The sequence below is a fragment of the Ipomoea triloba genome, chromosome 13 (assembly GCF_003576645.1).
Source record: "Ipomoea triloba cultivar NCNSP0323 chromosome 13, ASM357664v1".
Classification (NCBI taxonomy): domain Eukaryota; kingdom Viridiplantae; phylum Streptophyta; class Magnoliopsida; order Solanales; family Convolvulaceae; genus Ipomoea; species Ipomoea triloba.
Genome location: NC_044928.1, coordinates 31,841,817 through 31,982,759, shown reverse-complemented (window position 1 = coordinate 31,982,759; position 140,943 = coordinate 31,841,817). Strand labels below are relative to the sequence as shown.

Sequence of the window (140,943 nt, the reverse complement as noted above, 5' to 3'; positions counted from 1 at the left end):
TCGATGGGCATCACCTTCAAACACAGAGTGAATTTAGATAGCAGAGGTTTTGTTATATCCACTTCAATACAGGCAAATTTCCCTTTGGAAACCAGACTTGTTGTACTATCAACTTTGATTGGGCGTCCTATTCTTCTCCCTATTTTCATCAGAAAGTCCTCTTCAAAGTACTCAATAGGTAGTTTAGGGAATCTTACCCACACCGGCCAAGAGCTTGTTCGTCTTACTGTTATGTGGATCGAAATTAGGTTCCCATTCTTAGACAATCGAGTAGCTAGTGATTCAAAATAATCCACGGCCCGTCATACTTCGCAAACTCGTAGTCATGGAGCGATTCAAACTTGGCCAAGAAGTAGTCCTGGTTGAGGGCAATAAGATCAAAGCTAGCATCTGATTTCCACATTCTCTGGAGTCTCTGTAGAAGATACGAGTAGCTGACCTTCCTCCAAAGCACTTTGTTAATGAGAGAGCGGCGCCGTAAACGTTCTTTCTCCTCTCTCGTAACTGGGATCACCGGACAGTTCGGATCCATCTTGTCTTCATCCATAACATCATCATCGGAGACTACCTCCTTCTCCGTGTCGGCAAATGGATTAATTTGGCAGCAGCCACAATGGTTAGGCAAGTTGCAAAGTTTGATCAAGAATGTTAGGCAAGTCCAAGAGTTAGGCACCTACAAAGTTTGAACAAAAATATTTATTGTTTGGTCCCTACATTTTAGGCTAACTACAAAATGACCCCAAATCTACAACTATAAATAGGGAGGTCATTTTGCCATTCTAGCCATCCCAAATCATTTTATTCTTCCCTCATATACTAGAGATATTAGAGAGTTTGTTGAGTGTATTTCTCCTTCCTAGCAAGAGAGAATTATCCTTGTTTTCTCCTTGTTAGTTAGAGAGTGGTTGTAACTCCTATTTTCTCATAGTGAAATTCTTCTACCCTTGCCCGTGGTTTTTACCCTAATTTGTTTAGGGGTTTTCCACGTAAAATCTGTGCCTCATTTATTTTTCTTTCTCAAATTATTGTTGCAATCTGATCTATCCCACTTCCGCGGGCGCAACACTCCGCTGAGTCGTTCATCTCCTTCCGACCCCAAGCTGCATGTGTTGGGGGTTTTGACCGGAGTGCGCCATTGGGGTGAGCCTGGTGACTTCAACCCTGTAGACATAGGTGATTCTTGAACTGTTTCGTTAGATGGAACCAACGCAAATGCCTCCAGTGTTCCACGACCTCTTTTTGTTTTCTTGGTGCTTCGCTGAACCAGATCTTGGTCCTCGCGGTCGCCGCCGGCGAGGCCATTTTAGATAGACGATTTATTGGTTTTTATTAGATTATTATTACGGAGTATATTATTATTCCGTATATTTAGTAGATATAGATTTGTATGTAGTGATATACTACTACTACTTGTACTTGAAGAATTGATGGAAGTAAAAAGTAAGAGACACCTGTAAAAATCCTATGTCAAGTTCACAAAATTGTTACAACTTATTCAAACTCTGAATTACACAAACAATTAAATTAAACAAAGAAGTAGCAGCGTATTGTAGGTGTAGGTACTCTGGCAGGCGGGCTATTTAATTTGTTGATCGAGCAATGGAAAATTGGCCCTTTTAACAAACCTCCCTTTCATCCTCGGCCTCTTCTCTGCATTCAGTTTTCTCACCTCATACCTTATTTTTTTAGAAAACAGTCTGGTTCGTCGCTTCTCTCTGTACCTGGATACCCTTGCTTCTCTCCCTACGTCGTCTGCTATTGCGGCTTGTCCCAACGTAATTCCCATGTCTCCGACTCCGTCGTATGCGGCGGCATGGATTGTTCCACTTCCACATCCCCGTTGCTAATTAAATTAAATTAAATAGATGAATTTACGTACAATTTTTGTTTTAATTAATCAAGAATATATAAGTTGTAGATGGATGGGAGTACGTACCATGATGCAATCAGGCCAGCCGTGATGGGAGTTCAACTCCGGGCGTTGGCCAGTAGTCCAAGGACACCTCTGGTCAGACCAAGCCAAAATAACACCTTCATAATCAAGATTCAACAAAATCGTCTTCTTTATCTCCTTGTCCAGGCCGGTTGATACTTGTTCTTTTTCATTATTTGGTGAATAATCATTATCGTAATCAAACTTTAGCTCAAGGGTATCAAAACATAAACTACTACTACTACTAGTGTAGTGATGATTAGCATTAGCCGCCATGAAAATATCATCATCAGCTTCAGCTACGCATGCGGGTGCGTCCTCTTCTTCTCCTCCTTCAACCTTCACTACTACTTTCTCATGGCGGCGGCTAAACTCCATCATGGTTGACGCTTTCTCTTCGACGACGAGGACGTTCTTACCATTACCCCCTAAAAACCCCAATCCTTCCATGTCAAACGACTCCTCTTCATCATCTAGCCCTTTTCCTAGCAAGCTCTCTACGTCAGCTGCAAACTCCGCAAGCTCCATTTCCATTTCCATTTCCATTTCAGTCGTAGGCGGCATAGTAGTAGCAGTACTAGTCTTTCTGTGTCCTCCTCCTGCACACTGCAGCAGCATCCCATCCCAGTTTTATTTATAACTAATTAATTAAACTTTGAATTTCACATCATCAAGATATAATTAATATATAGTATGTATTACCTTGGATTCGTTAAAGGCTGCATCATCCGTAATATTGCTGGAGTTGAGTGTGGTGCAGATATCCGTCATGAACGGGTCGAAAATGGGGACGCGGTACAAGAGTAGGTTGTCCTCCTTCTCGTCGTCATGGGAATAATTCTCGTCGCTGCACATCTCCGGGACCGGGACGATGCTGAGGTGGAGAGGGGTTTTGGCAACGTCATGAACTACTGGCGATGGCGCGTCGGTCGTCTTAGGTTTTGAATTATTATTATTATTATTATTATTATTATTGTACCTTCCGTGGCGAGGTGTACGAGGCTTTCGGGTGAACCCTCGGTGCCACGACGGCTCTATATTCGCTGCCGCTGCCGCCGCCGCGTTGATCGACAAAGTCTTGAGCTCAACTCTGCCGTGCCTTCGGGCCAAAGGGTTGGCAGAGTGCACCGAGGAATCACAGGCCTGGCACAGGAAAGCGTCATCCGCCGCACAGTACCATCGTGCCCTCTTACCAATACAATAATCGCAAGCTCTCGCTGCTGCCTTGCCTTCCATTTAATTTCTATCCCACCAAGCTAGAGACCATAGACTCAATTAATTCAGAGAAGAGATAGATTATTGACCGTACGTATATCAATCAAGATAATTAAACAGTACGTAAAATTATTGAGTCAGATATTTTTTGGGAAATGAAAGATCCATCAAAGTTTTGGCTGGAAAGCAGACCGAACAATTTTGAATTAATTGGGAGCTGAGCTGATGATTAAGGCCGAAAGGCTTATGAAAAATGTTGAGTTTGGCCTTTATGTATAGGCAGCTAGGATGCAACAGATCTGAAAGGACATCTCAATTATTTATGCATGCTGTTTGGCCCACAAAATGCACTTTTTTTTCCCTCTCTTTTGAATTCATTAAGTTAGAAGTTGATGTGGAACAGTACACACTACTAAATTGGGGTGGCAGCCGTAAACTGCAGACGGTAAATCTGACTCTCAATTATTGTTTTGTAAGAGCAGTGTACGGAGTTGGTACTAATTCAAATTAGAAAAACCATCAAATAGGTCATAGAATTTGCACACTTGATACAGTTTGACCATTAAATCAAAAAGGCAAAAATATCAAATAGCTTCATTTACTATTCCAAGTGCTCAATTAACCCCTTGTTTTAAAATAAAATCTAATTGGTCACATTTATTTTTAAAATTATGTTCGTCCTCTTAACATTTTCTTCAGATTTCTATTAGGTAACCCTTCTATAATGATGACATAGAATTTAAATAAAAATAATTTGATGGCTTGTTTCATTGTTGACTCATTCAAACCTAAACCGCTACTCTCTCCCTCCTCATTCTCACCACCATCATCGCGACTGCCGATCTTAAAACTAAAAATTGTTTACTGCCTCCCACTTGTTACTTGTGTGTAATCCCACAATATCTTTTGTATGTGGTTGTTGAAATTTTCTATGGTTGTATGATACTTATATGCCTATTACTATGCCCATTCATGCTTTGTTGTAGAGCTCATTAGCATCCCTCTTGAAACTCTTCGCTATTTAATTCCTAAACATGCTCGAAGGCATAACTTATTCATGGCCTTGCGCTCCCATGCCAGTCACAATTTGAAATTTCATTTCTCCTACCTGTTTGCTTCAGCTGTCTCGTTTGGGCGTGCGCCAACTGTAAAATGTCCTATAAATCCCTATAATCTACGAGGTGTTTGAAACTAAATTTGTCAGGAAACTTTGAATTATTTTGTTCATTTTGGATGTGCAGAGTGTCGATAGTGCTATCACTCACCAACCTTTCATGAGCACACAAGGGAGAGCCTAAATAGTGCTAAGCCAAGAAAAAGCTATTGATTTTGTTTTAAGATCGGCCGCCGGGATGATGGTGGTGAGGATGAGGATGGAGAGTAGCAGTTTTCTTTGGGTTTGAATGAGTCAACGATGAAACAAGTCATTAAATTATTTTTATTTAAATTACATGTCAACATTATGGAAGGTTACCTGATGGAAACATGAAGAAAATGCTAAGCGAACACAATTTTAAAAGTAAACGTGACCAATTAGATATTATTTTTGAACAAGGGGTAAATTAAGCATTTGCAAGTGGTAGATTGGGCTATTTGACACTTCTTCCAATAAAAAAGTATACAATTTAATCATTTATTATTAAAAACATGTGCAATTGTCAACTATCATGTGGTGTGATGACATCCGGATACCATTCCAAATAGGTGGTCATGAGTATTTAAAAAAAAACACATGTATTACAATTGATATTATTTGTAAGTAACAAGCTTCTAGTAAATTATATTTGGTATGGCATATGAAAAATAAAATAATTTCTTTAATTATTTATCAAATCAATATAGGGAGAGGGTGAGGGAGAAAGAATTCTAGGGAGAGTACAATCATAATAGAGTCACAATACAAGATTTATCTCGTGTACACCATTAATAGTGACTGCGAGAGTTTCCTGTTCATCCAACAAAATTATAACAAGTTGTTTAATATATGTATCACAAAAAAAGTTGGTTTAATATGAGCGAGGTCAAGTCAACGTAACAGTAATAAACATATATATAAGCTGTGTTTGGCAGAACTTATTTAAAAGCTTATAGCTTATTTTAAGCTACTAATAAGCTATAAGTTTTGTTTGGTAATGTTCTCAAAATAAGCTAGTAGCTTAAAATAAGAGCTTATTTTGAAACGCTATTTCAGGTAGCTTTTCAAAAATAAGCTAGTAGCTTCTTAACTTTTTTCCATCTTTATCCTTATTATTTTATATAAATGACATCATTTATCTCTCCCAATTAAAAATCTTTTGACTTTTTTTCTTCAATATATTTCGTTGTAATTTTAATTTGATATTTGTGTTTGAACAATAATTTTTGTATGAACTAATTTTATGAATTATAAATATCTTGTTTTACTTTATATATTTTCAAATATATGTTCTTACTTTATATTTTATTAAATTATATTGATTTCATTATTTTATATTTTAATATGTAAACAAATCTATTTAAATTTAAAACTATTTAACTTTTATGCAGATGTCCTTTTTAGTCTTTTTACATTTATCAACTTATCAAAAAGTTAATTTTACCAAACACTTTTAAGCATGACAGCTAGCTTAACAGCTCTTCAAATTTCAGCTTCGAGCTTATAACTTTTCAGCTTTCAGCTACCGTTTCAGCTAGGTTTGCCAAACATAGCCATAATATCATTTTATTATATTATGGAATTAATGAAATTCAAAAAGTGATGGATGTGTCATTTCTAGGATGCTCTTTTTGGGAGTTAATTTGTTTGTTTTAATTGGATAGTGAAGTGTGGGATGGTCACCAAATGCACTTTTGGGCCCACACACGCCTTATCTGCTTTCTAATTGGTGGTGCTGGGAAAGGTCATCCTGTTTCTTGAATGCTGATTGGGTGCAGTTTTAATCCTAGGGATTTCTGGTTTTTGCTAAGGATGGGTATGAGAATTGAAGCTCATTAAGATCGATCTACTCAGTCTAGTTTAGTTTTCATCCAAACTTCTCTCTCCAACTCTACACTGAAGTTGACCCTTTTGTATGCTAGCTTCTCTGCTTAACTCCTTGAGCTATGGTCCCCGGCCTTTTCCTCCCTTACCAAAATAGAAAAAGGATCGAGTTGAATGAATGGCATATGCTGTACGTTGTTCTACAATCCATAGAGAAAATATTTTATTTGAGAGGTACGTTACATAATATTGTCCACCTTTTTTCTTTTTCATAAGTGCAACTCTGATCTTTCACATTACATAGCAGTATGTAACACAGTGTTACGTAGACTTCACAATGCTTCAATTGGTACGTGCAGCTACCCAGCTAGCTAGCTAGGTAGGAGGCTACGGATAGTTTACAGAGAAAATACTGAAATGAAAGTAAAATAAAAGATTGAAACAAGAGAAATATAAAACATTTATGCATGCTAGTCGGCCTGGGCGGATAAGTATGTAGAAACCTCACCAGTCACCACCCATACTACTAAATCTTCCTACTTGTAGGACAAAATCTTAGCATGGATTCTTGGAGATTTATCTATAATTTTTTCTTTTTAAATGTTGAGGTCATATATGGACTTGATTATGACCACTTTAATAGAGGATAAAAAATTAGTAATTTCAGAAGTACAAAATGTTCTATTAAAAAGAAATTAGATGCTCATGTCCAATAAAAAAAATACAAATATTGCTATTTACATAAAAGTAATAATTAGGAGTGTACTTGTGTGTGTGTATATATATATATATATATTATAATATTAAACAGAATATAATGAATTATCAATTAAATAAAATAAGTAATAAAAGAGACCATGATTTTAGAAATATCTAGGCAACATGGAGGGGGGGGGGGGGGAGGTTATGGTAGAATATTTGCACATTACAAGAAAACAAATATGATTAATGCAGTATCATCGCCCATGCTAAGGAATGACGGAAATGGGCCCCTCCCTGGCCCAAGGTGGTCCCCTATAGTTATTTTGAGTTTTCTCATTGTATTTGATTGATTTCAATAATTGAATATTTGGATTATCCAAAGTCCACGCCTTACCCATGTTCACCCGCTCAGAATAGGCCCCATAGAGGACGTTCCGACAACTGCATGTACTCAATTCCTGAATCTAAGCCCATACCATATTCTCTAACGTTAAACAAGTCGTCATGCAATATAATCATTTGGACCACAATGGCGGTACAACATATCAATTATTATATCATAGACCATGATTCACCTTATAAAGTAAACCGTTGACATAAGATATTTTTTTTAAAGTAAATTATTTAATAAACTATCGAATAATAAACATTCACATACTTTTTGGTTGCAAGGAGAAAATTATGAAGCAATGAAATTGTAATTCAGAGAAAAAAATTAAAGCGAGAATAAAGTAATTAAGAATTCAAATTCTATTATTTAGTAGACATGAATAGAATTACTGAGAATGTTTAATTATAATGTTTGGTATATATATAAGAATTGAAAGGAAATATAAGTAGTATAAATATCAAAATGTCTGCATACTTGCAATTCAAATTACTTTGTTTGATATGGAAGAAATGATGTTAAATCAATATTCTCTCTCAATTAACTATTCTTTATAGATGAGGGGAAGTCCCTTAGCAGTAGCTTCCAACACTTAAAGATTTACCTCCTCAAGTGTCCAAAATAAATGTTTTATGAATTTAATATGTGACTACTTACTTACCTAAAGTTTACTGTTCGCTTACCAAAAAAGTTTACTGAAGGAACTGACCTAAGCATGGCTCTCTCTCAAATACAAATGCAAAGAAAGGGATTCCTTGAATAAGTGGAAAAATGCTAAAAATCTCCTTTCATTTCACTTTTAATGCCTTTGTCCTACTTATAGTATCAATCCCCTAGCCTATCTAAACTCGTGTTTTTATTAACCAACTACACGTGCACTTTGTTGCCACTAAAAAAAAAGAGTTATTCAATTTACCAATGCAACTGAAGGAATTACCTCTTCTGAACCGAAACAAGAAAGAGTTCATAATCACTACTGCTTGTGAACAACTCTCCTCAACATAAGACGCACCTATTCTTACTAGAAGTCTAGTCTCTCTCAAGTCCAGTTTCGATCTCTAACCAACTTAATAGGCTGGAAGAGAGATAAGGGGGCTACGAATTCCAATTCAATGAGTTGAGGGAATTGCAATTCCATGAAAATGTGCTTGGTTGGAAAGAATGAATTATGGGGAAAAGAATTGTAATTCGGTAAGAAAAGAATAAGGTGAGAATAAATTAAGTAGGAATTCAAATGACGGGGAATAAATTATTAGGAATGAGAAGGGAAGAAGTGATATAAAGATTAAAATATCCTTGTGTAATAATAATATTATTATTAATCAAGGATTCAATGGTAAAAAAAATCTTTTTCTTCTTTTTTTTCCTTTCCGATCCTTTCCCCATTGAATTGTGTAATTCATATGAGAAAGGGTATGAATTGCAATTCAACAAAATGAAAGAATTGCAATTCAGTGGAATTACAATTCCCTCCAACCAAATATTGTAATTCGAGTGGCCAAAGAATTATATTGTAATTGAATTGCAATTACATCCAACAAAACCCTCCAACCAAACAATATATAGTTTTGACGGTTGTTGATTTTTTTTTCTAAATATTCGTGATTCTTTACTGTCAAACACCTTGAAAGTGGTTCAAAGTTCAACAATATGAATGGGGTTTCATTTTTTTTAATCTTGTTTTGTGTGATATTAAAAATAGTTCATCACTCTAGTAATGTGCTTATATCTTCTCCCAAATACTACCTACTGAAGCAACAACTAAGTCCATGATGTCAATGGGCTTATATTATTTGTTAAGCGCAACCAACAAACAGAATCACCACTTGTTAGCTCGAGAGTTCGTTTCTTTGTCTGATCGTATGGAGTAGGTTTACCACCCTCCTCATTTCATTTGTAATGCTTTGCTTTTGGAGTTTAATTAATATATTTGTTTCGTTTCAAAATAAGTAAACTGAGATGGCAAATCACTATGTTCAATGCACGTACAGTATACCAACTTGGTGTTACGTTGAATAATGAATAGTCATATACATGTAGCTTTTTGAAATGATGAAAGTTACATTGCCTCTGATCTCAAAAAGCAAAATGAACAAGCTAAGTAGTGCATCTCCGCTCCTTGCCTCAAACTAGCACGGAGATAACTACTTATCACTTTTAATGAATTAAAGTAATACAAGACTCATTGCTACAATATAACTAACTTTTTGTCTCAATGAAATGTGCAATCTTGTAAGGGCAAAGCTAAGGAAAAAAAATTAAATAAACATGTTAACTCTGAATCATTTCAATCAATCAATCTCCATATTAGGAACCTATCATTCTTTGTTTGAGGACTCTTGAAATAGCTTCAATGGTAGATGGTGTGGTGCGACAACACCCACCTATCAGATTAGCTCCAGCTTCTCGCCATAAAGGGGCAAATAACTCAAACTTGTCATCATCAAAACATTTTGAATGCTGCCCGCCGCCCAAAAATAAAACACATATCAAGAGAACATATATACATGTCAACTTATAATTCTGACAACACAAGCTAAGTTTATAACCAAAGTAAAAGAGAATATGAAATTATGATAGGTACTTATATAACAACGTAACCCACCAGCCATTGTTTTGCTATGCCATCCCATATCTCACCACTGTTTGGATAAACAACTATTGCCTTCCTAGTCATCTGCAGAAACGATAATTATCATCGCAATAAGAGCAAGAAAAATAAAATGCCTATTGTTTCTGTTCTTGACTAGCTCTTTCATATTGTGGAAATAATGATAACTACTAGCATATATACATACCTGCTTAAATTTTTGGATGAGACTCAAAACAAATTGAGGAGGGGCACAGTTTAAGCCGACTGCACCAACTCTATCACTCTTGTTAATTACCTTGAGACAGTCCTCAAAACTTTCTCCAGATGGGGCATTCTCACCATCTACACAGCTGAAACAGATCCAAGATGGAATCTCAACATTTTCTTCCTCCAACAACTCCACACAAGCCTGTCACCATGTAGACATTTTAATTAGAATATATGGGCCAGGAAAATAAGAAACGACACCTTAGAAACTCTCCACAAGAAGATGTGAAAATGTACCTAATTGCCTTGTGCAATAATACTATATTAAATGGAAGATACAATAAATTAACAGAAACAACATTATTTAAAACCGATTAATGTCAGTAGTACTGAGCTGAAAATGTTGCACCAAAACTGATCTGTGATGTATATGCCTAGATTGGCAATATAAAATCTCGATCTCTTTAAATCTTGAACATGCATTGCATGCCAATAATGCAGCAATGCTTCAAATCTTATTGGACATATCCCTTCACAGACCCTTAGCTTAAATTACACCTGGTGGATTATAGAATCGTGTTTACTATGTTCAGGCATTCTGTCCATGCTTTTAAAACGAGCTCTTTTTTTTTTTTTTAAATAACAATACTTGGAAAAAATTGTCCAAGTTTAGGATTCAGAAAATTTTGAAATTGGACTCACATTATTCTAGTAACGCTACAACTACATATGAGAAATGGAGTACCTGTGCTTCTAGTTTGTTTGGGATGGTCTCAAATGCTAACAAATCTGGCCCTGCTCCCACGAGGACTTGCAGTCTCCGACGATGGAAATCCTTCAATTTGTCAAGACTTACATCAGGTCCATATTTCCCACTGAAAGCATGACGTTAATTAGGCATGCACCACGATGAACACAATAAATAACATAACAGTCCGTCCAATATGACTAAATAGACAATGTAAGTGATGATTGAGCCATAGAGATCTCAAGTACCTGTACTCTGAACCGTCAGCAAGATAAGCTCCATAGCTTCCAATAGAGGCTGCAACAAGAGCCCTGTTATATCTCTGCTTCCCATTTCTTTTCGCAGAATCCCAAAACTTATCCCGAGCTTCTATAGCCAGTTGAACACTATTCTTTAATAGTGACTCAGCTTCTGCTAACGAAAACCCCCTAGACAAGAATCCAGGAATAGTGGCCTATAACCATACATACATGCAATGAAACTAAAGTTATTCTTAAAGTTGTATGTTCAGACAATGTCTCAACCTTAAGAAATCAGAAGTAATTCAAACCTGATAAGATGAAGTCACTAATACATCTGCCCCAGCTTCCAAATACTCCAAATGCACCTGATCACCACATACATATTCAAATTAAAATCCATCAATTTTCCATTAGATGCAAATCAAACATTACAAATACAGCTTGGAATCACAACTAAAAATCACACTTTTTTCCCAATGAAATTTTTAGTTTGCCCTGATTTAGGAAACACACATTTATATTATATACTAATTATTACCAATTACTCCGATCCGCATATAAAAACCAAGGTAACTTAATATATTATACCTCCATCCCATTTTATCACTCATTTTTTAAAATTTATTTTCTTTGTTATTTTCGTTGAAGATAGATTGAATTTGTTTGAAAGAATTTCTAAACTATCTGCAAATATATTCATCAACTTGAAATGAATTAATACTCCGTATAAAAAACAAAAAAGAAGAAATTAAAGAAACTTGTTTAGGAATATGCTGCCACTAACGTAACGTAGATAATTACAACAATGATAGTAATATAAAAGTGATTTGATAATGCATATATACCCGTTTGATGAGATGAGGATCTTTGATGAGGCAAAGAGCGCTCCAAAGAGGGTCGTTAATAGAGGCGCCGTGACGTTCGAGCTGGGTGGCGAAGCCGCCGTCCACAACGGCGCAACCACCGGACTTATCTATTAGATCCTGCAAGAGTTCCTTGGCTTTCTCAATCCCCATTCTTTATTTCAATTCTTTGAAAGCTAGAGATCGAATAAAGAGGGTATGGTATGGAGACCACGTTAGCTTGGGAGATCAGATAATGCTCTTCGGTAAGCTTTAAAGGAGGAGTTTGTATATATATATATAATATTTTGTAAATTAGATTTTGGTGCGCGTATGGTATGACTTTGACTTAGTTGTGATTCCTATGCGAAAACAGCTGTGAACGCGGACGGGTTATGACTTTAGGTTCGTCTTCTGTCTTCCATTTAGATGCTTTTATCTACCTGCTTCTTACTTCTTAATTACCTATATATAAAGCATATAGAAAGAAAAAAAAATCAAATTGGCGTTTAATTCCGCCATTAATGTAGTTAAATTTGTTAATTTACAAAATTTTATGAGATATTTTAAATCGATAAATTTTACCAATTTATTAAGTTAGTACTAATTAAATGAAAATTAAATTTCAATGTATACTTGTTACAAATGTGACAATGATTTATCTTGATGAATTGAATATTATTAACAAAAAATTTTAAAAATAAATAAAATATATGATCGATGTCTTTAACAAATAGCATCACAAGTTCACAACTATATATAGTTATTTTATGTCGAATTCATCAAGACTACCTTGGTTAGAGGTTAGGCCACTTTTATCTTTGACAAGTTATTTGTCAATGGAAATAGTTATTGGTTGTTCATAAATAATATAAATTGTACAAATGTAAATATCATAATATTACAAGTTAGTTACATTAGCATTAATATGTTTAATAGGTAACTTTATAATTCAATTACACTATTTTATTAAGTTCGAATAACTCATTAATATATACTGAGTGTGGTTGTTAGATATAGAAATGCAGAACAATATAGTAGTCTGCGGTAGGTGAGGGGCTGAAAAAGAGGCATGAAAATGAATTTTGTTTGACCTAAGAAATGCGACATCTCACCTATATCAATAAGACGTACAAGTAAACGCTTGATGGTTTGGTGAAGTCTTAAATTCATCACCAAGCTAGCATTTGAACATTGAAGCTAAGCTATGTGCAAAAAACCTTCAATCGGTTTCTTTATGCATATTATTCCGTATAGTATATTTTAATTAGGTTTAATTTTTAATTATGATGTAGAAAATTTATTATATTGCTTAGACTAAGGACATGAAGATTCATTTTTTTTTTCATATCACCCTGAGATGTGTACCAATTTTACTTTTAATTTAAATAAAACCTCTTCTTATATATTCCTTTGTAGTGATACATCATTGATTGGCACTAATCCAGCAACAACAAAAAATTATATTATCTTATATATGTAATTAGGAGAATAATTAGCATTTATGTGTAAATGGTAATTAGGAAAATAATTAGTTATTCTATTATTTTATTTGCATTAATTTAGGAAGTATGATAGTATATATATGGTACTCTATGTAACGTGAGACCGTCTCATGGGTCTGTGAAACCGGATCGGCCCATTAATCAAAGATAAGGTAATATGTAAGAATTAAAACTGAACTGAAGTATATGAAATATAGGATCTAACCTCCAGCCATAGTTATTTGTTTGATGATTGCCTGATCTGCTTACTGCTGTTGCTTGAGCTTTCTAATTATTTTTCTCTCACTTGACTCAACTCTCTCAGATGGTGTACAAGACTGTATGTCAAGCAGTGAGGGGGATTTTGATGGCCTTTATATAGTTGCATTCCATCAATGCACTAATCATGAAAATTTTCCTATTCTTAATTATTTGCACCACTTTCTGAATAAGAACAAAACATAAATTAGTGGATCCCTAATTTAGGTGTTAGTGTATCCCTGATTTAAGGTCATAGTGGAGTTTAGTGGACTCATACTTTTGACCTTTTATTATTTGTTCTTACATAATATACATTATTCTCATCGACCCATTAATCAAAGATGAGGTAATATACATTATTTTTTCAATGAGATCATCAGTGCTAACTCTATTACATTGTAGTATCTATTCGCCTCAATCTCATATCTCATATGGGAGAGTCACTACATGTCATCTGAGCACAAGGTACTTGACGAGAACTTTTTATATTTAATTTATTATCAACTTATAAGTTAATCAATTTATTATGAATTAAAATAAATCTAAATAAAATAAAATATAAAAGAAATTAAAAAAGGTGAGATTGCAACAAACTAAGAGGTGATGTTGCACAAATTAATTAAGGATGTGAGATTGCACAAATTAATTAAGGATGTGAGATTGTAACAAGAGGTGAGATCGCATGAATTAATTAAGGAGGAGCGATTGAAACAAGAGGTTAGGTTGCATAAATTAAGGAGGTGAGAATGCAACCAAGGTGAAGTTGCAAAAATTAATAAAAGGCAGGAGAGATTGCAAGCAGATGAAGTTGTATTTAATTAAAAAGCATGAGAGATTGCACAATTAATTAAGCAGCTAAGGATGCATGCACAAAAATTAAGGAAAACATATGAAGTAGCCATGATTCTCAAGCAGATTAAATTGGAAAGAGCTAAGGTTTGAGAACTAATTTATTTTGGAGAGAGCTAAAGTTTCTTTTGGAAAGAGCTACGGAGCTAAGATTTATTATGAAAAGAGCAAAAGATGCCGCTAAAGTTTATTAGGAAGAAACTAAGGAAGGAGCCAAGGTTTGAGAATAAATTCATGGAGCTAAAAATGGCGTGAATATTGTCAGTCAATAAGTCAAATATTAAGGAACTAAAGTTGCATGAATTTATTAAGTCTATTTATTCCCTCTAGACTTTTATCTTATTCTTTCAGGACCAACATCGAATTTGTCCTTATTGGCCAAACTCATATTTCTTATATGAGACCTCAACATTCAAGATGGCTTAAATAATGATGATTGCTTTTTTTCAATTTGATGGTACAAGTAATTAATATTTTAAAATAATTTTGAAAGTATTTGCCCATATCTTATCTCTATTAAATACACTCATATTTGATCAAATACATTAGAAAACTACATATAAGTTGGTATGATAGTTAACTTAGTAATCAATAATGTTTCATTTGTGGTCTTCTCAATTTGAGTTTGTTAGATTAAATAATTAAATAAAATTTTGCAATAAATTAATCGATAAAATATCCAATTAATGCGAAATGATTTAACAACTGCGGGCCTTTTTCTTCGCTTGTATTAAGCCTGCATGTTTGTTGGACCATGCATCCATTAACGATGGGAATTTCAAGCCCTAAGAATCTAAGATTAATGATGAAGTGTTGCATTTGGGAATTACTTTGTATATTTAGCATGTAAAGTTATTGTATGCGAGTTTAGTTACTCTAAATTTTCATGTGTGTATATACCTTAAGAGTTAAATTTATGCACTTAGAATAATCTGCAAGTTGTGTACTTTAAGAGTTAAACTGATCTTATTGATGATTTTAAAGAGTTAAAGTTAGATCATTTTCTTCATAAATGATGACTAGATATTTATATTACAATTAGCATGTGTTATAAAAAGTTTACTTATGAGTTATCACACAAGATACAATCATTACTAAGTCACTAATTCTTGCCCATCCATATGTAAGTTAATTGGTGGCCTGGTACGGCTCAGCGGGGTGATATGCTCCTGCGAAACCTCATAATTATACCATTGACTTATTACATATTAAATATAACTTATTTAGTTGCTTAAGCTACCTTCTCGTTTTAGGATGAGAGTGAGTTTTGTTAAGCCAGTCTAGTGTGATATATTTCAATTCATTACCTATCAATTAAATTGAATTATGCATGTCTTTGAATTGCATGCAATAGATGATTGAGTTTGAGAGGCAACAACACGACAAGGGTGGTTTCCTTATTTCATGGTTGCCAAATGTTTTCTTCACACCAAAGACATGATATTATAGCATGTAGATAATTTTCAATCACAAAAAGCAATTACCCTCAATCTACTATCACTTGAGAACCAACTTAATGGAAACCCCATGCATATTGACAGCTTAATTAATTAGCTTAGCTTTGAAATCGATCGATCATCAAGTAGCTAAGGAAACACAACACAAGTACGTATGAACATAGTTAGGACAGGAATCCTTAGCAAATTAAAAGAAATAGCTAAGCTGGCAATGCAACGCGAGAAACATGCAACTGCATCATCCAAAGATAAAAAACACAAATACTACTACCATACAATTCTTATCATCACTAATTAATTTGCCCACTACAAATAATATATAATATAATTTTATATTATCAACTAGCTAACTAGGTAGGTAGATTCCCAATTCCCCTACACAACGTAACATTCCTATAATTACTAATATAAAACCCCAATACATAACAACCAAATTAAAGCTAAGCCTTGCCTTTCAATTATATATATTCCATGTACCGCAGCACCCGGCCTGGCCTATCAATTGAATATAACAGCTAGCTAGGCAATTAACCAATTGAACATTATATTATGGTTGTAAAACAACCCAACTTTTCAATGAAGGTGAAGGTGATGAGGTATGTGAAGCAGGTAGCATGGTATTGCTGTGTGAGCTACATCTTTGTCTTCACATTGGAATTGTTTCCTCCTCCTCCTGTCATCGTCCAACATTATTATGCCTCCTCACAGCTCCTCCTCCTTCACTTATACAAGCAAGGAATCACTTCAGCAGTAATATTGTTCAGTACTCATCCTCCCCAACAACTCATAATAATAATAATGATCACCATCTTGTGCGCAGCATGTGGATACCTTATTATTATATTTATATCCTCCCGACCTCGTGCCGTGTACCTAGTTGACTATGCCTGTTACAAGCCCCCTGTGAACCACCGTGTGCCCTTCGCCACCTTCATTGAGCACTCCCATCTGCTCTTCCTCACACACCCTAAGACTATGTATTTTCAGAAACAAATCCTGGAACGCTCTGGCTTGGGGGAGCGCACTTGCGTCCCACCCGCTATACATTACATCCCCCCTACTCCCACCTTGAAGTTGGCCTGGGAAGAGGCTCGAACCGTCATCTTCTCAGTTATGGATCATCTTTTGGCTAAGACTCACCTCAATCCCAAACACATCGATATTCTCATCGTCAACTGCAGCATGTTCTCCCCCACTCCTTCCCTCTCTGCCATGATCATTAACAAATACAAGCTGAGGAGTAACGTGAAGAGCTTTAATCTGTCGGGGATGGGTTGTAGTGCGGGTGTAATTGCCATAGATTTGGCCCGAGATTTGCTTCAAACCCACCGCAACTCAAATGCAATGATTGTTAGCACCGAGATTATCACTCTTAATTCGTATCTGGGGAAGGAGAGATCAATGCTTCTTCCTAATTGCCTATTTAGAACGGGAGGAGCGGCGCTTCTATTGTCGAACCGGGGGGTGGATGGAGGGCGGGCAAAGTACCGACTGCTCCACGTTGTGAGGACACATATGGGGAACAAAGACAAGTCATACAAATGTGTGTTCCAGGAGGAAGATGGAGAGGGGTTTGTGGGGATAAACTTGTGTATAAACCTGATGGAAGTGGCGGGGGAGGCATTGAAGGCGAATATAACAAGCATAGGTCCTCTTGTGCTACCGGTATCGGAACTAGTGAAGTTCCTGGTGGGGGTTGTGAGGCGCAAACTCAGTAAATCCAAATCCAAATTCTCTTCTTATAATAATAATTATGTTCCAGACTTCAAACGGGCTTTCGAACACTTCTGCATCCACGCTGGAGGACGTGCTGTGATAGACGAATTGCAGAAGAAATTGAAGCTGTCAGATGAGGATGCGGAGGCGTCTCGGATGACGCTGCACCGATTTGGGAACACGTCTTCATCCTCACTGTGGTATGAGATGAGTTACATTGAAGCTAAGGGGAGAATGAAGAGAGGGGATAGAGTGTGGCAGATTGCGTTCGGGAGTGGATTCAAGTGTAACAGTGCAGTTTGGAAATGTAATAGGAGCATTCAGCCTCCAGTGCTGGACACTCCCTGGGCTGACTGCATTCATCAATATCCAGTTTACATTCCAGATATCCTCAAGATTTAGCCCCCATGCACTAATCAATTCCAATCACAATCCGTCCTAAGCTAAATATTCTATCTATCTATCTATCTATCTATATCCTATGCCAACAAACAACCTAACTCCGCCCGCCCTTCTACTTTATATATCTATCTTAATAAGTTTGTATACCTGGCCCAGCTTCAGCAACCAATAATTATATCTTCAAGCTTTATTACAATATATATATATATATATAAGAATTATATTGCTAAAAATCATCACCATATCTACTCTACTTGTACTAAATAACTGTCATATATTTGGATGGTGAGCTTTGTTCTATACGTGTATGTAAATGGCATCTCACTTTCGAAATTTAAATCCTTTTTTATTTGTTATAAATATAAATTTCTATTTGTAGCAAATTAAATAAATACAGAGTACTATTTATATAAAATATAAAATGAGAATTAAAACAATATAATAATGTACATATTGGGCTTAGGTTTGGTTTTGTACCCATGTGCAATGAGTCCATATTATTTGTCCCACTTTGGGCCCCAAAGTTACAATACAATTTTTCAAAATTAACCAACGCGTTATGCTAATGTTATGGGATATGATGCCATTTTTTTTTTGTTTTTATTTTTATTTTACAACTTTGCCCATGCTTACTGCTTAGCTTCTTCATTAGCGACAGGTCGAGTGAATAAATATAAATATAGTGTCATATTCTTTATTTGTTTTTTGAGAGTGGCATCGCATGCAAGGCGCGTATGTTGCGTGCTGTGTATTTGTAACTACAAATATAATAGCCCATTTATTTATAACTTTCCTTACATATATCTTGGATTTAAAAATAAAATTAAAAAAAAAAAGAAAAAAAATAAGAGAAGGTGTAGTTGGCATTTTGATAAGTTGGGTAAATTGGGAGGAGATTGGCAGTTTGATTTCATTAAACCCTCCCATCTTCCCCAATTCATTATTATTATTATTGCTCCGTACTCTAAAAAAAATTAATAATTATTGTATGTAAATATAAGCTGTCTCTCAACCCTAACCCTAACAACAAATCATAATGAAATATAAATCCTTTAATTTATACAAATAAAAATGTTCCGATCTAATTAACATATATGTTGAACGAACCAACACGTATTATAAATATTGGAGATTAGGTGAGGACAGACGACCACAATAAATTTGCAACATGCCATAAATGCTTCCATATCCAAATGAATGAATCAACTTTAGGACTAATATATACCAACATATTTCACAAGCCCTATCTATAGTAATGAATATAATTCACTTTTTAGATTTTGTGAGCTAGCTAGGATTGCTGTACGTGCTTCATTGTTTCACACCGACCATTATATTTTTCTTATAATTAGTAACTTGAATAGGTGTCTTTCGAGTTTTGATTTGTAAACATTTTAAAAATAGTAGACACAACGGGAAAGTTTTAGGAGAGTAGACAAACATAAAATTTGTTTAAACATTAATTTTGTTTATAACACCGAGCGTGGACCATAGTTTTTACATGTCACCCTTTGAATGCATATATCATTTTCCAAAAAAAAAAAGGACACCTAACCCTTCCATGTATATACATCTTGAGTCTTGACATGTGATGGCCGGGCGGATCTTCAATTCATATTTGGGTCATTAAATCCCTCCCATCTGCCACCATTCATTATTCATTATTATTACTATCTACCACCCTACTATAAAACCCCCATTCACTACTACACTATATCATTATACAACACTCCAAATTAACTGGAAGCCAAACCACAAGTTGTCTTCAAACCAACATGGTTCCTCCAGCGAAGTCAAAGCTAAGGTATGTAGTGAAAATAATGTACCATTGTGTTGTGAGCTACATTATTGTCTTCATCCTTGTACCCAAGTTGCTTCCTATCCTAATTCATCTTCGCCCCTCCGACCTCCTAAAGCCATGTGGCACCGCCTTCACTCCAATCCAACTCCTATTCCCTGCCACTTTTCTACTACTCATGATCTACGTAGCCTCTTTGTACCTCATGTGCCGACGTCGAACCATCTATCTCGTTGACTATGCTTGTTTCAAGCCCCCTTCCATGTGTCGTGTCCCTTTCTCTAGGGCATTGGAACACGGACATCTTTTGATGCCCACACAGCCTAAGAGCATCCGTTTTCAGATGAAAATCCTGGAGCGCTCTGGTCTTGGAGAGGAGACCTGTCTCCCTATCCCTTTACATTGCCTCCCTCCTAATCCCACCATGAAGCTTGCCAGGGAAGAAGCCGAGCTCGTCATCTTCTCCGCCATGGACCAACTTTTAGCTAAGACTCAGCTCAACCCTAAAGACATCGACATTCTTGTGGTGAATTGCAGCTTGTTCTCCCCCACTCCTTCGCTTTCTGCCATGGTGGTTAACAAATACAGGCTGAGGAGTAATGTCAAGAGCTTTAATCTCTCTGGGATGGGGTGCAGTGCGGGGCTAATATCCATAGATTTAGCTCGGGACTTGCTTCAAACCTACCCTAACTCCAATGCCGTCATAGTTAGCACCGAGATTCTCACTCCCAATTCTTACATGGGGAAAGAGAGATCAATGCTTCTCCCAAATTGCCTGTTTAGAATGGGAGGTGCTGCGATTCTGTTGTCCAACCGGAGGTCAGACCGGCGGCGAGCCAAGTACAGGCTCCTCCACGTTGTTAGGACGCACATGGGAAACAAAGACGATTCCTACAAATGCGTATTCCAGCAAGAGGATCCAGAAGGGTTTGTGGGAATAAATTTGTGCATAAACCTGATGCAAGTGGCGGGTGAGGCATTGAAGTCAAACATAACAACCATAGGCCCTCTTGTTCTACCCGCATCCGAGCAAATCCTGTTTGTTCTAGCATTCCTTGCTCGCAAGCTCTCCAAATCAAAATCATTCATCAAACCCTACGTCCCCAACTTCAAACGAGCATTCGAGCACTTCTGCATCCACGCTGGTGGGCGGGCTGTGATAGACGAGCTACAGAAAAACCTAGACCTGTCGGATGAGCACGTAGAGGCGTCGAGGATGACTTTACACCGGTTTGGGAACACGTCTTCGTCGTCTTTATGGTACGAGATGAGTTACATTGAGGCTAAGGGGAGAATGAAGAGAGGAGATAGGGTGTGGCAAATTGCGTTCGGGAGTGGATTCAAGTGCAATAGCGCAGTTTGGAAGTGTAACAGAAGCATTAAGGCACCAGTACCGGATAGTCCATGGGCTGATTGTATTGATCAATATCCAGTTCATATTCCTGAACTCCAAAAACTTTAATTTACTCCTCCATCTACCTTAGCTTAGCTTATTTAATTACCTACCTACCTACCTTAATTTGCTAAATAACTCAAACGTCCGATCCGCCCGGGAATATATATAATTCCAGCAGGTTTAATTTAATTGTTCGTCTATCTCATCTCATCTCATCTTCTGTCCATCTGTTCTTCATCTATTCCTATATATTCATATTATTCTGCAGGCTTGCTTTGATATGGTTGTGGTTTAATTTGTTCTATACATGTATGTATGTAGTCCATCTCGATCTATATATGGTGATGAAATGTTACGTAGGGTTGTACTATAATACATACATATATATATACAAGTCTCAATCCAGGTTATACAATCAGCCCATGGACTATTAACGGAAAAATATAATAAGTCTCAAGGTTATACCCCTGGTTTATGTTCGTTTTTTCCGTTAATTTTTGTTGTACCTTATGCTATAAAAGTTGTACTACATAATTTTTTGGACAGAAATGTCCCTACCGTTATAACTTCTGTTATCTTTTTACATTATAATTACCATGCACATGCATACACAATATTTTTTTTAGCATTCTTCAATGGTAAATTTCAATTCATTTATATTTTAATTAAATATTACCATAGTTATATTTAATAATTTATCATTTCTATAATTCTTACTTCATTAATATATATATATATATATATATATATATATATATATATATATATATATATATATATATATATATATATTCTTACATTCTTCAATGGTAAGTTTTTTTTTTTAAAAAATAATGGTAAGTTTAAATTCATTTAAATTTTAATTAAATATTACCATAGTTATATTTAGTAATTTATCATTTCTATAATTCTTACTTCAATAATATTAATATATATATATATATATACACACACTATTATTTAAAAATATTAATATTATAAATGAGCAGCACACACTATTATTTAAAAATATTAATATTATAAATGAGCAGCAACATAATGCATTTGCAGTTGAATTGAGACTAAATGAGCAGCAACATAATGCATTTGCAGTTGAATTGAGACAAGATTTTTGGATATAAATCTGTGGAAGTTGTGAATTGAGACAAGATTTTTGGATATAAATCTGTGGAAGTTGTTGAATTGAGATAGTTGAAATCAAGTATTATGTATATCCATATATGAATATGAATTGTTGTTGCTTTCAAAAAAAATATATGAATATGAATTTATAAGGGATATATCTCTAATTAGAAGAAGACTATATTTTTTCTCAAAAAGAAAAAATAAAAAAAAAAAGGAAGACTATATTTAAACAATTTTTATTCATTTTCAAAGACAAAAATATTGTAATACAACGTTGAGTACCCTTAAAATTACAGTGGAATATATTCATCACAATGAATTTGAATTTCTTGTATTAATTTTAAATACATACACAACAAAAATTTTACTCGAATATCTATGAAACTTCGACAACTAAAAAAAATGCATTATATCTATTTCAAAATGATTTACTAATTGGGTTCAAATATTGGGCACAAGTTTTCGCGCAAAGCGCGTAGAAAAAACTAGTATATATATAAAAGCCAAACACATGCATGCAGGTCGCCAAATTAAACACACCTATACAAATGCGTATTATCAATCACATGTTTCTTTACCAGGACTATAAATGGAATTTACTCACAAGTATAATTGAACAATAACTTTAATTTAAATTCACAATCATAATAAACATTGGATCTACTATAGTTATAAGTTATGAGTCTTCATTACTGTTGGATGTGGACTGGTTAACATTTATGGTATATAACACACATAATAAACATATCCACTCTAAGGGGTGCATATTTGGAATGTTTGTCCCAATTATCATTATATGGTGGAAAAATGTACAAATAAGTCATCGAACTATTTGAGAAACAACAATTAAGTCATTGAACGCGAAAAAGCTTCAACAACTTTTTTAAAAAATTACAATTAACATTTTATGAAAATTGTGTGTACACACACATATATATATATATATATACACATACTAATTAAGGTATGGTAACCCCTAACCTCCATAAATATAATATATGTTCTATCCCTCCCATGTAAAATCAAGCCATCAAATACCCAACTCAGTCAAACACAGTGCAAATAATAAAAGCATCATTTAATCTTGCTTCCAACATCAGGTGAAGTTTAAACTCCATTGGAAACCTTAGAAGTGAGAAGTCATTGAAATTTTTTTAGACCATAAGTAATGATTAAGACTTATTGTGCGTAAGAATGTACAAGTGAAGAGAAACTTAAAATTAATTAGGCAACTTAGAATTGACCTCCTTCATAGATCTTGAGCCGGATTTATAGGAATATATATAATATAATTTGACAAAGCTAAAAAACTTAGAATATTATATTAAAAAAAAAAAAAAAAACTAGGCCTGGCATTTTTTTTTTAAATCAGGTATGGAGGGGAACCCCTGGGAAGCCAAGCACTATATTGACTCCACCACTCTACGCGTCATCGTAACATGCGCCAAATCGTCAAGGTATGCCTCCACACTCACGACTGGGCAAACATCAACAATCTTCCTCTCATCCCCTTGAAGAGCACCAAACGACGCAAGGCAGTCTGCCACCTTGTTTTGTTTGCGGTAGACCACCCAGAATGAAATTCTCCAATCTCTGTTGATCCACCATTTTGCTTTCTCAATACACTGACAAATAGGACCACGTCCAACCGATACCTCTTGAATTCATTGAGCTACGTTTTTTTGCATCCAATTTGACCTCCAAGTCGCGAACTACTCCTTTCTGCCATGCCCAGCTTAAACAGCTAGGCCTGGCATTGATTTGATGATATTAATTAATATTGTAACATTGTCTTTATGATATACAGCTACTACCAAAACTCATCTCATTAGTGTTATTCATATTGTACAACATTATTGCCAGAAAATTTGTCCCAACGGGTACATATATTTATGTGTAATAGTGAAATACGTAATTATTTGACAGATTTTCCAATGTAATCTGTACTATGTAGCGAGTTTGAAGATTATAATTAATATTAATATGAAGTACAACGGCGATATTTGACAAATCTAGAAACCTAAAAAGCTATAAACTAGAAGTTAAAACCATAAGCCTTGTTTGGTAAATGATATGGATGTTAGCTGATTGGATTAGGGGTATAAGTATTTCATAACATTAGCTGATGGTAAAAAAAAGTGTTTGGTAAATTAGCTGTTAGCTTATAGCTGTTTGGTATAATTTCTTTTATCAAAAAGCTATTTGAAACGAGCTACTTTTTGAATTTTAGCATTTTCAAGTTACAAAAAGTTGATTAACTAAACACTTATATTGATTTTTTTTAAACAAGTCAAATAGCTAATTAATAGTGACCAAATAAGCCAAAATTGGCTAATCTGATAGGCTAACTATTTTACCAAACAGGTCCAAGATTTGTTAAACTAGCTAATTATGCTTAAATGTGTTTGGTAAAATTAACTTTTTGATAAGCTAATAAATGTAAAAAAAGACTAAAAATAACATCTTCATAATCCATTAGAGATGCCACTTAATCCAATACAATCATATTCTATATATATATATATATATATATATATATATATATATATATATATATGCACTTGAAGATTAAATTTTTGCACTCAAAGGCACAAAGATGTGCACCCAAAGGAGAAACTATCTACTGAACAAAATCATGCACTCAAAGAAGAGAAATATGCACTTGAAAAATGAAACATGTTCACTTGAAGAAGAAAAAATGCGCACTCGGATACAAAAGACATACTGACTTACTCAAAATTACAATTATATCACTGCACGTTTTGTAATTAATATTCCATATGGGCTATTGATTTGTACTATATCTACAGTAAGCAACTGTGCACATTTTTTACCTGGTGAAGCATATATATATATATATATATATATATAATTTTATTTATATGCGGCCTGCACAGTACATGCAGTCATGTGGCCTAACATATGCCGCTGGATTGAGGTGATTAGACTGTGGATGTTATATATTAGGATTTAGGAAGTTTAATTCGTGTAAGTTAAGTGGGGGCTTTATGGTAATTGTAAGTGGGGAATGTAATGTTAGGGATACAGAATGCACCAACAAACGTATTAAAACACATCATTCTATATACTAAAATGCATCAGTTCTCATATTAAAACACATCACTTAACCACCACACACCAGATGCAACTACTCTTGTAAAACTCATCAACATTTGTATTAAAATGCACCACTAGACAAATTAAAACACACCATTCCCCACCATACCCAAATACACCTAGCTAATTCAAATGCACCAACAAACGTATTAAAACACACCATTCTACGTTGTAAAATACACCAGTTCTTAGATTAAAACACACCACTTAACCACCACACACCAAATGCAACTACTATCGTAAAACTCACTAGCTACCATGTGTATTAAAACACACCATTCTACGCTATAAAATGCACCACTAGACAAATTAAAACACACCATTCCCCAACATACCCAAATACACCTTGTCAATTCAAATGCACCAACAAACGTATTAAAACACACCATTATACGCTCTAAAATGCACAATTCCTCATATTAAAACACACCATTTCTCATATTAACCACCACACACCAAATACACGTACTATTGTGAATTACACCAATATTATCTCAAATATGAACCAGATTAATGCTGATAATGCACAAACTATTGCGAATTACTCCATTCTTGTTCCTTTGTTAGAGTCGACCTGTCCGTTTTGTTGAGGACTGAGCATTCGTTGCTGGTGATGGAGTCTTTCTACGCTCGTCTGGTATTCGTTGCTCAGTGCTCATCGACTTCAAGTCTCCGTCGTCGTCGTTGTTCGTTGCTGGGTTTTGAAATTGTAGTGAATTGTCAACATTATCCTTCCAGTATCCTTCCAGTTCGCGTAACAAAGATCAAACACCTTTATTGGATGGATTAATATGAAGTCTTAGATCATGGAATCCAATGGTGCAAATCAGGCCACACAGCCGCACTTAAGAGATTGTTCACATCTGATCAAGCCTATACATACATATATACATACATATATACATACATATATATATATATATATATATATATATATATATATATATATATATATATATATCGACACACACGTACTCTCTCTCTCTCTCTCATTTATACTTTGAAGTGATTGGGGTCTCAGAGACAAGTCATGAAATTTAAACTCATTTAAAGCGTAGGTGCTCCAATGTAACCAGCTGGATGAATTGAGCCATTGAGTTGGTAGACGTACTGTCGTACGAACACATCATAATTAATGGAGGTTTGGTGAGGATAATACATATGCAGCTGAGTGCTGTAAATGCTGCAACTAAATAAATCAATGTTAGGGTCAACAACATAATAATAATTCCCAATGTCCAATATATGTAATGCACTTTTCAGATTTCTGCATGTTGTGGGGACCCCATTTTTCAAAGTAACATGAGTTAACAATTTATTTACTTGTCTCAGAGCACACAGCGGAGCTGAGCAAGGCACCTATTACTTCAGACTGAGCTGGATGGCACTAGAGTATTTATTTGTCTCCGAGCAGACAACCTAGCTGAGCAAGGTACCTGATATGGTAAATACAAGGGTCGTACGATGAAGTGTATTTTATTAATTACAGATTAGATACAAGAGATATCCTAAAGGTCTAGTCCGATCAACATGACAGGATCAGAGTTCCTGAGCTATTCAACTATTAAAAGAGAAAACAAGTCCCCTTCCCAGCAATAAATGCTATATTTATAGGGTCTCAGAAGACGTGTCGAGCCTCAAGTATGAGTGCCGCGTGGGAGCCATGCACACGGTCGGGTGCTAGCCCATAGCGTGAAGGCCAAGTGCACAACGTTGTTTGGCCACGGCCACCACAGGGTACAAAGGGTTGATGATCGAACCAACCTACCTTACAATATGTTTAGTGGAGGTCTTCAACTTATTTATAGATACATAATTTTTTAACGACAATCACTTAATATGTTAATTTCATACATATAATTCAAATGTTATTTTGAATCATGGTGCCAATGTAATGGAGACCCTGAACCATGTATAATTTTCCTAAAGTATAAATGTACAAAGTGAATATTGTATTTAGTAATTCAGCTCAATGGGCTAATCATCTCAATCAGTCGTCGTCGGTCAATGCTTTGAGGCCCATCTAATAAGGAAACCTTCTTGACCAGTTATGGGCTGATCATATTCATCCTCAGGCGCATGGCCCAACACCGTTTATTCGGAGGATTATTAGGTGGACCTTAGTCTTTGTCCACGTGACTATGTGGACCATAGTCTAAAAACAAATAAAATATATTATTTTAATTCATAAAATACATTATTCTAACTTATAAAATATATTATCTTATTCTAACTTATAAAAATATTATTGTCTTTGTTGCTTCGGAGAAAACAATGAATAAAATTAACGAATTGGACAAAGATGTTGAACCAATGCTATGAGCATAACGTCAACCTATGATGGCGCAGTTAATTATTAACGACGCCGATAATTCTGACTATAATTCTTCTCAAGGCCGCCTGTAGTAGAATTTTTGCTTTTGACATGCCCTGCCCAATTTACATCAGAACACTCCACACTATTATGATGTTTTGCACTTGGTTGGGCCCTGCCTTACCTAATGCACATGCTATTATTATTATTATTATTATTGATTGATTTTCTTTACTTACTAGTATAAATTATAAATATTCAGAACCACAAGCATTTTTCTTTGACTGAAGTGAAGTAGCTGAAGAGAGTTTTTACAGAAGAAGAAAAACATGACAGAAACGAGACAAAATCATGTGAATTTACAGCAAGAAATGGGGCCAATTCGACGTGTAAAATCCTTATCTTTGTTCTATACACAATCTTGTGTTTGTGGCCACCATTTTCACCTTCACTCTTCTTCACACCTCTTCTTTACTATACTGGTAAAATGCTGATTCCGTTTTCTCATCTCTTGTCTTTCTAAACCCTAAAATTATTACGGAGTATTAATTAAATATGAGTAATTTACATAATAATATGCATGTTATCTTACCTACCACTCTACCACCTGAATGGTAAATAATGCCATAGCCATCCAACTTGCACAAACAGACACTGCCCCTACCAACTATGTAATTGTTGTTAGTAACAAAACAAAGCCGCGACTGCATTATATTGTTAACTTAGTAACATACTAAATCAGAATTTTGTACTCTAATCTAATCTAATAATACAAACATCATCATACTACTCCAATCTAAATGCATACAAACAAAAATGATGGAATCAAAGCATTTGGCATTTGTGACTATCAAATCCCCACCACATAACATCCCAATCTATATCCATTGCCATCACAACAACAAAATTATCATTCAATTCCATATATCAAAATGCAAAAAACTGAATTGTGCAATATCGGCCATTCTTATTGGATAGACCATAATGTACCTACCACAGGTTAATAATCTGATAGTATTCACAATAATTTTGTACATATACTTTCATATTCTAACAGATATCTCAACAAAATTCACACATCAACAATCAAAATCCATCAGTGTAGAGCAATGTGAAGAAGAAAAAAAAAACCAACATAATCCATCAAGAACAAAGATAGTAACTCAGTATCTCATTCATCATGTCAAATACAAAACAAACATCATCTTCGCTCATACATAAACTCTGCTAAGATAGATAGAGATGCCGAGAGCTCCTTGGACGGCTCTAACAGCACAAGAAAACCCAAGGGACAAACAACTCCATCAATCAAAACCTCTCCTAGACCAAACAAAGAAAACAAAAATACTAGAACAAAACCACAAAGTCGGAAACTTTATTTAGCTCAAGAACAATACTTATCTGTCCTCGAGGTTCAAAAACTCACTTTCTACTAATTTTGACTACTCATAGCGAAATAATAAAACTCCTATTAGCTGCAAAATTTATAGGCAAGCTATGTTGAGGGATGTTGTTCCGGTCATCATGGGAGCATCATCCATCCAAGTGTCGTTGCAACCCTCAAAATTGAAGTCGAGGTCAAAATCAAAGTCAGGCAAAGTAGCAGGCAACTGCTCATCACCCTCAAACCCGTACATTGGAAAGTCCTCAAAGTCGCCAAGAACAAAGTCATCAAGACACTGCCTCAAATCATTGCCTGCAAGGAGGGCATCTAGCTCCATATCAAATTCAATCCCTTCAGCCATTCGAGCCAATGAAAGACTCTCATCCATAACACCCAGATCAGGCACTTTCTCCATAGATTGACCAATTTCAGCCACTACCAGAGTCTCATCATCCATAACCCCTAGTTTAGGCCCCTTCTCCATCTCATCATCAATTTGAGGCATTACAGGATTCTCATCTGCCATAACACCCAACTCGGGGGCATTTTGTTCACAGCCATTAGCTTCAAGAATAACATCAACAACAAACTTATTGGCAGAGGCCAGGGAGGTCACTTCAAGAACTGATGATGGAGAAGGTTGAGAGGTGTGCGACGCCAAGCTTTCTGCAGAGTCCTCCTCCAAGGCACTGTAGGCTGCAGTCATATCCAGATCCTGAGGCTTCGAAATCGCCAGTGAGTGAGAGTGGGAATTCTCATTGCTATCATTATCCATATCGTTCTTACACATAGCTTCAAATTCAAGGCGTTTACTTTCATAAGCTCTGGAGGCCTCCTCAGCACTGTTGTAAGTACCCAGCCACACCCTTCTCCCCTTGAAAGGATCACGAATTTCAGCAGCCCATTTCCCCCATTTCCGCTGTCTGACACCTCTAAGTTTCACTGAAGAGTCTGTCTGAGGCTGACCCGGGGTTTTAGCTAAAACCTTCTTCCTAGTGGGGGGGTTTTTCTCTTTCTCCCCATTGTTGCTATCTTGACAAGAACTCTCTGTCTCAGGGGCTTTGGCTGGGCAACTGAAAGGGTCAGCAAAGGGAAGATGAATCTCACGAACAAAAAGCTTCGGCCTTTTCACATGGACGACTCCCTCGTCGTCGGATGAATCAGTAGCATCCGGATCGTCGCACACAATCCGGACTCTCCTCATGGGTTTCAAGGGTTCAGCTCTAGGTTTCAATTTTTTACAAAAACTTTTTTGATTTGAAAGGGGTTGTCTCTGAGACTCTGGCATTTTCACTCACTATACTCCTATAACAAAATTTTCCCGGAAAGAAAGGCTCTGGCTTTAAGTATAAACTCAAAATTTGAAATGAACAAATGTTGTAAATCAGGAAAATAAGCATCAAAATCTCTCCCAACCAAACCAAAAATAATATTAAAGTTAATCTAGAGCCCTATTAACTGAGAGGCCGTTTCGAGATCAAGAAAGTATGTAATAATCTCTTTATATGAAATCCTCCGAAACACTCTCCTCCAGAACAAGTCCTGCAGAAAGCACAACAGAAATAACACAAGTCCATTACAGATCGGCTCTCAAAACATCCAACAATCATGCACAACCAAAAACTTAATAAACCACTAGGGTTTAAGGTTTGAAATTTGTTACCTTCTGGGCCTCAAACGCATCGAAACAGTTTGGTCAAACACGGCAGTTATCTGCTTGAGGGCACAGCAGAGGAGGATTCTTTGCATACAAAGATCAATCAACAGCGCAGATGACACGATGACACAGAGCTTCAAGAGAGGAGCCCGAATCACAATACCCAACCCAGACCTTGCCGACATAAATCTCTTCTACCACAACACCCCTTCACACTCTAACACACACACACACTCTCTCTCTCTCTCTCTCTCTCTCTCTCTCTAGGGCCCTTCACACAGCCAGAAAAATAAAAATGAAAAAAAGTGAACAAAAGCGAAGCGAAGCTTTCGGAACAGATACTCTTATTTATAGATACAAAAAGACCAACCTTTATCAAAAACCAAAGAACCCAAAACCTCCCTTTCTAGATATGAAATGAGATTAGGTATCTATAATCTATGGCCTAGAATTTTCTCTCTACAACGTGACAAAACCCCAGAACCAGAATGCTAAAACCCACTGATGCATACATAAATAGAAAAAGAATGATGCCCAATGAACGAAGTTTTAATATTGAATATTACTGTTTTTTTAGTACAGAATATTACTGTTTAATTTTTCTTAATATCATTTTGAGTTGTCCCACTGCATTTTTATGATATAATTTATTTATTTTGTATAATTTGCTCTTCGACCTACACCCTGAGATAGTAATGGTTGATTTTTTTGGTTATTTAAAAAAAAACAGAAAAAAAACACACACACACATTGAGGAAATGGTCCTTGTTATATGATGAAATGGTAAACAACTGGAAATTTTACTCTTTTTCTTTATTTGTTAAAGTTTGTATTCTTGAAATGATTATGTCATATATTTCGTGTTTATTAGTTGACTGACTATAATACAATAATTGTAAAAGTTTTTTTTTCTTATTTATATTCAGCTCCTTTACTGTTTTTATTAATACCATTTGGTGGGTGAGTGGGTGGGTAGTTGTGGGAAGGCAAAAAAATTGAAGACTTGACTAAAAGACTGAACTGGTCAGTAGACAATAGTGTGAAAACTGAAAAGAAAATTTTGGTTATGTATTGACAGTCTCAAATCTCGATACGCTATAAATACCATGGGTGAGATTAACTTTTTCGATATTTTCATATGTATAACGTATATATATATATATATATATATATGGGTGTAGGTATAAAGTATGGGTTTTGCAGTGTACCTTTGTTGGCTCTTCTGTTTTTCCCTCTCTACTCGTCCTTTTCACTTCTCTCTCACCACTACTGCCCTTCACTTCTCCCAAAGCATGTGTGCATCAAGTTTTTGTATTTTTTTATTGTGTAATAAATATGGCCGGATTCATATCCCATCACTATGCCATGCTTTTATACCATACATGCATGCATATAATGCCATCACCCATCAAGAACATATATACAGAAACAAAGGACATAAAACACAAGCGAATATTATATACAAATATTTTTTTAATATATGTATAAATATGAAGTGTTTACTAGCTAGCCAATTAACTTTTAGTTCAATAACACCTCGGTTACTCTACAAAATGAGAGTGTTAGATTTAAACTCTTTTGTAGGAATAGTATGTCAGTATATGTGGCCATATACTACATAATAATATTTTATGCCATTTTAGTAAATCTCTTGCAACTTGCAACACATTGAAGTGTGTTGGGCATTTGGGGTGGGTGAGTGGAAGTTCAGTTCCAAGCGTGGTATAAGACTCTAGTTTGCATGGTAGTTGGAAGAATTAATTCTGTTGTATGCTTTGCTTTGATATTTTAGCTAGCTTTAGTTAATGTAATGCTAGTACGTTCAGTACGATAACTCACCAACTTTGTAGGAAAAATCGCCCAATCTTTGTAAATGTCGAACCATGTCATATATATGTATAATAGAAGGCTTATTAAAAAAAAAAAAAAAAAAGTTAGAGAAACAACATAAATTAAAGAATTAACATGTCGTTGGAACCATTATTTACTTAAACAGGAAATAGAGCTGGAAGTGATTTCCTGAATTATATGTTTATAACATTTTTATTTGAATTATTTATGCATTCACATTAACAACAAAACTAACCTCGTGTGCGAATCTTAAATGGCACAGTGAGATGCACCATTTTTTTGGGACAACAATGCAAAGAATTGAAGCCTCACGTGACATGACCAGTGACCACCCCTGCCTCTGCTACAAACTCCAATCTCCCATTTCGATCTCTACCAAACTGCAAATATTATATTCCGTTTCGTGGTGTGTTAACACTATGAATGCACGTTGATACAACGTACGAAATACTTAAATATGAAGTAATTAAAAGACAAACTAATTGAGCACGTGAGACTGTTTGTTTAGACATTAGACATTAGAGCAGCAAATCCAATCGCCCTTGACAGTCCAAGTCAACCAAACCTCACTGTTCATCAGTGCACACTAGCATGCACAAGTGGCTGTTGATGTAATATTTATTTGAAGTATATAAAGAGGGGAATAATTTCATTTCGATTCCATCCCTGCACTGTTGTTGTTATTTGATAGTTTTGTTGGGACCGAGTCTACCATAACCTAGGTATGAAAATATAGAATGAGAGTTGGGGGTAGGAAAATAGTAATACTATTGCTCAAGGCGCTAGGCCCAAATTAGTGCGGCGTATAAAGCCTGAAACGATGACCCAAAATAGCGGCCTAAAGAATAAATAAATAAATAACAGATAATGTGAAATATAGCCCAAGTGATGGACTATAAATAATAATCCTACTATGCATAGTCGAACCCTTGTATGCTAGTAGAAGAGAGAATGCACAGACCACCAAGCGAGTAGGTTAATCATGTCTCAGAAGATGATGTCCTGACAGGTCGCATCCCCCCCCCCCCCCCCCCCCCNCCCCGCCGGTTATACTATACTTGGACTCTTGAAGGGTGTAGTTTTCGCGGTGGATGGAAAGTAATAGGTGGTAAAACGGGAAGAAGTTCCCGAGTATCGTTCTCAAAGGATGGCAAGGAGGGAATTCAAGTGGTAAGGGGATTAAGCACAAGAGTGTTTAGTGTTTGAAAGCTAACCCAAACATAGGTAAGAAAGGTGCATGAAACATAAGGAAAATAAGGAACAAACAAAGGAAACAATTAAGTGGAAAGGAGAATTTGGATATTGCAACTCATATAGATATCATTGATTTCCTAAGATACTAGGCTAGCAACACTTAGATAATGAAAATGAGGCAAGACAACTATGCCAACGCCACTCTCGTGGTCATTGGCCTATCATCTAGTCCATAGTCCCATTCTCATGGCAACTAGGCTAGGTGAGGCAAATTATCGAACACATGGTGTGCTATTTGCCTTCCAATCCCCCTTTTCTCAAAGGTGGGAAGGAAACGTGCTAGGCTAGGCTAAGGAGTATCCCTACTCTCGTAGGTGATACTCCTTCTCCAAACACCTCTCATATAGGTTGATCATCCCCACACAAGAGTCAAAGAAGATCACCATTCACACAATCAAACTCATAATCAAAGCAATTGCAAAACCTAATTGATCAATTCAAAGCTCAAGAATATCCATACAACATTGCTCAATCCAAATCCACAAAGATCTATCTAATCATACTTGAAATTGAAATAGCAAAAGCAAAAGTAATGACAAGAAATTAAAAGGAAGACTTAGCTTGAAATTAAACCTTGAACTTGAAATTGAATGTAGATCTCAATCTTGCAACAATGGAATTCTTCTCTAATTCTAATCTAAACTAAGAATTGCAATGTGGAGTGAATTGGGAATGTGGAGTGAATTGGGGGAGATCTCTCTAGGCTAATCCTAGAGAGAGAAATATTCTAAACTGATCTAAAATGAAAATGTGATGGATCCCTTGCAAAATGGCTCAATTCCCCTTTTAAATCTCGCCCAACCGCCAATTTTCCGCGATGGACGCACGGGTGGACGCGCGTCCACGGGCGCGTCCACTGCGATAAATGCGTCCAGACTTCAACTTCTGCGAGCGTCCTGATGGACGCCCGGGTGGACGCGCGCGTCCACTGCGCGTCCACAGCAGACTGCTACACAGACTTCAAACTTCAGAGAGCGAAAAGTTGGACGCAGGGGTGGACGCATGGTGGACGCGCGTTGGACGCGCGTCCACTGGGGCGTCCACTGGGCGTCCATGGTGTATTTCGCACTCCAACTTCGACTCGTGAATCCTTCTTCCAAATCTAGCCATTTTCTGCCTTTTTGCCCATCTTTTTACCTACAAAATGATTAACCAAGTGTGGAACGGGGTCCAATGGCAATATGAAGCATTCTAATGCAATAAAGGGACAAATCAAACACAAAAGCTACGAATTGTGCACTAGACGATCCGATAACAACCTTATAAAGATGGCATCTTTTGCACTTATCAGATGTCGTCCACTTATACGTAATCAAGGCATCTACCTTTCCCTCCAACCACGTGTGCCACGTTCCCCAAACTCATCTACACGCACACCACCCCTCAAGGCGCCAATACCACCAAGCCCACCGGTCAGGGCGCCAGGCGCGACGGTCACAGGAGGCCGGCGCACTACCATCCGACACTGCATCCATGCTTGCGTTTTTCCCTTCACGGTTTTGATCCAGTAAATTACTTGGACTAACACCCACAACCCACCATGTATTATAGTTCATATNCCCCGCCGGTTATACTATACTTGGACTCTTGAAGGGTGTAGTTTTCGCGGTGGATGGAAAGTAATAGGTGGTAAAACGGGAAGAAGTTCCCGAGTATCGTTCTCAAAGGATGGCAAGGAGGGAATTCAAGTGGTAAGGGGATTAAGCACAAGAGTGTTTAGTGTTTGAAAGCTAACCCAAACATAGGTAAGAAAGGTGCATGAAACATAAGGAAAATAAGGAACAAACAAAGGAAACAATTAAGTGGAAAGGAGAATTTGGATATTGCAACTCATATAGATATCATTGATTTCCTAAGATACTAGGCTAGCAACACTTAGATAATGAAAATGAGGCAAGACAACTATGCCAACGCCACTCTCGTGGTCATTGGCCTATCATCTAGTCCATAGTCCCATTCTCATGGCAACTAGGCTAGGTGAGGCAAATTATCGAACACATGGTGTGCTATTTGCCTTCCAATCCCCCTTTTCTCAAAGGTGGGAAGGAAACGTGCTAGGCTAGGCTAAGGAGTATCCCTACTCTCGTAGGTGATACTCCTTCTCCAAACACCTCTCATATAGGTTGATCATCCCCACACAAGAGTCAAAGAAGATCACCATTCACACAATCAAACTCATAATCAAAGCAATTGCAAAACCTAATTGATCAATTCAAAGCTCAAGAATATCCATACAACATTGCTCAATCCAAATCCACAAAGATCTATCTAATCATACTTGAAATTGAAATAGCAAAAGCAAAAGTAATGACAAGAAATTAAAAGGAAGACTTAGCTTGAAATTAAACCTTGAACTTGAAATTGAATGTAGATCTCAATCTTGCAACAATGGAATTCTTCTCTAATTCTAATCTAAACTAAGAATTGCAATGTGGAGTGAATTGGGAATGTGGAGTGAATTGGGGGAGATCTCTCTAGGCTAATCCTAGAGAGAGAAATATTCTAAACTGATCTAAAATGAAAATGTGATGGATCCCTTGCAAAATGGCTCAATTCCCCTTTTAAATCTCGCCCAACCGCCAATTTTCCGCGATGGACGCACGGGTGGACGCGCGTCCACGGGCGCGTCCACTGCGATAAATGCGTCCAGACTTCAACTTCTGCGAGCGTCCTGATGGACGCCCGGGTGGACGCGCGCGTCCACTGCGCGTCCACAGCAGACTGCTACACAGACTTCAAACTTCAGAGAGCGAAAAGTTGGACGCAGGGGTGGACGCATGGTGGACGCGCGTTGGACGCGCGTCCACTGGGGCGTCCACTGGGCGTCCATGGTGTATTTCGCACTCCAACTTCGACTCGTGAATCCTTCTTCCAAATCTAGCCATTTTCTGCCTTTTTGCCCATCTTTTTACCTACAAAATGATTAACCAAGTGTGGAACGGGGTCCAATGGCAATATGAAGCATTCTAATGCAATAAAGGGACAAATCAAACACAAAAGCTACGAATTGTGCACTAGACGATCCGATAACAACCTTATAAAGATGGCATCTTTTGCACTTATCAGATGTCGTCCACTTATACGTAATCAAGGCATCTACCTTTCCCTCCAACCACGTGTGCCACGTTCCCCAAACTCATCTACACGCACACCACCCCTCAAGGCGCCAATACCACCAAGCCCACCGGTCAGGGCGCCAGGCGCGACGGTCACAGGAGGCCGGCGCACTACCATCCGACACTGCATCCATGCTTGCGTTTTTCCCTTCACGGTTTTGATCCAGTAAATTACTTGGACTAACACCCACAACCCACCATGTATTATAGTTCATATCCATATCCCAATCATAAATCCCCCACCCCACCACACCCCCCCCCCTCCTACTTTTTCTGAGCATGGTTACTAGAATGGTCAAAGGAAGTATAATTTCTAACCCAACACCTTATAATATTTCTTCTCCCTCCTTCACTTTCTCTCTCTATCTTGATTGTAATAAAAATGAGTGATGGTGAGTGTATAGCTGTAAAATGTCGTTCTGCTGAGGATTGAAGTTTATGGCATACAATATGCAATCACAAAATTAAGCACTAGCATAAGGAGATCAACAAGAAACTAAGCAAACAACAACAAGGTAGAACAAACACATATGAACAAGCGATAAATACAAAATAAAGAAATACGACTCAAGCTAGGGAGCATTATCATTTAGATGCTTCAACAACCTACAGGGTTAGGTAGAACAAGTAAGAGTCAATAACAAATGCACATAGGTATCCTAGTCTATAAGTCACTCACGTGAGCAAATTAACAAGGATCAGAACAACGAATTGCCCCACTTTCATGGTGTATCGATTCCAAGACCATCAAGCACACAAAGCATCTTAAACCCCCCAAATTTCTCACATTTTCATAGGAAAAATCAGGTTTATGCAAGGGGTGACTCGAATTCATCATCCAGCTCTCGTTGAGGCAATGAATCATCCAAATACATGCCAATGAATGTGTACATCAAACATTAACAAGATTCAAGTACAATACCTTCATAAACACATGAACCTTAGATTGGGGTTCTTCCCCTTTTTCAGAATAATCACAACTTAAGCATCAAAATAGATAACACAACTCTAACTCAAGCCCATAAACTAACTACTCATGATTCAATAGCATAAGGAACACAAAAACATAAGTAATAAACATAAATCTTGCAAAAGAAAGAGGAGAGAAAAAAAACTTCTCTATTGAAATATATGGTAGAATCTTGAAATCCAAGCTCCAAATCCAAGATTACAAGCTTCAAAAGTGTTAAAGAACATAAATCTAAGTCTAATCTAACCTAAAAATATGAAAGGAAGTGAATGGAGTGTCTAGGGTTTAACCATGGGTCAAAAATCGAGTTGAAAATGCTCAAATGAACAATGGCATTGAAAATACAACTCTTAGGCTTCCTTTGGAGTGTTGCATTCATCTCCATAGCTTCTCCTTAGCTCCATTGACTCCAAATGCATGAAAATGCTCGTCTTTGCTTCCAATGCTTTCCAACTCATACTCATTACAAAATAACACAAATAAGTACTAATTATCGTGAAATATAGCCCAAGTGATGGACTATAAATAATAATGCTACTATGCAAAGTCGAACCCTTGTATGCTAGTAGAAGAGAGAATACACAGACCACCAAGCGAGTAGGTTAATGATGTCCCAAAAGATGATATCCTAACAGATCGCATCCCCCCCCCCCTCTTTATACTATACTTCTACCCTTGGATGTCGTCCACTTATACGTAATCAAGGCTTCCACCTTTCCCTCCAACCACGTGTGCCACATTCCCCAAACTCACGTACACGCACGCCAACCCTCAAGGCCCCAATACCGCCAAGCCCACCGTCCTATCCTGCCCTAGATTCTAACAGAGCACGCCTCTGCACTGGCGGTCCACATGGCCATAAAAGCTATCACCATCCCATCCTCTTCTATCAACTCAGCGACAGGCCACCACTATGTAAGTATCCCCACCTATTTCTTTTTGCTCTTTTTTTTATATATAAAAAAAAACATTTGAACACGGGGCTACCTTACTTATTGACTTTCTCTTCTTTGAATGAATGTCATTTTCTCTATCCAGCACCCCTCAAGGTCTATTGCACTCGGGGTAAGCGTGCCACTTCTACTCCCTTCACAGACGATGATGAGGAATCCTTCGTAGGTATACTACCTAACACCATCCTTTATGGTCTTGGTCCACTCTGGCAGCTTCTTACCCTATGGGTTTTGCACCCCTTCCCCCTAGGGGATGAAAATGAGGGCCTCGCAGACTTGGAACCCCGACAAACTTCTCTACCACCACAGCTAATGAAAGGCCACCTACACTGATGTCACCTCATGCTCCTTTGAGGCGAGATGAGTACGAGCTGTATAACATTCTTGCTATGAGATGTTTTGACGAGACTAGGGGCATGACACTACGTCCTTACAAGCCTAGCCATATTGGCTCCATACGTCGTGAGGTGCAAGAGATGATACCCTCTGCCAAGCGTTTCTGGATAAACAACAGTTCTATGGATGCCCTTAATCCTGGTCGGGATGATCGTCTCGATCTAAACAACTCAACGTCAGTCCATGAGCACCAAAGCACTACTGTTGTCTTTAGTTAGCTTGACTATCACCTTTAAGTTGGGAATACTGAGCTTGTGGTCGGTCACTTTTGGGAATGATTCCTCTCGATTACCTGACCAAATCCCGAGCAGGTATATGAAATGTATGGAGAATATTTCCTATCATATAGCTATAAGCATTACCAATTAAAATGGAACTCAAACTCTTACATTTATTGTGCCTATGCCAAAAACGTGACAAGATATATTATTTCAACTTTGTACTTCGTACTATTGCCTATAATAATTATAGTATATAAGATAATATAAAAGAAAGGAGGTCCAAATGCGTGAATCAATAATTATGCTGCTTTCATATCTTAGTCCTGTCATATTCTCCAAGGAAGAAATATTGCATTATTTACCTTCAATTCATTATATGATCTCATTTGATTCATATAGCCTGTGTATTCAGTATTCACTCCCCCTCACGATTGAGCCCAATTGTAAACGTACATTTGCTACTACACATTATTGAAGTTGAATTAAAATGAATAATATATATATATATACTTGCATGCAAGTGAATATATACATAAAATTCGATCAGTTAAAATAATGTATTGTAGCATTTTCATATCATCTCATATTTTAGCCATTTAATTAAATATATTATAAAGAAAAAGTTGTTGGTACATTGAAAACAAGAAAGTAACGATCTGATGATCTATATATTTTAATTCATTGGATCACATCATTCTAAAGGAATTTTCAAAAGAGTTATTCAAAGAGTTTATTTTGATATGCTTTAATTAAGCTGGCATGCATCATGTTACTATTGTTTGGGTTGAAAAGGTAAAATTGAACATCATGTATGTTAATTAGGTGGCCTGGCTGGGCCCATCTCAAATTGAGTGATTAAGCTGTAAGATTATTAGATTCGTGGCATGCATCCGTAAGCTGTTACTCTAATCTAAAACTAATAGTCAACAACTAGCTAGGATGGATGGATTATGGATATTTGATGGAAACAAGAAAACAGGAGTAAAGAAAAGTAAACACGGTTTTGGACTTTAAAAAATTGTTGATGTGATGATATTGCCAAGAAATTCAATTAATAATTTGGATCTAACTTGACGAAACTAGGTAGCATAAATTTCATTATGAGACAAGTTGACCATTGAAGTGATGATTGAGCGATATGATGCAACAAAGAAGCAAGCTGTCATTTAAAAATAAAATAAAATATTTACGTAATCTAGTTAACATCAACATCAACATTGATTATTAATCAAGATTAGAGAATATTAGCGGGATAAAAAGTATAGAGTCGAACTGATGCAGATCGAAGCTGAAATTTTTAATTTGGGAGAATTTATTACACTAGTAGTATTCTATATATGCTTTTCTCACTCACCAATAATCACCATACTGGAGACTGGAGATGGAGAAAATCATGAATCAAAGTGTACAACACATGCATTTGAGTCATATGTCGATCACTCTACTTAGCTGTGCTACCATTCCTTTTTATTCATCTCCAAACTTACAGTCTTGATCAGACCGTATAGTGCAACAAAAGTACAGCATAAAATTATTGTGGAAACAACAGGACTACACTAGATATATCAAAACCAACACAAGAAATGGCAACTATATATATATATCTGTGAAGAAATGGCCATTTCCTTTCCTTTCCTGTAGCAGATTGAAACTTGAAATGATGCATGGTACACTACAAGCTAAGCTAGTTTTAATGAAGACAGAAACTGGCGCCCTTGATAGCCGGCCTGCCCTCTTCAAGCTAAGCAGTGATGCCCATATGCCATGACATGGCAAAGTTTTTACCTACAGCCAACTCCAATCCATTAATCTCAAGCAGCATGTTCTTACCTCCTTCGCTTTCCTGTGCCTGAGGATATGTATGTCCCGTTGTGCTAAACTTCACCTTGGAAGTATCTGCAACTGGGGTTCCATCAACTTCAATTTTGAACTGCCCCCCAATTGCATTCAACCCTAATACAGTTACTTTCTCTATGATCCACCCTTTACTCAATGCATACTTGCTTTCCTGAACATCTGACCATACCTTAGTGGTTCCATTGCCCGCTGTTGCATAGAAATTTACAAATGTTGAGTAGCCATTTCCAAGCTTCATTTCAGGGAGCTCATCCTCGTCAAGGAAGAGGATTCCTTTGGCTTGTGCACTGGAAGCCCCCAATGGGAATGCAACTATAAGGTTGAATGGGGTTGCTCGTGCTTCTTTAGTTCTCACTCCACCACGCTGCATAGGAATTATGGTATTCTGATACAAATGCACGTTGATCACATGCAAAGGTGCATCGAGTGTCAAGGACTTTGGCTCCTTTGCAACAATGGCCTGTGTCATATCGAACAGATTGTACCAAGTGCCCGGAGGAAAAATAGCTGTGACCTCAGTTTTGCCCGCTTCCAGCACTGGAGAGATCATGACACTGCTTCCTAGCAAGAACTGAGTGCTCAATCCATATAGTTCAGTTATAGTTGGGAAAGAGAAGAATAGTGGTCTAGCAATTGGTGCCCCAGTCGTATGTGCTTCATAGTTCAAAGTGTAAATATATGGAAGTAGCTTATATCTCATACCCAAAGCATTACGTCCAGATTCAGCAACTGAAGCCCACTGATAGAGCTCCTGTCGAGGAGAATAGTAGTTAGCATGATCTCTTGAAAAAGGATAGAAAGCACCTAGTTCAATCCAGCGGTTGCACAGCTCTTCTGTAGGTGCTGGATAGAATCCACATATATCTGACCCGACCATAGGCACACCAAATAATCCAAAATCCAGCATTGTGGAAATTGAATACTTCAAATCTTCCCAAGTTGCCTTGTTATCCCCTGTCCAGTGAGCAGCATAGTGGCCAGAACCAACATATGTAGAGCGGGATAATATAAATGGCCGCTTGCCCTCAAGTGCTTGAAGGCCTTTGTGAGTGGCAACAGTCTCGGTGAAACCATAAATGCTGTGGGCATCATACTCCAAAATTCCATTGATGTGTTCTGCACTTGTAGCAATGGTTTTGTATCCTATAGGTGCCTCTATTCCAGAAGCATTGATCTTGTAAGGTGGATCATCCCATTTGGTTTGTGTTACATTCTTACAGTCTAGGCAGCAGATCCAACCGGGTCCAGTTCCATTAGGGCAAATCCTACCCTCGGGTAGTGTGCACAAACCATTACAGAAGTTGGAAACTTCATTCATGTCAAGCCAAAGCCCATCAACCGGTAAAAGTTCATGGAATCGATGAATTTCATCAACCCACCATTGAACAGTCTTTGGGTTAAGGAAGTCAGGGAAATTAACAGCTCCTGGCCATACTTGGGCCACAAATGGCTTGCCCTTATACTTGATGAACACATCATTGGCTATACCTCTTTGGTAGACTCCATAACTTTTGTTAACACCAATTCCAGGATCTACAATGACAACGTATTTCATGCCTTGTGCATGAATTTTATCTAGGAATGCCAATGTCTGTGGGCGAGGATAGTTCACCGGATTGAGGGTAAAGATCTTCTTTCCATCCATGTGATCATCATCGGTCCAAATCACATCAAGAGGGATTTTGGCCTTCTGATAGTTATCAACAACATCCTCAAGAACAGACAAATTGTGGTAACCCCATCTACATTGATGGAACCCTGCAGCATTGAGAGAAATTCTTATTTACAAGCATTTCCATAACTGTAATTAATCAAATTTGGTACTTCAGTGGCATTTAGCAAGCATCAAATGACAGTAAGACACTTGGACACTTTTTATTATCATTATTATTTTGGTTTGAGGGTGGCTTAACAAAATTGGTTTTTCTATCTCTGAAGATTGGATGCCTCCTTGTGGGGACCTGAGATCCTTTTAGAAAAGGTATAGCTCAAATTGAAAAAATCTGTTGTTGGTTCTGGATAGTGATGTAGTCAAAAGTAGAGTACAGGTAAGAAGGAACTGGATCAACATAATAACGTGTAAATGTCTTGTTTTTCATTGAAGCTGGAATGAGTGTGACACTACATACTTGAGTCCAAATAAATAATTCATGCAACAACACCAACCACAATAAAAATGTAACACGTTAATCAGAAACTTGATATAATAATCCACCAAATTAAACGGCATCATGATTAGCCAGAGAAGGTGGAAAACTAAAATAAGTCACATGAATCAATACAAGACTGAGCAAATTAAAGATAAATATTCTACATCATTCATGATTTGTTTATCAACTCAATCATGACCCTAGCTACTCCATAGCTAGCAATCTTCTACAGATATCACACAAATAATATTATAATCTCTTATTCTGACTTTTCTTCTTTCCTATGTCTAATTGTTGCCAGTGTAATCTGATCTTTAACTAAAACACGGAGTTGATAGTTACTACTGTATATCTAGCATCTTAAATTTATAAGCTCAAAATCACCATGCATGTTGCTTAAATTGAAATTTAGCATTTTCAGATTTACACAAAAATGAGGACTTTAATTTGCTGATTATTATATATATATAATATAGGCAATACTTAGAAGATCAGTCAATAAGTTATCCTTCTTAAGGCCACAATTCCTATCATTAAAAAAAAGACCAATTCCAGAAAAGCCAAAGGAGGGGACAAAATATAATAAGTAGAATAAGGCCAAAGTTAATTATACATTGCAGGGATACCTTAAAATAAATCCAACAAGTCACGGGTTTGAACTCATGTCCAAACAAATCAAGAAATTGTAAATATTCTTATATGAGACAAAAACTGGTTTAATTGTAAAATATATACTACAAGAAATCAGAATCAAGGAAGGTTAAACAATTAATTGGGATCTATGTTATTCAGCAACTGTCTTGGTATCAATCAAACCCCCTAATGTGATTGTAAGTCTTTTCACACTGCATTTATCAGTAGAGCTCTTGTCATTAAAGAATATGTTTTAAGCCCGTTTTCACACTTTCAACAAATCAGAGAGGAAAAAGAAAAATCTTTGGCAAGATTCTTTTCAAATTATTATTATTATTATTTCTCCTTTTTGGTACTATCTGGTCCCTCTGAAACAATGCTTGTCTTATAAATTATGACACGCAAAAACTCTTTGGACACGTATTTAAAACAATTTGGAAACACACATACAAAAGGACATATATAAGCTAAAGTGCAATGCAAGGTTAAGGTCTTGTGGGCCATTATGAATTATTTACAATTTTCAAACATGGAAAGTTGTACCAGGTTTCAATTTATTACTCTAACCAATTTCTAAGGCTGGTGTTGGAAATATAAATACTCCGTATAGTAGTAAATACCAAAAAAGAAAGAAAGCAATGACAGCAAAAAGAAAGTGAAGAAAAGTATACTTATTACTTACCAAAAGACCAATAGGGCATTGCAGCTGGCCTGCCTACAAAGGCGGTGTACTGATCAACAACATCAAGAGGAGAGGGACCGGAGAAGAAGTAAAAGTCCAAAACACCCCCAATCACTTTGTATGTCAAAGAAGTCCCAGTGTAGAACACATCCATCCCATTGCTGTTGAGCAAGAGGACTGCATGGGCAAATGCCTCCCCATTCACATTCCTCAAGTCCATGTACATAGGGTGGGACCCATACAAGTCCATATTCAGATTAAGGGCTGATATATCAGTGGTGTAGAGGGTGTAAGGGTCATTAGGGTACAGCTTTATCCCATGAGGCTTTGTGCTCTCCCCAAGCCCATAGAGTGAAGCATCTTTGGGCAATTTGGTGGATATTTCAAGGTACTGGTCCTTGAAAACCAAACTGCTATACGGGTCGGATCCATCAGAGCTGGAATTGAAAAGGGTCTCCCCATTTGATTTTCTTCTCACAGCAAAGCTAAAAGGGTCAGAGATGTAGCTAAAGATGAGCTCATTCCCAGAATACTCTGAGCTCCCAAGTGGAAAAGGGTTCTTTCTTGAATTAATACCAATGGCTTGTTTCAAAGATGGAGGCTTTTCTCTGGGTAAAAGGTTATATGGGACTTCCCATCTCTGCTTCTCTGCATCTGTAATGTGAACCCTCAAGCAATTATTTGATTCATGTCTGCAAAGTCACATATCAAAAAATTTAAAAATAAAAAATCAATCTTTCTTCAATTCAAGAATGCTGTGCAATGTATGGAAAGAAAATCAGTAGGATTTAGGTAGGAAGACTTACTTAACATAAAGCTGCAAATGAGGAATATCAGGACCATAGATATTGTTTTTCTTGTTGACAATGAGTTCGCCCACAAGGCCACCATCAGGGGACTCTCCAAGGGAGACCAAACGGTAGCCTTTCCCAATCTTGTTTGATGCTGTGTATACAAAATCAGCACCACATAAACAAAGAATCAAAACTAGAAGCACAGAAAGGGTGGGAGAAAGTAAGTCCATAGTTAGCTAGGGACTTGGAAGAGGTGAAGTGAGGACTTGCCGCTGAGTGTTTTAGGTGCAGTGCCTGTATTTATGGATTGGACAGAGGATTGAGCTGGTTTAGGTGACAATTTCTAATTTAATAATGAAATCTTTTTTTTTTTAGTAATACTAATTTGTTACAATGTATGTGTTCATAAATATTTTTTCAAACTTTCTCAAACTACTGGAATACAAAGAGTCAGTATCGCTTCTCCTGAAACTCGAATTCACATGTAACTTGGTAGCACTAGACCACAAATGCTTGGCAATAATGAAATATTATTATTTTGCTGAAAATGAAACAAACAGTTGTTTACTATACCCTTAAAAAAACATCAGTAAAATATTCTAAAATAGAGATACCAACAGTCAAGGTAATAATCATAGCATCTTTCCTAATTTACAATGACAGCATCACGTTGTTACAGCTAGCGTAATAAAAATTTGCAAATATCTGTAAGGAATGGCGTAGGAGTCATATTATGCATGTGGGGGAGGATGCCATTTCTATGATCCCAACAATCAGTTGCAGTAACATGTGACTATGGTGGAGGTTGGGGTCACAAAGTTTGGAAAAAAACACATCTTTTTGGTTTCATTGTCCCCACTCCCATTATTTGCTGCAACATTATATTTTATTTTCTATGATAAATTCAATTCTTACTTTCTTTATCAGCAACTTCGTTCTTTTGTCTAGTCTATCAATATTATACTGTATGAAAATTTTCTTTTGTGATGAAGTCATATCTACAGCTACACACACTATTTTTTCTTTTTTACTTACCGGATATAGCTTGCAATTTAATTCTTACTCTTTCTTTTCATATCTCTTAATTTAATTATTTAAAAGAAAAAAGAATGACAAAATGATATCATTGGGCACATAATGATGTTAACAGCAATAACATGGTCTTGTACAAATTGTAACATCAAGGCCCAAACCTCCCCTACAAATCTAATTGTTTTGGCCAAATATGTTCAATTCCAGCCTAACATACTACTAACCTAGATATAAAACTTGCCTTGCTGTGCTTTGCAGGTACAACTTAATTAATAATATCACATAGGGTTCATGTGTAATTGCCGGAGATGGTAAGAGTCACACTATAGAGAAAATACCCTTTGAATCCAACTTACTAAATATAATACTTCCATTTGATGTGATCTACGTATGCAATTGTAAAATTGTACTCCGTAATTATTAAAGTTTAATCAGGTATACATGATGACTTAAATCAAACGAATATGCATATTGCACTAGGGCTCCATATGATCTAACTTCTTTTAGGCACACAATTCATATGTACGTTGCATATACATATCTAATGAATTTTGAACGGATTTCATTAAAAGATTGATAAAAGGTTGTGCTTTAGAAATATAAATAAATATATGTTACTGTTCAAGTGCATCCACTTGTTCCCGTAAAACATTTCATAAATGCACACAAGCTCCTACACGAATACACACATGCTAGATTGTGCCTATTCATGCTAGGCAAATTGTATGCATTCGCATAGTAGTTTGTGTGCATTTACAAAGAGTCTTACGGGAATAAGTGATCTCAATTGATTGCTACTATATATATATATATATATATATATTGCCGTTGGTATGTAGTGGCTACATTAGATTATATATGTAGGTAGGGGTAGATAATATTTAAATACTATATATTGCAATTGCATGTGACTAAGGTTTTGGTTGGGGTCTCAACTTTTTAAAGAAACATATCCATCTTGGTTTCAATTCCTCACTTTCCACTCCTATCCCATATTGAGGTGTTTGGTAGAAGAGAGAAATTACAATTCCACTTAATTTTAAGAAGTGAAAAATTCTAATTCTAAGAGGAAGAGCATGTATATATATACCACTTAGATCTTTATCTTCACCACTTAATTAAGATTTGAATAGTCTAGCCGTGGCCTATCATATATTCTTGTTGTTTCACACGTCTGATCTTCCATTAATATAATATCATCCTATACTATCAAGTGAAGAAGGAGGGCTGAGGGCTCCACGGGCATGAAGAAGATCGAAATTAAACGCGTTAGTTAGTTGACAAGCAATATAATGCAATATATTGTGGTACGGTGGCCGTTGGGTTTAGGGTTTACATACTGACTAGCTAGCTACCCAAATTTCAGGTCACGCCACTTATCCCTTCCATCTACCAGTAACCGAAAGACAGAATGAAGATGAGAACATCATCAGATCAATTAGCTTCACGGGCAGACAGCTTCCATGGCCAATTACGTATAGTACACAACAAATTAAAGTTAAGGTTTAATCACTGCACTTACTTTGCAGGTCAAGGCCGGTTAAGAATATATTCCACTGGTCTCCCATGTGTACGTTCTTCTAAGAATTCTTACTGCAATTAAGAATCACCCTTAATTACTTTAATCTTCCAGACGCTATTATACACGCTCACAACAAATAAATTAATCCAATATATAGTACTACATATATATACCCTACTTCACATGCAAGTATTAATTAATTGAGATATATTATATATTTTAACAACACAATAGAGCAAAGACCATCTAAAAGATTGCATTATTAATTAATTGTTTATAATAATATATTTGCAGTTCATGTCCATTCACAATCCACCTTTTTTCCTGGGGAACCCATATTTTTTGCTAGCTTTTGGGTATGAAATTAAATGTAATGTCTCTGCTATTACTTTAAGTTAAAGCATACACACACGATATGCTGATGCATTTTAATATATAATAGATTATTATTACTCCTCCATTTTCATAGGACTTTATTATTTTCTTTTCTCACATTAATTACTTCCTCGTATTCTTCAAATCGGTATAAAATGATAATATTTAGTACACCAAAAAGACAAAAGTCTTTAAAGTCATAAATCATGTATTTATAGCTTGCCTTGTATCTTACTTATTCTTACGCAAACATGCATGCATATTTGATTTGTAAAATAAATTACGAAATAAAATATTATTTTGTTGAATGACACATATTTTGACGTTTGTTCCTAACTAAAACCCACCATTCGTCATCTTATTCCCTATTAAGGATAGACAACTAAATAATAAATATGTAATTTATATAAAAGATAGTCTTTAATATACTTCTTGATCAAAAGATTCTAGCTAGGTTTAAACTCGACCCACATCATATCTATTGAAGTTAACTTATTAAAGTTAAGTTAGTGCAAATATACTCTTTATTTTAATTCAATAAACATTTTAGTTAAAATTTAGATAAATGTGATATAAATGCATGCACTACATATATTTATATGCTGGCCTGGTATTAGTAACATATATAAATGATGAGGGGATGGGAAGTTCGGCATGCATAGCTAGGCACATGAAGACTGAAGAGTAGTACGTAGTGTATACAAAAATGTAGGCATCATTCCAATCCCAACTTGTGAGTTGTGAATCGTATTAACTTCTTCAATTCAAATTAAACTCACTCAGGCTAACCACCTGAAAGAATAATACTGGTAAATTCACATGGCAATTTCTATTTTAAATTTTACTTCATTTTTAACTTTTTAGATTTCAATGCAAACAAATATAGAAAATGGATAAGGATAACCTTAGCTTGCTTGTAACTAATTAAGTAGTGCATGCAAAGAAAGTGTCCACTAGCTGATCTAATAATTAATTAATGTCTTCTAATTAAAGTTTAACTCGTACTAACATGTTGGTTGCAGAGTATGGACTATATATGGGCTGGACTTTCCTTTTATCTCATCTTGAACATTGTGAATGCCATTATATTTTTGTACGTACTCTATATATATACTGGAATTGGAATTATCGATCATATGCATCAATAGATGTGCTAGCTTAGCTTCAAGTATGGACCACTGTACTGTAACGTGATTTGCAGTGCAACAGAAATAATGAAGATACAAATTCCATCTCGAACGGCTCAATTGATGTACGTGATGCAGTGAAGGTATCATTTTCTTGTGATCTGATCTAGTACATAGTATAGGCGTGATTCTGTCATATTCTTCGTATATGTTTCAAGCTAGCTAGCTATGCCAATTATATTAGACAAGCACGCTCCATATGGACCGTTAACAACATATCAATGTTAAACCCAACCCGGGACAGCTACAAATTACAAACCGTACCATTCCTACGCTACGCATGGCTTGCAATGCCGCTCACATTTTTCAAAAGAATAATACTACATAAACTCTCATTTCTTATTTCATTTTTCTATTTTATATTATGTGTCATGACTCATAATTGTTTAATAAAAAGGGATGAATCATGAATTTTGTTCATTCTTTTTCTTCATCCAATACAAATTAAACATTTAGTATGAATAAAAATTGAGAGTACGTATAATTTGAGAGTAAATGTAGTACTACGTAATTTTTTTTCTCAACATACTCTAAACATGAGGGCGTACCATACTATATGTCTATATATACACGTAGTATATATGTAGAACGTGATGACAGCGGGGCTGAAGGCGACACAAGTCAAAACTTAAAACACAGACACTTCAACCATACCTATATATGCATAGTACGCGGGCGAGACATTGCATTAATTGTTCCTTTCTACTGTTTAATACCCCTACTGTAGTTTGGTGAGCTGTTCTTTCCATTTCTTTTTTCCTACATTCAATTCCAATTCATTTTTTTATTTCCGATCCGTGTTTTCTGCACCATATCACGCGCCCACCCACTATATCAAAATATCCTTCTTATATATACTATATAATATACTACTCCATAATCTTTTTTCTAAGACTCTTTCTTTAAAAAAAGTTACTTTTTATTGTTTATAAGAAAATATTTATTTTATAATTTCTCAAACATTTTCAGTCAAAATAATTTAAAATTCATTTTTAAAAATACTATACATATATATACTTTATCAACATAATTTAGATCTTGTGAATATAAAACATGACATACATACATGTTGATGAAGTTAACAAACCTAAGTTAAACTTTAACTTGTGTTCATATATATATGGCACGACACACACAAGTAAAAGTGAAAGCCACCCTTAGCTTTTTCCCATTATATGCATGCAAGCAAAGAAAACGAAATAAAAGTAGAGCACTCCCCAATTATGGAGTAGTTAGCGGGTCAAAGAGACCCCACAATCGGCGTTCAATATATATTTTGTTTAAACAATTTGGGCTTCATGCATTAATAAGTTGAGCTGTGAATTATATAGAGCAACGCACACTCCAAAGCCCACCCGATTTCAATATTCTTATCTACTATCTTCTCATCATTAATCTTCTAATTACGACTTATGGGAGAATTTTACGTACTTTTGATCCCACGATTATAGTGTCACTAACAATTTTGATCCACAACTTTTAAAACTTGTGAAATTATTGGTCCACGACTAATCCTTCCGATGAATTATTGTACTATTACTTTCTTAGCGAATTTAGTCCTTCTGGTGCATTCTCCGTGCAATTTTAACCAGAAATTTTTTCCTCCTATTTTAACATGGGTAATATTGTCTTTTCCATTTCACCCACTAATGACATAAATAATTAAAAATATAAATAAAAATAAACACAATCAGTCTCGAGTTCGCGTGTTCTCAAATTGCAGCATCTTCAAATTACTTCTCAAATTACGCGAACTCATTCTTCTACTTTCACTTTGGAGAACTTGAAATTATGAGCCTTCCTCAAATTAATATTGAAGTAACTTCAAAAGCATGAAATCCCATTTGAAGATCAGTGCGTTGAGTTGGGTGATTTTTAATTTCAATTTAGGTTAGGGTTTAGTGAGGGAGAGTACGTGAAACTGAAGTACTAAAGTGCATGAGATGGAAAGGATTGGATGTGTTTTTTTCTTTTTTTTTTTTCTTTTTTTTTAATAATGTCATTAGTGGGTGAGATGGAAAAGACAATATTACACATGCTAAAATGGGGGGAAAAATTTTTCTGGTTAAAATTGAACGGAGAATGCACCGGAAAGACAAAGCTAAGAAAGTGCGAAAATTTTACTTATGGGACGTTTGAATTACGGAATGTGATATTACCTTATGTAATATGAGATTTTGAAAATATAATATTACATTCACTGCTGGAAATTTCGCTATTTCCGTCCAACAATAATGTTGGTCGGTAATTTGTAAAAAATCACAACTTTCCATCGCAAATAGAAGTGGACGGAAAGTTGGACGGAAATTCCGTCCAACATTTGCCCGTTGGACAGAAGTTCCGACCGACACTAAATGTTGGTCGGAATTTCTGTCCAACGGTTGCTCGTTGGACGGAAAATCAAATAGATCGGTAGGTGAAATGCACAATGGTAGGTATCATTAATTACCGTCCAACGTTGTTGTTGGACGGAAATTTGGATATTTAAGCATCTACTTGGGTATTTGAGCTCATTTTTTCAACTTTCTTCTCTTTTTATTCTTTTCTCCACTGTAAATTTTGGTTTTTTCTTCGAAATTAGCATGGGTAACAACATATAGAGTTATTTTTGACCAAGTATATTCCAAATCCATGTATAAATTAAAAATGAGTTAATATCCAATATAGTCTTGAACTATAGTGGTTTTACTCAATTTAGTCATAAGTGACTTTTTGTACTCTTTAGCCCTTGACTTTAATGATTTTACCCAATTTAGTCATCTGTTAAGATATTTGTTTGTTGGATGTTAATAACAAGGTTAACATGGTAATTTGATTTCTATTTTATTTTTTCATCTAATTAATTATTAATTATATGTCATAATTTGATTTCTATTTTATTTTTTCATCTAATTCCCTCATTCCTTTCCTCAGGCCGTAAAAACGCACTGCATACACATTAGCAGGTATCTCATTTCTAAACAAACAATACACTTACTTAATATATGTGTGTGTGTGTGTGTGTGTGTGTACACGCATCCAATGCACAAACATTTCTAAACAAACAATACACTTCAACCCAACTGCCATTTCTAAATGTACTGCAACATATAAAGTACCCAAAACATATACGCAATCATCTATGATCAAATATGAAAGCATACATATCAAATGATATTATAAGGGTACACAATAATCATAGGAAAACTGGGAAGCTTGTCAAATAATATAGATCTTCAAGATCTCCCAAACATCTCTATCCTAAACTTTCCATTAGTTTCACTCATTGGTTAATTTGCTTTGTGCAAATTCACATGATATAATTCACTCCCTCATTTACTTCGATCAAACTGATATGATATAATTCATTCCTTCGTTTGCTTCGGGCAAACTGATATGATATCATTTGCTTCTATCTTTCAAACAAATAACATCTAAATTAATCATATCATGTATGTCATAAGTCAATGATCATTCTTATAAAGGAGTATACCACTCCTTAAATAACACAGAATTGCACTAAGACATATTCATAGGGAGATTCGATATCTTGGCATATTAAATTTTGTCAAAGGAGGATCATCATAATTTGTTGATAATAGCAATCCTTCAAGGATTGATATAGGATTTTTGGAACAAATTCAACTTTGGATAAGCACCCAACCTATTGCATACGAGAGTCATGATTGTGTGCATGAGAAAAAAACTCCGTAAATAAGCATGCAAACTAAGGGAAGTAACTCCGAGAAGTAAGATTAGAAAAGGTAAGCTTAGAGAGGTAAGCTTAGAGAAGTACACTATTGAATAGTAAATTTCAAATAATTAATTCTAGTAGTAAAAATCAGCAAAGTAAAAAAATCACTTCGCACTAGTAATAATTTGCATCCAAAAATAACTTTGCGCTCAAAAACACCTTTGGAGTATATGTGTACTTCTCGGCCATGCAATAACTTTTCGAATATCGTGGCCATAAACTAACTTTTCGGGTGCTTCAGGCATAAACTAACTTCTCGGATGCTTCAAGCATGAGCTAACTTTTAGATGCTTCAGGCATAAGCTAACTCCTTAGACGTGAATATATTTTCATGCAATACTCAAACATCTTCATCAATACCTCATCATTTCATTATCAACAAGATGAGCTGAGACTCATTCTCCAATGACAAAATGCTTTGGTGTGCGACACATAGGGACCAAAGCCCTTCACACCCACATTGATAGCAAACTTCTAGCTAGAATTTTGCCTCAATAAGTATGGTCGTCATTGATTATCTTGATCACTTTGCTTCTTATTTTTGAGCTCGAAACTCATACCACACCAGTTATAACCTCGACCTCAACCCCTTATAAAGTTGCTCGATTGGGCAACATTATGTGCTTCAGGCACTAGTGAAAAACCAATCAGACATGCATTTTGATTCTTCATCAACAACTAGTTATGTTTCTTAGCCACAATGAGTGCTAAAATTAGCTTAGAATGCTCCATAATTTGTTGTTTTGTACTGCTGCTAGAGTACAAGGTTACTCGCATGGAAAGTATACATAGTATTTTCAAATAAGTATTTATCTGAAACTTCCTGTTTGCAGAGTTTTAATTGCGAGACTATTTTATGCAGAGCTAAATTATAGTCAGTTACTGACTTATAATCTTAAAACTCGAGATTAAAAGCTAGTCAAATTGTGCCTAAGGAAGGACAATTGATGACTATTGGTCGAAATGGTCCTTCAGGGACTTCCAATCAAATACTCATTTTTAAGGTCGCGGTTCAAGTGGTGACGTATAAAAATGAGAGCTTTTACCTTCTGGGTATCAGTGCTCTATGACTTAGCAACAAAAGCTTGTCTCAATTTCTTAGATACCAAATGTATTCAATATCTAGAGCCCAAGTTTAATAATTGCTTCTACCAAAAGAGAGTTTAATAAAACCACATTTGGCAATGGATGACATGATCTACAAGATCATCATTTTCATGTAACTCTACGAAGCAATGTGTGACAACAATGGGAAAAACCACTATTTTGAATACATGTTCAAACAATGGATGAAGAAACACCATTTTACAAAAATATGCGTATATGTATCTTAGTATTCTGATGCAAATATAGCAATCCGATACAAGCATAATAAGAATTGATTATGCATTTGATATCCAAAGTCATAGAACATACATGGATACATATACATACAATTTGGTATATAACCACATGTATTTACCATTTTCAAGCATCATGGTTCATGTAGAGCTTAATTCATATCCATGATTCAGGAGGATAAATCAAGAGAATTTATATTTACAAACCCATGTATTTACCCCAAAACTTTAACCATAGCTTGATGAGGGGTTCATATACTCACAAGTAGTTAACAAACATGGAGTATTATTACACTAATTATCAGAAGCACACATATACAGATAATAAAATCAACACTAATTATCAGAAGCACACATATACAGATAATAAAATCAAAAGGGAGAATACTCATTTCGCATATACAGATAATAAAATCAAAAGGGAGAATACTCATTTCGCATATACAGATAATAAAATCAAAAGGGAGAATACTCATTTCGCAGAAACAAGGATTGGAGGTTCCAATTCATATTGGAAGTTCGCAGAAACAAGGATTGGAGGTTCCAATTCATATTGGAAGGCAATATGCACAAGGATTGGAGGTTCCAATTCATATTGGAAGGCAATATGCACAAACAAAGCCATAGATTTCATAATAAAATGCACAAGACAAGATAGCAAGCATATCGTTCACCGAAAATCACAATAGAGACTCGTGCTGATAACGTGTTGTAATTTGGCTTCTCAATTAGCTCAGTTCTCGCGTGGTGATTGCCCGGTAATTGCTTAGGATTATATATATGATAATGTAGTGTATATAAGGCAAATGATAAGAAGAAGAACAAGAACACAAGATAACAAAAGCTCAAAAGCCCCATCTTATTAATCTATCAAGATGTATATATTACAATAATACAACCCTTCATTTTCTCAACAAATGAAGGAGTTAGATAAAGGGCAAATGAAAAGTCTAAATATAATGGCCATCAATATATATATTTATAACAATGGTGAATTTTAGTCATATAACTATTTAAATAAATATTAGAATTTGGGTAGTAAGAAATAAGAATACTTAAAATATATTTAAATAAATATTAGAATTTGGGCGGTAAGAAATAAGAATACTTAAAATATTTTTTTTTTTTATCGAAAGAAGAGGGGATTACCCAAAAGACAACGAAAGGAAATTACAAGGTTATATCAACCCCGGTAATAGGGACTCGCCTCCTAAACTGCATACCGAGAACATCGTCCATAAAGCATCGCGCCAAACTACTTGGGACCTCGTGAAATTCAGCATAATCGTCAAGGCCCTGAAGAGCACGTTTCGCAAGGCCATCAGCAACCTTATTCTGCTCCCTAAAAACATGACGAACATCGACCTCTTGGAAAGCTGCCATAAGGGCCGAACAACGACTAATCAAATTGTTAACACACCGAGCAGTCGAGACAGAGGATTTAAGACGAGCAACCGCAGGACGAGAATCGGTTTCAAGAACGACCCGTTGGTACCCCAAACGAGCAGCCAAACTGAGAGCATGGTACACCCCCCAGACCTCCGCTTCCTCAATAGAACAGAAACCAATGTTGGCCGAGAAACCCCTGATCCAGTTACCGTGGTAGTCTCGGATGACGCCACCACAGCCGGCAAGCCCCCCCGATCCCATGTTATTATGCGTTGCATGTACACTGCCATCAACGTTGATTTTTACCCATCCCCTCGACAGTTTCATCCAAGCAACAGTAGACACCACCCAACTCCTGGGTGGTTTCATCCAAGCAACAGTAGACACCACCCAACTCCTGGGTGAAACCCCTATGTTGCGACGCTTTGCGAAAGTGCTCCAAATGTCAGCTTCCTGCCGATCTAACCACCGAAGCTTCTGGTCCTTGGGCATTGAGTGACCATTAAAAACTCTGTCATTGCGCCACTTCCAAAGCCACCATAGCCTAATAGCGAAGCGCTCTGGCCAGTCATCTCCAAACCCCAAACGAGAATCACCACGCAAATTCGCCACGAGCCATTCTTCCCATCCAAGCTGGCCGAGGCGGGACAGCACGGTTGGGCGTAACACTGCCCTCCAGAGTTCCGTTGCGTGATCGCAGTCGCGGAAAAGATGCCCACAATCCTCCTGTTGACCTGCACAAGAGACACACCAAATGTTAGACGTAATATGCCTCCTCGCACGCTCAACATTCGTAAGAATTCTTCCATGAACAACAAGCCAAACAAAAAAGCAAATCCGGTGAGGGACTTTAAGCCTCCAAATAATAGTCCAATCGCGATTGTCAGCTGCATCCGTCGGAGCATCCAAGTGAGCATAAGCTGAGCGAATGGAGAACTCGCCACTAGGTTCAAACCCCCAACCTATACCGTCTTCAGCTTCAGCCTCCTCTGAGAGCATGAATCCCGCAAGCTTAAGCTTCACCGCTGCCGGTAAGAGCGCACCTAGAAACTCCCATCTCCAACCGCGACCTTCCTCCCATAAATCACGGACATTCGCGTAAAGATCGGGAAGGCCGATTGGCGTCTGAAGATACTTGTATAAGGGGTCACGTAGGAGCCACTTGTCCATCCAAAAACGAGTATAAACACCACTCCGCACCAACTGTATTGTGCCCGCCTCAACTAAATCCGTAGCGGCCAGTATGCCTTTCCAAACGTTAGAGCACCTTGAAGATCCATCCACCACGTACTTGGAGGTAAGTAAATTTGCCCAAAGGGCATTCCGTTCATGTTTTAAACGCCATCCTAGCTTTGCCATAAAGGCTGAATTAGTGCGCTGCAAATTGCGTATACCCAGGCCTCCGGTTTCCTTAGAGCGAGTAACCGTCTCCCATCGCACAAGATGGATATTGGTATTACTGTTCTCTGAACGTACTCCTCCCCAAATGAAGCGTCTTGTTTTTTTCTCAATTTCCATGCACACACCCTTTGGTAAAAAAGAGGTCTGCATGGCATAAGTAGGAATAGCATGGAGAACCGATTGTGCAAGAGTAGCACGACCAGCCATTGATAGCAATCGAGCTTTCCAGCCGTCTAGCCTACTATTTATTCTGTCTAACAAGGTATTGAAATTTTGCTTGGTGACCCTCCCGTGAGTAGACTGCATCCCCAAGTACGTACCTAGGTCATGCGTTTTCGCAAAGCCCAGTCGAGCGGCAATATCCGTCGCAAGATCAGGGTCGACATTTTTAGAAAAATATACCTTAGATTTAGCTTGACTAATAATCTGCCCAGACGCCACACAAAAGCGGTCAAGACTATCACGAATGATCTGAACTTGATCCCCAGTCGCCTCAGAAAATAAAACCAAATCATCTGCAAAACAAAGGTGCGACAAAGGCGAGCAAGCCGGTGTCACACTCCTGCGGCCACTTTATGTGAGATAGCTTGGCTAAGCTTCTCCATACAAAGGACAAAGATTGCAGGGGACATTGCATCCCCTTGACGAATGCCCCGTCGTGGTGAAAACTGGGGCAGCCTCTCCCCATTCCAAGAGATGGACATGGTGGGAGTTTGTATACAATGCATCATAAGCTTAATCCATTTATGGTCGAAACCAATCTCCTGCAACGTGGATCGTATAAAATCCCAGTTTAACCGATCGTAAGCTTTCTCGAAATCCAGTTTTATGGCCATAAAACCTTTCGGCCCCCGCTTTGTATGCATCGAATGCATAACCTCCTGGTAAATCAGGATGTTGTCTGAGATTTGGCGCCCATGGACAAAAGAGCTTTGGTAAGGTCCGACTATCAACGGAAGAATGCCCTTTAGGCGATTAGTAACCGTTTTAGTGATCACTTTGTAGCTGACGTTACAAAGACTAATCGGTCGGAACTGGCGAACCGTCTCCGGAGCGTGGCACTTGGGAATGAGGACCAAGAGGGTATCATTTAGTCCTGCCGGCAGTGTACCTGATTCCCAAGCACTCTTAACGAGAGAGAAGAGGCTCTCACCAACTACATTCCACATTTTCTGGTAGAAAGCAGCATGCAAACCATCCGGTCCGGGGGCTTTAAACGGAGCCATATCCATCAAAGCGCTGCGAACGGGGGCTTTAAACGGAGCCATATCCATCAAAGCGCTGCGAACCTCATCTTTAGAGATATCCATGTTAAAAACATTCCACTGGGCACGTGAGATTGGCAGAAAGGTACCCTCTCCCGTGTAAGGAAGACACCGGTCAGCTTCCCCGACGAAAAGTTGGACAAAATAATCCCTGACATAATCCTTGAGTACAATAGAGTCTGAAATCCAATTCCCTGTATCATCCCGAAGGGTAGTGATCGAGTTTCTAGCCTTTCTGATGGTCGTAGAAGCATGGTAAAAAGCCGTATTTCTATCACCCGAGGTCGTAGAAGCATGGTAAAAAGCCGTATTTCTATCACCCGAGGCAATCCACTCCTCACGAGAACGTTGAAACCATAATAACTCTTCCTGGTAAAGAATATCTTGGTATTCATCCATAAGTTTCTGTTCGAGTTTGACAAGACCTCCATGATAGTCCGAGGATAGGCTCCGTTGCACCCCGCCCAGCCTCGCAAGAATCACTTTCTTTTTGCGATGAATATTTCCGAACGTAGTTTTGTTCCATTGAGATAGAGCCGCAGTAACGTTAGGAATGTTTTCCTCAAAACTTTTGTCAACCTGCCAAGAAGATTGCACTACCTCAAAAACACCCGTGTTAGTGAGCCATGCTGCTTGAAAACGGAAAGGAGGTAAACCTCTATTCTCCCCTCGTGGTCTAACCATAAGGAGAACCGGGGTGTGGTCTGACGAAAGGCGTGGTAAATGAGCCACTCTAGCATCCGGAAAGGACGAAAGGCGTGGTAAATGAGCCACTCTAGCATCCGGAAAGCAAGTGCGCCAAGCTGAATTGCAAAGAGCTCGGTCTAAACGAGCCCCCTTTGCACCACCAGTCGAGCTTCCAAGCAACCAGGTAAAAATTGGGCCGCTGAAACCCATATCTATAAGTCCTTCGCTATGAATCCATTCCTCAAACTCTGAGCTCCTTTGCGACGAGAAAGCACTGTAATTTGTAGTTTCATCCTGGCTCACAACCGAGTTAAAGTCCCCAGCAACTAGCCAAGGTCCCGTAATACTATGTCGAACAGCGGTGAGTTCAGCCCAAAGTCTCCGACGTAAGTGATGCGTAGGACTTCCATACACGACCGCAAAATTCCATCTAGCATGGTTCGGTTCCTGAACCTGTAAAAGAATGAACTGCGGGTGAGTAAAAACGACTGAGACATCGTGGGTAGCATTCCAAAGAACCCAAATACCCCCACTAAAGCCCACAGCCTCAACCCGGACCCAGTCCGAGTACCCTAACTTTCTACAGATAGAGGTGGCATGGTAGCCCGAGACCTTGGGCTCAACCAGACTAAGGATGTCCGGTTTGTGAGATTGAACAAGGTTATTAAGGACACGGAGGAAAGCACGACCCCCCGCTCCTTGACAGTTCCATATCAAACAATTCATGGAAAACCAACAAACAAGAAAAGAGAACAAAAACCAAAGAAACAAACAAAAACAAACAAACATGAAGCACGACTCAGACAGAAGGGCTGGACGCGCCTTCCGCCGGAGCTGGCTCCTGATCACCCTCAATTTCCATGACGACGTCTCCCTCCTGATCGAAACCAACGGGTGGATCACCATGATGTTCATGAGAGGATCTGTCATTGCCCGGCAGAGGCGCCACATCACGTTCATCGTTTAGCACTCTAGTCGAATGAAAGACATTTCCCCCCTGTTCGCCTCTGTTAACAATGTGTTCATCCTCTTCGGCAGCCCGCCTAAAACCCAGTCTAGAGACTCTCGGTGTTGATCTTTCTCCGGTGACCGGTGCGGAACGGCTCTGTGATGGTTCATTCACGATTTGTTTCTCATTTGCAATCACGTTTGCCCGCCTCGACCGACCGCTCGTGGTAGTGTTCCCTAGAAGCTGCCGTGATGTTCCAAGCTGATCACTTGTGTGCCGCGCAGCAATTCCCAACCCAACAACCGTATCGGCACAATCCCCTTGGAACGACTCGCTGTTATCATTCCCTTCTAGAGGCGCATAACGTGACCGGTAGCAAAATGAGGTCCCGTAGTATTCCCCGTGGAACCAGTCTGCCCTGGGGGGCGACCGGCAGGTCTCCGATCTGCTCGCGTTACTATCATCCACGGGCCATAGGGTCGCGCACGCGAAGGCACCCCTTTTCTAGTAGAAGGTCCTGCCGGAAAAGGTGGACGTTGCTGAACATCGTCGTGTTGCATCTGTTCCCCCTCCGACATCACCGGCGCCACAGGGTTCTAGACTATCGCCTCCGCTTGGAACGTGGGACAAGATCCTTGTCGATGGCCGTAGAGCCCACACGAAAAACATATCAGATGTATGCCTTCATACGCCACTTGCCAGACCTTGTCCTCTAGAGTAAAAGAAGAGACGAGGGGTTTGGTTATGTCGATTTCCACACAGACACGCGCAAATTTCCCCCGAGAAACCAAACTGGTCGTATGATCCACCCGAACAGTCCTCCCTAGTTTGTTTCCAATCTTTCGAAGGCATAAATAATTGTAGAATTCCACAGGTAGTTTGGGAAAACGAACCCACACGAGGACTTTTTCTGTTGTATCAGCCGTAGGATCAAAATTGGGAACCCAATCTTTGACGATCAAATAATGATCTAGGATCATCCAAGGACCCTCATATTTCGCGAATTCCAAATCTTCACGCGAACCAAAACGAACGATGAAATAGTCGTTGTCAAGGGCAATGAGTTCCATCCTCCCTTTAGGCTTCCACATCGAATTCAGGCGGCGGTGGAGGTAGGCATAGCCAACGCGACGACCCATAACCTTTATGATCAGAGTTTGTCTCCAAGGTTCCCGTATCCGTTCCCTCTCCTGATCCGTTAGACGTATAGGTTCCCGTATCCGTTCCCTCTCCTGATCCGTTAGACGTATAGTAGGGCATGCAGGATCGTCATCCAAGTCATCAGCGTCCTCCTCATTCCCCGAATCGTCAGTCCCATGTGGAATATCAACTAAAAAAGGTGCCGCATCCGTTCCCTGGCCAACCACCGAATCCAAATACGACTTCGGTCTCGCCTCTCCCTGTACCGCCGGGGGGGGGAGCTTCCGCCGATCCGTCCGTAGCCGCAGAACCACCCTCGACCGGGGAAACGTTATCCACTTCAACTTGCATCGCGGACTCGGCTGGATCCTGCTCCGGCAGTACATCCAACGGGGTCTCCGCAACCAAGTCCAACTCAGCCTCTGATCGAAGATCGCCTGACTGAGAAGATCCAGCATCATCCGTCGACGTAGAACCCGTAGATCCGCAGCGGACCTTCGTTTTCTTCGTACTGCGCTCCAGCAAGTTGTCGTCCTCAGATGACCGTTGGGGGGAGATCGGTTCAGAGCTCATGCGTTTCTCAGACATTCTTTTTTAAATTGAGTTTTACTATGGTTTAATACTTAAAATATTTGATGCTGCTTAAGGCGCTTCTTGTGTGAAAATAATCAAAATATTTGGGCGGTAAGGCCTTCACTCCCGCGTAAGTATTTCGCTTCTCTTGTGAATGTCCTACCCGACCATCTTACACTCTTAATCACTCCACCTTGCTACTCCAGGTCTCCAGCTTCGTATCACAATCCCAAATTCCCCCAAGCCCCAACTGCATTTGAGCGTCTCGCCGTCTCCTGCCTCTCCAATCTGCGCGTCTGCGCCACAAGCTCTGCGAATCTGTAGTCTTTACCACGAACCGAGTTCCTAATTTTTTGTTTGCCTTAATTTTCCTAATTTTGCTTATGCCCTATTTTTCTTAATTTTCCTCATTTTGCTTTTGCTCTAATTCAATTGATGTTAGTTGCTGCCCTAGTTTTGCCCTAATTGCCCTAATTTTGTGTTTTCTTTTTGAACATTTGTTGTGTTGCAGACGGGGAAGTGGGAACAGCAGTCGACGGGCGGACAGGGCGCATTTGTTCTGTTGCAGAACTGTAGAAGGATATCTCAGCTCCAGGGACAGAGTTGATATTTTCCATGCCTGTAAGTTGAATTTTGATTGTTTTGCTAATCTGTATCTATCTCAGAATGTCATAATTATCATTCATTCTTGAAGATGTCATTTTTGTTGTTTATTTGCTTTGTGGAGGGGGAACAGAGGCCAATTATTTTCATAATGTAGTTAATAGTTATTCTTTAGAGTTGGAAAGTTTATGGATTAAGTATTCTAACAAAAATGGAATTCATATAATACCTGCTGGTATAAGCATCTAAGTATACTATGGTTCTAGACTGTTTTGAGTGTTTGATTGTTTTGATTTTAAATTTTATTCTATTAATTTATAAATTAATTCATTAGTTTACATTTATGTATTTTGTTTGACTGTTTAAATCGTTCATTATTCTAATAGATTCTGTCTATTATTCTATTATTTTTGCCAAGTAGTTTATATATTATGCCTTGGATATATGTGGATTTGTTATTGTCAATGGCGGAGCTGCCATGTGCTGCAGTACATGATTACATAGTGGCATAGTGTTGATACAGGTAAAGTGCTATGTATCCTCCTTTGCTAATTCAAATGTGTGATGATTTTTTGCTCATGAAATCTTATTATACAAAACTTGCTGTTTAGGAAACTAGCATATTATATATTTAGTTGAATGTAAGGTATTCTTTTCCTAGGAGCTGCCTCTTATTCTCCCAGGATCCCTTCTGTTTTTTCATGCAATAATTTAATTGCAAAAATATAAATCAATTCTAGGTAGTTAAGTTGTTAACCTAGTCATGTGTTTTAGTTGCTTATTATTCCTTCAACTTTTACTTAGCACATTGTTAAGAAATGCAATTCCCCAATACTCATGGTGTGTTGAACTGTCAAATTTTGATGGTTAGCTGCCCTATTGTTTCTTTGATTTTAGAATTACCTGAGATTGTAATTTTAGAATAAATTTTTGATACACATGTATGGAAAAAGAATTATTATATTGCCACAAAAATCTAGTCTTTAAATTAGATTTCTTTTTAAATTGCATTTAATATAGATGTACTTCCTCAGCTTCAAGGGAGAGTGAGCATACTATTGAAGCGGCTACCGAGCGTACTTCTCAACCGGCTTCTGAGCCATAAGATGTTCCACCAAGCACGATTCCAAAAGACCGTAGGACTCTTGAACAAATCCAGCTCACCAAATGATGAAACACAAGCTCTTTTTATGATGAAAATTAAGTATTTCATGTTTTTATGGCTTTTTTTTTTTGGTGTATGGTAATAGCACATAAATATTTATGTACACGATACTATTTTTTTTTTTGTTGTAAATGATTTTGATATTTAAATATTTTCATTTTGAATTTCGGTAGTGTACATTACTTTGTTGATGATATAGAATGTATTGACAACATGTAGAACAAAATTATAGCAAGATTAGAATAATAAAAATAATTTATATAAATGTAAATTTTCTTGGTCACAATTTTTGTCCAACAGGTTAGTTGGAATTTCCGTCCAACTTTGACCTGTAGGTCGAAATTTCCGTCCAACATTTGATGTTGGACGGAATTACCGATGCTCGTTTTTCCGGATCCTCATTTTGGACGGAAAGTTGGTCAGAAACTCATTTACCGTCCAATAACTCCTGTTTTCTGTCCAATTTTCGTTGGACGGAAATAGCGATGTTTCCAGCAGTGATTATATATTTGGTTTGGATTGTGGGATTATAATATTATCTTTTTTCATTAAGCGTTATATTTTATGTTATATAGATCAATTTATTATAATGTCCTCAATAAATAAAGGGCATTGGGTTTCTAATTTCATAAAAATGAGGAAATTACAATTTTCTTCAATCAAATGAAGAAATTTACTTGCTTTTAAAATTAAGTGAGAATGTAATTATAATTCCTCCAATTAAACGACCCTTTGGTGTTTAGGATAATCATTTCACATATGCGAAGCTTTTTGCATTGCATGCTAGTTGCCTTAGCTTGCTTTAAATTCTTATCACTTTTTAGTGTTGGGATCAAGTTACACTTTTTCTATATTAGACAAGCTGAAGAATGTTAAACACCTTAATGAAGAGAAGATGATTTTATGTTTTAAAAAAAAAAAACGAAAAGGAAAAGAAAAGACAATGGAGAGACATAGAGGGTAGCGGCTAATTATGCTCCATCACGTACATATTACAATTTGCACGCATGTCATGCATGTGAATGACGAAATGTCACGTATATTTAGCTAGATTGCTACTATACTATATAAACCGGCACGTAACTAAGTACTACTGGCCTGTAATGGAGGTTATGGAGTCTTGGCTGTCTTGCTACCTAGCAGTCCATTCAATTCTCAATACCCACAGCTCACGTATACTAATTTATTATTATATATATACTACGGAGTATATATATTTTCTGCATGCTGCATGCATGCGCTAGCCCTGGACCATCAACTTAACTCTTTATATATGTAACTTAGCGCAATGTTTTATGATTCATTATCTTGTGGAGGAGGACATGCCTCGTGCGATTTCACTTTATACATGTCCTTGTTACATATCACACTCCAATACCAATTCTGATAATCACATCTTAGTGTAATCTTTTTAAATCAATATAAGTAAATACTTATATGATTTTAATTCGTCATCATCATATATATTTATATAATGCATGTGTGGGAGAAAATTACTTATTTCTATTTAAAAATATAAAATTTAAGGTTAAATTATATATATATATATAATTAAACAAATTCAATACATACTCACTGTTTGCACTAAATTAGGGAGAAACGGATACTCTCAGCTAATTCGATAAAATAATATAATCTTATCAACATATAATTATTATATGTATTGTTTAAATATACTATATATAAAGTTAGATATCATTCGTTTACAATCCCCCCCTCCCACCCACTTTTTATGGTAGAATCTTTTGTTATATTAAAGTTGTCCAATCTTAGCTTCCTTAAAAGATAGGAAACAAGTTATGTAAAATTTAAAGATTATATATCTAGCATTCTAACCAATAGATGAGAACATACAAGTCAACAACGTACAACTGTCCACATTCTTTTACTACTTAGCTTACTAGTGGAGTCCATTACTTTGGACCAATTCTATGAGGACCACTGCACGACAATGGAACACTTCTAGAACCCATTTCAACATCATATAATATCAATCAACATACCTTAGAATCCATTATCATATATAAATATATTTTGATTTATTAAAATAATAATAATTATTTAATTACAAAATACATTCACTTACCTAAATAAAAAATTTAATTTACCATTACTATTTTTATGATTAAGAACACACTAATATAGTTTGTACGAATTTAGTTAACAAGTTCAGTAAACAATATTTTAGAGAATAAGACAATAATATAATGACGCCTTATCAAACCACCAACATGGCCTCCATTATGGTAGTGAATATTCACTTTGAATGTGTCCCATATATAGCTCAAGTATATATGCAAGTGGGTGCATGTTTTAACACATCTTCAAGAATTTCTTCACAATCGTAGAATAAAAAATATAAGTGTTAATCAATAATTCTATATTAACTTCAAATATGAAAATATTAAACCGGTCTAAAAATAAAATTTCTGAATTAATGTTAATTTTGTGCCGGCATGCACCAAATAGCCAAAGAATATCAAATCCTGCCTCAAGTACCGATTAAAGCATTACATTATTATCATTATTTTCATAGTTTTACCATATATATATATACCATGTGTATAACATACATAAATATTCTCATGATAATGTTGTGAATAAAACTGTACAAAGAAATCACCGACTTTAACGAGCAATTCTACAACAATATATTTTCTGTACCATCCACCTACATACATATATATATATATATATATATATATATATATATATATATATATAGATAAGAGCAAGCTAAGGTGGTTCGTGGCAAGCCATTAATAATGGATAAAAGTGTAAAAAGCCTTTCATCAGTCGACAGCCCAACCGGCATGCAAAATCGTCGTGCGGCAATTCAAGATTATTCATCACTGCACACAGTGGACACGTGGTATGTTCGGGCGCCATTATCATCTCGTTGAAACCATAAATCCGCCTGCAAAAAATTTGCATTGTAACATGGGATGGGCTGCACACCAACAACATGCTCCTCGGACGGACTGAGGTTATTTTGGAGCATGATGTCACGTCTGACGTCATAACTACCAATTAAACACCACAAAATATCTCAAGTTACGTTGTAGAAAATATTTATTTATAATGTCGTTATCAAAATAAATTGTTGTTTTACCTTTGTGATTTTTCAAATCACGATGTGGACAATTTGGAAAATATACTTCTTTAATTAAAAAAAAAAGTTTATTAAATCTTTTACATCATACATGACTTTACATAATCAATTTGATGGGAAATTCAAAATAAAGGGTTTGCAAATTTAATTTGTGTATATCCAACAATAACATAATAATAGAAAATGGAAAATAAAAAGGAAAAAAGGAAGGAAAGAGATTGAAATATGAATGGTTGGCAATAATTTTCTTTCAAAAAAATAAAGAAGTAATAATTTGATAGACATCTTTTTTTTTATCCTTCCATTCCATTGATCCAAGACTATATGGTCAATGTGTGTCATCCTTGCGAATCTTAATAGATTTAATTTAATTTTGAGTGGGCAATGAAAATCAACTTCTTTTCGTAATTAGGTAATGACATGTTAGCCTTTTATGCTTGGTTTTATATTGCTTCATTCATCTCGTCAAAGATGTCTGGATTGTGGTTGTGGGACACAATACCACTTGCAGTACGGCAGCTATAATTAAGCATAAAGGATTAAAATTGACAAATTCATTATTAATTTGATGAATTTGTAGGAAAAGGGGGGGACACCCAAAATGGAGTTTGTTAACTCCTAGCTCTAAGAATAATCACAAGATAATCTTCGCTGCTCATTCATGTTTCATTAAGTACTGTTTCCTTTCCTTAAGCCATTTGATTGCCATTATTGCACAATCAGTCCCAAGTTGAACGTGTTAAATTTTGTAATGTCTTGTATTTGTCTTTTTACCAAACTCACTAATTTTTCAAAGCCTTAGCTTTATCAATCTTCATAGCTTGAAATAAGACAAGCTTTTAGAACCCTCAAGAAAAAAGTGAAAATAGAGAGATCGATCCATATTATATTTGGTATTGGATCGATTTGATTTTGTTGGTTTAAGGGTGTATTTAATTATTGTGAAACCAATATAATTACGAAAAATGGGGGAATATTAATGTTTCACAATATAATGTAACTACATGCCAAAATTCTTATAGTCAATCTAGTTATAATTTGAAAAAGAAAATCAATTTTCAACTCTCATAAATACACGTACAGTACATGAAAGAAAAGTATACTTGGCCACTCAATTGAGTTGATCTGGCAGGTAGCTTGGCGATTACAAAGTTCAAGTTTAACTTTATGTGGAGGTTACCTATTGACCTAACTTCTCAGTTTGAAGCAACTTGTAATTCTTTGTCGGTTAGAGTTACAAAATGGATTTCACACATATAGCACATTTGCAAAGATCAGCTATAAACAATCTAAATTAATTGATTTATTTTTTTTTGTGATCCTTTAGTAGTTAGGATCACAAGATAAGCTTCATATTTATTGTAATTTTGGATAACTGCTACCATCTTTCACATAAATCAAAGAAAAGCATAGCCTGTGTATCACCATTTCTTATATATCAATCATTTTATATTATCCTTATCTACACTTAGATCAATATCCAATACTATAGTTGTCAAACCTTAGCTTGTGAGATGTGAATCGTAATAATATACTCCGTAATAGATTTAATCCTTAACCTGTTGAGTAGTGATATATACTGGTGATTTTAGTGGGCAAAAAGTAAGTGTTCATACATATATTGTTGTTGTCATGATTATTAGTACCTACGTTATTAATCACATGTGCGCACTGCGCTTTATTAATGGATATAACATAATTACCCATAAAAGGATCAACATTGACGCTAATGCTGTATGAGGAAGAAAACAATGGCGGAGAAAATAATCATAACTTTGTAGATCAGATCAGATCAGATCAGATGGAGATGAGATGCATCTTCAATTCACTCTGTGTGGTCACTAATTAGCAGCTAAGTTCATAATATGATATGATATGATTTGTTCTTAGTGTACCTTTGTCACATCAATATATATATATATTATTTATGAGCCAAACATCTAATATACATACCATTTTCTTTCCTCTTTTTTTCCCCTCTCACTTGCTAAAGGTTTTGTCATTAGATTTATTGGATAAGGAGATTAACACGAGCGAATTCCAAGACTTTTTATATTTAACATAATGATGAAAATATTTGATTTTTAATGAATATGTTTAGTCAAAGGCCCTGTTTGGTAAATTGCTGTTGGCTGATTGGGTTGGCTGTTTGGGTTAGAAGGTATGATTAGTTGATAACATTGGCTGATTGTAGAAAGTTGTTTGATAAATTAGTTGTTAGCTGATGGCTGTTTGGTATAATTTCTTTTCTCAAAAAGCTAATTGAAAAGGCTGCTTTGTGTAGCTTTTTGAAGTTTAGTATTTTGGAGTTACAAAAAACTTATTAACCAAACAATTAATAGTTGTTAAATAAGCCAAAATTGGCTGATAGGCTGATTATTTACCAAACAGGACCAAAAGCAAATCCAAAAAGATTAAAAAAAGAAAAAAAGAAAAAAAAAGAAAAACCTATCTTAATCAATAAAAAGAAATCACCCTTTTCCCTTCCTACTCTTGAATGGTTATTACAACTTAAACAACCTCAAGTTCCTGAGGTCAATATCCTAGAACAAATGGTTAAAGTTTTGTACAAAATACTAATTTGGAGATGATGGAGTTATACCTAGATCGAGATAGCAATGTGGGTTACACTCACATGAATTTACCCCACATTGGTTGGTTCAAACACGACCCATGTATGTGTTATTGTGTTTGACTGACACAGCGTGATCTTGTATACGAGGCTATGTCAAGTCACCTCCATGTAGTGTGGCTCGGCCAAGACCTACACTACTTTTATTCTTTTTTCCCTTTTTTCTTTTATTTTATTTGAGTTTGTAGGTTAAGAATGTAAATTTTCAATTTCTTGTAAAATTGATTTCAAAAACTTATCTAAAGAGTTTCACACTTAGATTGATAATTTACAAGAATGTTTATGTATTATGCAGTAATTTAACTTGTATAATTATAAATTTTAAAATTGTAAATTTCTAATTTATAAAATATAAATTTTAACTTTATAAACCTTATTAATAAATATCAAACCTTTTCTACAACATATCTCAAAATACATGCAGGGAATACGATCCAAGTCTAATTATGCTATTAGGAGTGTTGCATTTAGTTCATTTTAATTGTATTGGACATATTTATAGATGATATTCGAGAAATTCAATCATTAATTAATTGTAATATATTGTGTATATATTCACCATCTTCTTCTTCTCCCAAAGGTTGAATCCGCAACCCTAAGGGCCCCCACGTCCCGATCCGAAATAATTTGTGAGAAGTAAATCACGGTAACTTAGTGGTTCAGCAAACAGGACCAAATGATGATGTACACAAGAGATCTAGCTACCTACTTTGAGCATAATTCACACATTATATTATCATTGCTGAATTTTCAAACATTGATCTCTTTTCTCAAATACTATCTACTAAAGCGTTGAGCTAATTAAGCCCATGGGGCATATATTCACCATCATGGGAAAAGCATGAGTAGTTATTAAATAAATTGAATTGAAAATAATTAAGTACACAAATATGAAAAATATACCTAACCTTTATGGAATTAAACTAATATCACTTTTTTCTTTTTTTTTTTTGAAATGTTTTATGGATTTTGGACTTTGTTGTTACTTAGCTTTTACATATTTTGTGGCTTTTAAATTTGCACAAGCATGAGTTAGATAATTGTTTTTGTCATAAATGTTGTAATGATGAATGACCTTGCCAAATCCAAGAAGTTGGGCAATTATATTTTCATTTGATTTAGATTTAATTTGCAAATATAGAAAGAATGTAATGAATGATAATCTTAAAAAGAAAATATTTTTTTTATTTATTTAAACATTTGCGTGTATCGCATAAATATCATTTATATTTTAAGACGAAAAGCGTATTATTTTAATTATAAAAACATGAACTTCATTATTTGTTTTTATTTTTTTTAAAAGGATACATATAGTTGTATGAATCATAGCTATATCTGATTATATATCTTATGCTTGTCATTATATTCTTACTACAGCTTCTTGCACCACCCACGCACAACAAAATGGCAATTCTTATGATTCATGAAATGCCAAATTAAATTAAATATGGTGCTTTGATCTGTTTAGATTAACTTAATATTATTATGAGTAAAATGAAACTCTCTTTCAATTCTTAGATTGCAAATTGCCATTGGAACTCATCATCATTGGCAAGGTAAATCGTCAAGTACGCTGCACTTTTAACTTTCCTCCTTTTTCTTCGATTGAATCGTGTTACAAACCTCCCACACGTATAAAAAAAAATAGAATTGAATGATACGATATTTAAAATTCGAGACTACTTTAAGAGAAAAGATATTTAAATTTATAAATCGCACCCGAAATGAATGTGAAACATGCATATAAAACAAAAGCATTCATTCAATCACATAGAGAATTGATTTACGCTATATGTGCAACAAGGTTAATCAACTTTAGAAGAAAAAAATGCATAGAAAGTGACAAGGCGAATGAAGATATATATGTAAAACAAGTGGAAGGGAGTTGATGAAATGTACGTCTGTCATCAATATGTTTGTCCTTTTGAATCCCCCTACGATACTCTTTCCCCCTATCAACCATACGTTATTTACTAGTTACTACTAGTACAAACCCTTGGGCGATCGATTTGGATTTATTTTTGGAATTGAAAGTTTTATTTGCATTAAAATATTTATATTACAGCTTCTTGTAAAATCTGCTTGCAAAAGTTCTTGGTTAAGTAGTTCATGATATTAAAGACTTAAAAATCAATCAAAGACGTTGTGATCAAGCGTCATAACTGTAACTCTCCCAAATGGAAGATTATAGAAGTGACTTTTGTGCTTCAATTGGTTAAAAAAGTGAATAGACAGATACTAACTTGTAACATAATCAATAGTACTAAAAAAGAGTAAATTCAAACTCCAATAACTTTTTTTTTTATCAAATAAACATGACAATAGGTAAATAGACCACTAATAACATACCGCAAGAAGGTTGGAGGATATGTTTGACTTAAATTTTACTAATGCAATTTAAACTGAAACTAGATTAATTTTACATGTTAGCAACAACGAATTCTACACCTACAAATTCAAAAATAAAAATAAAATAAAAATCTCGAATGGTGGTCATTACTTTGATGGACTGGGTGAATGGTACTGACTTACCATATAATTTGCACCACACATATAGATCGGGCAATCCAAACCGATAATGATATTATGGGCTGCGTCACGAATTGTGTAAATTTAATACAATTTAAATGTATTTTTATTCTGAAAGTTAAAAACGAATCATTAGTTAATTCAATTAACTACTTTTTGTTGATTACGTCTCATAACACGAAGTAATAAAATAAATAATTATTTCTTAGATATTTTCAAAAAAAAAAAAAAAAAGAAGTTAGAATATGTAAATACATTTTGTTTCTCTCTTACAATGCTGCATGTGTCAAATTAGGAAATTTTTAATTATGTGACTTCATTTGATCAGTTCATATTGTTTGTTCCCAAAATTATTCGCATTAAATAATGTGAAACATATGCTAATTAATTATTTAAGGTAAGCATTACTATTAAATAATAATATTTTTTTTGAAAGGATTAAATAATAATATATAATAATATATGTTGGTGATAATTACCATAATTATACGTACTCGTGATAAATTAATAATTAATATGTGATATTTAATATGTAACTAACACAATAAATTATATAATAACGTTCTTCAATAAGTATTTTATGTATCAAATAATATATTTAATGGTAAGTGTGATAATAAGTATTTTATGTATCAAATAATATACCAGGAAAGCGAGCTCAGACATGGCGAGTGCTGGTGGAGTCTTCCGTGACCACCTAGGGTCATGGATTGTGGGTTTCTCCTCAAAAGTTGGGGTAGCAAACAGCTTCATCGCTGAGTTGTTGGGTCTCCGAGAAGGTTTGAAGATCGCTGTAAACAGAGGATTCAACAAACTCATCGTGGAAACCGACTCTAATGCTATGGTTCAAGTCTTGAACAAGGAAGAAGAGTCGCTCCAGAAGCCAATACGCTAATCGCGGACTGCAACTTTCTAATGAGTAAAGTCCAAGAGTTGGAGCTTGGTCATGTTTATAGAGAAGGGAACCAATGTGCCGATTACCCGGCCAACATAGGTCAAACTAGCTAGTGGGGGACTTTAATCCTAGATCGTCCACCTGATGGGGTCATTAACATCCTTTCCAGAGACGCCATGAACGTCGCAACCAGGAAGATTCACTAATTTTACTTTCACCGGGCCGGGCTTTGCCCCTCTTGCGCACCAAAAAAATAAATTATCATACTTACATTATAATACATATCTAATATTAAATGAATTGAACCAAACACTCCTTAAACGGTAGGTTTTGCCGGCAGAAATGAAAGAAAAAAATATCGTACCAATAATATGATTTTGTATTGACCTTCCAACTAGAATGCATCCGCTTTATTATCACTTGTGAACGCTTTTCGGCCATAACCCCATAATCATTAAACCCCAGAAAGTTATATATTAAAAAAATGAAAAAATAATAATAAAAGGAGACAGATCGAGACAAAAATGGATGGCATGCGTGAGAAAGTTACCACAGTTAAAATTTCATGCATTGTGTCACCTATAAAACCTGCAACTAACTCCGATATGATTCATACAAGCTAAGAACCAACTAGCTACGCTACATCATATCAAAATGAATGAAGAGATGGCGGCCAAAAAAAGTGGGAAAGTAGAAAGGGTGAAGGGCGGGATGATCACCATGCCATTCATATTTGGTAAGCTAAGCTTCTTCAATTCCATCAATATATATATGTTAGATTAAAAGTTTAGAATAAACTTTAATAATTTAATTTATTCCCTTATCATGAACCTCCAATCTCCAAAGGTTGAGTTGTTCAAGATTTCTAGTTTAAAGTTTGTGTATTTCAACAAGTGATTAGAACTGTACCCGTTTATCCCCTAGTCAATAATTAACCTTGGAATCTATCTATCTAGCTAGCTTCTGTATCTTGTGAGTTGTGTCCTATCTGTACCTCTGATCTGAAACATACATGTCTGAATATGTACTGAAAGAGAGGTGATGAATATGAATCTAGCTCTTTAGGTTAGGATATGATTAATTTAAGGGCTGGGCAGTACTACAATCTAACCTACACATAGTATGTGCTCAAACAACATGATAATGCAAACATCCTTGATTGGGATGAGACTCGAACCTGAGACCTTCCGTTTGGAATGATTTAAGTGGCTGGGCTTTTTGTTAATTGTTGTACTATATTTGGCAAATTAGCATCCTAAAAATTATATTCAAAGGTTGTTTTTAATGTTTTGATGATGATGATTTCCATATATATATTTGTTAAGTTTTGTTTAATAATGTATAGTATGTATGTATGTATGTTAATTATGCAGCGAATGAAGTGTGTGAGAAGTTGGCCGTAGTGGGCTTTGCTGCAAACATGATCATATACTTGACGACTCAGTTGCATCTTCCACTAACTAAAGCGGCCAATACTCTGACCAACTTCGGCGGAACCGCCAGCTTAACCCCCTTGCTTGGAGCTTTTCTTGCCGACACCTTCGCCGGAAGATTTTGGACTATCACTATTGCCTCAATCATTTATCAATTAGTGCGTATACTTCAATTCTCTCTCATCCATCACATCAATCAAATCAAACTTAATTAACTAACTATATATTTTGATTAATTAATTAATATAATTATAGGGAATGACTCTGTTAACAACTTCAGCAATACTTCCAAAGCTAAGACCTCCAGCATGCAAGCCCGACCAAGTTTGCCAGGAAGCAAACTCCGGCCAAGTCGCCATCCTCTATGTGTCCCTCCTCCTAACCGCCCTGGGTTCGGGTGGAATCCGGCCGTGCGTGGTGGCGTTCGGAGCCGACCAATTCGACGAGACCGATCCGAAGCAGAAGACAAAAACGTGGAGATTCTTCAACTGGTACTACTTCTGCATGGGGACATCCATGCTGGTGGCCGTCACGGTGGTGGTGTATATACAAGATAACATTGGTTGGGGTTGGGGGTTTGGGGTCCCAACCATAGCCATGGCTTTCTCTATCTTCACCTTCATCTTCGGCTACCCTTTGTACCGGAATCTGGACCCCGCCGGAAGCCCCTTCACGCGCCTTGTGCAAGTCTGCGTCGCCGCCTACAAGAAGAGGAAGGTGCCCATAGTTTCCAATTCCACCTTGCTTTATCAAAACGACGAGATTGATGCTGCTATTTCGGTCGCCGGGAAGCTTCTTCATACTAAACACATGCAGTAAGTCATTTTAATTTCCCCTCATCTATTTTAACATACTTTTTTTAAAAAGAAATTAGTAAAATATAATATAATCACGATTCAAAACATTAATTATTATGCTTGTTATCATTGAATATGGCTAAATTAATTAGTACGTAGTATATTAATTGTGTAATATAAATATCTTACATAAATAGAAAAGTTCTCTTGTCCTAATTATCCTAGCTAGCGTCTCAAACTCCTTCGTTTAGTTGAATGATAAATCACGATATGTGACTTAAATAGTTAAATTAGTGGTACAGTACAATGGGTAATTGATTAGTTGAGTGGAGGATCTTTAATTTATATTAATACGTAGTACAAATCAAAGCGGTAGTGTATAGTACGTAAGTATGTATGTAGGTCCTTTTCCTAATTCCTAGCAGCTTAGCTAGCTCATATAAGAACAGATGGAGTTGGGTACCACAGACACAGTGGGATATAGACAACTCATGTATGTTGTCCTTTATACAAATCATTGAACATCACTATCCTTTGCACATGTAAACAATCCAAGCATTCTTATCATCATTTATGGGCCAATTATTGAATATATATTAACTCCTTGTTCGGTTCTGTTCATAACAATTAAATATAACCCAGTAGCTAGTCGTCCAATAATTAATTAATTAATTTGTAATATAACTCTTTCAGATCAACTAGCCAACAACTTGGCCGCCCTTGTTTCTTCCATGCCAACAAAATATATTATCTTAAATAATAAAAAAAGTGTTTGACTGAATGACTATGGATTTGATTGGCAGTATTTAAAGCAATTATGGCGTTATATTATATTATTATTATTGCAAAAATCTTGTTTAAATTCGAATAAAATAATTAAAATTGAATTTTGTTGGGTATGCAGATTTTTGGACAAGGCTGCAGTTATAACGGAGGATGACGACCCAAAATCCCCCAACTTATGGAGGCTAAATACGGTCCACCGGGTTGAGGAACTAAAATCCGTGATCCGAATGGGCCCAATATGGGCCTCCGGAATCATTCTCATCACTGCATATGCCCAACAAAACACATTCTCAATCCAACAAGCAAAAACCATGGACAGACACCTTACAAAATCATTCCAAATCCCCGCTGCTTCCATGTCCGTCTTCACCTTATCCTCCATGCTATGCACCATTGTCTTCTACGACCGCGTCTTCGTCCCCTTGGCCAGAAAAGTCACCGGACTCGAGCGTGGCATCTCCTTTCTCAGCCGCATGGGCATTGGCTTCTTCATCTCCATCCTCGCAACTCTCGTGGCCGGCTTCGTGGAAATGAAGCGGAAGAACGCCGCGGCGGCCCACGGAATAAGCGACAAGGCAGACGCAATGATTCCGATTCCGGTGTTCTGGCTGGTGCCGCAGTACTTCCTGCACGGGATGGCGGAGGCGTTCATGTCAATCGGGCACCTGGAGTTCTTCTACGATCAAGCGCCGGAGAGCATGAGGAGCACGGCGTCGGCGCTGTTCTGGACCGCCATCTCCGCCGGGAATTACATGAGCACTCTCTTGGTTTCTCTGGTGCACAAGTTCAGCGCAGGCCCCGGCGGATCAAACTGGCTTCCGGATAACAATTTGAACAAGGGGAAGTTGGAGTACTTTTACTGGCTCATCACATTGCTGCAACTCTTCAACTTTGTTTACTATCTTTTCTGTGCAAAATTCTATACTTTCAAGCCAATTCAGATCCAGAAGATGGAAGGTGAGCCCAAAAAGGATGGGACGATTCAACTTGCAGACAATGTTTAACTTCATTTGAAGATTGTATGTAGTAATAGTAATATATAAGATCAAATTAACTAGCATATATGCATCTTTAATTTAGTTTAATTTGGGCCAGGCCAGGCCTTGATATGTACGTATGTATGTAGTATGTACACTTTGGCATCCATAGCTCTATACTAGCTCAATCTGATGAGATAGATATATATATCCGGCCTGTACTGCTGCGCTGTAGTAGGAAATTAAACATCATATCCAACAACAAATCATGTATTACACTTCATACTCATCTTTAATCATGCACATATACAATTAATCTGTATTGTAAAATGGAAAACATCGATCATATATATCCCACATTAATTAAGCAACTGTGCAAACATAATCTTGATCTGAGGAGAGAATTACCTGGTCTTTATATGCTGCAAAAGATTGAGGTTTAGTGGTTCCATGGTGCAGCCTAGCTAGCTTATTCAGTCAACTCCAAGAACAACAATATATAAGCATTGCACTAGCTCCTCATTCATTCAACAAATTGTATGTATATATGCATGATAAAAGTTGTTTTATATAGTCTTTTACATTGATCTAATTTTAATACTCAAGCTAATTAAGGCTGTGTTTAAACTTTATACTGTTGGCTTTTCAATTATCATGCATTATATTTCTTCCCGGCAGGCCCACTTAAGTGCATTTTTCAGCTGTGTCTATTTGAGGTGAGAATGAATGAGTGTACTATGTACTCCTCCATCCTATTTTATTTGTCTACTTTGTTGGGTGATGCTTGATTGAAATTATTTTTAATTCAATTTTTCATAATATTAAGTTTAGTATTAATATATAAAATTTATATATTTAAAACTACATTATATATTAAAAGTATTATTAAACACACAAAAATTAAATTTAAAAATGATTAAAAATTACTAAAGAAAATAATCAATGAAGTAAGAGTTTGTTTGACCAATGAAGATGAATGTAGGAGTCTTGTATTGATTGACTCAAGAATACAAGATATAGACTCAAGAATCCTACACAAAATAGATGTCTAGAAGTATTGCAACACTAAGTCTAATAATCCCTAGCTAATACACCCCCGCAAACTCAAGGTGGTAAAGCAACGACATTGAGTTTGTCACGCAAAAAGGAGAAACGAGACGAAGCAAGAGCCTTCCTAAAAATATTTGCTAGCTAATCCTTAGTCCAGATGAACTGTATGACCAAATCCCCAGAAGCCACATTGTCCCTCACAAAGTGATAGTCGATCTCCACGTGTTTGGTCCGAGCATGAAACGCCGGGTTAGCACAGAGATAAGTCACACCTAAATTGTCACACCAAAGCTGAGGAGGCGAAGATAGATGAATGCCAAGCTCACCTAGTAAAGAAACCAACCAAGTCACCTCAGTTGAGGCATCTACAAGCCCCTCGTACTCCGCTTCTGTAGATGATCGCGCCACAGTCTTCTGCTTACAACAGGCCCAAGAAACAAGGTTGATGCCAAGAAAAATAGCAAAGCCACTCATAGACTTTCTGTCTACAGGACAGCCAGTCCAGTCGGAGTCTGAAAATGCATGAACAACCAAAGAGTCAGACCTGGAGACACGTAAATAGTGCAAGGTTCCCTTCACATAGCGAAACACACGCTTCAGATCATTAAGTTATTGCACTAGCTCCTCATTCATTCAACAAATTATATGTATATATGCATGATAAAAGTTGTTTTATATAGTCTGTTACATTGATCTAATTTCAATACTCAAGCTAGTTAAGGTTGTGTTTATACATGTCCATGTAATAATGATTGATACTTTATACTGTTGGCTTTTCAATTATCATGCATTATATTTCTTCCAGGCAGGCCCACTTAAGTGCATTTTTCAGCTATGTCTATTTGAGGTGAGAATGAAGGAGTATACTATCTGCTCCTCGGTCCTATTTTGTTTGCCTACTTTGTTTGATGAGATTTGGCTGAAATTATTTTTAATTCAATTTTTCTTAATATTAAATTTAGTATCAATATATAAAATTTATATATTTAAAACTGCATTGAAAGGATTATTAAACACACAAAAAAAATAAATTTAAAAATAAGTAAAACTTACTAAAGAAAATAAACAATGAAATAATAGTTTGTTTGACCAATGAATAGTAAACATGTAAAATGGGATAGTTAGAGTAATTATTTTTGGGTTGACAATGTTTTGTTATATAGACATTGCTATATTATTTCTTCAAAAAAAAAAGACATTGCTATATTATTTGATCACAATTATATGATGTACGTTGAGTTGGAATGACATTAAACAAAAATCCAAAACTTATTCCTTTTCAAGCTAGTCTTCATATTATTAAAATATCTTTAGTGCCCATTCATTACTTTGCAATTTAGAGTCAACCAATAACTATCAAGCACTAATCAAAATCAAACTTTGTTCAATCCGCATACACATGATTGCCTGCGTGGGACCCTTTTATCCCCAACTTGCCACATGCCCTTGCCTTCCCTGTCCCAATAATTGATGTTTAAAATCAAAATATCAAAAAAAAAAAATTATAAACCACACTAAATATCAATTACTAACAGCACCCTAGTGGTAAAACTTAAGTGTGGGTTTTTTGGTCAGATTAACATATTAAAGATGGAGAAAAGTAAAATAAAAATAAAAGTTGATACTAAAAATGGTCATCTGACTATTAGACTAGTATCATATCCCTTTTAATCATCGACTTTCAATTCGATCAAAAGTGGCCAAAATACATATCTTGACTTTAATTTTTTATCTCAAATAGTTTTTCGGTAAAATTTATATTAAATAGGTATTGAATCTAAGGGTAATTGTCAACGGAGGAAGAATTCCTCCCGTAGTCAACCATGCCGGCGAGTGAAAGAGAAGAATAGAAGTAAAAGGACAAATTTGTCCTCAAGATTTTATCCTTTAAAATTTTTTGGTTGGATGGACCAAAATTGAGTAGTCAGGGTAATCAATTGTTGATTTTGAAAGTCGTATATTAAAATTAACAGCATCCTAATAGTCATAGGACTAGCTCCCAACTTAGGCTCAAATTCATGACCTCCTATTTAGAAGAATCACTTCATGTCGCTTAATCTCGAGATCTTTGATCGAGTAAATTTTCATTTTCCTACTTTTGGAAGAGGTGGTGCTCACGTGTTGACCTACAGCTAAGGATGCCACGTCGTCGTCCATCCTCACCGGGAAAAGCAGGTGAATAAAGAATATGGTTGAAGCAAGCAGCCGGTCAGAAAAAGGAAGCAAATTCAACCAGGGAATCAGCATCAATTGGCAAATTCCTTTATTTTAAAAAAGTCTTGCCGCGCTTCCGGTGGGACCCAAGCCGCGGGACCGGCTTAGCTGTCACCTTGGCTTTATCGCTTCCCCATTTATTTACGTCAACAATTGTTTCTTTCTTTCTTTTTTTTTTTTTTTTTTTGAAACAAACAATTGTTTCTTTTAATTTGTATTCTAGACATTTTCAAAAAAAATAATTTGTATTCTAGACACTTCTATTTCCCCTTTTTAGATGCAGGGTGAGTTTTTTCTAACCATGCAAATTTTCGTGTGAGGCGGTTTTGCAGAACTCAATTCACAAAACGGATCAAGTAATCGTTTAAAAAAAAAAACGGTTCAAGTAATGAAAATTTTGGTCTAATATTAATGGGATTAGTAATATTATTTATTGTAAGCTGTTTATTACTCCGTATAAATTTACTATAAAGTATTAAAATATTATATATAATATTTAAAATATTAATTATATATGCAATTATGTTATGTAATGATATTTTATTTCATGCGAATTGTCTATTATATTTTTTTATAAAGACCAATTTTATGATGTAAAAGTATTATTTATAAGGCTTAAAGTATTGATAATATATATAATTATGTTATGTTATTACTTTACTCATTGAAAAATATATATTACATTTATGTTATAAAATATTACATATAAAACTTAAAGTATTGATCATATTTGCAATTTTATTACGTTATTACTTTATTTCTTATAAATTCACAGAATATGGGAACCATGGATCATCCCAAAGGCGAGTCCCTCGGCCATCACCAATACGCCTATAACAGCCCTTTCAGAGAATATCCTGACCTGCTAAAATAGAGCGTCAACAATAACTAGGGTTGGCCCCTAGTTCAGCCCCAAGGAAGGTGCAATTAGAAAAATACTTGGCTTTATATAACTTTGCCATAATCTAGTTAGGATGTTGAAGAATTCTCCATCCTTGCTTGTCAAACATTGCTTTATTAAATTCATGAAGTCGCTTAAAATCAATACCCCCGAGTTTTTTGGCGCACTCATCCGGTACCATGAAAGCCAATGTATTCCTCTCCATTATGATGATTATTGTTCCATCAAAATTTGTTCATGAGTTTCTCAAGACTATCACAAAACGTAACAGGGAGGTAGTAGATACTCATATCATAAGTAGGAAGAGCCTGCGCCACACTCTTTAGCAAAACCTCTTTTCCTGCTCGAGATAAAATATTTTTGCACCAAGTCACCAACCACCAATTATGTTTTTCAACTTGGTCTCAATGTTGTCCAAAACCTCTCTCTTATTCCTGCCAATACCCATCGGTAACTCCAGCTACTGACAATATAATGTGCCGGATTCATACCAAACACAGTAGCCACCAAACTACTAGTCTCTATACCAACATTCATGCTGAAAGCAATACAAGGTTTAGTATAATTGACAACCTGACATGACATTTGCTCATATACAGTCAAACAATAACGAATTCCTTAGCCTCCTGAATATTTGCTTTGAAAAACCATGCTGTCATCTGCGAAAAAAAAAGAAGGTGGGAAACCCTTTGAGCCCCTCTAGCAACTGAGCAAGCAAACAGAGATTTAGCATAGACCGCCTTCATCAAGAGATGTGATAATCCTTCACCACAAATGATGAATAAATAATGTGAGAGGAGATCACCCTAACGTAACCCCCTAGATGGGATAATGAAGTCTGAAATGTCACCATTAACCACCACCCGGTACCTCACCGTTGAAATACTTAGCATAATCAGCTAACTCCAAGCATCCGCAAAACCCAACCGACGCATGATCTCCTTCAACGCACACCAACCATTGGACCCATTTTGTTTACGCTTCAAACAACACATTGTCTGTAATCAAACACCTGGAATAATAGCACTTTGTGTCTCTCTGTTGATACATTGCCCCTCAATAGAGAACCTGTGGCCTCTCACTTGGGAGGGGCACAGCTATGCTGCTTGACCACAAGGTCTTTGGCACCAAATAGCTATTTAAATATCAATTTATGATAAATAGGAGACAGATAAGCCTTGGGCCCATGAGGCAGCTTCCAATTCTTATTCTTGTTTCATTTCTTTACTTATGTAATTTCTTTTTTCTTCCAAAGTTGATCAAAAACATTCCAAATCCTTCTTTGCTACTCATTTTAGGCAGTTACAAACACCAAATATATAAAAGGGTATCAATTTCCCATCAAGAATTAGGCAATAACTATCAAAATCAACTAAAATAGGGAGTGATATTAGTTATGAATCAAGGCATCAAAATTCAAAGAGAAAGATGTATTATTACTACAAGAAATATGATCTCATGCATTTACAAAACAATTTAAGCTAAATAATAATCAAAGGAACCAAGTCATCCAACTCAAGATATCAACAAATACAAAAAAAACCATATTACAACTCCAGAACTCCTGAAGTCCTCCATTAAGGCCGCCCACCATCACTAGGCGGACCACTGCAAAAATCTTACGGTTACGATCTTGTTTTGTCGTAGGTGGCCAGGTGGGTAAGGGTGTCAACATGCGAAAACATCAAATTCCCCAAATAGAATTACGTTAGTTATTGTATTGAAAATGATTTTGTTATAAATTACTACGTAGATAGAAAAATGAAATCCAAAGACATGCCAGCTGGGATGGGTACAGAGCGAGTCTCCTCCCCTAAGTCCAAAAACCGGCGAAGACGCGCACCACTCTCGTCTCGACTCTCGCGAGTAACGACGAATAACACGTGAGGGGCATGACATGCAAATCCTCCATTTTCCCAGGGTCATATCCGGGAACCCGAAATTTCCCTCTCATTTCCCCCCTATGCGGATTCCAAATCCTCACCGTTCATCTCCAAACCCTAGCCTCTATAAATCCCTCTCTCAAAATCCCCGTTCGAAACTCCTCTCCCTTCTGCCAAGCTCTCTTGATTGAATTCGGTTTTTTCACGTTATCGCATTTCCACTACTCCGGCATCCTCATACGGCGGTTATTGGTGGATGGCCACGGCGGCGAAGGCTCCGGTTTATGTGAGTTGGGATGAGGTCTGTTTGTCTGCCGATAAAGGCAGGAAGGAGGTTCACTACTATCTCAAACGGAGAGATGGACTCTCAGATCTGGCGGTGGTTGGGACAGAGAAAGGCATGAGACACATCTCATATCACTACGCTATAAAGCCCATGTCTTTGCTATCGGTATCGAATTCCTCGTCTCTTTCGAAGCTCCGGACCCGAAGAGAGGTCGTTGATTGGCTGAATTCTATTGTTTCAGGTGCTTTTTTCACATACATATATAGCTATATATATGCACTTCTATGTGGATGTCTGTCTTTAGTTTTTTCTCATTAATTTGGTAGCAGTTTTTTCTTTCATTTTTTCCCCTCCGGTGTGGTGATGGTAGATCTTCTGTGAAACTCCCTAGCATGTTTCTGAATTCCTGAATTCTTCGGAGAGTATCGTCCAAAGCCAGCCGGTGGGAGGGGTTTAGGGTTCTCTAGCTCTCTCTCTCCCTTTCTCTATTAAGCCTTTCCATACAATTTTGAAGTTTCATAAGGAAGCTCTTCTAGCAATTTCTGCACTGAGACGGAGTTAGGATACTAGATCTATGGAATTCATACGTTTTCCTGCTTATATTTTAATTTTGTGGAAAACAATAATCTGTATTGCATAAAAATAGTTTTTTTTTTGTCCTTTACCCGTATTTTTCAGTTTCTTAAGATCAATTTGAGACAATTATTTTCTTTTGAACTTGATTTGTGCATATTTAGATTTAAATTACTAATATAATTGACAAAAAATTAATTTTTGTGACTCTTTCAGTCTGGAATTTACAGCTCTTATATCTTTTTTTATTTGGAACTTATTAATTGATTTGTAAAATGGTCAAGGTTTCATTGTTGCTGCTATTTCTCGCAGGATTTTTTAGCCAGTGTAGTTTTTTCTATATTTTGGATTAGAGAAATTTTGATTTTGGATGCAGAGGGATTTTTACTCCTTCGTTTTATATTTTATTTGTCTAGAAATGGGTGGGGTTGCTGAGATTAAGTAATTCTCCGTACTCCTTCGTTTTATGTAAAGTTGTAATTCAAACAGGCTTTTCTTTGGCATATTCTTCTTATTTTGGTGCTGTAAAATCATAATGGTATATTAAAATAATTTTCCTGCCAGCCCTTGGGAAAGTTCCCTTTAGATTTAGATGAAATTTGAATTGAAGTAAATTTGCAAGCATTTGTTATTTTATAGGTTTGGAGTATTAGAGCTTTGGCTTTGCCTAAGATTTTTTTTTTTGTATGGAACAATTTGTGATTTTATTCATAATTGCTTTTTTATTGAAACACATGATTTGTGTTCTAAGTTCGCATGGTGCTCATGTATGATAATCTGACCAATGGTCTGGGCTGCAGGAATGTCAATAAATTGGTTGAGAGCTTCAAGATTCCTATGCCCTCAATCTAGGTCAAGTTCTACAATGTCTTCTTATGGACAAAACTATTTTATTTTCAATATCAGAATCTCTTATTGTATTTTTTGGTTAAATTAATCCTTTTAAAGTTTGAGCTTCTTTTTCTGCCTTTTATGTGCCATTCATGAATAACTGTGATGCTTTATGTTTTGTTGACTGTATTATCTTTTAAGTAAGCTTTTAAGTAATTATGGTTCTTCAAGTTCTGATTGTATATATGACATTTAGTTGCAGATTTGCGTCACCATCGGGATATAAGAGATGATGGTCAACCCTGTGAAGGTACGGATGCAGTTCTTAATGATATGAACGCATTGAAGGTCAGTTTTGTTTTATTTTATTTTTATTTACTCATGATTGGCTTGCATGGAGTGACTATATTCTCATTCAATTCTTTCTTTGATACTTTATTAGGATGTTCATTTGTGGAGACAGGGCCAGCGTGTCACAGAATTCACTTGGCTAGGTTCTTCATGGACCTGTAGGAAGAAGCGATGTCATTATACTTCATTTTGTAGGAATGGTGTTCGAATTTCAGTAAGTGGACTCTACTTAAAAACAATTCTTTTTGCAATGGATGATACTGCAGCTTGTCCTACTATGTGACTATTAGCTGACTTCTTGTTTTCTTGTACATATCCAGGTTCATGACTTTGTTTATGTATTAGCTGAAGAAGATAAGCGGCTTGTTGCTTACCTGGATGATATGTATGAAGACACCAGAGGCAATAGGATGGTTGTGGTACGCTGGTTTCACAAAATTGATGAAGTTGGTATTCTTTTGCCTCATAACTATAATGACAGAGAGATTTTATTTTCTCTTTGTCTTCAAAATCTCAGTATTGAATGCGTAGATGGACAGGCTACTGTCCTCTGTCCCCAGCATTATGAGAAATTTTTGAATGACGTAAGGCACACTCAGTCAGAACCATATGTCTGTCAAAGGCTGTTTGATAATGATGACCTCAAACCCTTTGACATAACCAGCGTTAAAGGATACTGGAATCAAGAGTTATTAAAACGCATGTCTTTTTCATCTCCTTTGAGAGCTCAACCATCTCCTCTTGGTGAATTGAAGGTAGAGGATAGGGTCACGGGCTTTGTTGAAAGCAGGCCTAACAAAAGGCTACGCGTTTCAAAGGAGTCTAACATATCCTCCCAGTCAGTTCCTCAGAAAGGGCCTGCTAAAGCTTGCCAAGAGTATTGCAATGGCAGTTCTATAGCTACCATGGAAATAAGCACTTCGAAAGAAGGCTGTTTTGATGGATCAATATCTGGGAAAGTAGTAGTAACAGAGAAGACTCAGCAGAATTTTGACATTGGCTCTGAAGTTGAAATACTTTCTCAAGATAGTGGCATTAGAGGGTGTTGGTTTAGAGCTTTGGTCATTAAGAAGCACAACAATAAGGTGAAAGTGCAGTATAAAGATGTCAAGGATGCTGAAGATGAGACTAAGAATCTTGAGGTGAGTGTGTTAAGTACTGTAATGTTCTTTGACTGCACAATCTTACAAGCAACTAAGCAAGATATTAGCTCTTGAATTTGTTTATTATCGTTATCTATTTTATCTATTTGCTTAATGAGACTTTATTTTTATGATGCAGGAGTGGGTTTTGGCAACCAAGTTAGCTGCATCTGACAAATTGGGCATCCGGATACATGGGAGAACAGTTCTTCGGCCTTCTCCCTCATCGTATAAGGGCAGAGTTTCATGGGCTGTCAATGTTGGAGCAATTGTGGATGCATGGTGGAATGAAGGGTGGTGGGAAGGCATCGTTGTCAGGAAAGAATCTGAAGACAGGCTACATATCTATTTTCCAGGTCAGATCTGATTCCCTAAAAGTCATCATTTCCTTGTTTTGAACTTGTATTTTTTAGGATTTTAATGATGCAAAAGTTGTATATATCTGACAATATTATTTTTCTTCTAAATCCCGCAGGAGAGAAAGAAACACATATCTTTGGTCACAGTGACTTGAGGCATTCACAAGAATGGTTGGCTGATGGTTGGAAACATCTCAAGGAAAGGCATGAGCTTGTATCAGTGTTGTTGGGTGACTCGACAGTGAAGCAAACAGTAAAAGAGTCAAGTGATGTCATACTGGAACGACATACCACATGTAGCAATGGTGTCCATCATCTAAGTACTGAAAAACCAAGAGATGAAGTTGCATCAGCAGGTAATACTGATGCAGATGCTGGTGAGAGATTAAAAGTGTTGGAGGGGGTTCATGATCTGTCTAAAGATAATCGACTTGCTCAGTTAAGGTGGAAGACATCGGGGAAGAGAAGACGGTGTAGAAGCCCTGTTAACAAGGTGCGTTTGAGTTTTGAGAGAAATCAAAACGTCACCAAGGAATCTGGTATGCAAATTAAGGAGACGCTCTTCATCCCGTCATCCTTGAAGGTGGATCTTGACAATTGTAAATACATCACCGATTCCCTCTTCAACTCCTCTGTTGTCTCTCCATTAAGTAGCCTGGTCATGTCTAGGTGATGACCACCTTTACAATCAGTTTAGAATGTGTACATGGTTCAAAATGATCTGAAGCAGTTGTAGGCCTTTGACATGTTTTTTTGAGCATGGGAAATGTTTTTAGTGAAGCTGGTGAGGCATTCCAAAAATCCATTCCCCTGTATAAATTTGTAAGAAGTAGATAGTAGCCTGCCTGGCTTGTATACTGACCCTGACCATCAGGAAGCAGTTTTGATTCAATAGAATAAATAGAATAACCTTTTAGAGCTCACAGTTCCTAAATTTCTGCTTGTATTCTGCAATTGCTTACTTTGCAATATTTTATATGCCAATAAAGTTGTCTTCTTTAATTTGTTCATTACTGTAAATCAATTTCTTTCTCTTCCAACTACACTGTATTTATTTCCATTCTACCTCTGCTCTCTCTGACAAGAACTATTTCTTCAAGAAGCTAAACAAACACATACATAACTGGTTAATCAAACTATTTCTTCAACTAATAACATTACACTCCCTCTCTTCCATTTAAAGAAAATAGACAACTAATGAATAATAGGTAGGATATATAAAATGAGACAGTAAAAATATAATATTTTACATGAATGTATCATGACATAAGTATAGGGCCATCACCTAATAAAAAGAGATTATGATTCGCATCACATTGCAAGTTTGAAGCTTATTTCGAATTTTCACTTCCGGAAAGAGGAGAATAGATTTTCGCATATAAATGTTTAACATGTTTTGAAAGGTAAACTAATTCTCATTCTAAAAATATATGTTTAGTAATTAACATAGAAATTAAGATTAGTTTTCTCTCATTTTGTTACTCTACCATCCAAACAATAAAAACTTAAAATTTAATTCAGAGTTAATTCCATTTTTGGTCCTAGATTTATAGGTAGCATTCCACTTTTAGTCCTTTTTTTTTTTTCAAAACATCCACTTTTGGTCCTAGTATTATTGTGGCATGACCATTTTTGGTCCTCCGTCAAGAAAATCATTGAAATGTCGTTAAATACTGATCTTTTTTATACAAAGTAGGTTGACCCGCTATATTTTTTATGTTTATTTTTTGAAAAAAAAATCAAAATCGAAGACTGAAATGCTCTTGTATTTGGCGAAATTTAAACTGTTTTGTAGATGGAGGACAAAAAATGGTCATGCCACAATAATACTAGGATCAAAAGTGGATGTTTTGAAAAAAAGGACTAAAAGTGAAATGCCACCTATAAATCTAGGACTAAAAATGGAATTAACTCTTTAATTTACATCTCATATCATTTTCCCAAATTTCGTCCAGTCCAACACAACATGTGTGTAATGATGCAGGTTCATTGCATCTTGAAGAAAGCAATAATCAAGCTGATGTTACATCAGTGAACAGTACGTATTTTTGCTGAGTTTGGTTATTTAAAAATAGAACAGCATATTCTGCATTACGTTAATCAAATCTTAATAATCTTGTTTGTTTATTGTTTGTATGGTATTACTCGCTTAGTTTAATGATAATTGTAGTTTAGTGTTTGTTGAAACTGAACTGTGCGGACGCTGAAGTAGGGATATGATGGGGAGGGGATTGATTAAGCCAAAGGAATTGGGGTAGGTACTTGACTTAAACTCTTGCTTTAAGAGTTAATCCTTTCTATTTTTTGAAGAAGACAGGTAGGTGCTTGATTCCTTCCTAGCTTAATTATTCTCTATTAACTCTAGTTTATGAATTATGAACTTGTATTAATTTCTATTAATAGTATTATGGTGAAATAATATATATATATATATATATATATATATATATATATATATATACTCCAAACTTAGGTGATTAGGTAAATTGCGAGTCGTACAATCAGATACCACGCACACTGCCGTCTCCCATCATGACCTTTAAGTCAGACAACGAATCAACTAGGCTAAGTCTCGGTGACAAAAATATTATCATATACATATGGTCAAGTTGATCTATATGCATTTTTGTTTGAATGAAATCTCAAATTTGACTCATTCTTGATCTTCTATATATAGATATAATCCAAACACACCTACTCAAGTACTCAACAATGGAACAAAAGGAACCTTTCTCAATTGAGGGACATTAACATCTCCTAATAGAGCTTGTTGCACATGCAAATTAAAGGAGAATAATCAAACAATTAAAAACCCTCGAGCATATTGAGGAGAACGGTTTGCAAGTTAAGACAATTTGCATATCGATTCTATTATCTAAAAATATCCTTACTACAACCACCCACTGCTTACCCATTTCTCTTTTACAAACATCGTCTATAAGATTCTATATATTTATGCAACCGTGATACATATCATCTCATCTCTTGTGACTCATTTGTCCGTTAACTCAAAATGCAATTCTAACAAAATTTGACCACACGACACCTTATCCATGCAAGTTGAAACTCCTTTATCATACCCTATCCAAACCTCAGCGCCCTCAATTTACACTACACATCATAATATCGCAAGTTAAATTTTCCATTCATCGTCTCAGTACATCTCTTATTAATTCATCACAACATGCCCTCCTCTTCATTCATAAATAAATGCTTAATATTAATTAATTTAAATAACGGAAAAGAGTTGGATGGCCTGATTCATAATAATGGTCAAATATGCTTTAATTAAAATAAAATAAAAAAACATCTAAATTGCAATTTGAACAATATGTTATTTAGTTATGCGCGCATCGTCGTCAAATGGGCATAATTATTTTATACACTTTGTTTTTCCATTTCTTTGAGGGATTGATTAGTGGAGCCCAGCTATGGACTATAAGACAATAATATTTGTAGTAGTACAGTATTATTATTTATATTATACATAGTAATTTAATAGCATAACCCCACTACTGGGATTTGGATAAAATCCTAATTATGATGGTAAATTACAGTATACATAATCCATCATATCGATCACATGCTTTTTAAATATTTAATTTATAAAAAAAAATTAACACTTTATTAAATATTTTGATTATTTCTTCACAAATATATAGTTGAATACCATAAAAACATAACTATAGGTAAGCTAAGCTTTATCAAATTCACTTGATAATAACATGATTTTATATTAACTAGAATTTTTTTTTTTGAGTATTATTAACATAAGGTTTAATATGATGTGGGGCTTTTTTCACCTAAACACCTACATCCTAGTTGGTAATTTATAACATAAAGTGGGAAGATCTGGCCTGGTCTTCCAAGCAACCTTAATTGCAATAATAATCTCAGAAGAATATTGGATACCTGCTGTGTGGAAAATAACACATTTAGTAAGGTGTTATTGGATATTTTATAATTCGTTTAAGTTTGTTCCGGCCACTTTGAAAAACAACACCATATGATTTAAAAAAAAAAAAAGATTTCTTCAATGTATATATAGGCGTAGAAGAAAGTATGTACATACGTATCGAAATTGTATAGAATGGGTTTTAATGAAACATTTATTTATTATTTGTTGTTGTTATTGTCAACTCAGATGAACGACCTTTTCCAACTTATGATTCTGTCCCTCCAAAATTGATTTATCTCCATCTATCTATGTATCCTCAATATTCCCGACCTTGTTTTCCTATAAAAGATCAACTTCTCATAAAGATGGGACTCCTCTTTCATTCTACAAGGTCTGTTCATAAATCGTTTTCATTCTCAGATTAAATTATAAGCCTATCTAGCCTGGTCTGGCCTTCTTAATTACTTCAATTTCTCAGCTCATCATCAGCTCGATCGATCTCACAATTCAAGTACGTACTATAGATAGATGATGTTTTATATATAAGATAAGATGAGGTCGGATCGATTATCTGTTTCATGAACTAATTAACGCGAAATGGCAGCCATTGATATGAAGAAGAGGAAGCCCAACAAGAAGCCAATAATAATTCCGAAAGTCACGCTTGCATCCATTGAATCCTTGGCCATACCTCTCGTAAGTTGCCGTATGTTTTCTGTTACGGTTACTTGTCTCTCCCGTCGTGGTGGTGGTGGTGTTTATTAATTCTACTGCTCGTTTCATTCATTGGTGCCGGCATGCCGCCGATTAGGTGCAGGAAGTGGTGTTCTTGGCGGACTACCGGTGCGCCAGGTGCCAGAAGAGAGTGGCCGAAGTTATGTCCAAAATGAACGGTGAGTTTTCCGGCTCATCGGAGTGGTCTTTTTTTTTTTTCCGGCGTTGGGTGCTGGGTGATGTGACAGTGCGTAGGTGACCGTTGCATCCCCACTACAGTCTAAAATGCGCGCAGCTGTAGCCTTTAGTGTGGTAGCAATTTTCCCCACCCGGGTCCACCCTACCCTGCACGTAGTAATCAACAGCCTCAGCTTGCTGAAATTTCTACAATTTTATGTTATGTTTCAACTACACATCTGTCCCCAACCATTTTTTTTCATTATATTATTACTCCATAACATTTAATAATTATCTTATTCTCTAATACTATCAACATATATATACTTTTAGGTAAAAGTCATAAATTTACATTTCATTTTCTTCAACACATGAAATACTTTTTGATTAAGATTATTCAGCTGGTTAATGATTATATATATGTAATTCCCTTTAATTAATTTGCTGGTTGAAAGCTAAGGTAGCTAGGCTGCAGCTTACCTTGACCTTCAATTCCGGCCTATCTTTTTTCCTGTTTCCTTATGAGGGCATATATATGCATTGGATACCATTAAGAAAAATAATGGGTGAAACTTTCAAGGATATGATTCAATCACACACTTTAATTTTGGTGCAGCTCATGTGGTCCTTTTTACTAAAGTGCAGTACAGTGGTAGCTAGCTTTTATCTTTTCTCTCCGTCGAGTCCTCATCATCCTATCATTCTGGATTTTCTTTGTTCCTATTCTTATGTGGCTGCGCTGCTTAAACTAATTTGGCAATACTAAACTACACATCACAACAATAACCTAACACTATACTGAATATATATGAGCTATCCTAGATGCACTTTAATCTGGGCCGGGGTTAATCATTGCCTTATTTGTGCAACCTAGCTAGCTAAGAAAGCATATATATATATATATATGATGATGAAGTACAAGTCTGATATATATATATATTATTGTTTCTTAATTAATGTTGATCTTACCGGGTGTATTGTTGTTGTTGTTGTACATATGTGATTGTTAATTGTATAGGAGAAACAGAATCAGTGGTGGTGAGCGTGCTGGAAAAGAAGATCACAGTAACCTGCAAAATTCCAAGGGTCAAGATTTTTAATCAAAAACCTCCTCCTGCTGCTGCTGATGTTTCCATTTTCTGCAATCCTATTAACAAAGTTGCTTCCGTTTTTCTGGCTTTCTTTCATCCTTCCCGTACTACTTGATCATATCACTTCAATTCCCGGCCACTTATGTACTATATGTAATAAAGATACATATATAGCTCTGCATTTGCAGGAATCCCAACCCCGCCCCCAAAAAAACTACAATTTTTTTTCACAGATTTCCTTTTATAGATCGATTGAAAGTCCTTAGTTTGACATACAGCAGTTAGTTTGTTTCTACTTTTTATATATATTATTCTCTTTAATTTTTCATTTCTGGGATTGTACTTGTAAACTGAAACCTAGCTTAAAGTTGTTCCATCCAAAATGAATGTAAACAAGATTGGTGTACTGTACTTATTAACTTCATTTGCTTTCTATGTTTAATTTCAGCAATTGTTGGCAACTGTACCTGAAACTGATGAATGTTTCCTGCACAACGTCAGAGCTAGCTAGCTAGGGCGAGCTATTTGTTTCACACTTCCAACTTCCAACTGAACTTCCTATTTATTTTATTTGGTTAAATGCATGAATATATCATCAAAGGTTTCTCCTCTGACCATATAAAGCTTGTTCAATTACATCACTATGATCCTATCCATAAGACCTATGCGGCTATGCCCATGGAGATATAAATCCTATGTTATCAACATTTGATGTTTTATTAAAGTAAATTAAAAGATGCTCATTCATATATTTATAATTAATTAATGTCTGATATGATTGTTAGATAATTTTACATTTCAAATATCATTACATTACCAGACACACCCATATAATAACAAATTATTGGATAAATTAGATGACAACTCACTATAATAGGTTTTAATCCCGCTACTAAATTTAAAACTTTATAATTACCAAGCTAATTGTTTGACCATTTTAACTAGGGGATGTTCGATCTTCTTTTTTATATCTCTTGTAATGGTATATATATACGCTTCTTTCATGTGTTACACTTGTGTGAAACCGTCTCACGTATCTGTGAGACGAGCCGGATCAAGTCAATATGTAAATATAATACAACATACTAATTAAAAAATAAAATGTTTTTTATTTATAATGAAAAACGTAATACTTTTTAGGACCAAAATATAATATTTTTTATATTTTGATGTAGACGTATCATATTATTAATTATACCTTACATATTGACCTCGACTGAGCCTGTCTTACGGATAAAGATTCGTGAGACAGTTTCACACAAAATTTTACCTATTTTTATTTGTTAACAATATGAATAAGTCGTGAACAAGATTCATATAGTTTGGTCTCTATATTCAAAAAAAAAAAAAAAACATTTAAGTTTGATATACTTTGGAAGTCCGCAGTAGTAATACTAGTTTGTTTCAAATACGGAGTAATATTAAGTAATTTGGGGGGTCCTTGTATAAAATTCCTTTTCTGAAGTCCTTACTATATATATATAACAAAAACAAATCCCCGGCAAGATTTTGTGATAATTTCATCATTATTATTCTTGCGATCAGGACCCAAAAATAGAAATTCGTACCCGTTTCCTCAATCTTCAACTCCTCTGCAAAATCAAGCCCTAACCCTAATTCTAGGCTTTCCATTCAATTAAACCCTCAATGGCTAGTGATTCCACTGACCTCTCTCGTCGCAAGCACCGTCGCTCCTCTCCTTCCGATGACGAAGCTAAGGAGGCATCAAAACGCCGTAAGCACCGTCACCATCACCATCACCATCACCGCCACCATCGCCGCAGCAAGAAGCACGAAGAGAGTGATTCCAAGTCCGAAAATGAGATTGCCGAGGCTGGGGCTGAAATTGAGAACGAAAAGAAGGCACTTGGCAGCGGTGCTATGGGTGTGGTCGTGGGCAGTTCGAATTTGGGGATTGATTACGATATGGAGGAAGGGGAGATTGTTGACGATATTTTACCTTCTGCTGCTGCTGCTCATGACGACGACGACGTGGATGGTACTGCTAGGACCAAGGAATTGGATTTAGATAGGGAGACAGAAGATAAACTACTTCAAAACCATCATATTGTCAATCTCAGTAATCCAGACATGGTGTGTTCTATTCCCCTCATGTTGTCTCAGTAAATTCAGTAAATATTTGTTCTCCACTAGTGTACATTTGATTGCTTAAAAAAATATGCAAATGCTACTTCATTTGTGTATGGTACCATGCTAAATGCGGTTTAATCTTGTTTCACAATCCTTGTTAATCTAACATCTTTTATGTCCAGCTTCCACGATTCTTTTACTAAGCAACCAGTAAGGGCTTTGCATTTTTTTTGAGCATTCCATTGTGTCATTTGTATGATGCATTAATTGTGTTTTAATTGCATGATAGAAGCAAGGGGTTAGCTCCAGTATGCATGTCATAGACCTGATAATTTGTATTCTGTCCAGAGCCATGCACAGTATTAGACTATATTGTTCGGGCAAAGTACTTTAGGTGTATTCTGAAGACTGATGGCTTTCATTTTATGTGTAAGCAGTAGTTAGTGGTTTGCAAAATGCAATTGCCATCACAATGTTCATTTCTGTAATTTATTTATGATGGAAAGCTGCAGGAGCTTGCGCATTTAATCATTTCTTTTGTTTTGTATTTTACTTGCAGAAACTTCATGGAGCTCAAGTAGATGGCCCTAATCCCAGTCTGCCTTCTGAAAGCAATTTGGAAAAATCTGACAGGAATTCAATAAGTTCAGGAGGGTACAATGCAAAGAGGAAAGATAGAGAACATGAGGATGATAAGATTCACAAGCATGTAGGTCGGGAAAGAATGTCTAGTGAGGGATATCATACCAATGGCAATTCTGTTGGAGAATATCATAAAGGGGACCATAGACAACATGATGGAAAGCGCTCTCCTGATAAAGAAGATAGAAAGCAAAAGAGCTACCGTGGTGATGAAAATGATTTCAATCAGAAAAATTCTTTGACAACTGAGGATGCTGGGAAGAGACACAAGGCTGGTGATGGAGCCTCTCCTCATGATGGATACTATCAAAAAGGTCGTTCTCGGAAGGAATCAAAATCTCCCAATCTGTCTGGGCCATCTGAGTTAGATGATAAGTATTATAAGGATTGGAAATACAAAAATGATTCCGATAATGAGAGAATGACTAGACGTAGTAGAGACTATTGGCATGGGAGCCGAGATTTTTCAAGGGAAAAAGGAGAGCGCAGTCCCAGTCATGGTAGATATGTTAGTCGAGAGGAAAGGCATCATAGCCGGGAGACTATTGAAAGATATAGGGAGGCAAGCTTAGAAATTAACAGGGATAGAGTCAGAGATAAAGATAACGAAAGAGCTAGAGAAAATTACAGGGTAAGGGAGAGGGAGAGGGAGAGGGGGAGGGAGAGCAAAAGAGAAAAAACCCAGGATAGAGAGAAGGAGAAGGATAGGGATAGACATAGGGATATTGATAGTGATCGGGAGAGGGGGAGAGAAAGGAGAGATAAGGATAGGGAGAACAGAAGAGGTAGAAGTGGAGACAGAGAAAGAGATAGGGATAGGGATAGTGATAGATCCAGCAGGCGTTGTGGATATGATGACTTTGGTAGTAGCTATGGTGATCGAGATAGGTACAGTGCTTCCAGGCATATTAGAGATGATGAGACTCGCCACAGTCACAGAGAGACGTCAAACAATGTAGAAGAAAGTAATTCTGACAAAAAACTAGTAGAAATGGGAAATGAGAAATTTAGAAGGTATATCTTTCTCATGTCTGTACATCCTGTATTTAAAAGTTCTTATTTTAATAGGAATACTCTTTTTATGTGCAGAGATGATGATGAACAGGAAGAGTATCAGGAAAAAATCACGATGCAACTTGCTGAACAAGAAGAAGATATAGAGAGTATAAAGGAGGAGAGTAGAAGGCGAAGGCAAGCTATACTTGAAAAATACAAGAATCAGCAGCAACAGATGCAACCTAAAATCCACTCAGAAGAAAGTGGTAAGTCTTTCCTCTCTTTAACTTTTAAATTTTTTTATTGGTCTCCTTTTTTTTTTTTTTTTTTTTTTTCCTCCTCTCTATATGCAGTTCCATAGATTAAGCTATTTAGATGCTTCTGCTTTAATGCTGCGCTCGCAATCTTGTTCTTTAATTTCATTTTAGGGTGAAATATTTTATGTATACTCTAAGTTCTAAGCTGTTCCAATGGTTGTTCTGCTGAACAAACATTTTGGTTATAGCATACTTTATATACTTGTATATCAGCATTGGTTTCTTACAATATTGGAGTTCTTTTAGTAGGCTATTTATCTAATATTATTAGCTCATAGTTCACATATGTTTGTAGTTTATGGCCCTGGATTTTTTGCCTTGTTCTCTCTCTTTATGGGTTATGCATCACTTATTCCTTAACAATGACCTTTCGTGGATTAAACAGATAAGGGTCTAGTAAAGCAGTCTGCTCAGCCAGTTCAAGGTGTTAATCTTGCATCAGAAGTTGATGCTAGAACTGATGATGCAGACACTGATGTTGGTGACCAAGAGTTTTCTGTTGGAAAATCTCCTCACCAGGATAACCTTTCTGTGAATGAGCAGACTTCTGGAGTTGGTGGACTGGGACAGGGTAGTCCAAAGGTACTCCAAGTTTTATTGCAACTGCTATATATTTTTAAATTCTCTGTTTCCATTATGAATTCTTAGTGCAACTTCATTTATTTCTTCGTATGGGAAATATATTGATGGATGGATGTCTATCTTTTCTGGTTTTCCTTATTTTTTTTGGCCTCTGTGTGTGTATATGTAAAATGAATATGGATAATATTTTGTAATTTAAGTACTTTAAGTGTTCACTGACATAGCTCATTGACAGCTTAGAATTGTTAAATATTGCAGAGTGAGAGGTCAAATGACATGTTCTGTGATGATATATTTGGAGAATCACCTGCAGGAGTTCGCAAACAAGTAAGTCTTAAATATAACTATGCACACTAACATTTCTTTGCTTACTTTGACATCAACACATCTCTGAAGGTGTTGTTGGACTTAACATATTAAAGTGGGGATTGGCTATACAGCAGTTGACATATTCATCATATCAATCTCATGTTTTATGTTTGATTTTGATAGACCAAATCCTTTTCTTCTTTATATATATATATATAATTATTATTTTTTCTTGTCTCTCAGGGTAAAGGAGATGGTTTAGCTATTGAAAGAAGTGGTCTTAATGATAACTGGGATGATGCAGAGGGGTATTATAGTAAGTTAGCTCCTTTGCCATTTTATGATCGTCATTGATCTTCCTTTATTTACAGTGACCTCAATAGTCATCATTTTCCTTTATTGTCTCTTTGTCATGGATTTCTAATTATAATTCTTGTATAAACTGATATATGGCAAGTATATAGCATTATGGTTTCTGATTTTAAATTCCTAATGTTGTAGATAAAAACGATTGTGACACATATACTACCTATTCATAGTAAATAACCCTATGCGTAGGGGAAATGCACAACTTTCATTCAATATACAGAACATCAAAGTCCAACATAATTGTGTAGCTGAGCTTTATTAATTTTTTTTTTCATCACATCCATGGTCATACAATCTAATACTTTTACATCTTGTCATTTACAAAGGCTACCGTTTGGGAGAAGTGCTTGATGGCCGATATGAGATCATTGCAGCCCATGGAAAAGGAGTGTTCTCAATGGTTGTCCGTGCTAAAGATCTAAAGGCTAAACCTGGCGATCCTCAAGAGGTAGCAATAAAAATGATCCGTAATAATGAAACAATGTATGTTCTTCTGTTTTATTCCTTTCCCAGTTCCTGCACTTGCTGCCTGCTTTACAAGCAACCTAATTTCTTGGTGATATTACGCATAGGTACAAGGCTGGTATGGAAGAGTTGGTGATATTGAAGAAGTTAGTCGGTACAGATCCTGAGGATAGGCGTCACTGTGTCCGCTTTCTTTCTAGCTTCAAGTACCGGAATCATCTTTGCTTAGTGTTTGAATCTCTTCATATGAATCTTCGTGAGGTTTTGAAGAAGTTTGGCCGGAATATTGGACTAAAACTTACTGCTGTGAGGGCATATGCGAAGCAGCTATTCATTGCGTTGAAACATTTAAAAAACTGTGGTGTTCTTCATTGTGATATTAAACCAGATAACATGCTGGTATGCAACCTTTTCTTTCATGCTTACCTATTCATGGCCCCCTCCTTGCTCCCAATCTAGATATGATGGTTGTCTTTTTGTTATATTTCATATGTGCTTATGGTTGGGCTTGAATGCATTTGCTTATGCCAGGTGAATGAAGCAAAAAATGTTCTGAAGCTTTGTGATTTTGGTAATGCCATGTTTGTGGGAAAAAATGAGATTACTCCATACCTAGTGAGCCGTTTTTACCGTTCCCCTGAGATTAGTAAGCATTCTTATTTCTTGATATTTTCTTCAGCAGTTTGTTTTTTCTCTTTAAATCCCCAAAAGGAATGAGTTGATTTCATACCTCATGACTCATGAGCTGCTTTATAGTGCCCCTTAAATTAGCATACATCCTTTTTTTTTTTCTTCACTCACTGATATCTTGTTGTCACTATTCTAAGTTTTTATTTTTTTTATTACTTCAGTTTTGGGCTTGACCTATGACCATCCAATGGATATGTGGTCAGTTGGTTGCTGCTTGTATGAGCTTTATACTGGAAAAGTTTTGTTTCCTGGTCCAACAAACAATGACATGCTTCGTCTTCATATGGAATTAAAGGGTCCATTTCCAAAGAAAATGCTTAGAAAGGTCAGTTTAATCTGTCAGCTAAAGTTCACCTCTTTTGCATTTAAATCTGGTTAATGTGTTTTAGAGATTGAGACTCCTTTTGTTTGTTGATAATGTTGGGTGATTGTTCCTATTGTCCTTGCATTGTATTTGCAACTTGTAAAGCATGAACTGAAGTGGATACTCATCTTTGCATTCCTTCAAAACTATTACAGGGAGCATTTACAGACCGACACTTTGATCAAGATCTTAATTTTCTTGCAACAGAAGAGGACCCTGTCACAAAAAAGGTAGCAATATTTTTACAGATTGCATTCCTAGTTTTTGATAGTTGATGACAATTTTATTGGTTTTAATTAGGACTTCCTATTTGACATGCAGGCTGTAAGAAAGCTGATTACTAATATCAAGCCAAAAGATATTGGTACAATTGTTTTGGGCTCTCCTGGTGAGGATCCAAAAATGTTCACAAATTTTAAAGATCTTCTTGAGAGAATATTCATGCTAGATCCAGATAAGAGACTCACAGTTTCACAAGCATTGAGCCATCCTTTCATTACGGGCAAGTGATCAATGATGATGATTTTGACTGCAGACATGCTGTTGCCCTAGATTCCTGTAGAATTATGATAACTAAATTTACATTCAGTCTAACCATTGGGCATTTATCTGTTTTATATACTCTGCTGGCTTAAACGCTGTGGTCAGAGTGATTGTCGTGATTGAAGGGGGGAAGAGAAGACAGCTGACTGGGAGAGGCCTCTTTCTTGGCTGTTCTTTCAGTGGACTATTTTCTGTTTCTATTGTAAGATAACTTGCTAATGGCATTTTTCTTTTTGTACTCAATTCTTAATGGTCACCATTAGGAAGCTCTACACAACATGTTTTCTCCTGTTACTTTCATTGTTTAAAGATGTACTTGGACACAATTGTTGCAATTGTGATGGTTCAAGACACATTAAAAGGTTTCACATTGATAGAAGCATGTTTATCAATGTACGTGTAAATGAGATTTTACTGGTTTTGGCCATGTCTGGTTTAGTCTTAATTTTGAATCCTTGTGATCTCTTTCTTTTTTCCTATGCTCTAAATCTCATAGCATTATACCCATTTTACGTTTGAAATTGTTTGGGTCCTGGAAAATCTAACTTGGTTTTTCGTTCAGGATATCTACCAGGATTATGGGACAAGCATTCAGTTGTTTAGTTGCTTGAAAGGCACCCTGGAGAAGGTACCTTGGTTTGTTTGTTAGGAGCTTATTGTGACAACAGCATTTGCAGTTATTATGCTTTTTGTGTCCTATTAATGCCAACTTTGCTTATTTGCTGATATTCGTCCTGTTGGTGATTGTAGACTTATTCTGCATTAGAATTTGGGCCCACAATTTGTGGATGGTTTGAATCTTGATTGTATATAGTATATACATATGCATAATTTGACTGTCAAGAGTTGGGAAGGTGTAGTAGATGATGGTCACCAGGCATTTCCTCTCTATGCAATTTTTTTGGTATGCATGGGACATTTTTTATTAAAGTCCTGAATGTATTGTGATGCCTCCCAAACTGGGGTAACTGATTCAGTGACCTTTACTTCAATGCATTGTTTTTGCTTCTGTCAAGTTTTCACATAAATTCAGTTTGCTAATCATATTGTATTGCGTGATTTGCGTCTGATCCATGGTGTGGTCACATGCTGGAGCAATGAATGTCTGGAGATGTTAAGACGCCTTGAACTGAGAAAGGGTTCAAGAGTGAGTTGTCCTTTCAATTTTTCTGCTGTTCATTTTTTATAAGAAGCTTTTGCTAAAGATTGTGTTTTTTATTGGACTTTGTGTGTTGATAGGAGGGGTAAGGGGTTGCCTTCATGGTTCTGCAACTATAGTAAGTACTCTTGTTTACATTTGGTTTATATTATTTTTGATGACTAAATGGGTATCTAGGTGTGCTGCATTACTTTCAGTTATGTTGTTCTTGTTGGTCAATATCAATCAGGAATTAGATGAGTATCCTAATATATTTTGTTGTACTAGATTCAAAGGAAGTTTATTGTCCATGTGTCTAAAGTATTGGTGGCTGACTTGTTTCTTGGTCATTCAACCAAATTTTGGTAATAATGCAGCAGCTCATGTAGTCTGCTTCTTGATGATCCAGTGTATGGAACAGTTATCCTTGACTTTGTATTTTGGATGCTCTTTGGTTCTGGCAGAAAAGAAAAGAAACGAAAACATAAAACTTGAAATATGAGTGTGTATGACAGGATTAGTTTGTCAGCATTTATGTTTCCATTCATTGGATGGGCAATCCACCATGAGTTGTCATATTTCCATATTTTGTTTGTTTATTAAATAATTGGAATGGTACATAGTTGAGTGGTATCTCTGGGGGTACATAAATCATCTATTTTAATGCACAGCCAAATTATAGTGCTAGAATTTTGAGTTGGAAATTTGTTTGTTTGGAGATAGTTGAAGTAGTGGGGAAGTAGGAAGGCATAGGTTTAATAAGGCTAAATCCAGCAACTGCTGTACTTCATTCGCCATTAGGTCGACTTGTAAGTTGTTTCTAGAAGCTGGTAATTGGTTTTGATTTCATTGGACCAACTACCTCCTCAAAAGTCAAAATCATTTAATGATTTATATACTTTGCTGCCTAAGTGTACGTGTCTTTGGCAAAAAATAGAGAAACCCCTGTAGTCTTGATTGCTTCTTATTAGGGTCATTGTCGACGAAATTGTTGTGGAACATTCCCCAAATAATTGATCAACTCATCCGGGAAAATCACTTTATCAACTACGTCCTTTTCTGATTCTACAGTTTTTTGTTTTGTTTTGTTTTGTTAATCAGGCTGGGTTGATCTATTTTTGAGATCTGATTATTTTATAGTTTTGTACTCTAGTACATTTGATGATTTCTTCTAATGGACGGCTTTGGAAATATATTACTTTAGTTGAGAAATAGCAAGCACACTCATTATTCTTCTCTTCAAGCAAAGAGTAGAACCATCGCTTCTAGTACGGGTAATTTGATTTGGATTGAGTTGGGCAAATTAAAAAACCTTAACGTACATCCTATTTAATTTATACAATTTTCAAAATAACCTTTGAATAAAGAAAAACCAAATGAGACAGACATTCGTTGCCGAGATCACTGGACAAGCAAACAATTGTTGAACTTGTAGGGTTAACCTGGCCTGAAACATACATTCATGGATTACGAAAAATAGTGAATAGTAAACGCTGGGTGGCAACATAGTCCACCTCTCCCCGCTATATGTTATGTTGAAAATGACAAAACTGGAGCGCGTCAGACAAGACAGCCGCAAAAAAGTCCAACCGCGTCAGGCAACATAGTCCACTGTGTAATTTCCATTGGCAAGACTTAGGCTATAAGGTAAATATATATATAGTATCCCCACACGTCCGCCCGCTAAGAAACGTATTCATATCCATTATCCATCCAATCAGCGTATTATTATGGAGTAGATCAGAGTTAATGCTGTAACCGCAAACCTCACGTATACATATATACATATAATAATCTAATCGTCAGCACCAAATTAAAAGGTGTAAACAGAAAGGGCTCGTTTGTTCTCCGATCCCCCGCCTACATACTACTATACAACTTCAATTCATTCCATCCCCTAATAACAAACAAACGAGCCGATGGGAAAGAGGATTGACGCCTTGCTTGGAAGAGGAAGCTTGAAGAGCGCGAAGCTGAAAGCCACCTCAAACCTGGCCATCTCCCGCCTTGCCGTTCTGAAGAACCAGCGGCAGGCCAAGTGTTCCATCGCCCGCTCCGATGTGCTTCAGCTGCTCAACCTCGGACAACACGACAGAGCTCTTCTTCGGGTAATCTATCATATATTAATTAATGTGTTTTTTTAAAGTGGGTTGGGCTCTCTGATCTGATAGCGTTGAATTGTTTGTCTGAATTGTTGGTTCAGGTTGAGCATGTGATCAAGGAGCAGAACATGTTGGATGTGTTTGTTGTAGTTGAAGGCTACTGTAATCTGTTGACAGAAAGGATCAACCAGTTAGAACACGAAAAGTAAGTTACTTCAATTCAATTCCCTAGCTTCACACTTGAACAAAAGTGTATTTATTTCATGTTTTGATCGACGTACTTGTTTTACCTCTAATTTGTTCAGGGTTTGTCCTGATGAGTTGAGGGAAGCCATATCCAGTTTGATTTTTGCAGCTACAAGGTGTGGGGAATTCCCAGAGCTTCAAGAGCTTCGCGCCATTTTCACTGCAAAATTTGGAAAGGAATTCACCGCCCGGGCTGTTGAGCTTAGAAACAACTGTGGAGTCAATCCAAAGGTATATATATATGTAAACATACATACAACATTCATCTATCTATCTATCTATCGTCTTAGCTAGCTTATATATGAATATATATATATTAACAACCACGCACTACTTCCATCCGTCACTGCACATGCAGATGATTCAAAAGCTGTCGACTAGGATGCCTAGCCATGAAACCAGATTGAAGGTCCTCAAAGAAATCGCAAAGGAAAATGACATTGTTTTGCAGCTTGAAGAAGCAACAAAGGTACGTATAGTAGTGACAAAACCTAACGCAGGCTAGCTTAAATTAAATTCTTGAATTGGCCGGTTTTATTAGATTATTTTTCTAGTCCAGCAAATTATAATCAGAAAGTGTGATTCCAGGAGGAAAAGGGTGTGGACAGCAAGGAAGACCGGGCGGCTGCTCATCATCGTATTCCCAATCCCCCTGTGTTGGATGAAGATGGTGCAGAAATAATGGAAGTGAAGGGAAAGTACAAGGACGTGGCTGATGCCGCCCAGGCAGCATTTGAATCAGCAGCTTATGCGGCCGCAGCTGCCAGAGCTGCCGTGGAGCTTTCTCGCTCAGAATCTGGTGGATCTGATCATCCTCCATATAATAGTCCCAGGTTGCACACAACAAAAGCTCCACACACTATTCAAACTAATGAGGAAAAAGATGTCAAAGGTACTGATGATGAAGATAATGGGGATGTTGAAGGTGGTGGATTCGACCCCAAAATTCAACCTGCAAAGACAGAAGATAGAAGTGCAGACAATTTAAATGAGGATAGGAAGCCTATCTCAATGAGAACTCAACCCAAACATCGCTGGGCGCTGACAAGGAACTGAACAATAATACTTCATCAGAGATTGAGTATTTACATACATACATACATACATACATGTCCATCGATTTTGTTCATTTTTTGGATTCTTCCATCTCTTTAATTTGGCTATGGATCTGTCATATATATCTTGTATTGTATTGCACAATTTGTCAAGGCTTCTTCTTTTGGAGATGATGAATTAATGCTCACTATTAAAATTTAAAAGTGCAGAAAATAATTTGCAGTCAGACCATTTCCAACAAATTAAAAGTATGGAAAGAACCCTGCACTGTCATTCTATTGGAGATATGGCATTTAGCATAACTTCAGAGAGAAATGGCGTAACAAAAACAATTAAGCCCCACATGCAGAGTCATAGACCATAAATCCAATGTTCCGAAATTGCCCCGGTCTCTGCCACTTAATTACGAATCAGGACGGCCAAACACTTGAACACGCGCCAGCCACGATGATAGTTTTGTCACTACATTATCAGTTTTTGTACACCAACGATAAAACGAGAGAACTTGAGGCGACCGCCGGCGATGACGACGGTGGCTTTGCTATCCACTACGCCTTTGACGCGGCCACCTAATTTTTTTTTACTCCGAGGAACACAAAACTTCCTTGCTCATATCAAGACTACTAAATGGCCTCATGGTAGCATAAAGTTGGGATCTTTGCGCAGAAGAGACAAGCTTGTCAAATTCAGCGGACTCAACTGGAAACGCGGGAAGGTACTTGTCGCTGCGAAATCCGGCGGCAGTGGCGATGGCTCGATTCTAGAAAACCACGATAATGTTCAGAGGAGAAGATTAATACAGACTATTCTATGGATTGCAGAGGGGGTCTATGTGCTTTGGCTGTTTTTGCTCCCCTATGCACCTGTAATCTTGTGTTAATTTCTGTTTGTTTAGCGCCTGCCTGCATTTTGTTTCATTAATATTAATATATTAATTATGCTTTCTGTATTTATATTATTGTGTTGTATGTATGTTATCTTGTGTAATGCAGGGTGATCCTGTATGGAGAATCAGTTCAGCCACAGTGAATGATCTTCTTGGCCTTTCCCTCAATTTCTTTTTTATTCTGCCTCTATCAAACATTGGTATGTTTCTTAGCTAAGGTGGATTTTTTAAGTTAATTGAGTGGCTCCTTTATATGCTATAACTTTTTTTAGGGATTTTGCTACTAAGATGTTAACCATGCATCCACACTCAGTAAGTTTATTACAGTAGTTGCTATCATATTACATAAATGCATAAATTCTCTTTGTAGTTTCCATAGGCTTTAGTTTGTTCTCTCCTCTAGTTATAGGCCTGCCTACCTTTTGCATATTGTTCTGCTTAGAGTTGAATCTTGCTTTTGTGTGGCAGAGTAGTTGGCATTCATTTCTTAGAGGCACCAGTGCTTCATCCTGTAAGTACTTTGTGATATAATAAACTTGATCAACTTATTCATCATCAAACTAATAACTGATTGACATGAAACTAACTCTTTGCTCAAGTGCTGCTTTTGTCCTTGTTTTCTCTCTCCCCCAGATGTCTGAAGGATTATTCAATTTTGTTATCGGGTGGACATTTATGTTCGCGCCTTTGTTGTTCACTGACCGTAAGAGGGACAGGTATAAAGGATCACTGGATGTTCTGTGGGGCTTCCAAATGTTCCTCACAAACAGTAAGTTTTCTCCCAAACTCAATGGCTTATTTTGCTGGACAAATGGAATATGCAATACTGAAAACTCTGTTTGGCAGCAGTAGAGTTTTACAATAAGTAATTGAACTGTTTGTATATCCTGCACTGCAGCATTCTTAATACCATACATGGCCATTAGGCTAAATGGTGGTGGCACAGATGATGATCCAAGAAAGATCACCTCTCAATTAGGTTCCGTCATGACTAGGGGTGCACGCATTGTTGGCCTGATTGGTGTTGGTGTCTGTTTGCTGTCAACATTTTGGGCAATCTTTGGCCGCGGGGATGGTAATTTTGGGGGCATATCAGAAAGATGGGAGTTCCTGGTGAGTTACCTAGGATCCGAAAGACTTGCCTACGCCTTCATCTGGGACATTTGTCTATACATGATTTTCCAACCGTGGCTCATAGGAGACAACTTGCAAAACATTGAGAAGGACAAGGTTGGTGTGGTGAACTATCTTAGGTTTGTCCCAGTAGTTGGCTTAGCTGCCTATTGCCTTTGTCTAAACCTCGATGACAATTAATCGTAGATGAAATGCATGATTATATATGGACTTCATTTCTCCTTAACTCAATGTAGATTGTGATTTCAGATCGAATGCTGCAAAACATCCTGAGTAGTTAGTTCAATAGCTAATTATTGAGTGCACTGGTACACCTAAAATAACTCACCAAAATGGATCTCCAATATTTTTCTGCTCCAAAAGAGAGCAATTTATGTATATAATCATAAAGATGGATAATTCTAAACCTCGATGTCACACACTATTAAAAAAAAAAAAGGAATAAATAAGATGAAACAAGAGTATTGGTTATTTGCATAGCAGCAGGCAGGAAGGAGACAGAATTACAAAAGAAATTAGAATTAAGGGGAGATGTTGACACCACTTTGCTGCCACAAATTGATGATATCAGTGGCCTGATTGAGCAATATGATCATTTTCTTCTGAGATATCCAAGGCTTGCTCTCTAGTGTGGTCTTCAGCTCTTCCCATGCATCTTTCCTTGGCCAAAAAAAGTATGGACTCAAAGGAACTGTACCATGCCCTGCTATTTCTTGATCAAGTGCTAACCCTATGTTCTTTTCCATCCATACGAACTTCAAAACCAGCTTCGTCTTCCCCACCTTCTTCACCCCCGCTCCACTCTTCTGCATGCAATTCCATCCATCAACAATACAACAATTCACCCAATTTTCATTAATTGTATGTATATATTACTTAACCAGCTGCCACCAATCCCAGCATATACATACATTATTATTATTTTATTATATTGGCCAAAAATGCAAACTTTTTGTCCAAAGTTACAGCCTTTAATTTGAACCACAAACTTGAACTGACACTATCAGCCATACAACTTAACTGAAGTAGTAGTTTACAACTAAATATATATATATAATTAAGAATAAAGTTTTTAATTACCTGGGTGGGAGCTGATACTGCAGTCTCCAAAGCAGCCGTAGCTGAAATCTTGAAGTCTCTTCTAATGGGTGTGGTTTTGGCTTCAAGAATTATTGTTGCAGGAGGAGCTCTGGGCTTTACAGAGAATGGAGTTGTGGAGGTTTGGAGATAAGGTTTCTTGGAAAATAAAGAAGACGGGCAAGCGAAAGTTCCCTTTATGTTGGCTTGAACTGACATTGATGGTAACATGGTCTAATTTTCTGTGGAGATGGAGATTTTTCAATCCTAGCTAGCTATGTCGGAACTACGGAAGGTACAGTTGGATTCACTGGCAGGTAGGTGGTTGAGACTTGAGAGTTGAGAGGATAAGGCAGTATAAACTATAGACCACACTCAACAGTTGAAGCTGGGCCTTAGTTTTTTTCACTGGCCTGGCCTATACATGTGTATGTAGTATTAATTATATGGAAGTCCAATTGAGGTAACCCAACTTGCTGCATATCACGCCCATTTGGTATTTATTGCAGCCCAGAATCCTCAATAAGACATGCTCTCTTAGCTTGTTCAAATATGAACAAGTTTGTCATTGGGTTATACCAACTAACCAAGTACCAGACAAATGGAAAGTTAAAAAACAAGAATACAAATCTAGCAATCTAAGGTAAGCAATTTATTAATGTAAATAAGAAGATTGACATATAAATGCATCATATTTTATTGTTTTGGGTCCATCTTTAAACCTGAATATATACAAGTTAAACTTTAATTTATTAGAATTTACACGGTAGTGGAGACAGACATGTTTGAAATGTAAAAACGTTCCCCAAACAAAATGTAACAATATATATAATACATGAGCAAAATGTAAAAGCTAGGCAAAGCCAGGTAAGTTATGTAACATATCTGGCTGCTTCTTTTTATTAAATTTCTTTTACTTTTGCATTAAACTAAAACATGTAATAATTTACAGTAGACAACATTAAATCATGGCTGCGCTAGCTAGCTAGCTTCTTGTTAATGATATGAGCTAGCTAGGTGGCGGTGAAGGTCTTGATCTGAGCAATCAATTCATCAGTTCTTGTTTGTGCGAGCTGTGACTTGCTAAGAATATGAAATGCATGGCCAACACCTTTGCACATAAACAACTCCACTTTCTTACCAGCTCTACTCAAAGCCCCACACAACTCCAAGCTCCTATCTTTCAATATATCTAGCTCCGATATGACCACTAGGCTTGGTGGAACCCTCATCACCTCCTTCATATTTGTGGTAATAATTGGGTTGCACCACGGGTGGTCACGGTTAGCCCCCACGGGGAGTGCTAGCCGCCAATACGTGTCGGAGGCGGCCAATGTGAGCGCCGAGTGCGACGGTTGCGCCGTGTATATCTCCGAATAAGTTCTTGATTCTCCTCCCACAAATGGTTGTATGAGAATGGTCCCTTTTATGACCAAAGGGTTTAAGGGTTTAAATTCTTGACATAACCTTATGGCAACATTGTGGGCTATATTGGCTCCCGCACTGTCACCACCTAGGAAAACACTAGAAAAGTCACATTTGTTTGACCAGCAATAATTATATTCTTTGGCCGCCGCCGCCGCATGTTGCCTTAACCACATAACTGCCTTAACGCCGTCATCGTACGCTGCCGGAAGTGGATTTTCCGGTGCCAACCTGTAGTTCACTGAGAATACCACACAATTTGCTTTTCTTGACAATTTTGCCAGGAATTCATGGTAACAACTCCAAGAAGCCGAGCCCACGCAAAATCCACCTCCATGAAAATACACTAATAGCGGAACCTTATTATAATCACATCTCGGAACGTAACAACGTGCCCAAATGTTCGTGCTCTTATCAATTTTCACATCAGTACAAGTCACACCAAATTCTGGAGGCAATGAACACGAGACATTCGGGACAATCTGCGGTCTCTCCACGTGACCATCTCGATAAACCTTAATCAGCCCCGGAATTTCCTCCTCTATTCTATGTTGCTTGCTGATTTGGAGGCCTAAACTAGGATCTACTGTAATGGATGGCATTTTCCTTCTTCTCATAAGATGCGAATATATATATGACAGAAATGGAAGGAAGGAAACAAGAATTGAAGCTAAGCTAGTTGACACTATATAATATATATGGAATAATGTTTGGGTCAAGAATTGCATAGGTGAATGGTTGGTCTTTATATAGAAGCTAAGGTAGGAGAATGAAACGAGATTGAGGGGTGGATTATTGGCCACTTTCTAGATGACAAGTGGGAAATTGGGATGCTTCCACACGTCTTCACATGTAGTTGACAATGGTGGCCGGGCTGCTCTAGTGCTTTTGGCGAAACGCATAATGCTTCTTATCACTTTCGGGCCTAGGTTGAATTGCCTCGATGGGTGGTTGAGTGTGTTGGTCAATGAATCACTTTTGTGCTTATATTCATCCGAATGTATTAGAATTCTATGTTCTAGGTACACTAGAATTCATTTTCCTCTTCCAGAATTATTGTTAGGATCCATGGCTACAAAAAAAATCCACCGTCACTGTCCCTAGCCACCGGTTGGTGACACTACCTTCTCTTCTCGCATCATCTTCGATATTGTCTATCCAACCATAGTCCTAATAAATAGTGCCTATAAACAACTCATCACTTTATCTCTATTAAACATACTTCCTTAAACTATCTCTGATGGAAGACTCACCTTGTTCCCTTTCTCCATGGTCAAAATCCTCAGTAGATACATTGAAGACATGTTTTTGTGTATGTCCATCATAATTTATTAGGGCTCCAGATGAGTGTTCCGTTGTAGCTGCGTTCCAGATGAATTCTGTTGTATAGTAGTTGCACTCTGGATGAATGTTCCATTGTAGTCGATCCTGCTATCAGAAATTTCATCAATCAAGATTCTTTTATTTTGTTCGGGACAAAGTCCAATTGATTAATAAATATTATTTAATATATATTAAGTGTTAAAACTATTACTCATGCCTTATTAAATATAAATGAATGGGGTGATATATGGAGTGTATGGCTTAGATATGATCTACTTGTGGTACAAAAGTTTATTAACTCTTATCGATAAAACAACTTATAAATTTATGTTAGGATTTTAATTAGACTCAATAACACTAACATTAAGATATATGAATTTTTAAAACAATTTTTTTTTAAATCTAACTACATATGTATTTCATCAAGACTATTCATGTCGTAATTAATATTATTCATATTTGTAAACATTTAGTTAAAAAGTTTGACCTATTGGCTTAGTTCCATAATCACATTAATCACAAGAAAAAAAGTAATCTTTCCATTGTTTAATTTGGATCTTTAATTTGTATTCTTCTATGGTGTGAACTCAGATATTCAAATGTTTTTAGTAATAACATCATATCATATCATGTCATGGGTCAGTTGATATTATTATTATTAAAAGGATTTTGATCACATTTCATTTCACATGAAATGCATTTTCTTCCGGGATGTCTATGTTTGTGGTATTTCAATAGTTTATGCCTTTATGGTCCCGTCCACATTCGTGTGTCCAAAGTTTGACCCAATGTCTTCTTCACTCAATTCAATACAAATAGATCATATGGAATTGAACTCATGCTAGCTTGAATGGTACTATGTAAAGCTTATCAAGAATGGCCTAAATAATGCTATATGGTAGTCGCCTAATCAATGTACAAGGGTTTCAACTTCACTGAAAATTTAAAGAGTCATTAAAATTTTTTGACTAATGATGTGAAAATTTCTTATAAATAAAAATGTATAGATGACAGAAAACTTAAAATTATATAGACAATTTAAATTTTAATCTGAGTTATCAAAAAGAATGATCTAAATAAAATAAAATGAAAAGGCAGTACGTGTGGGGCAGCAGACAATTAGGAAGCCAACCACAATACAAAATAATGCATCCATGCCAGCTAAGTTACTGTCAAAGTGTCAAACCTAACTTTATTTAGGCTGTTCCCCAGTAGCATCTTTTCATTGCAACCTATTATTTGACCCATATTCTGCTGTCAAGGCGTTAACCCCCTCCCCCCAATTCCATATTTCCTGAAAAAAATATATATGTATACCTTCTTTGAATTTATTAATTTAAAATCGACTAAATTTATATATATTCAAAACAAAAAGACTGAGAAACGTACTTAAGGTAAATTATTCTATTTGAAACAAATTATTTGAAGTAGTTAATGTAAAAAAATATAGGATATGATTTTCTTTTAATTTTAGTGGGAAGTTGAAATGGGCAAGTGGTTTAGTTGCTTTAATTTGTAGACCCCAATGAACTTCCAACTTTTTATCTAGACCAGAAGTGATCTGATCTTTGCCTACTCTGATGAGGACATGGATGGAACATGCAGGCTTTAGATTCTATAACTATAATTCAAATTTGAGTGAGGAATGGGTGGTATTAAGCTCATGATCGATTATATATTTATTATATATGTTTCACTTTATATTTAATTTTTTTCTAAAAGGCTAATCTTTTTCTGAGGTGTTGGTAGTGCTTTTGAGTTTTGACTGATGGCATTTCTATAGCTTGTTTATATGCATGCATGCTACAAGCTAGCTAGCCTACAATTATAATGGATAGAATAATGTGTAATTGGAGAACACTTGGGTATATATATATATATATATATATATATATATATAAATATATCATATTATAATATGTAAATATTGAATCTTTTTTTTTTCTCTGAACATACATACAAGGGGAAAAAAGGCCAAACAAAAAAATAGACAAATCTTTATTATTGGACTCCAATTACATTTACATGGACATTGGAGAATATGCTGAATTTTGAATTTTTGATATAGGAGGGTCTTCAAGCATCCACAACCAAGTTATGATGATTTATTTATTTTTGTTTGGGTGACGAGGGAATCCACAGTCATCACTTGAAGGTGTATACTAGATAAATCACGTTTTTATATAATAACCTAGAATTCGAAGATTTTTGGTCATCCAATTTGTGGCTCTTGCAAAGCAAAAGAAAAAAAAAAAAAAAAAAAAAAAAAAAAAAAAAAAGCAAAGACTCCACATACAAGGTAATATATGTTCCATACTCTCCCATTTTTAGCGTATTTAGTTACATTTAATTATATATTTTAGAATAAACCTTTATTTTTTTTGATAAATAATAACATTAACTAAACTTTTAAAGATATATTCACTAATATATTCATTTTATCTCATTGTATAGTTGTTTTGTACTTAAAAAATTCAGTATTGTTAACCATTCTTTGTGATTTCCCATCATTCAATTCGTTTTTTGAGAGCACATCTCGAGACATAACTGATTTAAAACCAAAAGGAAATAGTTTATTATACTGTAATTTGGTGATGGAATAAAATCCACCCAATTACTTGAGTCTTGACAATTCCAAAACCATTTTCTCTATTTATTCTTTGAAAGGTATATTTTTAATTCTTTTCATATAATTTTTTTTTGGTTTCCGAAAGTACGTAGGATGAGATCTAAGCATGAGAACCTCTTCCAAGATGATTCTTGTACATGGGTTGAAAGGATCGATCAAGATAAAGAAGTGGAATCATTTCCCTAGTTGGTCCAAGGGGTATCTTTAAAAATAATTAAAGAAAGAAAATAAATTGCTCCAAGATTTTTGTAGAATTAAAATGTTGGTGGATTGGAGAAGTATTTTAAGGATGTTATGAGTTTTGAATTATAGCATCAGATGAACTCAAAAATACATTTATTATGGTATTATTATTATTTTTAAATTAAACTTAGGTAGGTGATTATATATGGTAGTATTAATTGTTTAAACACACATATGCACACTATTTAAAGTGCATTTAGAAGAGCTCATCATCCCTATCCTAATAGTAAAATTTCATTGGAAGATGGTGTGATTGAAACGTTATAATTAATCATAATAATCATATATTGGCTATTTATCGGTCATTTTTTTCACCAATCAAAAACATACATCATTTATATATTGCCATAGAACAAATAGTTGTCCTTTATATATAATCTATATTAGCCAACTACGATACCAAGTCCAGGGACAGAGAGTGACATGCTTTTGATGAGATAAGATTCAAATCTTGAATATCAAAAGCAGGAGAGCTTTCATAACAACTACTATACTATAGAAGAACTCCTTTTGTTGTAGACGACTGGGATTCTGATATATAGAAAATGCATCCACAGTGCAAAATGTGCTGTATGGATCAGATATGGGCGGGAATAGGAATACGTAAAAGAAAGTGGCCTGGGAAGGATTGGGTTAGTACAATCAAGTTGATGTGGAATTATATTAAATCACGACACTGTCACATGGGATTCATTCAACATCAAATATCTAACCCAGTTGCTCAATGTGTGCACATTATTTCACATCATATATTAACATCAACGATAATAACATGTGCCTAATGCTAAATTTACAGGGTATCTGTGTTTGCTAAAAGTTTAATAGTTACCTTCCATTACCAAGCAGATAGAAGCTATATATGAAAGGAAGGCTAGGGTTGTCTTGTGAAAACCACCTATTAGCCTTTTCGATTTGAGCATGTTAATTGTGTGCAATTTGAGTTGGTTTATCTTTATGTAATCTTTTGTTGGCTAGGACTACAAATTAAAACGAGTTTTATCTTGAACACGCATTCAGATAAAGGCAGTAGATTTTTTCATAAATTTTCCGCTAAATATAGACTAAATACACCCTTAAATGCTCTCACAAATAAATGTATAGTAGTTGATTTTTTTTTTTTTCAAAATTATCTTGACTAGGACAAGGGCGGCAGGGGAATAGTGCAAGTTGCAATGTCAAACTAACCTATATATATAGTCAAATATAAATATGAACTTTGACCTGGACTAAGTACATGGCTGGGATAATGCAGATTATTTATGCAAACTGCGAATTCAAAGATTTGTTATTTGCTTACAACTTCCATGTAAATTCTAGGCAACTAGCTTAGACATCATTGTTGGATAATTATATTATTTTTGGTACTTTGTTTATGTGTTTACAACTTTCATGCAAGTTCATTCTAGACATTATTATTTAGTTATGGTAATCAATTGTTTAGTTTAATAATTGAAGTAAGTTCGAATTGAATATAATGTAATACGGAGTATCCCAAATACATAATTATAAATAATTGATCGAATTGATGATCTCTTTTGAGTTTATAAAATTTTATTAAACTTTAATAGTTGGAGGCCTATATATTGCATGCTATCAACATTGATAGTTGAGTACATCTTAAAGAAAATAACTATATAATTGGGAGATTAAAATCAAAGCTCAATCTAAGGCTATGTTTGGCAAACCTAGCTGAAAAGTAGCTGAAAACTGAAAAGCTATAAGCTCGAAGCTGAAATATGAAGAGTTGTTAAGCTAGCTGTTATCCTTAAAAGTGTTTGGTAAAATTAGCTTTTTGATAAGCTGATAAATGTAAAAAGACTAAAAAGGACATCTTCATATAATTTAAATAGTTTTAAATTTAAATAGATTTGTTTATATATTAAAATATAAAATAGTGAAATCAATATATTTTAATAAAATATAAAGTAAGAACATATATTTGAAAACATATAAAGTAAAACAAAATGTTTATAATAATTCATAAGACTAGTTATTCATACAAAAATCTATGTTCAAACACAAATGTCAAATTGAAATTACAACCAAACATATTGAAGAGAAAAAGTCAAAAAGGTTTAGCCAAAAAGGTTTTAATTGAGAAGGGTAAATGATGTTATTTCTTTAAAATAAAAAGGTTAAAGATGGAAAAAAAGTTAGGAAGCTACTAGCTTATTTTGAAACGCTACCTTAGGTAGCGTTCAAAAATAAGCTCTTATTTTAAGCTACTAGCTTATTTTAGGAACATTACCAAACAGAGCTTATAGCTTATTAGTAGCTTAAAATAAGTTATAAGCTCCTAAATAAGCTCTGCCAAACAGAGCCTAAATAATCAATATTATCATCTCAATGTAACTCTACGTAAGCATGGTGCTTATTATAATTTTGTATAATGACGGTAATAATAATCTATCGTAAACAGATAAACTTAATAATAATAATAATAATAATAATAATAATAATATAAACGTAACTTCATGAAGCGGATAAACACTTATTTAAAACAATAAGAAATTCATTAATTATTTGAGTCAAGAAAACCATGTTATAAAAATGTGATTGAAAGTCAACTGTAGATTTTCTTGAACTTTCTAAGAAAATTCATTATTAGTATCACGTACTATAAGAAAGGGGTAGGCACATTGCCAATGATGGCCTACCTGCATACATACACACACATATATAGCCTGAAACCTTAATACAGATATACAAACAAATTAAAGCTTTAATTAGTTTAGGTTAGTTTGTTTGGTACTCCGAATTGAAAGCAGGATGAATACAGAAAAGTTGGGTCCAAAATTCAGCCACGAAGTGGAAGGCCAGTGGACTACTGGACTCTATGATTGTTGGGATGACCCTTCCCTTTGTAATTATCTATCTATCTATCTAATTTTTGGTCGTTTTAAATATAATTAGTCTTTTTCTTTCGATCTTTTAGGACATATATAACTTAAATACCATAAATATGGATATACTATTATTTGATTTGATTGATTATTGTTTTGTTTTGAATTGAAGGTGTTAAGAGCTGTGTTTGCCCGTGCGTTATCCATGGCCAGCTTGTTGAGATACTTGATAGAGGAACAACATGTAAGTAGTAGTCAAATTAATTAATTTTCACCAGCTTAGCTAGCTAGCTTGGTGCAGTGGTATATTTTACCTTACTTAATTGCTATATATTCATTTAAGCTTGGAAATCTATTATATATATATATATATGACTTAGGACAGCCCGTGGTCTTGGGTGCCTAATCTCGTATGCTATGGGAAGCATTCACTGCGGATGCCTATACGGAGGCATCTACCGTTCAAAACTGCGTAAACTCTTCAACTTACCGGAAGCTCCTTGCTCAGATTATTTGCTTCATTGTTGCTGCTGTGTCTGTTCTCTATCCCAAGAGTACAGAGAACTCAAAAATCGCGGCATCGATCCTTCTCTCGGTACGTATAATTTATTTCCTTCCATCAATCCAACACTACGTATATATATATGTATGCACTAATGCTATGCTAAGCTAAGATAGCTAAAATGATTGTACGTACTTACAAGGTGGGAAATTTTGGGAAGGGAAGATCTTACCGTGCCACCAATGCCTACCTCAAAAATGACTCGTTAATTAAGTCTGCTCTCTCGGCCCACTCCTTCCATATATGCATGCATGCATGGTTTGTCCTCCTATATGTTTCTGATTATATTGTGTAATTTAATGTTACGTTATAACTATATTTTGTTTATAAGGTTAGAAGAGAAACCAAAGGTAGTGCAGAAATGTTTTGTAGATTTAATTCCATAGATAACATCAGTGACTTCCATAATAATCTAAACCTAAACTAAAATTTAACTAAATCTAATAATTAATAATACACGCCAATTGATTTTTTTTTAGTCCAGACGCCGCTCATTGTCCATCTTTGCGTGTACTGAAATGGATACGAGGTGAAGAAATGTAGAGGCAATATAATATAATCTTCCGATCCATAAGCAGCAGCGCTCACAGATCGAAAGCACTGCGGAAAAAGAAAAGAAAGACTTGATAACAAAAAATGCCCCCACTGATTCAATTCGCCCGCAGAAACCAGTAATACAAGCTAGGCCGGCAGTGAGAATTTAAGCAGCTACCTAGATTATTAATTTATATCAAAACTCAAGGAGGGAGGGAAATCACATCACTTATAAATATACCACCTTTATTTTTTCTCTAGTTATTTGATCGAGTGAATTTTGCTACTGGGAGATCGAAAGGGCCTTAGCTTTTGCTACCTTATGAGAAAATCATATCGTCCTATCCGCCTAGATTTTAAATACATAACATTACACTTTTTTACACTTGTATAAAGAAGTGTATAATACCACAATTAAAAAACTTATATAAATATTCATGCATACAGTATAATACGCGTCTAATTTATATTATAATATAATGAAGAAGCTAAGCTAGCTGTTAAGGATCTTTAATTTGAGGTTTACAAGCAAGTTTCATACGTTATTTTTTCAATATAATTATATATATTCATTCATTGTAAAAGTTGGTAATTAATTAATTTTTTTAACCACCAATTCAAATAACATTAGATATCTTCTTTAATTTACTAACGTAACAATAATATAATATAAATTGTAATGAGCGAGCTGAGCTGAGGATTTTATGAAGCAAAATTCAAAGATATGGGATGGGACATCCCAATAAACAATTGTACAAACAAAGAAACACTAAGAGAAGTGTGAATAATAATAAAATAATGCGCTGCTTAGCTTGCTGTGCTGCAAGCTAAGGAATTGAAGGCATGCAATCTAACAGGCCGATCCTTGCCTGCAAGTAAGCGCCCCTGCGAACCTAGTAAGCCAAGTCACTTCCTCAGCCTTGAATGTCTGTACCCCATCGTACAATTCATTGTGCTTTGACATGAAATTTGGATCTCCCGACTGGACAAAGAAAGCTCCGTTCATAAATATATCTCCCTGTGATCTCCATGTCCACTGCTTCCATTCTGCAGGAGTCCCCGCAGCTCTATGAGTTATCTCTCTTTTGTGTATGTCAAGAGGAGCGATGAATCGGTTGCCCTGACTAATGATGGTGGGGTGAGCACTCCCTCCAATGGCGTACATGTTCCAGTGTGTGTAATCGTTGTTCACCACATGGATGTATCCGTACCGGCATCTCGGCATCCTCTGCACCAATCTCTTCCCGAAGTGGTTGAATGCAATGGTGACTTGCATCACCTCATCTTTGGGGGAAAAATCATTCGCACCGAACAGCATCACATCATTATGATCCGTGAAGTGGCTATTCGAAATTGTGATGGCCGTGGATGCTTCGATCGCATCAATAAGCCCGTCGTAACAGTTCTTCATGGACACATGGTCGATCCAAACATTGGAAGAACCGAAGATGGAGATGCCGTCGCCGTCGCTCTTGGTTCGCAGTCCAAAGTGGTCGATGGCATCTCGTATCATGCCACCATTACCTTCCACGATGTCGCGGATGTGGATCCCGTGGATGATCACGTTCTTCACGAACTGAATGGTTATCCCCGCCCCACCAATAATGTGGACTTGGGCCCCACGCCCATCGATCGTCTTATCACCTTGCATGATCATCTCCTGGTGGAGCCTGATGGTCATGTCACGTCCGAAGATTATCCACAACGCTTTCTTTTGAATGACCCCGTATCGGAGGGTTCCCTGTTTGGGGTTTTTTGGATCATCGGAGCTGTCGGTAACGGTGTAGAACTGCCCGTTCTTGCCGCCTTTGGTTTTGTACCCAAACCCCATTCCGCAATCCGCTAACCTCTTCCGGTTGGTAGCCCAATCGGCGTGGCAACGCCAGCAACGGTCGATCGGATTTGTGGCATTACACGGCCCGTGGTACTTTTTTGAACCCAGAAGATGCCTCGTTGTGCTGTTCTCCATTGATGCCGTCAAATCGTTCGCTTCTACTAGTGTCCTGCAGGATTATATATATCAAAAATTAATTAATTAATCTAATTAGATTATTACTAACACCAAATTAAACATATATATATATATATATATACCTTCGAACTTCGAAATTCAAGGTAGCTGAAATGTTATGTGGATTGGGCTCATAAGCCTTTTGGGCATTTTCCCAGGCTTCAGTTGCTCGCCTCCGCCACACCTCATCGAACTCAGCAATGTGACCAACCGATGCGGGAATTATCGCTGCAAGAGTAACCACAAACAAGAAGAAACAATATCCCTTCATTTTGATGGGTATTTTATATTTTTTTTATGAAAAAAAAAAGTATGTTATTTTGATAGGGGGTTGAACCGCTGTTTTGGGTTCAACCCTTTAGAACTGATCTGACCTAACCTCAACTTTTTTCTTAATTCAGAGAGGTTTGGTCGTAACAACTTCGTTTATTTATTGAGTGATTGAAGAATGTCTTTAATCCTAAACTATTTATACTAACATATATTGATTTTAGGCCATAACTAAATGCTAGAAAAGTGGCATTACCACTCATTTTTCTTGTGGTAAACTTCCTAACATCCACAGAACAAAAATAGGGAAAACAAAGTTTATAAAGTAAAAAGTGAATTGGCCAAAATTTTCTATCCCATTTTAAGGATGTTTTAAGGTACTCCACAAGTTTTTTTTTTTTTTTTTTTTAAGTGAAACAACCCAATAAAATCACTCTTCTTGATCAAATGTTGAGACATGCAAGAGCTTATTAATTAGCCGGCTCATAATATAATGGCAAAGATGTGAAAAAATATTAATATTAATGAACCAACATCCATATGAAATATTCAAGTTTTCAACAGCATAATTAGCTGCACGGCATATGAAACAATATATTAATATTAATGAACCAACATCCCTATGAAATATTCAACAACATAATTAGTTGCACAACATATGAAACAATATATTAATATTAATGAACCAACATCCATATGAAATATTCAACAACATAATTAGTTGCACGACATATGAAACAATATATTAATATTAATGAACCAACATCCATATGAAATATTCAACAATGTAACATAAAACTGTTCATTGAAATGGTGTTGGTACTTTCTGATTAACCAAAATTAACACTTAGAGATTGGATAATATAATTAGTTTTCCTTATGGTACGATTAATTCAAATAAATAATAAATTTTTTTGCCACTGGAAATATACAATAGTACGTTACACTCTTTATTCCCAAAAGCGATGGAATTGCATTCACATGTGACGTTACCTTACGTTACTACTTCATATATACAAGTCTTGAAAGCTTTCAGGAGTTGAAAGACTTTCAAATATATTTTGTCGAGCAAAATGATTCTAGATATATTTTTGTGGGCTCCAATTAATTTCTTTTAAAGGCTATAATAATAATAATAATAATAATAATAATAATAATAATAATAATTATTATTATTATTATTATTATTATTATTCACAATATGCTAAAGTTTAGGCCTAATATATTAATATCGGTTAAACTTCTTAAAAAATAAAAAAAATTATTTATAAAATAATTTTAAAATATTATTTTTAGCACATCAAAATAATATGTGAACTATTTTGAAAAAAAAAAAAGAAGATACAATTTGATAAATATCATAAATTAATTATTACCATATTATTTTCATTTATAATGATAAAAATGATAGTAATTCAAATATGTGAACCAATACCTTTAATTTGAGATAAAATTAATATAATGACTAATAAATGTAGTATGATTATTAATTAAATTTTCATAAAATTTGCTTTAGTTTATTTTAATTTCCTTAATAAAATGATCAATAAATGTTCCTTAATTGATTAGTAGTGTTAATAGATAGGAGATTAATATAATGGAGTTATGACGTGACAATTTTGTGAAGCTAAAATATAACGTACATCATTTTAATTAAATTCGATATACAAATTTATTAGCACTAAAAATACAAACAAAATCAAGAATATAACTTGAGCTCATATATATAATGTTTTTTTTTATAGATATTATTGTATTATTAGTTGAAATTGTAAATTAAAAAAAAAGTGAATAAAACAAAATTATATATATATATATATATATATATATATATATATATATATATATATATATATATATATATATATATATGATAATTTGAAAATAAGGTGTAATCTTTTTAAAGTGAAATTATTATTGAAAAATGTAATACTAAATTACATTAGGAATAAAATATTTATTACTTATATATAAAAATGTAATATATAGAAGGAAAATGTAATACTTTTACATTTTGATGAGATGGTCTTATGACTCATTTACTTTTTTTTTTTTTTATATATAAGTAAAGAATGTATTTTAGAAGTAATAATATGGATTTATGAACACATTATTGAACCTTCAATATGCCTTAGTTTACTATTGTTGAAAGATTTTAATATGAGTGTTACGTTCTAATAACTATTTAAACAATCAAAGTGTTAGAATCTAATGTTGTGTTTTTTTTTTTTTTTTTGAAAACAATCTAATGTTGTTTATTACTACACAAAAAATTATAATTAGATTATAAAAATTTCTCTTTCTTGGTTAACTTAATTTGATCATGATCACTCATTTGCTCTCTATATTCTACACAAATGCACAAACTACTCCAAGGTAAATTGTTTTGATTATCAATTATACCATACACGAAATATACCTTGAAAACAAACTAAAACAAAAAAAAAATCAAAAATCTCTACATTAAATATAATTAGTTAAATATCTTGAGTTAGTTAGACCAATAACTACTAATTAATTAATTATTCAGTACTAAAATATACTTACTAAAGGTTTTGCCCGCACCATATTTCTAGAATGGATTTTATATGTTATATTCAAGTGGAATTTATTTATTCCAATTTAATTATGATTTGTATTAGTTATACATGCATGTATGCAATCATAATCATAAATATAATTAAAGTAAATATATATACCAACTTAATTTTCACCCAAAAAAATGGCCAGATCAGAGCATTCTATTCAAAACAAAAGAGTGTAAAGATGGAAACAATTACAAAACTTTGTTTGGGACATGCATCATGTATATATCAACAATAACGGTACAAACAAGAATGAAAGAGAAGAGGCGAGGTGACAATAATAATCGATCGATGAATCTAACATGGTGATCCTATCTTGCAAGTTAGTACCCCTGCAAACCTAGTAAGCCATGTGACTTCATGAGCCTTGAATGCCCTTAATCCATCGTACAATTTGTTGTGGTTGAAATTTGGATCCCCGGACTGAACAAAGTAGGCTCCGTTCATGTATATATCTCCCTGTGATCTCCATGTCCACTTCTTCCACTGTTGCGGAGTCCCCGCGGCTCTGTGAGTTATCTCTTTCTTGTGAATGTCTAGGGGAGCGATGAACCTGTTGCCCTCACTGATGATGGTGGGGTCCGCACTACCTCCAATGGCGTACATGTTCCAATGTGTGTAATCGTTGTTCACCACGTGGAAATATCCATATCGGCACCTCGGCATTCTTTGCACCAATCTTTTCCCGAAGTGGTTGAAAGCAATGGTGATTTGCATGATTTTGTCTTTTGGGGACCAATCATTTGCGCCAAACAACATTACCTCGTTGTGGTCGGTGAAGTGGCTATTTGAAATAGTGATGGCCGTGGAAGCTTCTATGGCGTCAATCACTCCGTCATCACACTTCTTCATGGACACATGGTCTATCCAAATATCGGAGGAACCGAAGATGGAAATCCCGTCGCCGTCGCTCCGGGTTCGGAGTCCGAAGTGGTGGATGGAGTCTCTGATCATGCCGCCACTACATGAGAGTATGTCATAGATGCGAATGCCGTGGATGATGACGTTATGAACGAATTGGAGGGTGATCCCGGCCCCACCACTAATATGGACTTGGGCCCCACGCCCATCGATCGTCTTGTGGCTTTCCACCATCAACTCTTGCTTAAGCCTGATGTTCATGTTTCTTGCGAAGATTATCCACAAGGGTTTCTTCTGGATCACCGCGTGTCGGAGAGTCCCAGGTCGGGGATTTATAGGATTATCAGAGTTGTCAGTAACAATGTAGAAACCGCCGTTCTTGCCACCTTTGGTTTTGTACCCAAACCCTAGAGCGCAATTGGCCAACCTTTTCCGGTTTTTAGCCCAATTGCGTCGGCAACGCCAGCAACGGTCGATTGGGTTTGTGGCATTACATGGCCCACGGTACTTTTTTGTTCCTAGATGCCTCCTTGTGCTATTGTTGTCCGTTTCCGTCGTCACATTATTTCTGTATTCTAATATTACCCTATATGTGCCAACAAAATTTATAAATCAACCCATAATAAATATACATTAAACAACAAATATTAATATTAGCTATAGTAAAGTAAAACATTTACTTTCGAACGTGGTGATTTAAGGTGAAAGTAACATTAGAAGGATCAGGCTCATAAGTCTTGAGGGCATGCTCCCATGCTTCTGTTTTCCGTTTGTGCCACACCTCATCATACTCGCCAATGTGACCCAAGCTTGTAGGAATTATTATTGCAGCCACAGTAACAAACAAGACGTATAAAGTCTTGATCTGAAATCCCTCCATTTTTGGCTTCTGAGAAAAAGGTTGAACCCTGGATTTTTTGGGCTCAACCCTCTTCGGTCAGATCAAGCCTTACCCCGAACTCTTCTCTTATTGATCGATCAAGTGTTAGTTCTTCCAAATGAATTCTTTCTTTATATATAACATATATATAATGTGGATTTTAGTGTTAGTTTAACTAGACTCCAAAAAATGTGCATCACCACTTCTTTTCTTGTGGCCTGGTAATTAAACTTCATTCATCCCACCCTCACAACCAAAGTGAATACATGGGTGAAAGTTCGCCATTCCGCTTTTTTTTTTTTTTTTGGGTAACCATACAATATATAATTAATCAAAGTGAGAATAAGTTTTAGATAATGTTATACGGGTGAAAATTAAAATGTATATTTATTTTTAATGACAATTTAATTGAGTCTAATCATTATCATATCAAAACATTAGTGATTATGGTGTCAATTCAATGATACTATAGTATGAGATCAATAGTGATGTAGGTTAATCCTTTCAATAATATAATGTAGAATCAGACATCTTATAGTAATCTTGAGGTACATTGGAATTAATCATTGTAAAAAGTGGGCAAAAATAATATTCATGGTAGTGTGTGTATATATAGACACACACGAATCATTTACCTTGTTGTGACTCTTTTGAACAACGTTAACAATTTTAAAAATGTTTTAAATAATGTACTTAAAATAGGATACAGTATTTTGGCATTCCCGTTTCCAAAGAAGCCGACTGCGACTTGTTTGTGTGAGACTAGAATTGTATGTTATAATAATATAATAATGGTAAGAAATTATGCATTAAATATTATTTGTTAAAGAATTACAACTCAAATTACATTGTGTTGTGTTTACCATTTGGAAGGGAAACTACACAATTTATTGAATCCTATGATAAATTTAGGCATTAGAGTTTTTTTTTTTTTTTTTTTTTTTTTNTTTTTTTTTTTTTTTTTTTTTTTTGTGAAGAATGAGAGGCAATGCTTCAGGTTAGCGGATTCTCCGAGTAACGTACAACTCCATCTGCGTCCGCAAGAAGAAGAGAAACTAAATCATTGGAGGGTTTTCGAAGAAAGATATTCCCCCGTCACTCGCCTGCCTCATGTTGACTAAGAAATCAGCACATTTATTTCTTTCTCGCAAGACATGTCTGACTTTTAGATGAGAGAACTTCGCAGCCAAAAACCTATAGTCACTAGATATAGTTTATTTCACAAAGAAAAAAAATACATGATTTTTCTAGACAACCTAACAAAGAAAAGAATATGAATAAATATGTAAAGAAGGAAAAATTCCAACCGTGAAGTAAACTTGAAGTAAGGAATTGAGCCAATACACAAAATTATTCCATTTGATTCTCAATTTGGCTTCCTATATAAGGCTTTTGTGGATGTATATGCTCACATTTTATATGGTTTACCATTCTTGTTGTGTTTTAGAATGTCTTCTTCTTTTTTCTTTTTTTTTTTCCTTATGAGATTCTAGGTTGATGTTGGTGTTGGTATTGTTCTTATTAAATATAATTACTGTTATTGTGAATTCTTTGTAATTCATGATGGAGTATGTCAATTCACATGTTAATTGTTATTGAAAATAAAGAATTTTTATTTTTCTAATTAAGATTATGTCAAATAATGAATATTATGTAGTAATTATAATATGGGAGAGTAATATTAACCCAATGGGGTGGTAAATTTACCAAAAAAACTTTTCTTAAATAAAATTCATCCTTTGATATAATAAAAGACATGCACAGGATTCTTTTTAATTTTTATATTAGAATGTAAACAATGTAATGTAATGTAATGAGCATAGAGTGTTGTATACATATGTACCCTCCTAGCTTTAATTTGTTTATTTCAAAGGAAAAGATGCTAGGAGATTTCTTTTGTATATAGTATGAGAAAGGATATAATATAATATGCATTATTGTATACGTTTATTTAATTTCATCCACTTTAATTGTATGCTTGTTGTTTTAATCACCACTTTAATTTTTTAATATAAGGAGGGCGGAAATTACCCAAAGAAAATGACGCAAAGTTAGTTCTGTCAATATGCTTACACTATCTTCCAATAAAACTTTCTTGACTTGCTCTAAATGCTCTATTAGAACTCAATCTCCAAAGCTTTGATCACCACTTTACTTAAGTTTTTTAAACTCTTGAGTTTCATTTATGAGATTACAAATTAGAGACTAAGAAATTATGAATTAAACATTATTTGTTTAAAAAATCACAACTCAAAATTATATTGTGTTGCATTTGCCGTTCAAAAGGAAAACTAGACAATCATTTTATTAAAAAGAAAATAAAAACAAAATATCTTTTAGTGAATCCTATGGCATCCTCATCACAACCGGCTTTATAAGAGTCAAATATACTTACTAATTATCCTAATAACTATTTCAAAAAAAAATCCTAATAACGTATGGTGTTTCATCTTATTAGCTAGACATTTGATTAGTCCGTCACTCTTGGTTGATTCTTAGGCATATTTTATTACATATTAAAAAAAAAAATCTCTTTAGATAACAATGAAAACAATAATATATAAATATATAGTATCTAAAGAAGAAAAAATTTCCAAACTGAAGTAAACATGAAGTAAGGAATTGAAGATAATTATTCCATTTGATTCCGAATTTGACATGCTATATAAGACTCGTATATGCACACATTTTATATATAGGAACAACCAATTCCAATTGTTTGACAAGTTGCTTCTATACTTCTGCCAAACATGGAGCTTGATGACAGTGCTATTGCCGATCAAGTTATTGCTACGCATGATCCCAACGAAGGCAAAGATCTAAGTGCAAATTTTGTTCTCAATTTTGCAGAAAGCATTCTCAACATGAATAAGGTTTGTCAACTTGTTTAGTTTTTAAATTTATATCTATGCATTATCCAAGTGTTTTAAAGTTTATCTTTAGTGAATAGGTTTAGATCAGATACCATATGTGCATGGATTGCATGCACGTATTAGATATTCCTTGAAGTAATGAAAGAAAGTATATATATATATATATATATATATATATATATATATATATATATATATATATATATATATATATATATATATATATAAAACTCAAGTAAGCGCACAATCCACTTCTTAGAACTAAATAATATAACCTTAGTTAATGCTTGATATGAGTAAATGATGCTTTTAATTACTTTAAATTAAATCAAAATAAAACATTAAATGTTAAATTGTATTTCATAATTCAAGTTGGCTTTCGATGACTTCTTGATGTTTTTGCCACATTTCGCTAGTAATTAATATGAAGAATTGATATGATTTAGGATTTTTCCGTCAAGAAAGACATGTTGACATTACAAGAGCCTGAACTTCAACATCAATTAATACAACTTTCATCAGAGGTACATGCATATCCTTAAACATTGCATTTAGTATATATTGATCTGAGTTCTCATCTTACAATATGGTTATTTAATTTGAGTCCAATCAAATATTTTATTTAACCATAATTATATAGTAAAATAATATTAAATTTTTACTCAAATATGACTTACGTACATCTAACTTATTAGCTTGTAATATAACTTGTTTGTCACAGATAAGAATAAGTAGATGGATGGTTTTTGTGATGGAGAATGTAGAGGATGGGGTAGGCGAAGAAGAAACTAACTGAATTGATTCATTGGTCAAAAGTGAATCGTTACAGAAGCATGAGCGGGAAATGAAATATATACAAAGGAGGGAAAACGGTTGCAACTGAAAGTGTAGGAGTAGAAGACTATTCTGCCCTTTTGATATCTTCCAACACCCCCCCGTAAGTTGGCGCGTGCAAGTCTTGAATGCCCAACTTAGATGAGAAAATCTTGAACAGAGCAATGGGTAAGGGCTTTGTGAGACCATCTGCAAGTTGGTTGGATGAAGAAACTGGCATAAGTTTGATTAGTCCTTGTGACACTTTTTCCCTAACGAGATGACAATCGATCTCGATATGCTTCGTCCGCTCGTGAAACACTTGATTTTCAGCCATGGCTATTGCTGATTTATTATCGCAGAAGACAGTGGCTGGCTTGGGCAAAAACAACTGTAAGTCTGCTAACAGGTACATTAACCACTGGACTTCGCAAACTGTGGATGCGAGGGCTCGGTATTCTGCTTCCGATGAGGATCTGGATACGGTTGCCTGTTTCTTGGACTTCCAAGATATGAGAGCAGAGCCAAGAAACACACAGTAACCCGTAATGGAGCGTCGGGATTCTACACAAGCTGCCCAATCCGAGTCTGAAAAAACGCTTAGCTGCAAATTGCTACCTTTGGGATAGCACAGCCCCTGACCAGGAGTGCCCTTGATGTACCGAAGCACCCTATGAGCTACAGTGAGGTGCTTGTCGGTNTATATATATATATATATATATATATATATATATATATATATATATATATATATATATATATAAAACTCAAGTAAGCGCACAATCCACTTCTTAGAACTAAATAATATAACCTTAGTTAATGCTTGATATGAGTAAATGATGCTTTTAATTACTTTAAATTAAATCAAAATAAAACATTAAATGTTAAATTGTATTTCATAATTCAAGTTGGCTTTCGATGACTTCTTGATGTTTTTGCCACATTTCGCTAGTAATTAATATGAAGAATTGATATGATTTAGGATTTTTCCGTCAAGAAAGACATGTTGACATTACAAGAGCCTGAACTTCAACATCAATTAATACAACTTTCATCAGAGGTACATGCATATCCTTAAACATTGCATTTAGTATATATTGATCTGAGTTCTCATCTTACAATATGGTTATTTAATTTGAGTCCAATCAAATATTTTATTTAACCATAATTATATAGTAAAATAATATTAAATTTTTACTCAAATATGACTTACGTACATCTAACTTATTAGCTTGTAATATAACTTGTTTGTCACAGATAAGAATAAGTAGATGGATGGTTTTTGTGATGGAGAATGTAGAGGATGGGGTAGGCGAAGAAGAAACTAACTGAATTGATTCATTGGTCAAAAGTGAATCGTTACAGAAGCATGAGCGGGAAATGAAATATATACAAAGGAGGGAAAACGGTTGCAACTGAAAGTGTAGGAGTAGAAGACTATTCTGCCCTTTTGATATCTTCCAACACCCCCCCGTAAGTTGGCGCGTGCAAGTCTTGAATGCCCAACTTAGATGAGAAAATCTTGAACAGAGCAATGGGTAAGGGCTTTGTGAGACCATCTGCAAGTTGGTTGGATGAAGAAACTGGCATAAGTTTGATTAGTCCTTGTGACACTTTTTCCCTAACGAGATGACAATCGATCTCGATATGCTTCGTCCGCTCGTGAAACACTTGATTTTCAGCCATGGCTATTGCTGATTTATTATCGCAGAAGACAGTGGCTGGCTTGGGCAAAAACAACTGTAAGTCTGCTAACAGGTACATTAACCACTGGACTTCGCAAACTGTGGATGCGAGGGCTCGGTATTCTGCTTCCGATGAGGATCTGGATACGGTTGCCTGTTTCTTGGACTTCCAAGATATGAGAGCAGAGCCAAGAAACACACAGTAACCCGTAATGGAGCGTCGGGATTCTACACAAGCTGCCCAATCCGAGTCTGAAAAAACGCTTAGCTGCAAATTGCTACCTTTGGGATAGCACAGCCCCTGACCAGGAGTGCCCTTGATGTACCGAAGCACCCTATGAGCTACAGTGAGGTGCTTGTCGGTTGGAGCATCAACAAATTGGCTTAGTTGTTGAACGGCATATGATATGTCCGGTCTAGTTGTTGTGAGGTATAGCAGCCGGCCAATGAGTCTTCTATAGGCAGAGATGTCTTCAAGAGCAGTGCCGTCACCATGGGTAAGGTGGTAACCTGGAACCATTGGAGTGTTTGCCGGTTTGCACTCAAGAAAGCCGGCCTCAGATAATATGTCAAGTGCGTATTTCCTTTGACAAATATTCAAGCCTGATTCACTCATCTTTGCTTCAATTCCGAGGAAGTATCCAAGGGTCCCCAGATCTTTAATCTTGAAAGTGTTGTCCAGAAACACTTTAAGGTCTTTGATTAGGCACTGGTCGGGGCTCGTAACCAATATGTCATCGACATAAACAAGGACGCCGATGAAATTATTATCCCGACCTTTAGTGAAAAGCGATGGATCAGCTTTGGACTGGAGGAAACCCATGCTGGACAGTGCACTGCTCAATTTTGCATTCCATTGTCGACTCGCCTGTTTTAGGCCATAAAGAGAACGACGCAGCCTACATACTTGGTTTGGTATTTCAGTCTGGAATCCGGGAGGCAACAACATATAAACTTCCTCTGTTAGATCGCCATGTAGAAAAGCGTTGTTGATATCTAACTGGTGGATATGCCAATCTCTAGCTGCTGCAGTAGCTAAGAATGTTCGAATTGTGGTGACCCTGGCTACCGGTGAGAAGGTTTCGACATAATCAACTCCCAATTGTTGTGTATAGCCTTTTGCGACGAGCCGTGCCTTGTACCTTTCAACAGAGCCATCAGCTTTTAACTTGGTCTTGTACACCCATTTACAACCGATTGGTGTTTTACCGGCAGGCAAAGTGGTTAAATCCCAAGTTTTGGTTTCTTGTAGAGCCCGAATCTCTGTATCCATAGCTTCCTTCTAATGTTTCTCTTTGACTGCCTGAGTGTAAGTTTTTGGCTCGTTGATTAATGATACAGCCATGGAGAAAATTTTGTGTGTTGGAGACAGGGCATCAAAGGAAATGACTTTCGATAGGTGATGAGGGGATGATCCTCTGCTGATCACCACATCACAAAGATAGTCTTGTAATCTGCTGGGGGCCCGTCTTGGTCTTTCAGACCTTCTCGGTTGTGTTATGGGAATATTGTTATCATCTGCTGTTTGTGAGGACTCACTTTGATCTGTCCCCAGTAAAGGTTCATTGTGATCATCAGGCATTTCATCAGAAAGAATCTGCCGGGGTGATGAACCAGTAACATCTGCTGAGCCCATGACATCTCTAGTCGTAGAATTGTCGGGAGTATTTCCCTCGTTCTCATCATTAAGTTCAGGAGGAATGGCTGCCTTAGTGTTCACTGGTTCATAGTGTAGGCGGCTGTCAGTAGGAATAATTGGAAGTGAGGGATCACTAGATGCAGTCTTGGGATCACTTGTGGAAGAATCTGCAAAGGGAAAGTGAGATTCATAAAACTTCACATCCGAATCTGCAAAGGGAAAGTGAGATTCATAAAACTTCACATCCCTAGATATAAAAATGACCTTCTCATTGATATCATAGACTAGATATCCTTTAGTATGAGCCGGAATGCCAATATAGATGCACTTCTTGCTTCGTTGTGCCATCTTGTGCTTGTGACTCGACAGATTGGCAGCATAGCACAAGCATCCAAAGACTCTAAGGTTTGACAAATCTGGTTGTCTTCCATAGAGCCTATAGAAGGGATTTGCAAACTCAATAACAGGTGAGGGCAGCCTGTTTATAATATATACCGCATGCATTATACACTGACTCCACAGCTCAAGAGGTAAGGAGGCTTGAAAGCGAATAGACCTAGCCACATTGAGTATGTGTTGGTGTTTCCTTTCAACTACTGCGTTTTGCTGCGGCGTGTAGGCACAGGAGCGCTGGTGAATGATCCCCTTTTCAGTAAAAAAATCAGACATATTGAATTCTGATCCATTATCTATTCGAACAGTCTTGATTAACACTCCAAACTGAGTAAGAACCATTGCATGAAAGCCTTTTAGAAACTGTCTAACTTCACCCTTATTCTTCATTAAGTGTACCCAGGTGAATCGAGAGTAGTCGTCAACCAAAGTCAAGAAGTATCGTTCCCCTTTCAAGGAGTAAACCGGGAATGGCCCCCAAATATCTGCATGAATTAGATCAAAAGTAGACTCGGAAGTAGTAACACTCAAAGGAAAGGGAGTCCTTTTATGTTTAGCCAGATTGCAAGCATCACATGCAAAACTTTTATTAGCAGGAACTTTAAAATTGTTCAACAAATGCAGCTTATTAATAGGAAAATGCCCAAGTCTTTGGTGCCAAAGTTCACAACTATTACATTGAGCTAATGTGCCATTACGGCCTACACTTTGTTCTTTTGGTGACTCCTTCATCAGGTATAAGCCGTTGATTTCCTTAGCTGAACCAACTATCATCCCAAGATTGTCCTGAATCAAGCACTGTCCAGATTCAAAGATTAGTTTATAAAGGTTGTCTTGCAAAAGCTTGCTCACAGAAATCAGATTAAATTTGAAAGATGGGATATGAAGAACATCTTTCAACCAGATCTGCTCATTTAGTTTAACACTGCCTACATCTTTCAACCAGATCTGCTCATTTAGTTTAACACTGCCTACATGCTTAACAGATATAGATTTTCCAGTAGGTAAACTGACTTCAGCATTATGAACAAGACGAAAATCATTAAGAAAATCAGTTGAGCATGTAATGTGATCCGTAGCCCCCGAATCAAGAATCCAAGTGGAAGAAGACATAAAAATAGAATTTATGTAAGACTTGCCTTCATCTGTGGAATCTTCCTCAGTGAGTTTTGGGATTAGAGATACAGAGGCTGTAGTTCTTGACCTATCAGTCGATGACTGCCCAATCTGATTTTGCAATGTAGATAACAGTCGCTCCATTCGCTCCATTCGATCCAAGGTCGAACCAGAGCCTTCTGAACTGGACAAGGATGAGTTAGCTGCATCTGTCTGCTTCCCTTTTGATTTATAACCAGGTACCCACCCCGGTGGATATCCGTGTTTCTTAAAGCATTTTTCAATCGTGTGTCCATTCATGCCGCAGAAAGTGCACTTCGCATTTCTGTTTGTGTTACCAGTTCTCCTTCCATTGTAAGAGTTAACAGCTGCCACAACCTCACTAGTAAGATCTTGAGTTTGGTGAACTGCATTGGCTTGATTGATCTCAAGACTGTTCAGATTCAGATTCGAAAATGTGTTCTGTCTTTCCACTTTTTCTGCCATGACAAAGATCTTATAGACTTCAGGTAACGGATCAAGAACTAACACATTCGATTTGAGATTGCTAAACTCATCATTCAGCCCCTGCAAGAATCGTATAACCCGATCTGTCTCACGCTCTTCTAGAATCTGAGCAAAGACTTCGCAATTGCACCTCGGTTTGCATCTACAAATTGGAACCGGCCTCAGAGAATTCATTTCTTCCCAAAGAGTTCGACACTTTGTGTAATAGTCATTAACAGACATATTTCCTTGCTTCAGATTATTAATATCATTCTGTAAGATAGAGATTTTCTGTGCATCGCATTGAGAGAATCTACGCTTCAAATCTTCCCATACGTCCTTTGCTATATGAATATGCATAATACTCTGTGCAATAGAAGGAATTACAGATCTATAGATCCAAGAGCATACCATTAGGTTGCACCGCCTCCAAGTAGAGGCTTGAACATGCTCACCGTCTGGTACCGCGACGCTACCATCAACTATGCACCATTTGTTCTTCACTTCTAGTGCGATTTTCATCGCATTGCTCCAGGATGCGTAATTCGCACTGCCTTGCAGGAGAGGACTGACGAGAACGATGTTCGGACCATCGCTTGCACTGAAGAAGAATGGATTGTCCAGTTCCTCCATATTGTAACCTCTCTGTTGCGGAATTGTACTCCTCTGCGGAGCGGTAGTGGATGAAGATCTCGCCGGAGAACGATTGATCGGAGTGGTCGCGACTCTCTCCGGATTCTGTTCGCCTGAGAGAGCAGCAGCATAAGAGCCACGGCGTGGAGGCTCTGATACCATGATGGAGAATGTAGAGGATGGGGTAGGCGAAGAAGAAACTTACTGAATTGATTCATTGGTCAAAAGTGAATCGTTACAGAAGCATGAGCGGGAAATGAAATATATACAAAGGAGGGAAAACGGTTGCAACTGAAAGTGTAGGAGTAGAAGACTATTCTGCCCTTTTGATATCTTCCAACATTTTGTTTTAATTTCTTCATATATATATATATATATATATATATATATATATATGCATGTTCGATCAATTTGTTTAATTTACAGGTAAGGTTGAAGAGTTTAAGTGATAGTGATTCTCATCACTCGACTGCCATCTATTTACTAAGCATACTATCAGCCTACTCTTGGGAAACAAAGGGAGCCATGATGTTAGCAGCTTTTGCCATAATCTATGGAAAAGTCATCACCATTTCTCGTCAATGCCATCAGAAAAACTTGGCAAACAAATTATTAGCACTTCTCAATAAGAGCAATCTAATTGTTGATCCATCTTACATTAATATTGAGAAATTTGCTGATAGTTTTATCAAGTTCACCGTAGATCTTGTGAAGTGTGTGGTTGAACTCAATCCGCCATCCTTTTCCTCCCCGCCACAACCAGTTATATTGGCAAGCTACTGGATTGCTACAAGTATTCTTGCTTATGCTCAACATATTTTTTATTTTGAGTAAGTATATTTGATTTACTACGAATTGATCTTTTAGTCTCAAGAGATTTTTGCATAGACTTGACCTATACATATATAATAGTGTGTAGACTAGTTAGTACAACATTTAAATTAAAATATTATATTTTGTACTATGTTTTAAATCGGTTAATATACAAAATATTATAATGAATTAATTAATAAAATTTTCTAATATAATGGATTAATATGTACCAATGGATTAGGTTTATTTCATCAGGTTACTTATGTTTATATTTGAACAATATATATTATTATTTTTCAGGTCTCAAAATAAGATAATGGAAGGATATAGATCCATTTTAATTGCCAAGACCAAAAGCATACTCGCATCTTGTCACCCACTATTAGGTTGGTATTACTTGTCCATATAGCTAGAGATAATTCATTTAACGTGGTGTTGGTATTTATATATATATATTGGTGCTTGGGAGAATATTAAGAATGAAATTGGTTATGCTTATTTTGTATATGCAGAGGAAAGGAGGATTGAGAAATCTTACCAAGCATTGTTGGATGCTTTCAGTAATTCTTCTAATAATTCCCAAGTGCTCAAACTAATATTCAATGTTGAGAATGATGATAACAACACAGAAGTTTTTTGGGGTGGGGTAAGTATGAATTTTATTCTTCTAACTAGTTACAGACATGCGCATTAATTAATTTAAAATGTTATTAATTAGAATCTAAAAATATTATATACACTTCTCTATTTTTCGTAAAAAGTGATGAATTGAAGGAACCCTTTAAAGCAATCAAAACACACATTAGTTTAAAAAACAAACACAGATTGAATATTAAAATAATATTTGAATATGATTAAAATTATAATTATATCATTGACTCATGGGATAAACTATGGCTAATTGAAAGATCAATTTTGTCGGATTTTCATAAATTTTATATTCCTATAGTGAGATAGATGTCGGACAATTTTGGAGTACTATAATAATGATGGTGGCTCTATAAATCTATAATTATGCATTTCAGGGTGAACTATTTTATGGAGTAAATCAAGTGAAGAAGGAGGGACTGTTATTAATAATAATGCCAAACACAAATATCTCTGAGTTTGATTTTCTCTCCCATCAGTTGAGAGACATCAGAGTTGGAACAAGAATAATTTGGATTCCAATAATAGACGATCTTGAATTGTGGAATACTCAGAATATGGAATTTCGTTTGATAGCAGAACACCAATATGGCTCAATTTTGTTGGATCCATGCAAAAACATTACACCACAGTTCATTAAATTTGTTAAAAAGAAATGTTTTCCAGCTTTTCAAAGCGGTGAGGAGCCTATTGTTCTTTCACTAGACAATCATGGAAGACTAGTTCATTATAATGCATTGCAAATGGTGCTTACATGGAGGGACGAACTTGAGCGCGAAACAAATATAGTTGATAGTGGAAAAAATATAGTCCATTTACTAAAAAAAGAGTTGATAAAAATGACTTTGCGTGTTGATCCTATGATTCATAACATTGAAAAAAGAATAAGAGATTTGGTTGATGACATCAAAATGAAGATCAATGCTTGGAGACATGACATTAATGCAGAGATTGAGGATTCGGTATGTAATATGCTTTCATATCCCAAAAAATAATCTGCATTATGTTCATTACCTTGTATATACTAATACACTATATCTACTCTTCAGGGTTCTTCCTATAATTATACAAGCAAGAAGGAAAAAGAGCTTTGGGATAAAGAAAATTGGAATCTCAAACTTTTGGTGCGAAAAGTAAATGGGAGAACTTTTCACATAGATAACCCCATAACAAATTGGGTAAGTCCATTTTAAAGCTAGTAGAGTATTACATATTAATTAATTGCAATATCTAGTGATTTCTTGTCTAAACAAGATGAATTAAATAAAAATTAATTTGTAACAGTATTTTGTCCTCACCTTTATCCCAAAACATGATTTTATTTTATTTTTTTTAGAAAAAAATGTTTAAACTTCGTGTTAGATATTTTATGACACTTCAATATTTTATTTGAATAGATTGAAGAGAAACATGACATTTTCTTGTATGGAGGAGATGATGCTAAGTGCCTTGAACAATTTGTAAGTAAAGTAAATGAAGTTAAGTCAAAAACCAGGTTGAATATCAAATTGGCATACATTGGGAAAAGCAAGAAAGTAAAGTCCAAGGTTGAAAAGATGAGTGATTATGCACCTATTAGGTCTGCTGAGTATTGGTGGTTTTGGACAAGACTTCGAAGTATGTTTCTGTCGAGAATCAATTATTTGAATGAAATTGAGCAAGACGAAGGTGGAGACAAAATTATTCGAGAACTCCAAAAGTTATTAGCTTATGAAGCTAAAGGCACAACTGTTGGAGGATGGGCTTTGTTGAGTAAAGGAGAAGAAATAATTGCATGTGACTTGGGAGATAAAATGTTGAAAGTGATGAATGAGTATCATAAATGGAGTGGCAATGTGCACAACAAAGGTTTTAGCCAAGCATTCAAAGATTGTTATGACATGCTTGCTTCTTCCAAGGATCAAGATCACCATTGTCATTGTGCTCTAGAATATCCGTGTACTTTGGACAAGATACCAAAAGATATAGAATGCCTTCAATGCTCTCACAATATGCACAAATTTGTCACTTTCACATGTTATCATGACCAGGTTATTGTACCAAGTTTGCATTCCACTTATTGTTGACTAAGGTCAAGTGCTATCATTTTCTTAAAGTCCTATGTTGTGATTCTTTTGTGTTTTATTCTTATGAGATTATAATTAAAACCAACGCATCGGACCTGATAATTAAACAAACGACAGAAAATATGGTATCCGGCCATAATAGTAGCAGTAGGTAGATGCGCAATTGTGAAAGGTAAAGGTTACATTGTGGCATGCATGTTTCCATTAATACCCTCATAACGTCAATAAATAACTTGTACTATACACCAAACATGCTCTAAAATTCTCCAAAACCTGTCACGTTACACTTGTGAGGTTAGGACCCACAAGCAAGCAAGTAATTTAATTCAGAGGGTAAATACAAATACTAAATAGTAAATAGTGCCAAGAACTAACAAATTAAATATTGTGGCTTGGCTTAGCTTGGCTTGGCTTCTAGCATTTATTGGATGAGAATCCAATGAGGGAGTTGGCAAGGTCGAAAGTGACACGTGTCCCCTGTTGCTGTACGTTCCCTATGATAGACAGCGAAGACGACGTCGGAGCAAAGGCCAAGCAAAACGTCCCTGACGAGTCCACCGGAATCAGGTAGTTCTTAGCCGGTAATGCTAACTCTTTACCGTTTGAGAAGTGGAACGACACCGTTGGCACGTCAACGGTCTTCTTCTTTGATAAGTCGAAGCACGTGTCGAATAAGGCCACGCCGTTTGTTGACGGCAGGTGACGCGTCCCCTTAACGAACTCGTCGCGGAGGGAGTTGTACACGTCGGTTTGCAGCCGGGTCACCGCCGTTCCCGAGTCCACGATCACCCCGCCGTCACCGTTATCGTCTAGCTTCAGAGCCGAGGTGGAGATGGGGAGCATATTCCCGGCCACGCTCAGCCCCGTCAGTTCCACGTAGTAAAATGTGTCCAGTTTCGAGTTGCGGATTAACGGAGCAGTGACGGCGCCAGGAGGGGTGGCCGAGTCAAACTCGAGAGTTGAGGTCGAGTCAGAGTCACGGTCCACGAGGCAGTATGAGAAGGAAGAGGCTTTAATCTGAGAAGGAAACGACAATGCGCCGCCGCCGAGCCCAATTAATCCCGCGGCTCCAATAAACAGCCCTTCATTACTATGTCCACAGCCGATTGCAACGTTATCCACCGCAGCCGAGCCGCCGAAGGTTACGGATTCCGTTACAAAATCGCCGACGGTGTACGAGCCGTCGCCGTAGCTCACCTCGTACATACACGTGTTGTTCCTGCACTCCGAAACATCCAGCGATTGACACTGCTTGGTGTCGCATGAGAGAGGCGAGTAAGTAGAAGACTTAACCGGGTCGAAAATCGGGTCGGCTTGCTGGTAACAATCGGCGCAAGGAGCGCATTGAAGCCAGTTCACATCGCTCCCAGTATCGAGCACCATGTAAACCTCACTCGGCGGGTGACCGATTCCAACTCGGGAGAAATACTCACCGCTTCCCTGACTCGTTCCGGAGATAATGGGCCCCTCCAGCTTCTCATCCTCCACCTCCATCTCCATAGGCTTCAGATCCGCCTTGGTTATCCCGTTAACCGCCAGATCTAGCCGAGTCTGAAGCGACTGTACTCTAGCCGAGTCACGCTCGAGTCGAGCCAAAGTTAGCGACTTGTAATCTCTCTCCGAGGTTCCCCGAACAGCCAATCGAGAATGTAGGGGAAGAGAGAACGCAGACGGAGAAGAAAACCCCCATTTCTGACTTTCAACTGACTTCTCGGCTTGAGAATCGAGGGAGGAGAACACAGTGAGTGTTTTGTGTATCGAGGACGGAATATCGAGCGACGTCGTTCTTGGGTTTTCTGATATCACCCGAGAGAGAACTGGAGAAGTAAGGCAAAGAGCGAAGAAGAAGCAGAGAATATAAGAAAGATTTGCCATTGCTCAAGTGAGAAAAGAAACAGTGGCGGTGTGTGACTGAAGTTGGGCGGAGAGAATAGGCGTATATATAGCAGCCGTGGAGAGAGGGACATTAATTCAGGATTTAACATAGATACGGTTTAAGTCATCGATTTATCATGAAACAAAAACATAATTACTAGAGTATAATTAAGGGAACATGTGAACAAAATGATTTTTGTTTTGAGTAATAATTTTTTGGATGACAAAAGAACTGTAGTTATCAAATTGTTAGCTAATAATAAACCTACCGAGGATAAACTCATGCAAGTGGCTCTAAAACTAAATCAAGACTATATTATTAATTAATTCAAACGTTCAAGATTACAACAAAAAATAAATACAAAGATAAGAGTTACAGATAGACTATAACTATGATACAATAAGAGTTTTAGCACTTGTAAATCTTTGATTTGAATTGACCAGTTAAAACTTGTGCATGTTTGATTTTTTATTTTTTTTGCAGCAAATAAGCCTATAATAAAACTAGAAATATAATGCATGCTTGCAATATATATATATATATATATATATATATATATATAATGCATGCTTTATTTGATTGTGCCACTCGCTGAAGCCTCGGAGGATAATAGTCAAGAATTAGCATGCGAGTATTACGGGGCCTAATTAGGCTTGTGAAGATGCAGGAGGGATGGGAGTAGGAATGAGGACTTGAATTAGTTGAGGACATCAAGGCGGATTGATTGATGAAATGGGGCCAAGGTGTGGGGTGTTATGGGGGTCAAAGATGAACTTTGAAATCATTGTTTAATTCGTGATTTTAAACTACTACATACTTTAACTTTTTGTAGGTGAGCTAGAAGAAATGATGGTGTTGAATGGGGAGGTCTTGATTAGACTTTTGTGATGGAGAGAGATTAGAATAGGGGGGATAGATCCACACCCACTAAAAGCTAAGTATATATATATATATATATATCCCTCAAATATATATGATTATATTGTGGATTGTCCAAAGTGAAAAGTGAAAGTGAAAGGGGTATTTGGTATTTCATGCTTGTTGATGATGTTTAGTCAAAGGCTTCCATTCCCCCCACCACGTACATACCTTTCACTATTCACATGCCATTTAATTTCCCTACCAAAAGTCGCACATCTTCTTCAGCTTCCTCCTCACTACACTTCCAATCCACCACCTTTCTCTTACTATACCTCACCTTTGAATTCATTGCTGTAGAACCCGGCCTGGACATGCGTATCCCACCAACAATCTCTCAACTTGCCCATGCCAATGATGTATATATGGAAATTAGGGAATAATGCCTTTTAGATGCTTAACAACTTAAGGGATTGGGGAAGATTGAACAAAAGACCAAGGAGACATACGGGAAATACACATAAGAATCCTAGCTTAAAGCCACTTTTTTGAGCAAATAAGTAAGGACTCATTTAAGAACAATTTATAGCCTCTAAAAGATGACGACTAATCACCAGAACAACTTATAGCCTCTAAAAGATGACGACTGATCACTACTGCAGTACTGCCCACAAAGCAATGGAGTTTAATTGTTTCACCCTCCATTAAATAAAAAGGGATCGGAAAGAGATAAATCAAGACTAATGTTTACTAAGAAGCTAAGATGGAATATAATGGCATAATATAAAATGAAATATTATTAAAAAAAAAAAAAAACAATGAATGGCATATTATAAAACGTATGATGAGCAGCATATATAGAATGGGTTGAACAACTTGTCACAGCAAATATATATATGGTAGTATTTTTTATGTGCGAAAATTCATGCTCAATGTTAAAGTTTTGATAATGCAGTTATTATGACCGGCCTTATTTTGCGCTTAAAAATGGGAGAAATTAACCATCCTAATATAATACATATAAATTCATTAAATTTATTTCTAAAATAATTTATGGTTTTGTGGTTGATGTTGTTTATACCACAAAAAATATGAGTGGTGATGCTACATATTCTCTAAACAAACACAGAAGTTTTACACTATAAAAGTAACTCATTTCACAACAAAGAATATATCAATCAATAAAAATAAATAAAATCCTCTGATTGGGGTG

At 36.2% G+C, this 140,943-nt stretch overlaps 19 protein-coding genes across 27 annotated transcripts in view; 10 read left to right on the top strand and 9 right to left on the bottom strand.

Annotated features, from left to right (window-relative positions):
- Nucleotides 1-1,424: 1,424 nt before the first annotated feature.
- LOC116001690 (zinc finger protein CONSTANS-LIKE 16-like) lies at nt 1,425-3,427 on the bottom strand. The gene is made up of 3 exons (XM_031241593.1): nt 2,636-3,427; nt 1,937-2,539; nt 1,425-1,843 (listed from the first exon to the last, which is right to left on the bottom strand). The coding sequence occupies exons 1-3, from the start codon at nt 3,167-3,169 to the stop codon at nt 1,577-1,579; spliced, it is 1,404 nt and encodes a 467-aa protein (XP_031097453.1). The 5' UTR covers nt 3,170-3,427; the 3' UTR covers nt 1,425-1,576.
- Nucleotides 3,428-9,187: 5,760 nt separating this feature from the next.
- On the bottom strand, nt 9,188-12,116 carry LOC116000885 (homocysteine S-methyltransferase 1). Its single transcript, XM_031240748.1, has 7 exons — nt 11,833-12,116; nt 11,296-11,352; nt 10,994-11,199; nt 10,743-10,872; nt 9,996-10,199; nt 9,803-9,874; nt 9,188-9,657 (listed from the first exon to the last, which is right to left on the bottom strand). Exons 1-7 carry the CDS (start codon nt 12,001-12,003, stop codon nt 9,505-9,507), a joined length of 993 nt encoding a protein of 330 aa, XP_031096608.1. The 5' UTR covers nt 12,004-12,116; the 3' UTR covers nt 9,188-9,504.
- Nucleotides 12,117-16,678: 4,562 nt separating this feature from the next.
- Nucleotides 16,679-17,998, top strand: LOC116002915 (3-ketoacyl-CoA synthase 6-like). Its single transcript, XM_031243099.1, has one exon. The coding sequence runs from the start codon at nt 16,679-16,681 to the stop codon at nt 17,996-17,998; it is 1,320 nt and encodes a 439-aa protein (XP_031098959.1).
- A 1,717-nt stretch (nt 17,999-19,715) lies between these two features.
- On the top strand, nt 19,716-21,517 carry LOC116000984 (3-ketoacyl-CoA synthase 6-like). Its single transcript, XM_031240868.1, has one exon. It carries the CDS (start codon nt 19,774-19,776, stop codon nt 21,256-21,258), a length of 1,485 nt encoding a protein of 494 aa, XP_031096728.1. The 5' UTR covers nt 19,716-19,773; the 3' UTR covers nt 21,259-21,517.
- A 7,374-nt stretch (nt 21,518-28,891) lies between these two features.
- LOC116002602 (ethylene-responsive transcription factor ERF118-like) lies at nt 28,892-31,236 on the bottom strand. Its single transcript, XM_031242766.1, has 2 exons — nt 30,796-31,236; nt 28,892-30,674 (listed from the first exon to the last, which is right to left on the bottom strand). Exon 2 carries the CDS (start codon nt 30,418-30,420, stop codon nt 29,233-29,235), a length of 1,188 nt encoding a protein of 395 aa, XP_031098626.1. The 5' UTR covers nt 30,421-30,674; nt 30,796-31,236; the 3' UTR covers nt 28,892-29,232.
- A 9,590-nt stretch (nt 31,237-40,826) lies between these two features.
- LOC116001894 (alpha-xylosidase 1) lies at nt 40,827-45,968 on the bottom strand. The gene is made up of 3 exons (XM_031241843.1): nt 45,679-45,968; nt 44,873-45,564; nt 40,827-43,165 (listed from the first exon to the last, which is right to left on the bottom strand). The coding sequence occupies exons 1-3, from the start codon at nt 45,894-45,896 to the stop codon at nt 41,292-41,294; spliced, it is 2,784 nt and encodes a 927-aa protein (XP_031097703.1). The 5' UTR covers nt 45,897-45,968; the 3' UTR covers nt 40,827-41,291.
- Nucleotides 45,969-73,778: 27,810 nt separating this feature from the next.
- LOC116002194 (protein NRT1/ PTR FAMILY 3.1) lies at nt 73,779-77,471 on the top strand. The gene is made up of 4 exons (XM_031242263.1): nt 73,779-73,931; nt 74,569-74,786; nt 74,884-75,443; nt 76,330-77,471. The coding sequence occupies exons 1-4, from the start codon at nt 73,850-73,852 to the stop codon at nt 77,213-77,215; spliced, it is 1,746 nt and encodes a 581-aa protein (XP_031098123.1). The 5' UTR covers nt 73,779-73,849; the 3' UTR covers nt 77,216-77,471.
- Nucleotides 77,472-83,390: 5,919 nt separating this feature from the next.
- Nucleotides 83,391-87,788, top strand: LOC116001716. Of its 3 annotated transcripts, XM_031241632.1 has the most exons (7): nt 83,626-83,763; nt 84,896-84,947; nt 85,189-85,274; nt 85,369-85,491; nt 85,598-86,419; nt 86,559-86,775; nt 86,895-87,788. In XM_031241632.1, exons 3-7 carry the CDS (start codon nt 85,260-85,262, stop codon nt 87,449-87,451), a joined length of 1,734 nt encoding a protein of 577 aa, XP_031097492.1. In that variant the 5' UTR covers nt 83,626-83,763; nt 84,896-84,947; nt 85,189-85,259; the 3' UTR covers nt 87,452-87,788. The 3 variants fall into 3 exon arrangements, with proteins under 3 accessions (XP_031097491.1, XP_031097490.1, XP_031097492.1); XM_031241631.1 differs by lacking the exon at nt 84,896-84,947 and having other exon boundaries at nt 83,391-83,763; XM_031241630.1 differs by lacking the exon at nt 84,896-84,947 and having other exon boundaries at nt 83,391-83,763; nt 85,183-85,274.
- Nucleotides 87,789-90,938: 3,150 nt separating this feature from the next.
- LOC116001848 lies at nt 90,939-93,119 on the top strand. Of its 2 annotated transcripts, XM_031241797.1 has the most exons (4): nt 90,939-91,187; nt 91,281-91,372; nt 91,488-91,569; nt 92,586-93,119. In XM_031241797.1, the coding sequence occupies exons 2-4, from the start codon at nt 91,289-91,291 to the stop codon at nt 92,771-92,773; spliced, it is 354 nt and encodes a 117-aa protein (XP_031097657.1). In that variant the 5' UTR covers nt 90,939-91,187; nt 91,281-91,288; the 3' UTR covers nt 92,774-93,119. The 2 variants fall into 2 exon arrangements, with proteins under 2 accessions (XP_031097657.1, XP_031097656.1); XM_031241796.1 differs by lacking the exon at nt 90,939-91,187 and having other exon boundaries at nt 91,196-91,372.
- A 1,045-nt stretch (nt 93,120-94,164) lies between these two features.
- Nucleotides 94,165-101,742, top strand: LOC116001766 (serine/threonine-protein kinase prpf4B). Of its 5 annotated transcripts, none has more exons than XR_004094276.1 (15): nt 94,165-94,752; nt 95,309-96,405; nt 96,481-96,653; nt 97,090-97,286; nt 97,545-97,613; nt 97,839-97,911; nt 98,291-98,447; nt 98,537-98,828; nt 98,961-99,075; nt 99,281-99,444; nt 99,639-99,713; nt 99,805-100,228; nt 100,589-100,654; nt 101,122-101,173; nt 101,266-101,742. XR_004094276.1 is itself a non-coding variant. In XM_031241702.1 (12 exons), the coding sequence occupies exons 1-12, from the start codon at nt 94,306-94,308 to the stop codon at nt 99,991-99,993; spliced, it is 3,048 nt and encodes a 1,015-aa protein (XP_031097562.1). In that variant the 5' UTR covers nt 94,165-94,305; the 3' UTR covers nt 99,994-100,453. The 5 variants fall into 5 exon arrangements, 1 of the variants encoding a protein (XP_031097562.1); XR_004094277.1 differs by having other exon boundaries at nt 100,589-101,173; nt 101,266-101,303; nt 101,542-101,742; XR_004094275.1 differs by having other exon boundaries at nt 100,589-101,173; nt 101,266-101,303; nt 101,453-101,742.
- A 1,117-nt stretch (nt 101,743-102,859) lies between these two features.
- LOC116002243 (IST1 homolog) lies at nt 102,860-104,745 on the top strand. Its single transcript, XM_031242342.1, has 5 exons — nt 102,860-103,272; nt 103,368-103,471; nt 103,572-103,743; nt 103,871-103,981; nt 104,101-104,745. Exons 1-5 carry the CDS (start codon nt 103,084-103,086, stop codon nt 104,566-104,568), a joined length of 1,044 nt encoding a protein of 347 aa, XP_031098202.1. The 5' UTR covers nt 102,860-103,083; the 3' UTR covers nt 104,569-104,745.
- A 157-nt stretch (nt 104,746-104,902) lies between these two features.
- Nucleotides 104,903-106,843, top strand: LOC116002244. The gene is made up of 5 exons (XM_031242343.1): nt 104,903-105,433; nt 105,561-105,654; nt 105,928-105,965; nt 106,088-106,223; nt 106,353-106,843. The coding sequence occupies exons 1-5, from the start codon at nt 105,092-105,094 to the stop codon at nt 106,766-106,768; spliced, it is 1,026 nt and encodes a 341-aa protein (XP_031098203.1). The 5' UTR covers nt 104,903-105,091; the 3' UTR covers nt 106,769-106,843.
- Nucleotides 106,844-106,908: 65 nt separating this feature from the next.
- Nucleotides 106,909-107,996, bottom strand: LOC116002245 (30S ribosomal protein 3-1, chloroplastic). 2 transcript variants are annotated; one of them, XM_031242345.1, is made up of 2 exons: nt 107,669-107,996; nt 106,909-107,391 (listed from the first exon to the last, which is right to left on the bottom strand). In XM_031242345.1, the coding sequence occupies exons 1-2, from the start codon at nt 107,894-107,896 to the stop codon at nt 107,110-107,112; spliced, it is 510 nt and encodes a 169-aa protein (XP_031098205.1). In that variant the 5' UTR covers nt 107,897-107,996; the 3' UTR covers nt 106,909-107,109. The 2 variants fall into 2 exon arrangements, with proteins under 2 accessions (XP_031098205.1, XP_031098204.1); XM_031242344.1 differs by having other exon boundaries at nt 106,909-107,394; nt 107,669-107,993.
- A 460-nt stretch (nt 107,997-108,456) lies between these two features.
- Nucleotides 108,457-109,804, bottom strand: LOC116001500 (probable carboxylesterase 6). Its single transcript, XM_031241369.1, has one exon. The coding sequence runs from the start codon at nt 109,705-109,707 to the stop codon at nt 108,679-108,681; it is 1,029 nt and encodes a 342-aa protein (XP_031097229.1). The 5' UTR covers nt 109,708-109,804; the 3' UTR covers nt 108,457-108,678.
- Nucleotides 109,805-116,027: 6,223 nt separating this feature from the next.
- LOC116001501 (protein PLANT CADMIUM RESISTANCE 9-like) lies at nt 116,028-117,080 on the top strand. Its single transcript, XM_031241371.1, has 4 exons — nt 116,028-116,148; nt 116,301-116,372; nt 116,514-116,723; nt 116,833-117,080. The coding sequence occupies exons 1-4, from the start codon at nt 116,055-116,057 to the stop codon at nt 116,889-116,891; spliced, it is 435 nt and encodes a 144-aa protein (XP_031097231.1). The 5' UTR covers nt 116,028-116,054; the 3' UTR covers nt 116,892-117,080.
- Nucleotides 117,081-117,924: 844 nt separating this feature from the next.
- On the bottom strand, nt 117,925-119,661 carry LOC116001697 (probable pectate lyase P59). Its single transcript, XM_031241601.1, has 2 exons — nt 119,319-119,661; nt 117,925-119,227 (listed from the first exon to the last, which is right to left on the bottom strand). Exons 1-2 carry the CDS (start codon nt 119,504-119,506, stop codon nt 118,075-118,077), a joined length of 1,341 nt encoding a protein of 446 aa, XP_031097461.1. The 5' UTR covers nt 119,507-119,661; the 3' UTR covers nt 117,925-118,074.
- A 2,551-nt stretch (nt 119,662-122,212) lies between these two features.
- On the bottom strand, nt 122,213-123,934 carry LOC116001696 (probable pectate lyase P59). Its single transcript, XM_031241600.1, has 2 exons — nt 123,632-123,934; nt 122,213-123,537 (listed from the first exon to the last, which is right to left on the bottom strand). The coding sequence occupies exons 1-2, from the start codon at nt 123,829-123,831 to the stop codon at nt 122,388-122,390; spliced, it is 1,350 nt and encodes a 449-aa protein (XP_031097460.1). The 5' UTR covers nt 123,832-123,934; the 3' UTR covers nt 122,213-122,387.
- Nucleotides 123,935-137,132: 13,198 nt separating this feature from the next.
- Nucleotides 137,133-138,924, bottom strand: LOC116003038 (protein ASPARTIC PROTEASE IN GUARD CELL 1). The gene has a single exon (XM_031243223.1). The coding sequence runs from the start codon at nt 138,869-138,871 to the stop codon at nt 137,411-137,413; it is 1,461 nt and encodes a 486-aa protein (XP_031099083.1). The 5' UTR covers nt 138,872-138,924; the 3' UTR covers nt 137,133-137,410.
- Nucleotides 138,925-140,922: 1,998 nt separating this feature from the next.
- The window catches only part of LOC116002842 (probable pectate lyase P59), a 1,741-nt gene continuing 1,720 nt past the window's right edge, over nt 140,923-140,943 (top strand). The window contains exon 1 of the mRNA XM_031243008.1: nt 140,923-140,943. This exon is cut by the window's right edge and continues 336 nt beyond it. The gene's annotated coding sequence lies outside the window, so the exon portion shown is untranslated.

What these genes read in the sequence shown, in the direction of transcription:
- LOC116001690 (XM_031241593.1), bottom strand. Translation starts at nt 3,169, where the DNA reads ATGGAAGGCAAGGCAGCAGCGAGAGCTTGCGATTATTGTATTGGTAAG. An exon ending in CAGCCTTTAACGAATCCAAG is followed by an intron (nt 2,540 to 2,635) that starts GTAATACATACT and finishes ATGCTGCTGCAG; the next exon opens with TGTGCAGGAGGAGGACACAG. An exon ending in GCTGGCCTGATTGCATCATG is followed by an intron (nt 1,844 to 1,936) that starts GTACGTACTCCC and finishes TAATTTAATTAG; the next exon opens with CAACGGGGATGTGGAAGTGG.
- LOC116000885 (XM_031240748.1), bottom strand. Translation starts at nt 12,003, where the DNA reads ATGGGGATTGAGAAAGCCAAGGAACTCTTGCAGGATCTAATAGATAAG. An exon ending in GCTGACGGTTCAGAGTACAG is followed by an intron (nt 10,873 to 10,993) that starts GTACTTGAGATC and finishes TCATGCTTTCAG; the next exon opens with TGGGAAATATGGACCTGATG. An exon ending in CAAACAAACTAGAAGCACAG is followed by an intron (nt 10,200 to 10,742) that starts GTACTCCATTTC and finishes ACATGGTGACAG; the next exon opens with GCTTGTGTGGAGTTGTTGGA.
- LOC116002915 (XM_031243099.1), top strand. Translation starts at nt 16,679, where the DNA reads ATGATCACCATCTTGTGCGCAGCATGTGGATACCTTATTATTATATTT.
- LOC116000984 (XM_031240868.1), top strand. Translation starts at nt 19,774, where the DNA reads ATGGTTCCTCCAGCGAAGTCAAAGCTAAGGTATGTAGTGAAAATAATG.
- LOC116002602 (XM_031242766.1), bottom strand. Translation starts at nt 30,420, where the DNA reads ATGCCAGAGTCTCAGAGACAACCCCTTTCAAATCAAAAAAGTTTTTGT.
- LOC116001894 (XM_031241843.1), bottom strand. Translation starts at nt 45,896, where the DNA reads ATGGACTTACTTTCTCCCACCCTTTCTGTGCTTCTAGTTTTGATTCTT. An exon ending in CATTTGCAGCTTTATGTTAA is followed by an intron (nt 45,565 to 45,678) that starts GTAAGTCTTCCT and finishes GTGACTTTGCAG; the next exon opens with ACATGAATCAAATAATTGCT. An exon ending in AATGCCCTATTGGTCTTTTG is followed by an intron (nt 43,166 to 44,872) that starts GTAAGTAATAAG and finishes TCAATGCTGCAG; the next exon opens with GGTTCCATCAATGTAGATGG.
- LOC116002194 (XM_031242263.1), top strand. Translation starts at nt 73,850, where the DNA reads ATGAATGAAGAGATGGCGGCCAAAAAAAGTGGGAAAGTAGAAAGGGTG. An exon ending in CACCATGCCATTCATATTTG is followed by an intron (nt 73,932 to 74,568) that starts GTAAGCTAAGCT and finishes TTAATTATGCAG; the next exon opens with CGAATGAAGTGTGTGAGAAG. An exon ending in CCTCAATCATTTATCAATTA is followed by an intron (nt 74,787 to 74,883) that starts GTGCGTATACTT and finishes ATATAATTATAG; the next exon opens with GGAATGACTCTGTTAACAAC.
- LOC116001716 (XM_031241630.1), top strand. Translation starts at nt 83,493, where the DNA reads ATGGCCACGGCGGCGAAGGCTCCGGTTTATGTGAGTTGGGATGAGGTC. An exon ending in GCTGAATTCTATTGTTTCAG is followed by an intron (nt 83,764 to 85,182) that starts GTGCTTTTTTCA and finishes TATGACATTTAG; the next exon opens with TTGCAGATTTGCGTCACCAT. An exon ending in ATGAGACTAAGAATCTTGAG is followed by an intron (nt 86,420 to 86,558) that starts GTGAGTGTGTTA and finishes TTTATGATGCAG; the next exon opens with GAGTGGGTTTTGGCAACCAA.
- LOC116001848 (XM_031241796.1), top strand. Translation starts at nt 91,274, where the DNA reads ATGGCAGCCATTGATATGAAGAAGAGGAAGCCCAACAAGAAGCCAATA. An exon ending in AATCCTTGGCCATACCTCTC is followed by an intron (nt 91,373 to 91,487) that starts GTAAGTTGCCGT and finishes GCCGCCGATTAG; the next exon opens with GTGCAGGAAGTGGTGTTCTT. An exon ending in AGTTATGTCCAAAATGAACG is followed by an intron (nt 91,570 to 92,585) that starts GTGAGTTTTCCG and finishes TTAATTGTATAG; the next exon opens with GAGAAACAGAATCAGTGGTG.
- LOC116001766 (XM_031241702.1), top strand. Translation starts at nt 94,306, where the DNA reads ATGGCTAGTGATTCCACTGACCTCTCTCGTCGCAAGCACCGTCGCTCC. An exon ending in ATCCGTAATAATGAAACAAT is followed by an intron (nt 98,448 to 98,536) that starts GTATGTTCTTCT and finishes TATTACGCATAG; the next exon opens with GTACAAGGCTGGTATGGAAG. An exon ending in TTACCGTTCCCCTGAGATTA is followed by an intron (nt 99,076 to 99,280) that starts GTAAGCATTCTT and finishes TTATTACTTCAG; the next exon opens with TTTTGGGCTTGACCTATGAC.
- LOC116002243 (XM_031242342.1), top strand. Translation starts at nt 103,084, where the DNA reads ATGGGAAAGAGGATTGACGCCTTGCTTGGAAGAGGAAGCTTGAAGAGC. An exon ending in AACCAGTTAGAACACGAAAA is followed by an intron (nt 103,472 to 103,571) that starts GTAAGTTACTTC and finishes TAATTTGTTCAG; the next exon opens with GGTTTGTCCTGATGAGTTGA. An exon ending in ACTGTGGAGTCAATCCAAAG is followed by an intron (nt 103,744 to 103,870) that starts GTATATATATAT and finishes CTGCACATGCAG; the next exon opens with ATGATTCAAAAGCTGTCGAC.
- LOC116002244 (XM_031242343.1), top strand. Translation starts at nt 105,092, where the DNA reads ATGACGACGGTGGCTTTGCTATCCACTACGCCTTTGACGCGGCCACCT. An exon ending in TTTTGCTCCCCTATGCACCT is followed by an intron (nt 105,434 to 105,560) that starts GTAATCTTGTGT and finishes TGTGTAATGCAG; the next exon opens with GGTGATCCTGTATGGAGAAT. An exon ending in AGGCACCAGTGCTTCATCCT is followed by an intron (nt 105,966 to 106,087) that starts GTAAGTACTTTG and finishes TCTCTCCCCCAG; the next exon opens with ATGTCTGAAGGATTATTCAA.
- LOC116002245 (XM_031242344.1), bottom strand. Translation starts at nt 107,896, where the DNA reads ATGTTACCATCAATGTCAGTTCAAGCCAACATAAAGGGAACTTTCGCT. An exon ending in CAGTATCAGCTCCCACCCAG is followed by an intron (nt 107,395 to 107,668) that starts GTAATTAAAAAC and finishes AATTGCATGCAG; the next exon opens with AAGAGTGGAGCGGGGGTGAA.
- LOC116001500 (XM_031241369.1), bottom strand. Translation starts at nt 109,707, where the DNA reads ATGAGAAGAAGGAAAATGCCATCCATTACAGTAGATCCTAGTTTAGGC.
- LOC116001501 (XM_031241371.1), top strand. Translation starts at nt 116,055, where the DNA reads ATGAATACAGAAAAGTTGGGTCCAAAATTCAGCCACGAAGTGGAAGGC. An exon ending in TTGGGATGACCCTTCCCTTT is followed by an intron (nt 116,149 to 116,300) that starts GTAATTATCTAT and finishes TTTGAATTGAAG; the next exon opens with GTGTTAAGAGCTGTGTTTGC. An exon ending in ACTTGATAGAGGAACAACAT is followed by an intron (nt 116,373 to 116,513) that starts GTAAGTAGTAGT and finishes GACTTAGGACAG; the next exon opens with CCCGTGGTCTTGGGTGCCTA.
- LOC116001697 (XM_031241601.1), bottom strand. Translation starts at nt 119,506, where the DNA reads ATGAAGGGATATTGTTTCTTCTTGTTTGTGGTTACTCTTGCAGCGATA. An exon ending in TTGAATTTCGAAGTTCGAAG is followed by an intron (nt 119,228 to 119,318) that starts GTATATATATAT and finishes ATAATCCTGCAG; the next exon opens with GACACTAGTAGAAGCGAACG.
- LOC116001696 (XM_031241600.1), bottom strand. Translation starts at nt 123,831, where the DNA reads ATGGAGGGATTTCAGATCAAGACTTTATACGTCTTGTTTGTTACTGTG. An exon ending in TTAAATCACCACGTTCGAAA is followed by an intron (nt 123,538 to 123,631) that starts GTAAATGTTTTA and finishes TGGCACATATAG; the next exon opens with GGTAATATTAGAATACAGAA.
- LOC116003038 (XM_031243223.1), bottom strand. Translation starts at nt 138,871, where the DNA reads ATGGCAAATCTTTCTTATATTCTCTGCTTCTTCTTCGCTCTTTGCCTT.